At 41.1% G+C, this 144,179-nt stretch overlaps 2 protein-coding genes and 2 non-coding genes across 6 annotated transcripts; 2 read left to right on the top strand and 2 right to left on the bottom strand.

Annotated features, from left to right (window-relative positions):
* Window positions 1-21,466: 21,466 nt before the first annotated feature.
* Window positions 21,467-21,540, top strand: trnat-agu (transfer RNA threonine (anticodon AGU)). The gene has a single exon. It is a non-coding gene; the product is annotated as a tRNA-Thr (tRNA).
* A 127-nt stretch (window positions 21,541-21,667) lies between these two features.
* Window positions 21,668-21,749, bottom strand: trnas-uga (transfer RNA serine (anticodon UGA)). Its single transcript has one exon. It is a non-coding gene; the product is annotated as a tRNA-Ser (tRNA).
* Window positions 21,750-31,239: 9,490 nt separating this feature from the next.
* On the top strand, window positions 31,240-113,539 carry zanl (zonadhesin, like). Its single transcript, XM_028563719.1, has 102 exons — window positions 31,240-31,396; window positions 31,504-31,601; window positions 31,755-31,833; window positions 31,940-32,086; window positions 32,304-32,497; window positions 32,643-32,784; window positions 32,970-33,214; window positions 33,523-33,671; window positions 33,925-34,053; window positions 34,201-34,336; window positions 34,763-34,904; window positions 35,278-35,471; window positions 35,601-35,739; window positions 37,375-37,491; window positions 38,603-38,727; window positions 39,586-39,731; window positions 41,522-41,665; window positions 42,367-42,474; window positions 45,112-45,281; window positions 45,827-46,029; window positions 46,404-46,548; window positions 46,701-47,024; window positions 47,200-47,393; window positions 47,541-47,682; window positions 47,825-48,069; window positions 48,271-48,419; window positions 48,673-48,801; window positions 49,044-49,179; window positions 49,485-49,626; window positions 49,992-50,185; window positions 50,313-50,451; window positions 50,740-50,856; window positions 51,589-51,713; window positions 53,930-54,075; window positions 55,868-55,890; window positions 56,044-56,098; window positions 56,840-56,959; window positions 57,664-57,833; window positions 58,385-58,587; window positions 58,894-59,038; window positions 59,191-59,424; window positions 59,612-59,805; window positions 59,953-60,094; window positions 60,268-60,512; window positions 60,845-60,993; window positions 61,409-61,537; window positions 61,781-61,916; window positions 62,180-62,321; window positions 62,654-62,847; window positions 63,085-63,223; window positions 64,852-64,968; window positions 65,868-65,992; window positions 68,411-68,556; window positions 71,136-71,279; window positions 72,941-73,048; window positions 74,812-74,981; window positions 77,051-77,253; window positions 77,610-77,754; window positions 77,907-77,990; window positions 78,160-78,353; window positions 78,499-78,640; window positions 78,826-79,070; window positions 79,404-79,552; window positions 79,952-80,080; window positions 80,324-80,459; window positions 80,765-80,906; window positions 81,237-81,430; window positions 81,558-81,696; window positions 83,361-83,477; window positions 84,629-84,753; window positions 87,212-87,357; window positions 88,041-88,184; window positions 88,869-88,976; window positions 91,518-91,687; window positions 92,394-92,596; window positions 92,938-93,082; window positions 93,729-93,976; window positions 94,345-94,522; window positions 95,165-95,273; window positions 95,383-95,477; window positions 95,605-95,781; window positions 95,933-96,141; window positions 96,233-96,377; window positions 97,090-97,187; window positions 97,568-97,714; window positions 97,824-97,988; window positions 98,605-98,732; window positions 99,791-100,062; window positions 100,321-100,529; window positions 103,236-103,380; window positions 104,291-104,538; window positions 106,453-106,582; window positions 106,676-106,871; window positions 107,183-107,344; window positions 107,823-107,953; window positions 109,191-109,393; window positions 109,506-109,641; window positions 110,594-110,731; window positions 111,858-111,951; window positions 112,130-112,174; window positions 112,409-112,449; window positions 112,957-113,539. Exons 1-102 carry the CDS (start codon window positions 31,240-31,242, stop codon window positions 113,010-113,012), a joined length of 15,486 nt encoding a protein of 5,161 aa, XP_028419520.1. The 3' UTR covers window positions 113,013-113,539.
* A 10,878-nt stretch (window positions 113,540-124,417) lies between these two features.
* Window positions 124,418-141,616, bottom strand: trappc14 (trafficking protein particle complex subunit 14). 3 transcript variants are annotated; one of them, XR_003690901.1, is made up of 14 exons: window positions 140,870-141,616; window positions 137,857-137,940; window positions 137,185-137,314; window positions 135,766-135,852; window positions 135,196-135,316; window positions 133,891-134,038; window positions 133,208-133,269; window positions 131,391-131,563; window positions 130,067-130,209; window positions 129,778-129,956; window positions 129,472-129,636; window positions 127,984-128,166; window positions 127,627-127,706; window positions 124,418-127,296 (listed from the first exon to the last, which is right to left on the bottom strand). XR_003690901.1 is itself a non-coding variant. In XM_028563888.1 (12 exons), the coding sequence occupies exons 1-12, from the start codon at window positions 141,317-141,319 to the stop codon at window positions 128,163-128,165; spliced, it is 1,746 nt and encodes a 581-aa protein (XP_028419689.1). In that variant the 5' UTR covers window positions 141,320-141,616; the 3' UTR covers window positions 127,935-128,162. The 3 variants fall into 3 exon arrangements, 1 of the variants encoding a protein (XP_028419689.1); XR_003690900.1 differs by lacking the exon at window positions 124,418-127,296 and having other exon boundaries at window positions 127,447-127,706; XM_028563888.1 differs by lacking the exons at window positions 124,418-127,296; window positions 127,627-127,706 and having other exon boundaries at window positions 127,935-128,166.
* Window positions 141,617-144,179: the final 2,563 nt, after the last annotated feature.

Here is a 144,179-nt window from a genome sequence, read left to right as displayed (position 1 = left end):
CTAATTAAAGCCACTTTTTCTCTTGTGAGTTGAAAAGCAAAGCCGAGAAGAGCTTCTTGGATCTGATGTTTCAGCTATGGCGTGCTTGATGTCTAATTTTTGACAGTGAAAAAAAAAAAGAACAAACTAATGTATCCAGAAGCTGTATCCAGTGTTTAGCCATGGCACTCACACTAAGCCATAAGGGTGGGGCTTGGTCACCCACATTACAAACAGACATGTTTTCTAACTTCCCCTCTAGTGGTACAGCATCTATCCATGAAAACAGTTTTGGGGTTTTATTTGTCATGGTCATGGTAAAAAAAAACAGTTAGATTGTGATGACACCACCCTGAACCTCCACACCCTTCATTTCTGCCTTGCTACACAAAGAACACAATTCTTCTTACATAAACGTTGGAAACAAACATAATGCTTAAGGTGTGAAATACTAACCTGACTCCGCCAGATGGATTGCTTTGCATTTGCTCGGCATATCCATCTGGGAACTTACCGTTGGAGAACTTTTGGGAAGGGGCAAAAATACTGGTTAGCTAATTGGATAAACCATCTGTCTATTACCACCTATGTTGGTGATAGACGGGCCAAATCAACCAATCAGATCAATGAAAATACAACCAGTGCCCCTGCTGCTGCAGGCAAAGCATAGCTCGTTAGCTCAGCATGCAAGCAACATGTCGGTAAAGTAGATTTGCCGTTTGTGTAACGAGAATTTAGGAATAAAAGACACCATTTCAGGTTCCTGGTCCATATTTCAAAAGAAGGATCCAAGAGAAAAAAGCATTAGCGAGCAGCTAACAGAATTAGGGCTACCGGTGGCTGAAAATACTGGTTAGCTGATTGGATAAACCATCTGTCTATCACCACCCAACCCACCTTAAAACCAACGCTGATTGGCCCGGTCGTTTGGTGAACGGCTCCAAATTTTCTCTATCTCAAGATGTGTGACTGATCTGCGAGTGGAAAACTGGAGCTTGCCAGATCAGGAAGCTCTCACGAGGCTAGTGAAATACGCCAATATGAATATTATTTCTGGAGATTCTGAGTTGGATGGAGCATTGTTTGATTGTTGCCGATTTGGGACTTCACTGACAGTAAACACCTGTAATCTGTGACATTTGCAGATAGCTCTGTAATGTTATCTTCTCCCAGAATGCATTGTCATTTACAGTATGACCCTGTATAACATTGAAGCAGTAAGATACTGAGATTTTAGCTTTAAATTTGCATCAAATGTTTACAGTGTGTGCATAGTTTAGCAGAGCGACACACCTGCTGTGTTAATATAACGCCAAAGAATAGACAAACCCAGGCAATAAACGGAGATGGAAGGTTTAGGAACTAGACTGCCCTGATGTCACTGTCTTCTGCCTTTTATCTTTTCTTTATGCCAAGACAAGAGTGTCTGTGAGGGACATTTATAGGCCCACTTACACTGTCTTGCATGGAAGGCAGCGTAAATAGGCGGCTTTAGTTCTGTGTTTTGGTGGCTGGGTTTGAGTGTAATGCACTTTAATTGCCTCGTTAAATCACACACAGTGCGGCTCATTTATTATCAAGATTAAAGAGAAGTATTTCCCACTAAATAACCTAAAACATGCAAGCGCGTGAACACAGATGAGAGAACAACGGCCGTGATGGGATGGGCCCATGGCCTCATGAGTCATTTATGGAGACCTTTGTTTCCCCACTTACTGCACATCTGATCCTGCTGTCTGTTTACACCGTGTTGCCAAAAATATACAGAGGCATCAACACGTCTTTACTGTTAACATGACATAACCCTACCACAATTTATGAGGATTTTTGGTTCATTCCATATACGGCTGTGAGTGGAAACTTGGAGTGTACCACCACCCACCCAGTTCTCTGCGGGGGCTTCAGGAAACATGGGAATCGACTGTTGCCAAGACAACACACGGCATCACACACTGACACACACACACACTTGGTAGTCATTAAATCACAAAGGGGTAAACTAGCTGTTGTTAGTGACTTCTTTTCATATGTTCATACATTGTAACTAATGACTTTATAAAAAGGAAAACACAAGACTTTTACCCAGGAAACAGGTGTTCGTGTCAGGGGCGATTCCAGGATTTTTTAAGTGGGTTGGCATGGGGGGGAGGGGTGAGGGGGAGGGATTACCGGTAGTTTCAGAGTGAATAGCTGGAAAGATTCTGATACAGCATTTTTCTATGTTGTTTTAGAATACAGCGTAGAGCACGATTCCTATTATAGACCATTATCGTTGCTGTTGTTTGATAATAATTATGGTTAGTAGTAGTAGTGGCACATGGCTGCCTATGGTGATCTGCACTATATTGAAATATTGAAACAGTTTTGTGTATTTCTTTAAGTGTAATACAAAAAAAAAAAAAAAAAAAGGATGAAGCCTACCCACGCACGTTGCACAGGAGAAAGAGGAAGGAAATGGCCGTGAATTAAGTAAGAGGAGAGGGAATTCCCTGATTCACTGGCTGACCTGTTGACCCAGAGGTCACGGCTGTCTGGCACGGAACAGAGTCCTGTGGATGGATAGTCATTAGTAGCCTGTAGTTTAAAATAAAAAAATAAATAAAAAAGTCAGCAGGAAGATATTGCTGCAATACAAGATCTAGGAGCTGATCCAGATCGAAACTCACCAGTTCAGACCGGTCTGAGGAGACACTCTCCCATTGTTAAGTCTTCTGTTTGTTTCAGTGTTTATTTTCAGTAAGCTATTTTCAGATCTATCTTCTGCTCTTATTTTGCTCCATGTGCTCACTGCCCTTTTCTTTACTTCTTTACATTTTGGGATAGCATCATAGGTGTAACCTACGGTGGGGAATAGGGGGGCTGGATGTTTTTGTTGCTTTTTTTCGACAATTTTTTTCGATGTTTATGTCGCTTTTTTCGATGTTTTTGTCGCATTTTTGAAGTGTGTCACCTTTTGACGTTTTTTCCGCTTTTTTCTTGTGTTTTTCAGAGGTTTTTGACGCTTCTTTCACCGTTTTTGTCTCGTTTTTTTTCGATGTTTTTGACGCTTTTTTCAAAACACACAGTAATGTCCCGGGACCTCCCTAGATCAGGGGTCTTCAACATTTTTTTAACCAAGGACCCCTTAACTGAAAGAAACACGGAGCAGGGACCCCCTTACTACATATATTGTATAAAATGAAGTTGCATAATAAACTGGGCCTACAATAACGTGTAGGACGGCCTAAAGCCTTTATAAATATTTCTTTTGCATAGAATACTAAGCTATTCAAATAATAATTGTTGGCATGATTTTATAAATCATGTTTTAATGTTAAACATACATGTGGCCCAGTAAATCCTAAGGATGAACTGGATCTTTGGATGCCTTAGTGACTACTTTACCTATAGGCCAGTAAGCCTTTCATCAGTGGGGATTTATACTTGCTTTTATATGTTGTATTCATGTTAAGACATTTTAATTTGTGAAAAAACTTTCAAACAATAACTTTGAGGGCCCCCCCCGCAGTGATTCTGAGGACCCCCTAGGGGTCCTGGGCCCCCTGTTGAAGACCACTGCCCTAGAGCTTACATATGCCTTCCACACTGACAGCAGCTATGCACAATACTAGCTCTGCTTCGCTAAGTCACTTTTATTTTTTAAATGTCATAATTCTCAGAACAAACCTCCCCTTTTTTACAAAGCTTTCTGATCAAGTCAAGTCAGTTTCATTAGTGTGAGTCATCTGGCATCACAAATTATCTCTGGGCATTTTTCCTATAGAGCAGGTCTACACCACACTCTTCATTAAAGGAACACGCCGACTTATTGGGAATTTAGCTTATTCACCGTAACCCCCAAGTCCATACATACCCTTCTCATCTCCGTGCGTGCTGTAATGCTGTCTGACGGCTCCAGCGGCATCAGGCCAGCACAGAACATGCAGGTGAATGGTTCCAGTAATCCTACTGCTCCGAATACGTGACAAAATAATGCCAACATGTTCCTATTTACATGTTGTGATTTGTAGAGTCACAGCGTGCACAAAAAACAACGTAACATGAGACACAGCCATCTTCTAACAGTAAACAAAACGGGAACTATATTCTCAGGCGGAAGAATATAGTACTTGGGCGGAGTGATATGCTCGCAGCAAGCCTGTCTGAGAATATAGTTCCCAGTTTGTTTACTGTTAGAAGATGGCTGTGTCTCATGTTACGTTGTTTTTTGTACACGCTGTGACTACAAATCCCAACATGTAAATAGGAACATGTTGGTGTTATTTTGTCACTTTTGTCACAATTGGGAGCAGTAGGCTAGTTGGAACCAGTAACCTGCAGGATCTGTGCTGGGCTAAGCTAATACTGGAACCATCAGACAGCGTTACAGCACGCACAGAGATGAGAAGGGTATGTATCGACTTGTCTAACTCTGGGGGTTACGGTGAATAAGCTAAATTCCCAATAAGTCGGCATGTTCCTTTAATATTAATTCTAGGTCTTATAATAGTCCCTCAATGAGCCATCCTACCCGCCCAATCTAATTGGCTAATCGGGAGAACCTGTGGGCCAGTCTGTTTTTGGTCGCGTGGGCCGGCGTTTAGTCATGGTACTGTGTTGAAAACAATTGGAATATATCATTGATGCTGTCCCTAGGCTGCCTGCACTCGCAGCCCACTCTTTTCATTTATTTATTTATGTATTTATGTATTCTTGCAGCCTGTTCTCTATCACGCAGCCCACTACAGAGTGCAGTCTGGTTATTAAGACGCGCCGTGTTTCGACTCCTCCGACAGCGGCACCTTGCTCAAAAAAACAAACCACCTCGCCAGATTTCACTCTTTTCGGCCGGATGTCCGTTACCTTCCACTGAATTTGTGTTGTGAATTCCTAAAGGGCCCTTTAGACTTTTCAGCCTTCTTGACTGTAAGTTAAAAACTCTTCCTACTGCCTCCTGAGCCCTGATCCTCGATTATAGCTCTTCCGAGGCTCCTCCTCGCTCCCCAATTTATGCTCCTCCATGTACATTTTAGGAATTGGGATGTCCTTCAACATGGCGCGCTGAGAATGATTTCCGGGGTTACAAGCCGGAGGATCAAGGAGTCGAGGAGGTGCAAATTTGGTATTGGGGAAAGGCTGCTTGTCTCCTCTTCTGCATTTGGCTCTGGAGTGGCTTAAACAGCAAGCAACTGCCGGTGTCCTCCTAGTTTTCCTACGATATCATACATTTTAGTATGCATAACTAATCTTACGAACCCATTCATGAGAATGCTTTGATTTACGTAAGTTAAAATAAGTCAGTTTTTTATTAAAAAAAACTAAAACAAATGGGACACAAAATATGTCTGCAATATTTGGAGTGCCTCCTCATGGTTTGAAGCCCCAGTCAGCATAAAGAAGCTCTGACGTGTCCCGTTGCGAGGTGCCAGAGAGGTGTGTGTACAACTCTGTGGTAACTGTAGAACCCCCATGTATGTACTGTACAAGGAGGAAGAAACAGGGACAGCCCGGTTAAGTCAGGTTTTGTCATGTCACATCGGACAACAGGACATGCCTCATGGGATTAAAAACAGGAAGTGAATCAAGGGACAAAGATAGTCACCCTTCCTGACATCCCAGAAGAGACTGAGAATAAAGGTTATCTTATTTGTTTTGGACATTCTTGAGACTGTGGTATGTTGGAAAACAAGTCATTGTAGTGAGGTGGTAGGTGAGGCATTACACTGTGGAGATCAACCATTCAAATCTTCTTATATACCCTGCATCAATCCTTTCATTTGTCCATCAATTAACCTCAAATTGGCGTCTTAATTGGAAAATGTAGTTCTTTTTTTAAAGTACAAATTAAGGTGTAGCTAACTGAAATGTTTTTACATTTTAAGGGCTTTTACACTTTAAAAATAAGATTTCTTTATACCCAAAACTTTTTTTTTTCATCCCCGGGTTTCTATAGTACAGAAAAATACTTTGCACATCTATAAAGTGAGACAGGTGCGTCGGAGGGGGACAAGCAGGTCAAAAAATGCAAAGAAAACGTTTAATAGTAGGCAACGTTTCGGTACTGGACCATATTCAGGCAAAAGTGTTACATCCCGAGAAGCCATCTTTTGTACGAGGTGATGGTTTTTCTGCATCTATCAACAACTTCCACATGAAATCAGGCATAAATACATAACATTCTTTCACATATCCATCACTATTATGGCTATGCCATTGTTAGACTCTCAATTCTTGATTCGTGAAGATCAAGAGATCATAGGTTTTATGCCCTGACAACCGTCATTCACATTTTCAAATTCTCCTTTAAAAATATGGGCGACATGGTATATCAAGTGTGATCTAACCGCCAAATTTCTTTTGGAATATACCACACGCTAAGGCCAATAAAGTCAAATTGAAATAATTTGTTTAAAATGTGGGAATTGCCGATCCGGCTTTAGATTTCGATAATTAAAATCCAGAGCTCATTTCGATCAATTTTCAATTCAGAGTTGAAATCGTGACACCCTTAATAACTGTATTAACTAACAGTGGTGGGATGTCACTAAGTACATTTACTCAAGTACCGTACTTTAGTACAAATTTCAGGTACATTTCAGAGAGAAATATTGTAAATTTTACTCCACTATATTAATCTGACAGCTGTAGTTACTAGTTACTTATTGTTGCACACATCAATATAATGGCCTGCAAGTCCAGCTGAGATGATTAGACTATTAAACACACAACTGATTGGATCCTTTACACTTTCTAACAATGGGAGGATATTTCTGCATTGAGCACTTTCACTTTTAAGTACATTTTCCTGATGATACTTACATACTTAATACTTAATTACTTGGTTACTTATACTTCAGTAAAGGATCACTGCTGTAAACTAAGCACGGTAGAAGTAAAATGCAGCGTAAACGGCAACTTCTGGTAACTCCAACGGAACACAGATATCATGAAAAAAAAAAAAAAAGCCCCTATACAAAGGAAAAGGGGAAGTTAAATGGTGGGCTCTGGTGTTGATAACAACACAAACATGATGGGAAAAGCTACTGCTGCTGCTGTGACGAGTAAATGCATCACCTCACAAAAAAAGAATTTGTCTAATTGACACATTCCTTCTTGATAATCATATTTGTCATTCTTGGTATTCTCCATGAGCAGGACTGACTTGAGCACAGTGTAGCATTATTCATGCCGCTGGGTAAACCTCAACAGCCCACTGTGTGGCAAGAGTTTCCAAATGCTTGGTTTGTCACTTTCAATTGAAAGTGAACCTGTTGGCTAATTGAGATGCCATCAAAACCAAATCATTTTTCTGCTATATTACTTTGCTCTGTGTTCTTGATTTTAAAAAAAACGACAACTTTGTTACACAATCTTTCCATTGCTCTGAACAGAATCATGCATTGTGTAAGCAACAGGATACACACTATGGTCTCTAATGGCGAACCACAAAGTAGGAGTTGAAAGGAAAAGGAATGGAAGCTTTTTTTTTTTTTTACTGTTTGGCCTGAGTTAACTTGCATGTGGTTGGAGTGAGTAAGGTGGGTGAGGTTACCGTGAACCAGACCGAATGTGCAGACAGAAGATTGGCACACTGCATTCATGCACACACTTGCATTAATCCAAACACAGGTTACATAACCTGACCAGTTCCTGCTGCTGACCCTCCATTAAACCAGACACAACACAAAGAGTCTGGAACACGTCACATACCTGCCCTCCAACACCGTAACCGTCAGAAGTCTAGATAAGCCTCGGCAGTAATTTCAAAGATAACACACTGGACTCTGTTTGGCACCAATCTGGGTTTTGCCTGGAACCACCCAGTGTTTCCTTGCATGGCCTGGTGCATAGGCGTAGATTTATGGAGCAGGGGATATGTGTTTCCGTCACCGTTGACTTTACGTTTCACATAAGACACTAACACCGGTTTCCTGGGTGAAAGTCCTGTGTTTGTTTGACCCATCCATCACCCAACCTACCTCCCTACGCAGATTTTGGGCCTCTTACACCTTAGTTAGGTGACGTTGTACCTTACCTTCTCATTTGTTCCCGCCTAACAACAAACAAATATGGGTCGTTATAAGCAGCTCGCACAATGGACCTATATGGCCATTTTTGTGGCGAGGACCATCTGCACATTAGAGTAGAAATAATTTAAATATATGTATATATATATAATATATATATATATATATATATTTGTTTGCACATCAAGTTTACATGTCAAGTCCTGACTTAGCCCCCGCCCCTTCCTTCCTACCTGCAAAAGAGAATGACTCAGTCTTTTTTGAGCCCATATGCACCAATCATGAGGGACCATGAGTCAGTGTTGACAGGCACCCTCATCACCCATAACTTTGATAAGTGTCTTGCAAAAAGACATAACAACTAGTCTGAAGTCTGTTGCCGTTTGGCACCATGGGCTTGGCTGTGTGTTGGTTTGCACAAGCAAAACACACAAATACATTCATGTTATTAAATTAAGAAAACTTTCCACTGACAACAATCATTCGTTGACCCCCCCCCAACCCGATCCCTCACCTAATGATCTAACCCCAACCACAAGGATACAGGAAGTTTAATAGACAGCCTTAGTCTCTACTTCCGGGCACCGTTTTTTAATAATTCCAAATGTAACACTTTAATCTTAGAGACATCCAAATTTTTTATTCTGTAAATGTACAACTTTAATCCTAGAAATTCTGAATTTAAAAACTGTAATATGAATATTACCCCTCTCTCCCGGGTGCGTTACATTATTTACTTTTATCTACGATGGCCTTAGAACGCTGTTGTAGCAGAAGTAACTTGCGTTTGCCAACGTCAAGCTGACAAGAAACTCTGTGGCAGATAACGTTTCTGATCTTTCTGGAGTGGTCTGGCTCACTTGAGATCAAATTTGGGCCCATGAACTAAAATAAGTTGGACACCCCTGCTGTAATTGATACAGCACTTTGTTTAGATGTTCATATCACAAACTTGCCTCACTTGTCTCCTCTTGGCACAGGCAATATTGGCCCTTGGAATAAAGTTCATAAATATATTGATCTTGCAAGGAAGTGCATTACAATCCATACATAACATACACCCATATTGAATGAATTAAACGTCTTTCAAAGAGTCAAACTATTTGTATATGCGCACACGTATGCATATTGTCCGTCGGACAAAGTTAAAAGCCCTTGGATTAGCAGCATTCTCCCAAAAGATATTCCCCGGTTTGGTGTTTTTAGATGTCATCTCTCACTCCTAGTCTCTCCTGATCTCCATCTTAAAGCTTCACCACAGCACAGCTGCTGTTGTGGCTCCCAGTGGCTCATAACAGTGTTACACAAATGGACATGATTAGACGATAGACTCAGCAGAAGCCATGCGCACTGATAACCGTCCAGGCTCCAGCTGTCAGACCGGGCTGATCGAGGACACAGATGTTATGACTCTGATCCTCTAATAAAGTCCTCCGTGTGCTCCAGTAGGCCTATACTTTGAGAATTAAACCTCTTTCTTTATCTAATCCAGATGTTATGTCATCTGTATTTTTCAGGGAATTTGGCAATGAAGTGCAGTTTACACTTTGTTATTTTATATAAAGATTCTAAGATTTAAATACATTTTAAGAAATACGTCAACAAATAATTTCTTTCAAAAAACTGACATTTTTTTCCACAAGAATGTTTCTCGGAATAAAATAACAAACTTTTGGACTATCGTGAGAAACCATCAGTGTGTTTACATACAGTTTCATACAACAGAGGACTCCTGTGCTAACTTTAGTCCCCTCCCAAATTGATCATTTTGTAGACGGTGCTGCCATAGCTCCATGGTATAACTCCCAAACCCGCAAAATGAAACAAACGTCACGAAAACTTGAAGGAAAATGGCGTAACACCGATCTAGAAGAATCTTGTTTAGTCTGGCAGGACAGTGTGAGAGTGTGTAGGAAGGCCCTCAGAGCAGCCTACTACTCATCATTAATAGAGGAAAATAAAGTTTCTTTTCAGCGCTGTAGCCAGGCTGACAGACAGTCACAGCTCTATGGAGACAGGTTTTCCTCCAACTCTCAGTAGTGACCTGTGGTGGAAAGTAACTAAGTACATTTACTATAGGAACTGTACTTAATTCCAAATGTTGAGCTACTTGTACTTTACTTGAGTCTTTTCTTTTCATGCCACTTTCTACTTCTACTCCGCTACATTCCAGAGAGAAATATTGTACTTTTTACTCCACTACATTCATCTGTTACAGCTTTAGTTACTAGTTACTTTACAAACTAAGATTTTTGCACACAAAACACATGTAGTTTATAAAATCTGATGTTTTATTCTATTCTAGCCAACAATATAACGTCCTACAAGTCCAGCTGAAATGATTAGACCATTAAACACACAACTGGTTGGATCCTTTACACTTTCTAACAATGGGAGGATGTTTCTGCATGTAAGTACATTTTCCTGATGATACTTTTACTTGTAACAGAGTATTTTTATCAGTACTTTTACATAAGTAAAGGATCTGAGTACTTCTTCCACCACTGTTGACAAGGGAACAGGGAGTGGTGATAAAGCATTTGTTTGTCACGGAGGGGGAACTCCTCAAGAAAAGTGCTGCATGGGAAAAAATGAGTAATGTTTTAATAAATAAATGCATCTCTGTGGCCTTCACTGGACACTGTTTTTCCATGTGATGCCTGGGGGGAACACAGGCATGCACAGTGAAGTAACGGTGGTTAACACATACCCTACAACCGAGAGGCTGGTTCAGCTCAATGTGTGCTCCATTAGAAGCAACTCTCTTGTTACTCTCTCTGTTGTCGTCGTGAATCTGTCAATTTACTGGAAGTGGGCGGTGTTTGTTGAGCCCAAACTGTGAACGGAGCAAATGGAAGAATGTGCTCAGGGCCCGGCCTTGACATGTTCTGACAACCAGTGGTGGAATGTAAACTAAGTACATTTACTCAAGCACTGTACTTAATTCCAAATTTGAGCTACTTGTACTTTACTTGAGTCTTTTCTTTTCATGCCACTTTCTACTTCTACTACGCTACATCTCAGAGAGAAATATTGCTCTTTTTTACTCCACTACATTCATCTGTTACAGCTTTAGTTACTAGTTACTTTACAAATTTTGATTTTTGAACAAAACACATGTAGTTTATAAATCTGATGTTTGATTCTAAAGTAAACTAGCCAACAGTATAACGGCCTACAGGTCCAGCTGAGATGATTAGACCATTAAACACACAACTGGGTGGATCCTTTACACTTTCTTAAATTTGGAGGATGTTTCTGCATTGAGTACTTTTACTTTTAATTCTTTAAGTACATTTTCCTGATGATACTTACATACTGTTACTTAAGTAACATTTTCAATGTAGGACTTTGACTAACAGAGTAACAGAGTAGTTTTACAGTATGTTATAAGTCCTTTTACTTAATTAAAGGATCTGAATACTTCCTCCCCCAGCCCACTGGTGACACCTCTGAGGGGTTGCAGAGTGCAGAGGGAGATGGGATGGGAAACACAGCAGGGGAAAGGGGACTGAGGTTGAAGGGGCATGTTTGTCACAGCAGCGTGAGGAGTGAATCACTGAGAGGGGGAGGGGGGGAATATTGTCTCATGGGTGACTGTGATTCATGTGATAGGGTTGTAGCCAGTGTTGTAAATGTAACAAAGTAGGCCTACAAATACTTAGTTACTTTACTTAAGAAGAACTTTCACATATCTGTACTTTGGTGTTTATAAAAAAAACTTTTGCTTTTAAATTTCCCCTAAAGCCTGTTTTTACGGTTCTGCGGAGGCTCCACACAGAGCTTTTGCCGTAGCCTACGTAAGTGGCCTGATGTCCTGGTCTGTGCGTCGAGCCAGCATGTGTGTGTGTGTGGGGAGTGAGTGATAGAGCGAGGGAGAAGTGAGAGAGTGACGGCGGGATTAGCTTCGGAGCGAGTAGCGACTCTAGAGTCACAGTGAGAGGGGTCTGCGGGGGTACACCGTCGATTTGATGCAGAACCATAAAACGGCCTTCAGCGTTACTTGCAAGAAATGTTTCCATTCGAGAATATTCTGTTTCTGTTTTTCTCTTTGTTGATGGTAGGCTTTGAGTTTGATGTTTAAGGTGTGAAAACCCTGAATATGACTTTACTAAAAGGAAGCCACAATGAAGTTCATAATCACAGTTTTTGTTACTTTTACCTCTAATAATTCAAAGACATTTAGTTTCAGAAAATGACTTTTGATACTTAACTAAAGTAAATATCAGAGACTTTCACTCAAGTAATATTCTGAAAGGTGACTGTAACCTCTACCAAAGTCATATTCTGGTAAGATACTTGCACTTTTACTCAAGTATTGCTTTCAAGTATACAAGACTGGCTGTAGACGGGAGCCCTGCCTCCAAAGAAAAGTGTATTTTCCACATTCAGTGCGTTCACACGCGTGAATAAACGGTTTATGCCAGTTCTCCCTGTATACATTAGCAGGAAAGAATGACGCAAGTAACTCTACCTTTGGTACAGTAGGTGGCGCTCTGCAAATGCACAACTGGTCGGAATAAGGCTTTTGTTCTGGTTGACCTTCGTTAAAATTACGTTTTCCAACAAGGAAAAATGTGCCTCCTCATCCGCAGACGTGTAACCTGAGCTTACCCCAGTTAAGGTGTATACATGCACAAATACCCAGGTTACTAAAGGAAGATTCTATATCCCCAACGTTTCACTTCCGGGATTGCTCCATTGCTGTCGTAAATTCTGGCGTATGTCCTTTTCGGCCGGATGTCCGTTACCTTCCTCTTTCTTTCTGTTGGCGTTCTAAACTCTGGTGGATTTCTGAGGACTATGGTTAACTGCTCCTCAGATCTCTGCAGGGTAAATCCAGACAGCTAGCTAGACTCTCTGTCCAGTGGGAGTTTTCTGTTGAATGACTAAAAAAACTTTTGAACGTACACGTTCCACCAAAGTTCCTTCCCAAGGATATTTTGCAGTGGTTAACCATCGAGCATGCCTACAGGCTGGGGAAAATGCCACAGACAGCAAGGTCGGATGGAAGACGGCCACGGATTCTCACGGTGAAATTCCTGACATATCGAGACAGAGACCGAGTTATGAAAGCAGCGCGTCTGAAAGGTGAAATCATAGTTGAGCATAGCCGTGTCATGTTTTTCCCGGATCTCTCCACTGTAGTCCAAAGACAAAGAAAACTTCTTGATGGAGTGAAACAAAGCCTGCACCAATTGTGTATGGATTTATGTTCCCGGCTAAATTGCGAATTCTACACAACAAATCCTGGCACTACTTCACTTCCGCAGCCCAAGTTGAAGAATTCATCCGAAAGATTAAGAAGGCAAACATCAATCATAACGCACTTCAAAGGTCATCAGCTGAAGAGCGGCACGTAGGGCTATCAGAGAACTTTGACTAAGACTATAGTCATTTCAGATCATGCCTTACTACTTGCCAATTACACTGTTGAGTCAGCTACTAAGGGCCCAACCATGTGGCGATTAAGCCTGTGATGGCTATGATGAGTTCTTCAAATTAGTTGGAACCAATATTGATGTCTATTTTAAAGTGAACACTACTCAAACATCAGCGTCTACGAGGTGGGAGGCATTTAAGGCCTATATACGAGGGCAAATGATCAGTTATACAAGCAGCATCTCTAATAAACAGCACCTAAAACTGATAGAGTTAGAAAAAGATATCGAAGAACTTGAGACGGAAATTAACCTTAATAATACAAAAGAGACTAGACAGAAACTGGCCATTCTAAGAGCACAGTATCGACATTCTACGACGAAGGAGAGAAGGCAGAGAAACATTTGGCCTGGCGTTTAAAATCAATGCAGAATGAATGATCAATCTTAGAAATGTTATTCAGAGAAAGGGATACCAATTACTAATCCACAAGAAATTAATAGTTCTTTCGGGGTATGCTGACTTTGTTTTTAGCCGAGGTAAAGTGTATACATGGCGTTTGAGAAACCGGGGCATTGCCTTAACAGAACTATAATCCGTCTTTTAAGGCATGGCATTGAATGAGATGTCGATGGAATCACTTCCATAGATTCAGCCACAGCACTATCAGATAGACGTCTAGTGTAGAAACTTGTACCTATGGTGGCGTAATACCGGGTGAATCAGTGTTGATTCAGTGTCAGTCAGGATTGAAAATTTGATGTTTATGCAACATTATACACATAACCAGCGCTTTCAATTTGGTTTCAGCGTCAGGCATCCGTGTAGTGAAAAATGCAGAGCAGGAGAAGAAGAATACCCAGAAGAAGAATGATGGATGATTAAGACGTGGCTCACATCATGATGTAAAGATGAGTCAAAAAACATGCTTTGTCACATTTCATGTTTTCTCCAGGTCGTGACAAATTGTTTCACAGGGTGTCTGAATCATCAGCTCAGTGTATGTGTGTGTGTGTGTGTGTGTGTGTGTGTATAAAAAATGCACAACAAAACAACCCGTTCTCACTCCGAACTCGCAAAATACGGACGTTTGGACAGTGGCTGTCAGCGTCCGAAGCAACGCAAAAAACTCCCTTCAGCATGTTTGTAGAACATACCCGGGAGAGAAGCAGCTACACAGGTTTGAAGATGACGTAGCACTAAGGTAGCGATTAGTGTAGGGAGGTTGGTCGGGGGGGTGGATGGGTCAAACAACACAGGACTTTCACCCAGGAGACCGGGGTTCGTGTCCCACGTGACATGTTTCCTAAACCCAACCGTTGCTTTCTTCTTTTCCTAAACCCAACCGTCCGTTGTTGTTTTCCTAAACCCAACCGTCCGTTGGTCCGTTGTTGTTTTCCTGTTGTATTCCCGACCAAGATGCTAAAGGAGACTTTTATCGTCAATAACAACGCCAAAGGCACCTGACCAAGCGTCTGTATTTTACGCGATGGGAGTGAGAATCTGTTGAACAAAACATGCAAGAATGAAGTCGCCCTTCCAACACCATAGATAGTGCCCCTTGGCCTGCCATGCCAAAACGCTAATTTATCAACTTCAATATCCAATGGAAAATAATCTGTGTTGTAGTACTCAAGACCAGTTTTGGTCTCAAGACCTGTCTTAAAGCTAATTTTTGAAGGTCTTGTCTCGGAATCGACCACAGTTTTATCTGGTCTTGTCTCGGTCTCAGATAAAAATAATTTTTATTTCAAGACCACAGCTGCAGGGATTTTGCTAAATATAATTTGAAATTTGTTACCGTAAACCCCCCTCTCCCTGCCCCCTTTACACTCACTCCCAAGAAGGTGACTGCGGGAGACAGGAGAAGCTCTGGCTGTCTTCACACAAATCTGGTCTGGGTCTTGACTCAGTCTCGCCCTGCCTTGGTCTCAACCCCTCAAAGTCTTGGTCTTGACTTGGTCTCAAACCCTCAAAATCTTGGTCTTGACTTGGTCTCAAGCCCTCAAAGTCTTGGTCTTGACTTGTTCTCAACCCCTCAAAGTCTTGGTCTTGACTTGGTCTCAACCCCTCAAAGTCTTGGTTGTGTCTCTGTCTCGATACACTTTGGTCTCGGTGATGACTTGGTCTCGGTTCAGGTGGTCTTGACTCCAACACTGCAATAAAAATGATGATCATCATCTTAACTAGTTAACACTTGGCTTTAGACTGAGGAAAAATAATTGTATACACTGTGGCCCTCAAAGGCTACCGCCGACAACTACCGGCAACTTTTAAGGTGGAATGTTTTCTTGCACGTACTGAAGTAATGAGTTGACGTAGTGAAACAATCAAGACACCTTAAATGTCAATATTCTTTGACCATTCCTTTTAATTTTTATTTTATCGTCTCTCTTGCACGCTTCAAAAAAATATGCATTTCAAATTTCCTCACTTGGAGAAAGCTCTAACCCTTTGTTCAAACTTTGGCAGTAAACAGTGTGTTCAGCCTGGTTTGGCCTTAGGTCATGCTTGTGCAGACTTTGCCTGAATTACCAGGGTGAACATAGTGTTCATTCCAAAGAGGGAAGGATCCAATAGTAGTGAGTGAATGTGGTTTTTACAGGAGGAAGCTGAGTGGCCCGGTGGTTACGGGGCGATTAGTAACAGGAAGTTACTCATGGAAAATGAAAGTTACACACAGGAGATAATATGTGTGCTGCTGTTGTAGCTATTTATAGGAACAAAAAAAGAAATGTTCTGAATTTGGAATATTTTGACCACTCATAGCCAAACGTAGTCACAGACAGAAGGTTTGAAGGGTAGCCTATGCTAATCTGTATGCATAAGAGACAAAGAGAGAGAGAGAGAGAGAGAGAGAGAGAGAGAGAGAGAGAGAGAGAGAGAGAGAGAGCGCTACTGACAGTCTCAAATCAGACCCAGATGTGAGTTTCATCTCAGTTACCAGCACAGAGATGATTCATTTTTTTCAGGGGCGGAGCTTCTGGCACTTCAGCCCTGCATGTTTTCTCATAAACCCCATATCTTTTATGTTTTAAAATAAGTTCAACTTTGTGTCAGTCTCACATATTCACAGCTGGAAATGATTTTTATATATATATATATATATATATATATATATATATATATATATATATATATATATATATATATATATGTATTCATAGAGCTCTATATATATATACACACACACACACACACACACACACACACATATTTACTACCCTGCTTTTTATCAGTGTTTTTAAAAGGAGCCATTCTCGTAATTTCAGTCATGTTTTAAATGTCTGTGTTTTGCTGAATGACAATAAAAGGAATATTTCATCTTTAATCTTGACTGGACCAGCAAATCAATGGAGCAAAAATGTATATAACTGGGGAAATATCCACATTCACTCTGTCAACTCTACTAAAAAAAAAAAAAAAAAAAAAGGGTTTCAAGATTAATGATGTTGTTGACTCCAAACTCCTACTCAGTGGCGATAGGGGGGGGTGCCCCCGTAATATTACAGTTTTTGTTTCCGATCGCTAAACGACAGTGGTCACAGCTGGAGCCACATGTGCAAAACTCTAACCACAGCAGTCTGCACAGCAGCAGGTCATGTAGACCAAACTCTACTTCATTTTTCAAAACTCTACACCCTTATACCATGGTCAGGCGCGGATTAATGCACAGGCTAGTAGGCTGCAGCCTAGGGGGCTCACGTGTGCAGGGGCCCCGGATTGGCCAGACAATTTATTATTATTATTATACTTTTTTTTTTTTTCGGCCCATAAAAGTGTTAGGCCTAGATCGGCGGCCCATTGTTTTTTTTCAATTGACTCTGGGCTGGCCAAAAAACACTTTAGTCAAAAATATCACATAGACTATTTTTTTCCATACACCCCCTACTTTCACATTGAAATGGACTAGTCCATAACGGTGCGCGGCGCGAAAGATAAACACACAGTGACAGGAGAACTCAAACAGAGACGAAGCAAGACGAGTCTAAACGCGAAAATTAAACGAAGTTACCCGAGCGGCTCAAATAAAAGAAAAAAGACGCCAATAAGTATTTGGCAACGCTGGCAAGAATGACAAACTTTTTTTACGACTACTGTTGGGGATACAGACATGATGAACAACAGTCCAAAGCGATGAACATGCCGCTACAGCAGCTAGCTGTGAAGTGGCGCTAGGTGAGGATAACGTTAACCAAGACAATGAAGAGGACAGCATATATTTAAACAGCACCCTCTTTGGGATTTCTGCCTGCATGCAGTTTAGAGAGCAGTGATAGAGATCATGGAGAAGAAACGCAAAGGAGGTGCTGAGAAGCTGCGTGAGAAAAAAAACGCTGCCAAATGTGTCAAATGGACAGACATGTTTTGGCCAGTAGCAGGACCTTCATCAGCTCCCGTGGCCGATGATAGTGGTGCTGGTGTCGGCTACAGTGACATGCACAGTGAGGAGGAGACTCAGGAGGAGAGGGACAGAGATGAGGGAGTGTGATATACTGTATCATTGCATTAGTTTGGCTACGTGCGCGGGTATCTGAGTCTTGACTGATCATTTTCTCACCGTTTTATTATTATTAGGCTATATTAGCCTACCTTTCATTCAACAAAGTAGCCTACATCTTAATAATAAGCAAAACACCACCTTAGGGTTCATCAAACCTTAAGCTTGTGCTTGTGCATTTGTGTCCTTAAAGTAGCCAAGATAAACGTTGCACATCATGCAAGCTTTCTTAATGAGAATTGTAGCTTTTCTATCTGCATTGGCAGACAAAAACTCATGCTAGACCTCTTCAAATTGAAGCACAGGGCCTCTTCAGTCATGAAATGATTATATATATATATATATATATATATATATATATATATATATATATATATATACAGGGCCTCTTCAATATATATACAGGGCCTCTTCAGTCATGAAATGATTATATATATATATAGATAGCTTGTTTTATGACTCATGAGGAGTATACCGTTTTATTATATTAATAAATGGCACTTTTTTGAAGTATTTAATATCTCAACTCTCAATGATTCTTGCTTACCCCTTACATGGCGTTAATAGTTTTAAGGAGTAGGAGTTGCTATACACATTCAGGGGAGAGCATGGACGGATGGTATTTGTGATCTTATGTGGTGTGCCGGTCTGGGCCAAAATGCCAGGGCCAATTTTTGGTCCCAGTTCGTCCCTGCTGCTACCTATAGCTCGGATCCTGCATGTGAATTCTAAAAAAAATTCTAAAGGCGTGATGATTATGCAACAATATGTAGCCTACATGTTGTGCTGCTGTTTCATTATTGTTGTTAATAACAGTGTTATGTGCTGCTGCTGCTGTTTTTTTATTTTTATTTTATTAACAGTTTAGTGTATTGCACAGTGGTTTGTGTCTCGGTAATGATCAGTGGTGGAATGTAACTAAGTACATGTACTCTAGTACTGTACTTGAGTCCAAATGTTGAAGTTTTTTTTTTTTTTTCTTTTCATGCCACTTTCTACTTCTACTCCGCTACATTTCAGAGATAAATCTAATACTTTTTACTCCACTACATTCATCTGTTACAGCTTTAGTTACTAGTTACTTTAGTTACTAGTTACTTTACACATTAAGATTACTGCACACAGAACACATGATGTTTGATTCTAAAGTAAACTAGCCGACAATAAAACGGCTACAAGTCGGGGGCTCACATAAAGAGCAGCCTAGGGGCCCCTGACCACCTTAATCCGCCCCTGACCATGGTGTTAACCACAACCTACAACACTGTGGATCTACAGCACTTTGTTCAAATTCTAACACACTGCTGTCCAAACTGTTAACAACACATTCAAAACAGAATGGATTTCAGCCCGGTGCATTTCAAACACTGCTGATTGCAATTTCAGCTGAAAGCCTATGAGCAGGTCTGTTGTTTTAGACTTGTTAGTGATCACATACTGTGTAATATAGGGAAAGCTCAGAAAGACTTTTCTTTATATAAATAGTGAAACACCAAATAAGAAATATAGAACAGATAAAAGAGCAAAAATACCAATATGTCCAAGTAAGATGTTTAAGGTACACAGCTATTAAAAAAAAATCTGAAAACACTAGCTTTAGTACAGTATAGTAAAACATGCACGTTTTTTTCAGAATGTAATGGAAGTGAAAGGAATGGAAACACCACAGCCATTTGTATTTATGTAGAGACGATACAGGTGCATGGCAAGAGAGGACGATGTGTGATGATCAAGACGTGTGGCCTGATGCTGCTGGAGGGAGGCAGGAATAGCCCCACTATTCTTTGTTACTATTACATACCTTTAGTGTGTAACTTTTGTTCTCATTATTACATAAATTACTACAGACGAAATAACAAATATATCTATTGAAGCAAACTGCTGATTTCCATTCCTTATTGTTAACCTTAAAAGCTGGTATGTTATGGAGAGAAAAAATTCACGGGAAAGAATTTCACTCTTCTTTAAAGAAAATGTTGTAGTGTAAAGTCACTCAAATTATTGAAAACTGACATTGTGTGTTAAAGAAAGTACCCCATGCCAATCTCTAGGTATGGTGAAGGGCATGTGATGATGTGGGGCTATTTGAATTCCAAAGGTCAAGGGAACTTTATCAGGATGCATAGTATCTTGGATCCATGAAATAACTGGCCTTTAAAAATTAAAATCTGCCTGCCTCTATGGGAATTTAACATAGGGGTGTACTCACTTTTGTTGCCAGTGGTTTAGACATTAATGGCTGTATGTTGAGTTATTTTGAGGGGACAGCACATTTAAACTGTTATACAAGCTGTACACTTAATACTTTACATTGTAGCAAAGTGTAATTTCTTCAGTGTGGTCCCATTAAAAGATATAATGAAATATTTACTTAAATGTGAGGGGTGTAGCCTATTCACTTTTGTGAGATACTGTATGTAAGACTTAATATATTTGGTACCACTAAAATTGAGGTCCAGGGTACAAGCGGCTGAAATGGGTTTCCTCAGGAGGGTGGCTGGTGTCTCCCTTAGAGATAGGGTGAGAAGCTCAGTCATCCGTGAGGAGCTCGGAGTAGAGCCGCTGCTCCTTTGCGTCGAAAGGAGCCAGTTGAGGTGGTTCGGGCATCTGGTAAGGATGCCCCCTGGGCGCCTCCCTAGGGAGGTGTTCCAGGCACGTCCAGCTGGGAGGAGGCCTCGGGGAAGACCCAGGACTAGGTGGAGGGATTATATCTCCAACCTGGCCTGGGAACGCCTCGGGATCCCCCAGTCGGAGCTGGTTAATGTTGCTCGGGAAAGGGAAGTTTGGGGTCCCCTGCTGGAGCTGCTCCCCCCGCGACCCGACACCGGATAAGCGGACGAAGATGGATGGATGGATGGACCACTAAAATTGCATGTTTCTTGGCTGAGCCCCGCATGTTTATAACTTTTTTTATTTTTCAATTTCCTGGCATTAATGTGGATTGTGTAAGGATGGGATTTTTGTTATGCAACATTGTGATTAATAACAGATTTCAAGACAACATACCAGGGACATGAAGTGCTTTCTAAAACAAGAGTCTTTGTTTGACAAAAAGAAAGCTAAATAAATAAAATAATTAAGAAATAACTCAGGGTAACCTATTAGCTTTTTGAATCACTTAACTAGGCCTATATCTCCTCAGGGATTGGATTTTTGTGTTTAGATGAAATAGCGTGGACATCTTGTGTGCAGAAATCAATCACAAAAGTATATGTTACTTAATAATCTCAGCTCAAAGGTCCGTCTTTTTACAATAGGCTACATATACAATATATTATTTGTATTTTTTTGTCCACCTTTTGTAAGCAGATTGACTTCTTCCTGACAGTATAATGAAAAGCTGCACATTGCAGACGCCTGCATGTCATTCCAATGGTAATATTATGGCTTCTTAGCGCCACTCTGTGGTACCATATTGTTACTACAGAACATCCACTGTGGGCCATTCAAACCAAATCCGAGGTAGTTCAGGTCTATTTGCTGTGATTTGCAAACCGGGGCCGTGAAATGAATTAATACAAATGAACAACACGAGGGAACAACACGATAGTCGCAATCGCTTGTATATGATAGGTTTTGTCGGCGAAGTTAGATAGGCGGCGCCGTGGCTTAGTTGGTTAAAGCGCCTGTCTAGTAAACAGGAGATCCTGGGTTCGAATCCCAGCGGTGCCTTTTGTCAAGATAGCGTTGCTTCTAATGTTTCAACTTTATGTGGAAATATCGACTTCCTTCAGCTCCCATAATAATAATAACGACCATTGGTAATCACCTTGTCGTCTTCTTCACAGAATTTAAAAAACGCTGCGAGCAGGGTTCGAACCTGCGCGGGAAGATCCCATTGGATTTCAAGTCCAACGCCTTAACCACTCGGCCATCGCAGCCCGTGACAATATGTCGCTATGCTTTTCCTTCTTCATCGAGACATAGGACGCTTTTATGTATTACTTACAGTGATATGCTATTTATGATATGAATAAAGGCCTGGCAGTTAATGTTGAAGTAACGTTTGACAAGTTACTGACTGATCTTGAAACTCCCACTTCCTGAGCATAGAGCTCACGGAGGACAACAAAACTAAAAAGTGGACTATGCTGGGAATGGAGAGATCATTCCCTTTGCTGTTTGGTTCATCATTACTGTAAATTCTCCACTTTATATTCAATGGTGGAATGTTATTAAGTACAGTAACATCAAACATCCCTGCATCTACCGCTGCATTATGAGTGTAGAAAACGAAAACGCAAGCATTGAACTGCCCAGGATTTTGATTCCTGCAACAGCACACATGTTGCTTTCTCTCTTTCTCCAAATGAAGCCGCTTTAAAGCTTTAGTGCGTAACTTTTACTTCTACAAAATAACACCCCAAATCCCAGAAAAAGTGATTTCTTTTCATAAAATTGACACTTTACGACTATCAGCTCCACACAACTCTCTCTGTATTTCTCAGTATGGCAGTATGTTCAGAAGATTGTGTCGTCCGCCAACGTTTGCGCGCAGAAACTCAAGTGAAGATAATCACCTCTTCTGAAGAGTCCTCCTTGGCTACTAGCAACTGTGTGGAGGAGGGGGAGGGGCGGTGCGCAATCACGGAAGGCTTGTATCATGTGGACACACTGACAGTGTTGTTGTCATTACTTAGAATTCCTCATGGGGGAGACAGAAGGAACTATAGCTTTAAGTGCGGTTGGAAAAGGGGGATTTTTGCGTCGGTATCTGACGCTGAGAGACACTGACCAAGCATCAGTATTTTACGAGTTGGGAGTGACAGGGTTGGTATTTTCGCATGCACTTGCACTTTGCTTAAACACTCATGGACACGTCTGAGCCACATCGAGTGTGTTGCAAAGGTGATTTTTAGGTGAAGTGTGTTGTATGCCGGTACAAAGATCAGTGAGTCATCACCTGATTGGCACTCCCCCGGGGTGTTTCCATAGATATCATGTAATAGGCTAATCATGCTCTCTCTATAAATAGAATGTTGACATAAGCCTCTTTCCGACCAAGTAGTTACAGGAACGTAGTTCTAGGAAAAGCACGGCAACGGTCTTTATAGCATTAAAATCAGAAAACAAATACACCAAAAAAAGTATGAACTAAATACTAAATCTAATGTATATAGCATATTTGTCACAATTTAAACAAGTCTCCCGAAGAGAAACGGGTATCTCTCCCTCCCCCGCCTTGGACGTGTGTGTGTGCGTGTGTGTGTGAGACTGCCGGACAGCGAGGTTGTCAAGCCCGCAGGGCTCGCTTGTGGAGTTTAACTCCGAAAAGACAGTTAACCACAGGTTCCAGTTATGATGGACATGTGTTGTGATATTGTCATCCTTTCTGGGTCAAAAATCAAATATTTAGGCCTTTATTTCCACAGGACAGCTGAAGACATGAAAGGGGAGAGAGAGGGGGAATGACATGCAGCAAAGGGCCACAGGTCAGAGTTGAACCCTTGGCTGCTGCATCGAGGAGCAAACCTCTACACATGTGCACCGGCTCTACCAACTGAGCCAACCCAGCCACTTTTGAAACCATTTAAACATGTTTTTTTTTCATCTGCTATAAAAGCAAAGAAAACACACCAAATTCAATGACAGTAATCATTCATTTTACCTGCTAAGATTGTTGTATGAGTTCCATATAACGTACATTCATGTATCCATGTTATTTTGGGGCAATTTGCTTAAAAAAAAAAACATATTTCTGATACCAAAAAAAGAAAAATGTAGCAAACTGGTCGAATTTGACTCGAGGAATACTTAAGGGTTAAACTGTCGAAGAAGACATTCACTCCTACTTCACGCATACTAGCAGTGTGGCTAATTCCATGGGGAACACAATGGAAACACAAATAAACCTCAGCCCTGAAATAAATACCACATTGCAACTGTGACCCAAACCACACCCCTCATAATTACACCAAATGCGCCCTGTCATGATAAGAATCAAAGTGTCCTTGCGATACAGGAGTTCCCTTCCATCTCCGTATTTTTATGAGACTGGGACACACACACACACACACACACACACACACACATAGATAACTGACTCATGTTGATGATGTTGTTGTTTTTTTATGTTTTTCTATGAAGTCCAGTCCACCTACTGAGGTTAAATGATTTTTTTGTGTGTCTCATTTTTACATGCTGCTCTGACAAGTCAAAACAGAACTGCTTATTCATTGTTCAAATGATTTTGCTAATTTTAAAATGATGCACAGTATTCTGTGATTATCATTTTCAGTTGGCCAGTACATTAAATAATCCCAACAGTCTCACTGTAACCAAGAAGCACTTTGCAGTCATACTTATGTTCAAACATAAGAAAGGACACAGTGTGACTGCTTGGCATTTATTACGCCTGTGGGATTCAAAGCAAGTCAAAAATTTCTCAAGATCAGAACACACCCTTTATTCAAACACTGGCTGCACCCTAGAGTCCCCCGCCTGGATCAACAGCTGCCCCAGTGCCCTGGACCCTCATGGTGCCAGGTTTAAAGGGTCATTTCGTTTTGTTATGTTTTTTCAACCCAGACCCCATTTCCCCATTCATATGTGTCTAATAGACGGATTTGACAAAAAGCTTTGAAATTGGTCCAGTATTAAGCAAGATGGCAGTGACCGGCCAGCGCGAACCAACCTTTTTGACCACTAAAAGTGATTTTGTGATTTTCTTGTCAGACACTTTTAATTACAATGTGAGCCTGTCAGTGGCAAAGAAAAATCACTTTTAGTAGACAAATATTGAGCATGCACAATTGCCCCATTATGTCACAAGAAAACTTTAATCACCCTCATAAACATTACAATCATTCACAAATAAGGATATCTCAACTTATATATATACATACATATATATATATATATATATATATATATATATATATATATATATATATATATATATATATATATATATATATATATATATATATATATATATATATATATATATATATATATATATATATATATATATATATATATATATATAATGTATATACTTGGAAATGTAATCTTTATCTGGCAAAACTGCAAAGTAATATTCCTACATTTCCCATGAATACCATGTTGGGATGTGTCGTACAACCGTTGGCTAGGTGTCTAGCATGCTTTTAGATGAAATTAAGTAAGTAAGTTAAAAAAAAATGTGTTGAAATTGTAGTAAAAATTTGGCTAGTGGAAAATCTGATTGGCTGGTCATTAATTTAAAGCCCTGGTTGTCAGATTCTAGAACTACCAACTCTCTGTAGGGCTGGCTCAGGTTGGCCTTGGACCAGCCCTTAGATATGATGCTATAGCTCTAGACTGCCGGGGGACTTCCTTAGATACACTGAGCTCCTCTCTCCTCTCTCTTTCCATCTGCGTGCATTCATGTCCCAGAAATGCTTGTCCCTAACTTATCTCCGGGGAGCAATTGGTCCAGAACGCAGCCGCCCGACTCATCACCTGCTCCAAATCCTGGCACCACATCACCCCAGTCCTAAAACAACTCCACTGACTTCCCATCTCCCACCGGATCACCTACAAAATCCTGGTCCTCACCTACAAAGCCCTCCACCATCTGGCACCCTCATACCTCACTGACCTTCTCTCCCCCTACCAACCCTCACAGTCCCTCAGATCCACCACAGCCAATCTCTTCTGCATCCACAAGTCCAACCTCCGCAGTTTTAGGGACAGAGCCTACTCCAGGGCAGCTCCCAGGCTCTGGAACTCCCTCGCCCAAGAGATCCGCACCTCTGAGTCCCTCACCATCTTCCAGTTCCAGTTTTGCATTGTTTTTGTTTTCTACCTGCCCTGTAAAGCGACTTTGAATCTGTGAAAAGCGCTATATAAATTCCATTTATTATTATTATTATAATTGCCCCTTTGCGTCATACCAACTGCTATAATTATTATGAATCATTATACTCTATATCTGTATATCTGTATCTGTGCTTGTAAAAAGGGCGTTTTCCCTCACCACTGTCGCACCAAATGCCTGCTCGTGGGAAATTGTTGGGTCTTTGTAAATTATAGTGTGGAGTCGACCTACTCTATCTGTAGAGAGTATAAATACATTTGAATTAAATTGAATTGTAAGAACAACAAAGTGAAAATATTTTTATTTAGTTTTATAAGTATCAATTATCAATTATTATATCAAGTCTCTGACAGGGGATTTTCTGAATGTACAGAAACAACCGGAAGCCTCTTGGACACCTGAAGTAGAGTTCAAGTAAATGGGATAATACTTGCAAAACGAACAGTATGGTCCTAGCGATAAGATCTCCATTTCTAAGATAAAGCTGAGCAGTGTGAGCATCACTGGTGATGGAGTGAGCCTGAGGTCAAAGTGCACATGGAAAGTTAAGTGAGTCTAGTTGCTATGGAAACCCGTTTAACTAGCTTTTTCTTAGAAACGTAGTGTAACAAAGCAAGCCTTATTCTCACACACACGTCATTATACAGTACATTTTATAAAGATGTGTACGTGTGATCACACTATTCAGTTTATTGCACAATGAGCTCTATAATGTCTTACAGTACAAGTTGGTATTTGTAATATAGTGTTTGTTGGGCATCCCCACCCACCTTGTGAACTGCTGATAGTTCAGAGAACACACACACACTCAAGAAAGAGAACACACCCTGGCCCTATTGCTCACAGTTACTGATTTACACATTTTGCAACAGCAAGAAATGCAGCAATTCAGCATCCACACCACCCACCCAACCTTACACCCCCCGCCCCGATCATCCTAGTCCTCTACTGTATATAAAGTCCTCTGCTCTGTCCCTCTGTCTTCCTCTGCTGCTAACTAGCAGTTAGCCATGGATACACTAAAGTTTATGATTTTGCTCTTATGGATGTGTGGAGGACAGGCACAGCACAGGTAAGTCAGCCCCTCCACCCCCTCCCCCAAAATATTATTATTGTCATCTCTTTCTTATTAATGATTCATGATTTTGTCATACTGTCACATCAAAAATCAGTTACAGTCATATGAAAAACGAAGCACATGTCTAAAAGTATGACTAGAATCAACTTTCAAGACAGTCAGTGCTTCATTTTCTGTCAATTCACTAATTAATTACAATGCTAATTATTCAAATCTTTCTGCTTTTATTGCACTATTTATTTAGAAGTGTTTCGGGCGTTTGGACTCATTTCTAAAGTCCTGGCTACGGCCCTGCGTTTCTCTAGGACCGGTAACTGTCAGCCAGAGAGTGTTGTTTCCACCTCGGAGTGATTCACTTGAATTATTTCCAAAGCCCTGTGGAGGCTGCTGTGTTATTTCAGACCCTAGTGTTGGGAAGTGTTGCTGTTCTGTGGTATTATGTGAATTAAATCCCAATTAATTAAAAGATAGTGCCATTAGGAATAGTGAGTATATGGGGGATGTTGTTGTACTCAATTATGTTTTGATATCATGCCATATTATACTGTCTGTCCACTGCTTACACGCAGATTGCAAATGGTGGAAGTGTCCCGTTTTACCAGTCCTACAGGGCTGCACGCACGGCTCACAGTTATGCTTCATGTTTTGATAAATTGAACTTCTTCAAACAAGAAGAAGGAACTATCTCATATTGCTAATTGCAGCCTGCATGTTGCAAATTTGATGAAACATGCTCTTGCTTTTGTTGACTGAGCATTTACGTAGGATTGTTGCATTGGCTTTGTTGAATACTCAATTCAGATTGGTCAATTACGGCAAACAGAATAACAGACTCCCTGATGATAGACTGTGGAGGACAATTTTTCGATCAATAAAATCATTTTTGAATCAATATTTTGGGTCAAATTATTGATTTATTTATTAAGTAGCTGTGTAAAAAGCAGGTTAATGTTGAGCGAGCGGGTCATTATTCCAAATTAAACTCTTCCAGGGTGAGATTCAAGACCCGTCCCCATTACCCTGTTGGGGTTTAACTCACACTAAATGACCCAGTTACTCTATATTATCTCTTACGTGTTGATGTATTCTTATATTTTTATGTGTCTTGAGCGAAACAAGCTACTTTTAGTTCAACATTAATCTGAATCTGTTCCTGTATCTTTCTCTCTTTTACAGCCTGCAGAAAACATACAGAGATGGTAGGTTGGTTTTAATTATGCTATAAAATTCTTAAACTTTAATGTATATGTGAACATAAGTATAAGTTAGATGGCATCCTCCCACAGAGGTGAGACATTAGCACAGCATGTGAGTCCACCGCACTGTCCTTGGCATGGATGTGGACTTTACCTCTTTACAGCTCCTTATCTTCACTATCCTTAACTAACATACACTTTTACACTGCGCAGATGTGTTAACACAGCCCAAACATACAAACTGCACATTTAATACAGTTCAATTTTTATTTATAGTGTCAAATGATAACATAAGTCATCTCAGGACACTTTACATATTTTTAATAGGCAGAAACCTCAGACAGACCCTGGCTCTTGGTGGGCGGCAATCTGTCCCAGCTGCCGCTTGGAGAGAGATACAGAAATATTACTCACAATAATTATAGCAGTAGATTTAATGGAATGACATTATTAACAGTGGCAATTATAGCAACAGTAAAGATGATAGAACTATGACTAATAATAATAGTAGTAGCAGTGCAGGGCATAGCAGGGCGTAGAGCAGGACCACGGCAGCAGCTGCAACCACGATCCAGGTGCCACCACAATCCAAGGAAATCCGCAATGCGAGAAAGCATAAGGACTCTGGGGAATAAGGTTAACTTAGTAACTGTAGCATTAATGGGACATCAATGACATGATACAGATGAAGAGAGAGAGGAGGAGAGCGGAGCTCAGTGTGTCATACAGTAGGAAGTCTAAAACTATAGCAGCATAGCTAAGAGCTGGTCTAAGGGCAACCTGAGTCAGCTCTAAGCCTTATCAAAGAAGAAAGTTTTAAACTTACTCTTAAATGTGGAGACGGTTCAAGAGAATAGGAGCTTGGCAGCTGAAGGCTCTGGCTCCCATTCAACTTTTATGTTTAACCTATTTGATCTCTACTAATCTATCCGTCTACCTGCCTGTGTTGTGTTTCTGTTTCTCCAGCAGCAGTGCTGACCTCCTGCGACTTTAACCAGGACAGTGAACCATTCTGCAAGTTCCTCCAGGATAGCACAGACAACGGTGACTGGACCCGACAGAAAGGTCCAACCCCGACACCTGGCACTGGCCCCAGTGGAGACTACCCTGATGGAAGTCAGTCCTGAATGCATGGTTTATTTTCATATATTATCATTGGTAATCAGCAATGATTGACGTAGATTTAGAGTCCTAGGATGGAACCACTGAATTCTGATTATTATAAATACTTCTTTCTGTGTCAATCTGTCTGCAGAGGGCTTCTATATCTACCAAGAGTGTGACAATGTGGCTAATGGACAGAAAGTTCGTCTGCTGAGCCCTGCCCTCTCATCATCGGCCTCTCAGATCTGTGTCCAGTTTCGATACTACATGTATGGCTCGGACAGTACAAATGTGTTTAGGGTTCTGGCTAAGAGGCCCAGCAGTGAGCAGGAGGTCTGGAAGAGGACAGGTATGCAGAGTCCATCCTGGCTAAAGGGATCTGTCACCGCGTCCAAACCCAGCAGTGAGAGCGTTACCGTGAGTGTTCGCAGGTCACTGTAGATGTTGTTTTAACCATCAGAAATAAGGGACTTATAGATGAGAAGCAATATGGCAACTGGGATCAAAGATTTGGTCATGAAGGGAAAAACAGATATTCTCACTGTATTCACCTACATACTATAAAGTCTACTGACAGGTGCATTGGAAGGCTGCAACTAACGATTACTTTCATTGTCGATTAATCTGTCAATTATTTTCTCAATTAATGAATTAGTTGTTTGGTCTATATAATGTCAGAAAATGGATGCATGTGCATGAGCAGTAATTGACACACAGTTTCACAGATCTTTCTAATGCACTTCCAATGGAAGTGATGGGGGGCAAATCCCACAGTCTTCACAAAAATATATTCCTCAATCTTTCTGAAGCTGATATCATGCTTCAGCAGAGTTAGACAAATCAACTGGATTTTTTATATAGCCTTTTCAGCATTAAATTCCCTCTTTGACTATCCCTCCAGAACACCATTTGCACCATCAATTATTTTCATGAATCAGAACACCAATATTGCTTAAACGCTATAAAACAAAGCTAGGCCTCATTGTCAGTAGCCAAGTTTTCATCTAAATTTAGGGCAAATTTGAAATGAATTTCCAAAATGTTGGCAAAATAAAATGTGCGTTTCCTTCTCCTGCTATTATGTGAACATTAGGTAGCTACTGTAGGTGCATCGAGATAAACACTTGTTGGTGCTAATCCTCAAGTCGGGTGCCATTCAAAAATCTAATTGCAGAAAAAGAGGGAGAACTGAGATGATGTCATTAAAAGAGCTCCAGTCAAACCTCAAACATACGAAAACAATGTGGAAAATGTTATGGAAATATGACATTTACAACATTACATAACAGTCTCCCTATCTGTCCACACAGAGCTGATGCTTTCATCGATACACCAACTTTTCCGTCTTAGCCAAAAGTTAACACTTTTCTAAGATTTTTTGACACTTTGGTTTTTAAATGAAAAAATTACACATAAAAACAGGTGGAATGGAAACACACATATTGTCTGTGAAAGAAAAACTACAATGTTGAGCTACACGAGCTACAACTTACTTGCGGATAATAATAATAATAATAATTTGCCATGAGAATTCATCTAATCCAACCAGACTGCAAAACTGAAATCAATCTACTGTATAACTCAAATGCAACGTTTTGCATACAGTACAACTGCTGTATTCATATCTTCATGCAGGGTGATAATGTATGCTCTGTGTCTATAGATTGTGTTTGAGGCTCAGAGAGGCTTCACTTCTTCCTGTGACACTGCTCTGGACAACATCATCATCACTGAAGGAGCATGTCCCTGTAAGCTACACACACACACACACACACACACACTTAGACACCACTGCACAAACACAAATTGCTGTATTAATGATTGTCCAAATGTTTTTTTCACAGCTTGTGTTTCTGACTGCGATTTTGACACTGATCTGTGTGGGTGGACGAGTCATACTGAGGATCCTGACTTATTTGGCTTTGAACAGTGGTCCGGGAATACGGACACTGAAGGCACTGGCCCTGATGATGACTTCTCCAAACCTGGATGTAAGTGGCCGTGTTGAATGACTTTGTGTCACAGAGTCTGGCAATGTATATAAAACCACCAAGGCAACAAAATGAGTTGAGAACATCAAATTCATATTTTCCTTCTGACCCTGTGTTCATGAATAGGTGTCACAAAAGCTTCAAGAAAAACTTTATTTATATACTTTATTTTGACCCCTTCCATATGTAGTTGGCTCCTACATGTTGATGGATTCTAGTGAGGCTGTCCTTGGAGCCAAGTCTCAGCTCATAAGTCCTGAAATAACCCCGGCGTCTGGATGTCTGGACCTCACCTTCCACTACTACCTGTACGGCACCAGCACCACTATGGAGCTCAGCGTCCACACCATCACTCCAGGTGAAAGACTGAAGACTTAAAACTGAAAACAATGAAACAAACAGACAGGAACACAGACAGCATGGAAATGATTATATTTCACTTGAATTTGTTTTTCTGTCAACCAGGTGGAAGCCTTGGACCTGCTCTCTTCACTGTGAGGGGGAACCAGGGTCAGGGCTGGAAGCCTGCAGAGGCCCAGTACTTGGGAACTGCTGCCATTCAGGTAAATACTAGAACTTTGTGTGTCTCTGTACATGTGTGTGTGTGTGTGTGTGTGTGTGTGTGTGTGTGTGTGTGTGTGTGTGTGTGTGTGTGTGTGTGTGTATTTGTGCATAGGTTCACATTAACGTTCTTGGTGCATTCATATGTATTTCAGTTTGTGATTGTGGGAACCTTTGGAGAAACTCCTAAGACAGATATTGCCGTTGATGCTGTGTGTGTCATGGCTTGCAAAGGTGAGAAACTGACCCGAGGGAATTCAAGTCACTCCCTGCACCATAGGAAATATGTCTACGATGTGTCAATAGTTCCATGAGAAATGATTTTTCTTTTCATTTATAGCTCAGCCAACAACTCCTCTACCACCAATAACAACTCCAACTACACCTAAACCTACAACTCCAGGACCAACTACACCTAAACCTACAACTCCAGGACCAACTACACCTAAACCTACAACTCCTGGACCAACTACAGCCAAGCCACCAAGTATGACATGTCCTTAGCCAATTTATAGTTTTGAGTTTTACACTAATACTTAATTCAATTCTTTCTTTCTTTCTTTCTTTCTTTCTTTCTTTCTGTCTTTCTTTCTTTCTTTCTTTCTTTCTTTCTTTCTTTCTTTCTTTCTTTCTTTCTTTCTTTCTTTCATACATCTGTTTCCCCCATTTGTATTTAACCACCTTGTTTCCCCTGTGCTGTACAGAACCATGCCCTCCTGATGCAGATTATATAGAATGTGGCCCAGCTTGTATCCCCACCTGTATGGAACCCTCCACCAACTGTTCTGGCTCCTGTATCAGTGGCTGCTTCTGCAGACCAGGGTTTGTCTTCAAAGGACGGCACTGTGTGCCATTGGAGAAATGTGGCTGTCTGGACGGCCAGAATAACTATTATGAGGTCAGATATACCCATATGCATACATTCCTGTTAAGACTAAATATATAATTGTTAGACAGTAAATGAGAAAAAGATTGTTCTATGTAGTTCTTGTGACACACAATGCACCCTGCGATTATTGATGGTTTGTTCAATTGTGTTTTAGCCTGGCGAGATCATATTTGGAGATGGCTGCTCAACGCTGTGTCGCTGTGCAGGGAACTACTCTTTGGAATGTGTCGATAACTCCTGTGACCCTACTGAAGAGTGCCGCAAGGTCAATGGTGTTTCAGGCTGCTATCCTAAAGGTAATGTCTGGTAGACGTCTAACTTCAGATCGACCATCTGAAATAATCTAATTTGGTCCCAAATGGCCTGTTGTTACTATCTGCTGTATTCTAAAGCCTGGTCTTTTGTTACAATTTTAATATTTAAATCACTGAAACATACTAGTAACATAACAACTGTTAAAGTACAGTTTCTCATACCTCAGGTACCTCCACATGCGTAGCATCTGGTGATCCCCACTACACCACTTTTGACAAACGCAACTACAACTTCATGGGCAACTGCAGCTACTTGATGTCTGGACCCTGTAATAAAACAACTCTGCCATTCTTTGAGGTCCATGCCGACAATGAAAATCGCTTTAACACGCCCACCATCTCCTATGTGAAGGCCGTACATGTATATGTGCGCATGTTGAAGATCTCCATCCTCAAAGGTGGCACTGTGCAGGTAAGAAATGAGGGGAGGAACAAACACAGATTTTTAACAGATAGGATGGCAGCGTGACATATTTACAAGAGAAGCTGTCCTGACTCCTACCTTGAAAAACGCCCACATAGGTCGTTATCAGCAACAATTACGACCTATATTTATGTTTATAGAGATGGCGGCCTCTAGTGGCCTAGTAGTTATTATGGGAGGCTCGGCAGCAACGCAGGAAGTTAAGTTGTTATTTTCATTGTTGTTTTAACATGTAAGATTGTATACATAGACAGTTTTTAAAGTTAATGTTATTTTCACCTGCTTTCCCCACACAGGTGAATGGGACCAATGTAAACGTGCCAGTGTCTCCGGCCCCTGGTGTCTCTGTGTTCAAGTCAGGAAAGTTCTACACTGTATCCATGGACTTTGGTGTGACTGTTCGTTACGATGGAAACCATTTCATGGACATCAAAGTGATCAAAGAGTGAGTTAGGACTGAGGAGTTGCTGTGTCTTTACATTCTTACCTCGACCCCCACACAGAATCCCATTTCCAATGGAAGTTTGGGAATATTGCTGACAATAAACTCAGATAATCAGTGAAAACACTAGTACTTGGTTGGAATAAGTCACAAACTCTTGGACATGGTGGAGGAGTAGAGAGATGTAGCTCTGACTGACTTGTTATTCTCACTTCCACAAATCACTAACGTGTAGATCATTTCTTGTAATCTGCAGCTATGAGAACCAGCTGTGTGGCCTGTGTGGAGATTACGATGGAGATGCCAAAGATGACTTCCGTAAACCAGATGGATCGTTGACCAACAATGCCAATGACTTTGGACACAGCTGGAACACCGATTCAGAGTGAGTAGCATACAAACATAATTCCTACAATCAAGACATATATACAGACTCTTTTAAAAGTATTATTTTTTTGGTTTAGTTATTACATGATGTACCTAACTAACCAACACACAGAGAGCTCCTCTAACAGAGTGTCTGTGCTGGCAGGTGTAATAAGAAACCCAACACCACCATCCCTGAGTGTGATGGAGAGCAAGAACTGTATGAGAGCTCTGGATACTGTGGCATCCTGCTGGACAAAAAGGGTCCCTTCGCTGTGTGCCACCCCAAAGTCAATCCAAATGTAAGAACACACACACACACACACACACACACACACACACACACACACACACACACACAAACAAATGTGAAGCAGTTTCCTCTTTTGATGTTTTGAGATTTTATGTCATTGTAGTAGGCCCAGGTATCCCCAATGATTTCCCCAAATCGATTCGGTACATTTCTGATTCAATTCAATATCAATTATGTTATGGACATTTCGGTTACAATGCCAGTTTTGCTTCTGATAGAGCCTATGCTGTAAATTGTTCAAGCAAAAAAGCAACCCACAAATGTTTTTTTATAATGCACCAGGTTTATGTTTACATTAGGAATTCACCCCCGAAAAGGGGTGTCAGTTCATCACATCCATGGTGAAAAGGCATTGCTTTCGGGATTTTATCATTCAATATCATATCACTCAAACAAACTATATGTTTGTCTTCAGAATTACTTCAAGGACTGTGTCTTTGACCTGTGTGCGCTGGATGGAGCCAAGCCCGTTCTGTGTGAAGCCATAGAAGCCTACGTCAACGAATGCCAGGACCGCGGGGTGAACATCGGACCCTGGAGGAATAGCACCTTCTGCCGTGAGTGTTAACGGGAGAAATGATAGTTGGATGGAGGGATGTTGTGAGGGTAAGATGGAAGTAACATTGTAGAATGCTGTGGTCATGTGGTGCTGATAGGATCATTTCACAGCTGAGGCAAATAATTACTATTTTAAGTAACATATAGGCTACATTTAGCTTGTAAGCCAATTTTTTACTTACAATCTACTAAAAATTGTATTTTTGGCATCATATTTTGGTTTTTTATTTGCCTATAACTTACACATTAATCCTGCTGCCTTTATTTCAAATCTTGATACTACACTTGATATAAAAACAGGCCCTGATTTCAGCATATGCTTCTTTGCCCAGCACTATCACTGACTTCAGCCTCCCATGCTCCCCCCCCTAGCTCTGGACTGCGGCCCAAACAGCCACTATGAGCCCTGTGCAGACCCCTGTCAGGAGACGTGTACTGGGAAACCTCCCTCCTGCAGTGGGCCCTGCTCTGAAAGCTGTGTGTGTGATCCTGGCTACGTCCTGAGTGCCGGCAAGTGTGTCAGAAAGAGTTCTTGTGGCTGCAACTACAACGGCCAGTATTATGAGGTACGGTGAAGTTGGTTTGAAATAAAACATTTCTACATTTTGAGGATATTACGGCCTTTGATATGAACTTCATCCTGCTAACACAATTACGTGTGTGTGTGTGTGTGTGTGTGCGTGCGTGTGTGTCAGCCTGGAGACGAGTTTTATCAGGCGGACTGTATGTTGAAGTGTAAGTGCGATGCTCCCTTCGTTACCTGTGTGGCCTCTGAATGTCCCCCAATGCACGAGTGTAAACACCAGGATGGAGAGCTGGGCTGCTATCCCACCAGTAAGTCTACACCCACCACACTACTACACGACGTAACTGAACTGGATATATGAATTATACGGTACTTGGCATCTCACTGCTACAGTTTAGCAGAAGATTAATGCAAATACATTGTGGGAGGTATCACTGGTAAGGCTTTAGATTACAGCAGGTCATTATTTGTACTAACAGTGTGCCAGACTGCCTGTACAGTAACCATACATGCATGTACTGTAGGTACAACTGAACAAGGTGTGATGTCAGGGAATAAGCGCTTAAGAATGTGGGAAACTAATACTGTTGATATATAAGTACTAGGTACCTATTCTAATATTACTTGGTACAGTATGATGATAACAAGGCACAAAGTTTGGAGGAAGATAAGCAACCTCAAGCAACAACCTTCGGCTCTAAAAAAAAATGAAGCCAATGCGGAAGTTCCTTAAACCTGCAGTCTACCTAAATTCCAGCAGGGGGCACTGGTTGCAAAGTTTTACAGAAGTCTATGAGAAAACGACCCTATTTCTCACTTGATTTATTAACTTAGTATCATCATTCCTAATGAGTTTATGGTCCCAATTGCTAGTTTCAAGTCTTCTTCAATACTACATGATGTTCATTTTGTAAATGATGGTCCCATATAGAGTAAAATAGACTATAAAGAAGGGCAGGAGATGATATTTTTTATTTTTTTAAGATTATTTTTTGGGGAATTTTCAGCCTTTATTTTTAAAAGGGCAGCTGAAGACATGAAAGGGGAGAGAGAAGTGGGAATGACATGCAGCAAAGGGCCGCAGGTCGGAGTCAAACCCGGATCCGCTGCATCGAGGAGTAAACCTCTGTGTATGGGCGCCCGCGACCAACTGAGCTATCCGGGCAGCAAAATTACGAATCCCACTATGGCCACGCCAAGACCCGCCCTACGAAGCAGCTCCATTGGTTGGGGTTAGGCATTTCACATCGAGTGGTTAAGGTTAGGGTTAGGGGATTGGTCAGGGGATAGGACCTGTACATGTAAGCATGGACGCCTGGCCAATAGTAGTGTGTGAACGCTATTGAAGGGCGGGTCTTGGCGTGGCCATAGTGGGATTCGTAATATCGCATCCGGGCAGGATATGATTAAGGGGCGTGGCTAACGTTACCTTGTGATTGAGTGACAAGTCACCCACTACCACGGTGTTGTGGCTTGTGGGCGTTGTCCGTGTTTTCGTCGTAGAACTTCACTTCTTCGCCTCCAATGTCTCGTTCAGCGTTCGGTTAATATTATACAGTCTATGGTTGTACTAAAAGACACTAAGGAGTCGGCATTTCATTCTGAATTACACATTGCACCTTGCTAATTAAGCTAGCTAGCACGAGCGTTAGCTTGTCCTAGCTCTGTAAAGCTGAAACATGATACTCGGTTGTAACAACACGTTACTGGAAGGTGACGTTTGGGTACGTCATTACAAACAAATATAGTTTTGTTACCAGAATGGAACTACAACTCCCAAATGCAAGTTATTCAATGTAAACAAAAAAGTTGCTAAATTGTGACTCGAGTAATTGCAGCCGTGTAGTAGCTACTCTGACGTTGTGTGTGTGTGTGTGTGTGTGTGTGTGTGTGTGTGTGTGTGTGTGTGTGTGTGTGTGTGTGTGTGTGACCCTGTCCCTCAGGCTCTCAGGACTGTGTGGTGTCTGGAGATCCTCACTACAACACGTTTGACAAAAAGTTCTACAGCTTCATGGGAACATGTACCTACACCCTGGCCAGAACCTGCAAGAACACCACAGGTAGGTGTCTTTTATTTCCATTGCACCTGAACACAATGTTTTCATGTCACGGTCGCAGCTCTGGTTGAGACTTTGATATGTCTATGTGGATGTCTTAATGTGATGTGTTTTGTATTTGTGTTACATGTTTTATGTGTTCTATATGTGGTGTTGTGCTTTTTTTATTATTATTTACTGTTTTTTCACAAATAAACAGTAAAAACATGCCATGGAAAGAAGATGGACAATAAAGACTATCTATCTATCTATCTATCTATCTATCTATCTATCTATCTATCTATCGAACTATCTCTTGCACAAACAGTCTAATTGCGAGCACATTTAGATGACACATGCACAGATCCAGTGGTGGGAGAAGTATTCAGATAATCCTTTATTTGAGTAAAAGTAATATCACACTGTACAAAATACTCTGTTACAAGTGAAAGTCATGCATTCAACATGTTACTTAAGTAAAAGAATGTAAGTATCGGCAGGAAAATGTACTCATAATATTAAAAGTAAAAGTATACAATGCTGAAAAACCCTCCCATTTTAGAAGCTGGAAACGATCCAAACTGTTCTATCAATCAACTAAGTGTTTAGTTTGCTAATCATTTCAGCTGGACTTGTAGGCAGATATATTGTTTGGTAGTTTAATTTAATTACATTTTATTTTATTAAACTATAAGTGTTTTTTATGTGCAAAACTCAGCATAAAGCAGAAAAGACTGAAGTAAAGCACACGTTTACTCCACACAGACAGTACTTCACAGATCTAATTGAAGTTGTCCTGTAAAATCTGATGTCTTACACCAGGAGGTGGCACTACAACTACATGATAAATGAAAACAACCATAGTTGTCATTAGTCCAAGTCATATAAAGCCATATTTCCATGTTCTCATCCTTGAATACAGAGCAGTTTTGATGGTGTCTCATATTATAATTCTCCATGAGATGTTTTATCTGCATCTGAATATTGAACTTTAGCTAAAAATCGCATCCTAATCGCAATATCTGGCAGAAAAATCTCAATTAGTTCAAAAGTCCAAATTGTTCAGCCCCACTGTTTAAGAAACGTAGTTACTGCACATAGCAGACAGTGACCTGTGTGTACCCTTGCTGTGCAGGTCCCTGGTTCTCAGTGGAGGGGAAGAATGAGGAGAGAGGAATGCCAGGGTTGTCCTACCTGAGAAAGCTCTACGTGACTGTGAATGGAATCACTGTGACCCTGATGAAGGCCAGGAGGACGCTGGTCAGTATCTCTGTCTCTGTATTTACAAGCTGTCAGTATCACTGAGGATGACTGGGCACAACATGGGTATTAGGGCTGGGACCATGTGCTTTTCTCCCGATTCTTTCACCATACATGGGTGCATTGCGATTTTCAATTTCCAATTTTATGTGTAGTCATATACTTTTGATTTGCGTTTTTTACACCTGTTACCATCTACAAAGAGTGATTGATTAGTTGTCAACTATTAAATGAATCACCAACTATTTCACTATATTTATTAAATCTCTGATTCCACCTTGTTAAGTGTGAATATGTTCTAGTTTCTCCTCTGTGACAGTAAACTGAATATCTTTGAGTTGTGGACAAAACAAGACATTTGAGGACATCTTCTGATTGACATTTTCTGGCATTTTATAAACCAAACAATGAAAATAATTGTTAGTTGCAGCCCTATATAATTATATTTATTAATTCATATACTACATATACAGTACATCTACTACTTTTCTGTTTTAAATTCAGTTTGCATTTACTGTACACCACAAATATAAATTGTTTGTGTTAGATTGTCTTTATAGTCTATGGTATATATTTTATCCTTATATTTTAACTTCCGCACTATTTTATGTCTTAGATTGCCATTTTTATTACTGGGGTGATTTTCTTTTTAGACATATTTAATGAGCATTGTTGGAGGGACCTGAGATCTCAGATTTTCATTGCTTCTCTGTAACTGTTGGAACTATGCCAATAAATAGCTTAGAGTTGGAAAAGCTGACAGGAAACTGTAAATATGTAACACACGTGTGTGTGTATGTCAAAACTGGTACCTGTATCTTCTGTTGACCCTGGTTTTTTCTTCCTTCCCTCCGGCAGGTGAACGGACTGCGAGTGTCCCTCCCTCACTCCCCCTCCCCTCTCATCTCTCTCAGTCTGGCCGGCCAGTACATCACCCTGCAGACGCCCTTCGGCCTCCGGGTGCGCTGGGATGGAAACCATTACGCCCAGATCTCAGTTCCCAGGTTGGTAATGTAATAGTCTGGCATTGGCAGACCTTCCTCCACAGCGCTGCGGAGGAAGGTCTGGCTACTCCACACAGCATTCCGGGATGGGAGAAAAACGTGCTCTGGTTTATTGGCATTTCTTTAAACCAATCACAATCATCATGGGAGGTGCTAAGCGCCGGACGGAGCCTGAACCCGACAAGACCCGACAGGTTCGGGCTTAATTTCTATCATTTTACACGGGCTCGGGCCGGGCTCGGGCTCGGGCCGGGCTTGGGCTTGCCCTCCGGGTTGTGCGGTAAATGAGCGGTCAGGTGATGCATTTCGTTTAGTGCGAAAATTGATGCTGAGGAGGTGAAACAGAGGCTGGCCTCTGGAGGACTTATTTTATTTCTTTGTTCCAACTTCCAAGTGGCCTATAGCCTACGTTAGTCATGAATAAATGATGTTAAAAAATGTATAAATGACTCATTCTTGGCAAAAGAACTGTGTGCCTGGGCACATTTGAATAATGTCGGGCTGTAAATGGGTTCAGGCTTTTAAAAAGCTGTCAATCAAAATGTACTTGTCAGGCTCGGGATGAATTCTGTCGGTCTCGGGCCTTGTCGGGCCGAACTGATTACGGCTCTACTACGAAATATCCTCAAGAAGGAACTTGTTTTGGTGGAACATGTGTACGTTCAAAGCGTGTTTTAGTCCTTCAACAGAAAACTCAGATTGGACAGATCAGATTTACCCTGCAGAGATCTGAGGAGCAGTTAACCATAGTCCTCAGAAATCCACCAGAGTTTAGAACGCCAACAGAGAGAAAGAGGAAGGTAACGGACATATGGCTGATAATGAGGGACATCAGACGCAACTTGCAGCGGCACCAGAACAATCCCATAAATGAAACGTCGTCGATATAGACTAGTGATGTAACATTCTGGTGGTCCCACCCTGTCTCCTTGGTTGAATTCATGTGGGAAATTTTCTTTTTTTGTTTGAAATTTTTTTTTACACACTTACATAAAATACAGCAGGTAAATGTTTTCATCATTTTTCAGTATTTCATGATAATTATCCTTAATGAAAAGCAACATAGAAATAACAGAACTTTGTAATAAACGCTTATGAAACGAGGAGAATGAATTTACTGAAAATCTATCTAACGTGGTGTCACGAACTCAGTGCTTCCAAGCAGCTGTCAGATTGTGGGATTTGGGGAATAAAGCCTCTAAAACAGACTTATCTGGGACACTTAAAACACCCTAAACTGAGTTGGTAATCTCCGTATTTTCAGAATCAAACAAAATGTGGAAACACATGTAAACCATTGTGCTCCCGGATGCGATGCGTGCATATTTTTACAATTTAATGTGGCTGTGGATCCTTTCTCAGTCCACATTTCTTTTGCTGAAATGATTAACTACTAAAAGAATTTAGACAGGAAATAGGAATCTGAATGAAAGAGGCCCTGAAAGACAGAATGACACCGGCTGGGTGCAGCAAATGAGAGCCATAAACTGCAGTTGAGTCTCTGTGTATTTCGTAAAAACTGCCTAAGTAATTACCTCGGCATCTGTCCAATCTGTAGTTCAAACGTCATACAGATCTGCTATTTTTAACAAATCCTGCCAGCATTTTTAATACTTTGCTTCTATCTCTTCCATTGATGGTGCCCTGATTAATAGTATCAGAGTATTCTGTCTCTGTTGTTTATAGAATTCCATTAAAGAGCCAAACATTATTTAAACCTTTTTAAAGTCTTCTTAAGACATTCCTCTCCATCTCCTAATCCCGTTTTCTCTTCCTCCCCGTCCCGGCAGCTCCTACCACGACCAGATGTGCGGCCTCTGCGGCGACTACGACGGGAACCCAAACAACGACTTCACCAAGCCAGATGGCACTCTGGGAGGCAACGTCAACGACTTCGGCAACAGCTGGCAGACAAAAGAAGACGAGGATGACTCGTGAGTTTTACGTGCATTCATTCAGTGCTGGAATCTGAGAATTTCCTTAAGCCTTCCCTGGAGATTCCCATAAAGCTCAAGCATGTGATTAAGGTACATGTGACTGGGCTCTATAACCTGAACATACATTCACTTACTTATAGTTTGGGAAATGACAATAACACAAATTATATGAGCTACGCAATGTATGGATTTATACTTGCGCGATGGGACATTTTCGACACCAAAAATAATTTTTTGCAAGAACATGAATTTAATTTTGAAGAGAGAGTATTATTATAAAATTAGGGCTGGGCAATATATCGATATTGTGATACTAGATATAGTCTTAGATTTTGAATATGGTAATATGACAAGTGTTGTCCTGGTTTGAAAGGCTGCATTACAGTAAAGTGATGTCATTTCTGAATTTACCAGACTGTTCTAGCCGTTCTATTATTTGCCTTTACCCACTTAGTCATTATATCCACATTATATATGATTATATACCACAAATCTCATTGTGTAAATATTTTGTGAAAGCACCAATTTTCATCCCTAAAATATTGTCGCGGTATTTGGTCAAAAATATTGTGATATCTGATTTTTTTTTTTTTTTTATTTTTTCATATTGCCCAGCCCTACAAAGAATTGAGTCTGCCATAACTCCTGAAGATAAGTGAAATGGATTGTGACACTGGTGTTGTGTTTGCATTGTTCAGGTGTAGCCAAGGCACTGGGCCCAGCCCAGACTGTGACCCCAAACTGGAGGCTGAGGTGGTGAAGCCAGACAAATGTGGCAAACTCAAAGACCCTGCTGGACCCTTCAGGTAAGAAAGCAGCTTTTATCCCCTAATTATTGACCTGTTATAGCTGTTAAAAGGCAGATTTATGCTTCTGCGGTAAATCCACGCCGTGGGTACGTACGTAGGTACATGGAGACACGGACCCTACGCCGTACGTGCACGTCTCCAAAAATTGAACTACACGTTGCGGTGACACAGCTGTAATTGGTCCTCTCGACCGTAGCTTGGTAGTGTTACATTTCCTCCAACTCATTTCCTGGTTCTCCTTCTCCATAAACAACATGAAATCAAGAAGAGGGTTAACTATTCCTGCTCCAGATTTCCCACCATGGTCAGAAAGAACAGAGGAGACACTTTGTTTCTCTCACTATGACTCTAGAGTCGCTCCGAAGCTAATCACCATCACTCTCTCACTCGCTCTACCACCCACTCCTATATGTGTGTGTTTAAGATCATTTTTGTTAAATAGTTAAGATAGAGAGGAAAGCGTGGTGAGAGAGAAGGGATGACACGCAGCAAAGGGCCGCAGATCGGATTCGAACGCGGGCCACTGCCGAGGACTCTGCCTTTATGGGGCGCACCCTCTACTGGTTGAGCTAGATGTTTTGTCTGTGTAAAATACCAAAACTGCCAGATCCTACTTGCTATTTCCCATGGCTTACTAAATGTCCAAAACTCCCGTTTGTAACACAAGCTTTCTGTTACACTATAATTATTCAGGTAAAGTTCGTCTACATATATTTTGAACACCTTTCAGTAAAATCTATGGTAATTTAATAATCTATGTTACCTTATACCATGGTCTGGGTGAATACTCCATTCTGATTGGCTGCACGGTGCCAAAAAAAGTGATATAGGATACCTACTAAGGAGTTGCAACTGACTGTTTACCGTTGTCAATGAATGCGCTATATTAAATGAAAAAGAAAATCTGAGGTTCCAGGTATTTGTCAAACCCTCAGGAAACGGAGTTATTGTTTAAAAAAACTTTGGATTTTAAAGTGACCATGGCATAAAGGGGCTAATGGCCTTTGAGGTGTCCGTTATCAGGTATTGTATCTCCCTTTGGTCCATTAATTCCTGCTAATGGACACCTCGTTGGGCGTTAACCCTTACATGTTAACCTTAAGCTGTTAGCCTGAAATCGGTACGGGACCTCCCTGTTCTGAGCACTGTCGGCACTTATCTATTTGTTGGGATGGGTGTGGATCAGATAGCATACTGTGTACAAAGGCTAGTTAGAGGGTGTGATTGTAGATACTGTAGATAGTCAGGCCGAGTAGTTTGTCAAATGACGGTTTATTGGTTCCATTTTCTACCTACTTTACAACTGTACACACGGCGGGTGTGTTTTATTTTGAAAGGGGTAACCAGGGGTTACTGGAGGAGAGACCGATTGGTTAAAGGTTATCCAACTCTTTTACCCATTTCAGATTACAGTTCTAGCTCGTTCTTGGAAAATCACATGAATGCAATGGACTCTAAACAACATTAAAACACACACACACACTCACATAGACACACACATAGATACACATTTTTATATTTTATTTTAAAACATTTTTTTTACAGTCAGAATCTACAATAAAAATCTCCCCTAAACATATCTATATAGATATAGTTAGGGGTGGGGAGAGACTTGATACAGCATAGTATCACAATATTTTTCATGGCAATACTGTATCGATGCAAATACGCAGAGTATCCGTCTTTTATTATATAAATTGCACATGGGAATTTAACTTCTTGGTACTAGAATAATAAAATAATTTGCTTTTTCAGTCAACTAGATTGACTAGAATGAAATTTAAGTGAGATGAACAAACTTTTTAGATAAAAAACACAGTTTTCTTTTGGTGGACATCATCAAGTAGGGAAAAAAGTAATAATCAAACAAAATCTCGCAGAATATGGCTTGTTTAAAATTGCATAATTTTATGACATAAGTATCGTGGTTTTATATATATATATATATATATATATATATATATATATATATATATATATATATATATATATTAGTTTCTGACTACTTGGATCCTGTCGTTTTTAATCTAAATAATCTCCAGTGTGTATGTTAACGAAAATGCGTTTTGAATGCCTAATATCAATCTCTCACTTTGGGTTGTTTAGGACGTGGTTTCATGTATTTCATATATGCAGTGAAATCAGAAGCATGCCATTAGTTATGGTTGGATAGGGATGGAACCTTGCATTGTGAGTCGGTTAAGAATCGATATAAACGTGTAATGATTACAACCGCTTGAGATAAAAAATTAATGGGGATGCAGTAGGGCGTAATCTACTTTAGATTTCACTTGTTGGACTTTAGACGTCACTGTGTTCTCAGTTTATTTATCTATAGAGATTTATTTTAAATATTTATTTAGTGATTTTATTTTTTATTTAATTATTTTCATTTAAAATGATATACAATTTCAGTTGCACTTTTGATAAGAGGACACATCTCTTTTTTTGCACAGTTAAAAAAAAATAAAGGAATAGCTTTCAGTCATTTGTCTGCAGCTCACTCTGTTAAAAAACTGTTGAGAATCGTGTCATGACGTTCAAAGCGTGAATTGAATGGTGAGTTAAATGTTTGGTTACATCTCTAGTGTTGGACCCTCTGCCTGACCCTCTGAGTGTTTGCCTCTGTTCCAGGGAGTGTATCGGTGTGGTGAATCCCACTCCGTTCTTCCAGAGCTGTGTGTATGACATGTGCCAGTTCCAAGGCCAGCAGCATGTGCTGTGTGACCAGCTCCAGGCCTACACCGACGCCTGCCAGAGCGCCGGAGCCAAAGTCCACCCGTGGAGGACTCCAAGCTTCTGTCGTAAGTCATTTTCTTAAACTTAACTGGTCGTTTTGGTGTCTAAACGTAACATTCTTCGCCGTGGCTGGGAAGGGAGGAAGTGGATCAGGGGTTACCCATCAATAGTTCCATATATTAAAATACAGTTCTTTGACACTATTGCTGTAGTTAAATTTAAGGGATCATTGTTGACTTATTTTTTTTTTTCAATAACAGACAAAAAAAAAATCTACTGTATTTTATTTTTAGCAACTTAAGAGGTGTGGCTACAAGGAACCCATTAATCATCTTTTCATCCTTATCTTAATCCTTCTGTCCCTCCTTTTACATATTTTTATATACATTTTTACTGCTCCCTTGAGGGATGGGTTAAATGCAGAGAATGTACGTGTATGTGACAAATAAAGTAACTTTACCTTTACCTTTACATATCCCTGTCGCTATCCTACCCTCCTTTGGTTCATCCTGCTACCCCTCCTCAATCCATTCATCCTTCCTTCCTACCCTGCCTCTGTCCGTCATCTATCCCTCCCTCCATCTCTCCGTCCCTCTGTTCCTCCATGCAGCCCTGGCCTGTCCTCCCAACAGCTCCTACTCCCTGTGTGTGAGTTCGTGTCCGGAGACGTGTCTGGGTGTGTCCGGGCCCCCCGGCTGCGAGGACTTGTGTGTGGAGGGCTGCGAGTGTAAGCCGGGCTTCATCCTCAGCAACGACAAGTGTGTGTCCCTGAAAGACTGCGGCTGCGTGGACCCCAGTGGATCCTATCACCCTGTGAGTGCTCCGAGTCACTGAAATCACTGAAATTCACTGAAATTCAATTTTATTTATATTGTCCAAACATAGCAGACGGTGTCTCAGGACACTTTACACACAGAGTAGTTCTAGACCACGCTCTATAATTTACAGCATTTCCTCTGAGCAGCAATTGCACTTATTGCAGCAGTGGCGGGCATTCAATAAGTATTGATACATTCCTGGTATTTATTTAGTATGAATGTTTCAAGCACATACTCAACAATATTGTTGTAGCGTTTTATGTAATGTATCTGATCCGAACAATGACGTGTTTGTGGAGGCTTGATGTAATTACATTGTATTGTGTGTGTGTGTGTGTGTGTGTGTGTGTGTGTGTGTGTGTGTGTCAGGTGGATGATAACTGGTACCTGGAGGGTTGTGAGCAGAAGTGTGTGTGTCACAGCGGAGGTTTGATCCAGTGTCACAACAGCAGCTGTAAGCCGACCACTGAGAGCTGCCAGCTCCACGACGGAGAATATGAATGTCGTCCTCTGGGTATGTAACACAAACACACACCAATGCCAACCCGTGCCCCCCTTCAAGCCCCTCCCCTGGTAATGAGTAGCTGTCAAGCAGCAACCTCTGGCTCTGAAAAGTGAAGTCAATGTGGAAATGCCTTAATCCTGCATTCTTTCTAACAACTCCAGGACCAACTACACCTAAACCTACAACTCCAGGACCAACTACACCTAAACCTACAACTCCAGGACCAACTACACCTAAACCTACAACTCCAGGACCAACTACACCTAAACCAACAACTCCAGGACCAACTACACCTAAACCTACAACTCCAGGACCAACTACACATAAACCTACAACTCCAGGACCAACTACACCTAAACCAACAACTCCTGGACCAACTACACCTAAACCTACAACTCCAGGACCAACTACACCTAAACCAACAACTCCTGGACCAACTACACCTAAACCTACAACTCCAGGACCAACCACAGCCAAGCCACCAAGTATGACATGTCCTTATCAAAGTTTGGGTTTTGAGTTTTACACTAATACTTAATTTAATTCTCTTCCTTTCTTTCTTTCTTTCTTTCTTTCTTTCTTTCTTTCTTTCTTTCTTTCTTTCATACATCTGTTTCCCCCATTTGTATTTAACCACCTTGTTTCCCCTGTGCTGTACAGAACCATGCCCTCCTGATGCAGATTATATAGAATGTGGCCCAGCTTGTATCCCCACCTGTATGGAACCCTCCACCAACTGTTCTGGCTCCTGTATCAGTGGCTGCTTCTGCAGACCAGGGTTTGTCTTCAAAGGACGGCACTGTGTGCCATTGGAGAAATGTGGCTGTCTGGACGGCCAGAATAACTATTATGAGGTCAGATATACCCATATGCATACGTTCCTGTTAAGGCAAAATATATAATTGTTAGACATTACATGAGAAAAAGATTGTTATAGGTACTTCTTTTGACACACACAATGCACCCTGCGATTATTGATGGTTTGTTCAATTGTGTTTTAGCCTGGCGAGATCATATTTGGAGATGGCTGCTCAACGCTGTGTCGCTGTGCAGGGAACTACTCTTTGGAATGTGTCGATAACTCCTGTGACCCTACTGAAGAGTGCCGCAAGGTCAATGGTGTTTCAGGCTGCTATCCTAAAGGTAATGTCTGGTAGACGTCTAACTACCTATTACTACTACCTGTTACTATCTGCTGTATTCTAAATTCTCAATTTTAATATTTAAATCACTGAAACATATTAGTAACATAACAACTGCTAAAGTACAGTTTCTCATACCTCAGGTACCTCCACATGCGTAGCGTCTGGTGATCCCCACTACACCACTTTTGACAAACGCAACTACAACTTCATGGGCAACTGCAGCTACTTGATGTCTGGACCCTGCAATACAACAACTCTGCCATTCTTTGAGGTCCATGCCGACAATGAACATCGCTTTAACACGCCCACCATCTCCTATGTGAAGGCCGTACATGTATATGTGCGCATGTTGAAGATTTCCATCCTCAAAGGTGGCACTGTGCAGGTAAGAAATGAGGGGAGGAACAAACACAGATTTTTAACAGATAGGATGGCAGCGTGATATATTTACAAGAGAAGCTGTCCTGACTCCTACCCTGAAAAACGGCCACATAGGTCGTTTGCAGCAACAATTACGACCTATATTTATGTTTATATGATATGATAATCACCCTATATGTTATTTTCACCTGCTTTCCCCACACAGGTGAATGGGACCAATGTAAACCTGCCAGTGTCTCCGGCCCCTGGTGTCTCTGTGTTCAAGTCAGGAAAGTTCTACACTGTATCCATGGACTTTGGTGTGACTGTTCGTTACGATGGAAACCACTTCATGGACATCAAAGTGATCAAAGAGTGAGTTAGGACTGAGGAGTTGCTATGTCTTTACATTCTTACCCTGACCCCCACACAGAATCCCATTTCCAATGGAAGTTTGGGAATATTGCTGACAATAAACTCAGATAATCAGTAAAAACACTAGTACTTGGTTGGAATAAGTCACAATCTCTTGGACGTGGTGGAGGAGTAGAGAGATGTAGCTCTATCTGACTTGTTATTCTCACTTCCACAAATCACTAACATGTAGATCATTTCTTGTAATCTGCAGCTATGAGAACCAGCTGTGTGGCCTGTGTGGAGATTACGATGGAGATGCCAAAGATGACTTCCGTAAACCAGATGGATCGTTGACCGACAATGCCAATGACTTTGGACACAGCTGGAACACCGATTCAGAGTGAGTAACATACAAACATAATTCCTACAATCAAGACATATATACAGACTGTTTATAAAAGTATTATTTTTTGGTTTATTTGTTGCATAATGTCTTTTTATTAATTTAATATTGAATATGTTGGGACTCCATACTAAATAAAACACTGTAGGTACAGTTACCCCTTTATTATAATTACTAGGGACAAAACCTAACTAACCAACACACAAAGAGCTCCTCTAACAGAGTGTCTGTGCTGGCAGGTGTAATAAGAAACCCAACACCACCATCCCTGAGTGTGATGGAGAGCAAGAACTGTATGAGAGCTCTGGATACTGTGGCATCCTGCTGGACAAAAAGGGTCCCTTCGCTGTGTGCCACCCCAAAGTCAACCCAAATGTAAGTCACCACACACACACACTCACACTCAATTCACCCCATCCACGGTCATGTGGATAATAAAAGATTGATTTCGGGATATTTTTGTTCAATATCTGATCACTCAAACAAAGTTAGATTTTAATTGGAGAATCGAATATACAGCCCTACTTACAGATAAATCTTACCTACGTGCAATAAAATACAAGCACAACAATTAAAATAAAAACCCAAAACACGAGGGAGACGGAAATTAGAATTTGTGGTTGAAAACAAAGAGACATAATGAAGCATTGTAACTCAACAAACCTTATGTGTGTCTTCAGAATTACTTCAAGGACTGTGTCTTTGACCTGTGTGCGCTGGATGGAGCCAAGCCCGTTCTGTGTGAAGCCATAGAAGCCTACGTCAACGAATGCCAGGACCGCGGTGTGAACATCGGACCCTGGAGGAATAGCACCTTCTGCCGTGAGTGTTAACGGGAGAAATGACATGTGGATAGATATAGTAGATATAAGTAGAATGATGTGGTTGTGTGGTGCTAATAGGAGCATTTCACAGCTGAGGCAAATTATCACTATTTTAATTTTCATATATGATTTGATACTATAAATAAATTGAATTGAATATAGGCAACATTCATTGTGTTTTTGTACCTTATGTATTTTGGCATCATATTTTGGTTTGTTATTTGCCTATAACCTACACATTAAGCCTGCTGCCTTCATTTCAAATCTTGATACTACACTTGATATAAAAACAGGCCCTGGTTTCAGCATATGCTTCTTTGCCCAGCACTATCACTGACTTCAGCCTCCCATGCTCCCCCCTAGCTCTGGACTGCGGCCCAAACAGCCACTATGAGCCCTGTGCAGACCCCTGTCAGGAGACGTGTACTGGGAAACCTCCCTCCTGCAGTGGGCCCTGCTCTGAAAGCTGTGTGTGTGATCCTGGCTACGTCCTGAGTGCCGGCAAGTGTGTCAGAAAGAGTTCTTGTGGCTGCAACTACAACGGCCAGTATTATGAGGTACGGTGAAGTTGGTTTGAAATAAAACATTTCTACATTTTGAGGATATTACGGCCTTTGATATGAACTTCATCCTGCTAACACAATTACGTGTGTGTGTGTGTGTGTGTGCGTGCGTGTGTGTCAGCCTGGAGACGAGTTTTATCAGGCGGACTGTATGTTGAAGTGTAAGTGCGATGCTCCCTTCGTTACCTGTGTGGCCTCTGAATGTCCCCCAATGCACGAGTGTAAACACCAGGATGGAGAGCTGGGCTGCTATCCCACCAGTAAGTCTACACCCACCACACTACTACACGAAGTAACAGAACTGGATATATGAATTATACGGTACTTGGCATCTCACTGTTACAGCCTAGCGAAGATGTTGTCATGAACCAAAATTCATGAATTCCAAACAAATATTGTTTTGTTACCAGAATAGAACTACAACTCCCAAATGCAAGTTATTCAATGTTAATAAACAAAAAAAATTGCTAAATTGTGACTCGAGTATCTGCAGCCGTGTTGTAGCTACTCTGACGTTGTGTGTGTGTGTGTGTGACCCTGTCCCTCAGGCTCTCAGGACTGTGTGGTGTCTGGAGATCCTCACTACAACACGTTTGACAAAAAGTTCTACAGCTTCATGGGAACATGTACCTACACCCTGGCCAGAACCTGCAAGAACACCACAGGTAGGTGTCTTTTATTTCCATTGCACCTGAACACAATGTTTTCATGTCATGGTCTAAAACTCATTTAATATGAGTGTAGAAGGTGTAACTTGTAGATGCTGCTGTTGAACTGAGGCATATGAGACATTTAATTTCAGTTTACAGTAAAGTACTGATATTTAAGGCACGAGTGCCGAGTAACGTCAGCTGGCAAAGGCCCTGCTGAAACTGAAGGAATTATTATTATTATTATTATTATTATTATTATTATTATTCCGCTTTATTTTTCCGTGAAATGAATTCTCAGTCTCAAAAACTTTGCACACGCAGGCCTGGTGAAAATTTTTATATTTTAAGGGTTTCACAGATAGGCGTGCAAAAATGGCACGCTAGTTATTATTGGAATTGTTCTTTATTATTATAACTTTAGCATTTGTGATAAATGTTCTGTGTTTGACTGTTCAATGTCCCATGCTTATTAAAAGAAAAACACTTGTTGCTGGCAATTCATATCCATGTTCTCATCCTTGCATGAGAATACCGAACAGTTTTGATGGTGTCTCATATTATAATTCTCCATGAGATGTTTTATCTGTATCTGAATATTGAACTTTAGCTAAAATCATCTTAATCGCAATAGCTGGCAGAAAAATCGCAATTAGTTCAAAAGTCCAAATTGTTCAGCCCCACTGTTTAAGAAACGTAGTTACTGCACATAGCAGACAGTGACCTGTGTGTACCCTTGCTGTGCAGGTCCCTGGTTCTCAGTGGAGGGGAAGAATGAGGAGAGAGGAATGCCAGGGTTGTCCTACCTGAGAAAGCTCTACGTGACTGTGAATGGAATCACTGTGACCCTGATGAAGGCCAGGAGGACGCTGGTCAGTATCTCTGTCTCTGTATTTACAAGCTGTCAGTATCACTGAGGATGACTGGGCACAACATGGGTATTAGGGCTGGGACCATGTGCTTTTGTCCCGATTCTTTCACCATACATGGGTGTATTGCGATTTTCCTTCTTTGCAATTCTAGATGTATCGCGATTTGTTAGTATGAAGTATTGCAATTTTCTTTTCCTCCTTTAAGAAAAACTACAGTTGAATAATACACTTTTAGAGACATTTCTAAAAACTAGTTGTTTTCTAAGAAGAATGCACATCACATGTCACTCAGTCAGTCTGACATTTATTTCATTCATAAAGAAGAACGTAACACAGATTTTCTCCATTTTCTGCTTTCGCTCTGTTACAATGTAGTCGCCATCGGCGACACCTAGAGCTGTAACAATTCCAAATTTTGCAGAACAATTGATTGATATCACTGTCATGTGACCAGATAATGTACAGTAATAACACAGGTACACAGCATATGAAGTAAACAACGTCTCTTTATTATCATAAAAACATTTTTCTGTCTTTTTGTTGTTATGAATGTGTACAGTATAGGGTCAAGTGCCAACAACTAACAAATTGAAATAATAATAATAGAAATATATAGTCCAAACAATAATCACTTATATAATTACAAATTGGCAAATCTAAACAAAATCAACAATTACCAGTCACACACCTTAAGACCTTAGCTAATGTTAGCAGTTAATTGCGGAGAAACAAAGAAACGGTGATTATGAAATAATTGTTACAGGTCTAGTGGTACCATATACAGGTGAATCATTGGTAAAAAATAAATACATAAAAATATTCTAGGGGGGAAAAAAAATCGATTTTAAAAATCGTTTTTTTTTATCACAACACATGTAATGTAATCTTACCTGATGTGCTTTATCCAGTGAAGTGTTTTCAGCAGATAAGCAAAAGAACAAGCAAGATCCTCTGCTCATTTGAGTAACGTTACATCAGCGGTACGATAAACAGACATCGTAGTTTCAGCGAGACGTCATCCATGCGACTTTGAAGTGTGTAGTCTTATACTTCAACAGTTTAACAATAAACTGAGATTTTCTTGAATTGTGAAATTATCTATTAAACTGGTGAACATCATATGTGTAATTCATGGCTCAATTCAAACCAGACCAAAAAATTATCTCTCCACTGACTCCCATTCATATTTTTTTGAAAGATAGGTCCCATGGACCGGAAGTAGAAATGCGTGACTTTGGCGCTCTATAGCTTAATCTTCAGGATGAGTGACATCACAACCCAAAGCCTGTCTCTTGTTCTCTTCACCTTTTTCTAATTTGATCATATCTCTTGTTCCTTGACCTTTATCTCTTTCATAATGCCATAATCCCAGAAATCTATCCACGCTCTTCCTCCTTGTCGTCTCCTGTACTCATCTGTTTGATCTGTCCACACATCCTCAGTGTCTTTACTCCGTCATCTTATCTTATCTTATCTTGTGTGCTAGGTTTTATTTATGTGTAGTCATATACTTTTGATTTGCGTTTTTTACACCTGTTACCATCTGCAAAGAGTAATTGATTAGTTGTCAACTATTAAATGAATCACCAACTATTTCAATATATTTATTAAATCTCTGATTCCACCTTGTTAAGTGTGAATATGTTCTAGTTTCTCCTCTGTGATAGTAAACTGAATATCTTTGAGTTGTGGACAAAACAAGACATTTGAGGATGTCTTCTGATTGACATTTTCCGGCATTTTATAAACCAAACAATGAAAATATTTGTTAGTTGCAGCCCTATATAATTACATTTATTAATCCATACTACATATACAGTACATCTACTACTTTCCTGTTTAAATTCAGTTTATTCAGTTTGCATTTACTGTACACCACAAATATAAATGATTGTCTTTATATTCTATGGTATATATTTTATCCTTATATTTTAACTTCTGCATTATTTTATGTCTTAGATTCCAAATTAGATTCCAGATTTTTTTATTACTGGTGTGATTTTCTTTTTAGACATATTTAACGAGCATTGTTGGAGGGACCTGAGATCTCAGATTTTCATTGCTTCTCTGTAACTGTTGGGACTATGCCAATAAATAGCTTAGAGTTGGAAAAGCTGACAGGAAACTGTAAATATGTAACACACGTGTGTGTGTATGTCAAAACTGGTACCTGTATCTTCTGTTGACCCTGTTTTTTTCTTCCTTCTCTCCGGCAGGTGAACGGACGGCGAGTGTCCCTCCCTCACTCCCCCTCCCCTCTCATCTCTCTCAGTCTGGCCGGCCAGTACATCACCCTGCAGACGCCCTTCGGCCTCCGGGTGCGCTGGGATGGAAACCATTACGCCCAGATCTCAGTTCCCAGGTTGGTAATGTAATAGTCTGGCATTGGCAGACCTTCCTCCACAGCGCTGCGGAGGAAGGTCTGGCTACTCCACACAGCATTCTGGGATGGGCATTCTGGTTTATTGGCATTTCTTTAAACCAATCACAATCGTCTTGGGCGGCGCTAGGCGCCAGACAGAGCCCCGGTGCCTCTGCAAAATATCCTCAGGAAGGAACTTGTTTTGGTGGAACACGTGTACGTTCAAAAGTTGTTTAAGTCGTTCAACATAAAACTCAGATTGGACAGATAGTCTAGCTAGCTGTCTGGATTTACCCTGCAGAGATCTGAGGAGCAGTTAACCATAGTCCTCACAAATCCACCAGAGTTTAGAACGCCAACAGAGAGAAAGAGGAAGGTAACGGATATATGGCTGATAATGAGGGACATCAGACGAAACCTGCAGCGGCACCAGAACAATCCCATAAATGAAACATCGTCGATATAGACTAGTGATGTAACATTCTGGTGGTCCCACCCTGTCTCCTTGGTTGTATGTGGTAATTTTTCTTTTTTATGAATTATTTTTACACACTTACATAAAATACAGCAGGTAAATGTTTTCATAATTTTTCTGTATTTCATTGATAATTATCATTAATTAAAAGCAACATAGAAATAACAAACCTTTGTAATAATAGCATTAAAACTTATGAAACGAGGAGAATGAATTCACTGAAAAATCTATCTAACGTGGTGTCACAAACTCAATCAGTGCTTCCCAGCAGCTGTCAGGTTGTGGGATTTGGGGAACAAAGCCTCTAAAACAGAATCTGAATGAAAGAGGCCCGGAAAGTCTGTGTATTTCGTAAAAACTGCCTAAGTAATTACCTCGGCATCTGTCCAATCTGTAGTTCAAACGTTATACAGATCTGCTATTTTTAACAAATCCTGCCAGCATTTTTAATACTTTTGCTTCTATCTCTTCCATTGATGGTGCCCTGATTAATAGTATCAGAGCATTCTGTCTCTATTGTTTATAGAATTCCATTAAAGAGCCAAACATTATTTAAACCTTTTTAAAGTCTTCATAAGACTTGTAGCCAATCACATTCCCTTTCCAACGGTATATAGCATGATAGGAATATCCAATGGGAACCAGTCCAAATGAATGGGTAACAGACCTAAGCCCCGCCTCCCAGAGCCAGCATGCGCATACATGTGATTTATGAGAAAAACATATGATCAACAGTGTTTGAATGAATGTAAAAAGGTTTTTTAAGTCATTTTAAGTATTTCGTATGTTTTTTCTAATAGCATAGAAGTGAGTAAAAGCATTTAGCAACATTTGGTCACTTGTAGAAGTTTTGGAGAGGTTTTGGCACACCGGTGACACTTGTTATACAAGAAAAATTTTGAAACTCCCTAGCTCCCACTAGGTTGGGACTAGAGTTCTGAAACTTTATATAGGTCTTCTTGACAAGGTGTAGAAGGTTTGTGTTGTGTCCTGCATAGTGTGGCACAAAATATTTTGTTGTTATTTTTTTTTCAAAAATTACGTTTTTAGACCCGGACCAAAATAACTATTTTGAACCATGTTTGAACTGCTGTAGTGTATGTTCTGTTTTAATCACATGCTAATCAAGCACATGTCTATAAAGTAGAAGAAATTAGGTTTGAAATGATGCCTCATACATGTATTTTGGCCTTACAGTTCTTCTGACGAGAAATGGAGGAAAATCAGGCAAATGGTGGATGTTAACAGGTTAAAGTCTTCTTAAGACATTCCTCTCCATCTCCTAATCCAGATTTTCTCTTCCTCCCGTCCCGGCAGCTCCTACCACGACCAGATGTGCGGCCTCTGAACGGCGACGGTGACACAGGGAACCCAAACAACGACTTCACCAAGCCAGATGGCACTCTGGGAGGCAACGTCAACGACTATTCCGCTCCAACAGCTGGCAGAAAAAGAACACGAGGATGACTCGTGAGTTTCGTGCATTCATTCAGTGCTGGAATCTGAGAATTTCCTTAAGCCTTCCCTGGAGATTCCCATAAAGCTCAAGCATGTGATTAAGGTACATGTGACTGGGCTCTATAACCTGAACATACATTCACTTACTTATAGTTCGTGTAAAATACCAAAATGACAACTAAATGTCCAAAACAAATTATTTGTAACACAAATTATATCTGTTACACTATAATTATTGTATGGATTTATACAGTAAAATCTATGGTAATTTAATAATCTATGTTACCTTATACCATGGTCTGGGTGATGGGACATTTTTCAACACCAAAAAAATAATAGGATACCTACTAAGAACAATAGTTATATTTTGTAGAGAAAGTATCATTATAAAATTTTGGGCTGGGCAATATATCGATATTATATCGATATTGTGATACTAGATATAGTCTTAGATTTTGAATATGGTAATATATCTCCCTTTGTTGTCCTGGTTTGAAAGGCTGCATTACAGTAAAGTGATGTCATTTCTGAATTTACCAGACTGTTCTAGCTGTTCTATTATTTGCCTTTACCCACTTAGTCATTATATCCACATTATTGATGATTATATACCACAAATCTCATTGTGTAAATATTTTGTGAAAGCACCGGTTTTTCATCCATTTACAATATTTTCAACTGATACACACGGTATTTGGTGAAAAAAAATATCTGATTGGTTTTTTTTTTTTTTTTTCATATTGCCCAGCCCTACAAAAAATTGAGTCTGCCATAACTCCTGAAGATAAGTGAAATGGAATGTGACCCTGGTGTTGTGTTTGCATTGTTCAGGTGTCAGAATCCAATAAAGGCACCGGGCCCAGCCTATATAGACTGTGACCCCAAACTGGAGGCCGAGGTGGTGAAGCCAGACAAATGTGGCAAACTCAAAAACCCTGCTGGACCCTTCAGGTAAGAAAGCAGCTTTTTCCCTAATTATTGACCTGTTATAGCTGTTAGAAAAAACACGTTTTATGCCTCTAGGGAAAAAGTAAATCAAACGCTGTGGAATACGCTTGTTTAAAGGTACATGGAGACACGGACCCTGGTTTTATATATATATATATATATATATATATAAAATATATACTACAGTTTCTGACTACTTGGATCCGCAACAAATATAATTGGTCCTCTCAGTGTATGTTAACGAAAATGGTTTTGAAGTGTTACATTTCACTTTGACTTGTTTCCTGGTTCTCATATATGCAGTGAAACAACATGAAATGGTTGGATAGGGATTAACTTTTCCTGCTCCAGATTTCCCACCGTGGTAAAAAAAGAACAGAGGAGACACTTTGTTCCTGTTCACTTTGACTCACTGTGTTCTCAGTTTATTTATCTATAGAGATTTATTTTAAATATTTATTTAGTCCCCCATTTTTTATTTAATTATTTTCCCTTTTAAAATGATATACAATTTCAGTTTAAATTGAAAGATCTGCACAGTTAAAAAAAATAGGGGAATAGCTTTCAGTCAGGGCAGAGGCTTTAATCTTTCTTTCCAACCACAGACCCTTTACAAAGCGTGAATTTGAATGGTGAGTTAAATGTTTAGTTACATCTCTAGTGTTGGACCCTCTGCCTGACCCTCTGAGTGTTTGCCTCTGTTCCAGGGAGTGTATCGGTGTGGTGAATCCCACTCCGTTCTTCCAGAGCTGTGTGTATGACATGTGCCAGTTCCAAGGCCAGCAGCATGTGCTGTGTGACCAGCTCCAGGCCTACACCGACGCCTGCCAGAGCGCCGGAGCCAAAGTCCACCCGTGGAGGACTCCAAGCTTCTGTCGTAAGTCATTTTCTTAAACTTAACTGGTCGTTTTGGTGTCTAAACGTAACATTCTTCGCCGTGGCTGGGAAGGGAGGAAGTGGATCAGGGGTTACCCATCAATAGTTCCATATATTAAAATAAAGTTCTTTGACACTATTGCTGTAGTTAAATTTAAGGGATCATTGTTGACTTATTTTTTTTTCAATAACAAACAAAAGAAAATTCTACTGTATTTGATTTTTAGCAACTTAAGAGGTGTGGCTACAAGGAACCCATTAATCATCTTTTCATCCTTATCTTAATCCTTCTGTCCCTCCTTTTACATATTTTTATATACATTTTTACTGCTCCCTTGAGGGATGGGTTAAATGCAGAGAATGAATTTCGCTACATGTACGTGTATGTGACAAATAAAGTACCTTTACCTTTACATATCCCTGTCGCTATCCTACCCTCCTTTGGTTCATCCTGCTACCCCTCCTCAATCCATTCATCCTTCCTTCCTACCCTGCCTCTGTCCGTCATCTATCCCTCCCTCCATCTCTCCGTCCCTCTGTTCTTCCATGCAGCCCTGGCCTGTCCTCCCAACAGCTCCTACTCCCTGTGTGTGAGTTCGTGTCCGGAGACGTGTCTGGGTGTGTCCGGACCCCCCGGCTGCGAGGACCTGTGTGTGGAGGGCTGCGAGTGTAAGCCGGGCTTCATCCTCAGCAACGACAAGTGTGTGTCCCTGAAAGACTGCGGCTGCGTGGACCCCAGTGGATCCTATCACCCTGTGAGTGCTCCGAGTCACTGAAATCACTGAAATTCAATTTTATTTATATTGTCCAATCATAGCAGACGGTGTCTCAGGACACTTTACACACAGAGTAGTTCTAGACCACGCTCTATAATTTACAGCATTTCCTCTGAGCAGCAACTGCACTTATTGCAGCAGCGGCGGGCATTCAATAAGTATTTATTTTTTAAGTATGAATGTTTCAAGCACATACTCAACAATATTGTTGTAGCGTCTTATGTAATGTATCTGATCTGTGTGTGTGTGTGTGTGTGTGTGTGTGTGTGTGTGTGTGTGTGTCAGGTGGATGATAACTGGTACCTGGAGGGTTGTGAGCAGAAGTGTGTGTGTCACAGCGGAGGTTTGATCCAGTGTCACAACAGCAGCTGTAAGCCGACCACTGAGAGCTGCCAGCTCCACGACGGAGAATATGAATGTCGTCCTCTGGGTATGTAACACAAACACACACCAATGCCAACCCGTGCCCCCCTTCAAGCCCCTCCCCTGGTAATGATTAGCTGTCAAGCAGCAACCTCTGGCTCTGAAAAGTGAAGTCAATGTGGAAATGCCTTAATCCTGCATTCTTTCTAACAACTCCAGGACCAACTACACCTAAACCTACAACTCCAGGACCAACTACACCTAAACCAACAACTCCAGGACCAACTACACCTAAACCTACAACTCCAGGACCAACTACACCTAAACCTACAACTCCAGGACCAACTACACCTAAACCTACAACTCCAGGACCAACTACACCTAAACCAACAACTCCAGGACCAACTACACCTAAACCTACAACTCCAGGACCAACCACAGCCAAGCCACCAAGTATGACATGCCCTTATCAAAGTTTGGGTTTTGAGTTTTACACTAATACTTCATTTAATTCTCTTCCTTTCTTTCTTTCTTTCTTTCTTTTTTTTTTTCTTTCTTTCTTTCTTTCTTTCTTTCTTTCTTTCATACATCTGTTTCCCCCATTTGTATTTAACCACCTTGTTTCCTCTGTGCTGTACAGAACCATGCCCTCCTGATGCAGATTATATAGAATGTGGCCCAGCTTGTATCCCCACCTGTATGGAACCCTCCACCAACTGTTCTGGCTCCTGTATCAGTGGCTGCTTCTGCAGACCAGGGTTTGTCTTCAAAGGACGGCACTGTGTGCCATTGGAGAAATGTGGCTGTCTGGACGGCCAGAATAACTATTATGAGGTCAGATATACCCATATGCATACATTCCTGTTAAGGCAAAATATATAATTGTTAGACATTACATGAGAAAAAGATTGTTATAGGTACTTCTTTTGACACACACAATGCACCCTGCGATTATTGATGGTTTGTTCAATTGTGTTTTAGCCTGGCGAGATCATATTTGGAGATGGCTGCTCAACGCTGTGTCGCTGTGCAGGGAACTACTCTTTGGAATGTGTCGATAACTCCTGTGACCCTACTGAAGAGTGCCGCAAGGTCAATGGTGTTTCAGGCTGCTATCCTAAAGGTAATGTCTGGTAGACGTCTAACTTCAGATCGACCATCTGAAATAATCTAATTTGGTCCCAAATGACCTGTTGTTACTATCTGCTGTATTCTAAATTCTCAATTTTAATATTTAAATCACTGAAACATACTAGTAACATAACTACTGCTAAAGTACAGTTTCTCATACCTCAGGTACCTCCACATGCGTAGCGTCTGGTGATCCCCACTACACCACTTTTGACAAACGCAACTACAACTTCATGGGCAACTGCAGCTACTTGATGTCTGGACCCTGTAATACAACAACTCTGCCATTCTTTGAGGTCCATGCCGACAATGAAAATCGCTTTAACACACCCACCATCTCCTATGTGAAGGCCGTACATGTATATGTGCGCATGTTGAAGATCTCCATCCTCAAAGGTGGCACTGTGCAGGTAAGAAATGAGGGGAGGAACAAACACAGATTTTTAACAGATAGGATGGCAGCGTGATATATTTACAAGAGAAGCTGTCCTGACTCCTACCCTGATAAACGGCCGCATAGGTCGTTTGCAGCAACAATTACAACCTATATTTATGTTTATAGAGATGGCGGCCTCTAGTGGCCTAGTAGTTATTATGGGAGGCTCGACAGCAACGCAGGAAGTTAAGTTGTTATTTTCATTGTTATTTTAACATGTAATATTGTATACATAGACAGTTTTTAAAGTTTCTATTTCCTTGATAATCCCCCATTATGTTATTTGCACCTTCTTTCCCCACACAGGTGAATGGGACCAATGTAAACGTGCCAGTGTCTCCGGCCCCTGGTGTCTCTGTGTTCAAGTCAGGAAAGTTCTACACTGTAGCCATGGACTTTGGTGTGACTGTTCGTTACGATGGAAACCACTTCATGGACATCAAAGTGATCAAAGAGTGAGTTAGGACTGAGGAGTTGCTGTGTCTTTACATTCTTACCCCGACCCCCACACAGAATCCCATTTCCAATGGAAGTTTGGAAATATTGCTGACAATAAAGTTCAATTCCCACTGCGATACATCAACCAATGTGTCCCTGAGCAAGACACTTAACCCCTAGTTGCTCCAGAGGCGTGCGACCTCTGACATAAATAGCAATTGTAAGTCGCTTTGGATAAAAGCCTCCGTTAAATGACATGTAATGTAATGTAATGTAATAAACTCAGATAATCAGTAAAAACACTAGTACTTGGTTGGAATAAGTCACAAACTCTTGGACATGGTGGAGGAGTAGAGAGATGTAGCTCTGACTGACTTGTTGCTCTCACTTCCACAAATCACTAACATGTAGATCATTTCTTGTAATCTGCAGCTATGAGAACCAGCTGTGTGGCCTGTGTGGAGATTACGATGGAGATGCCAAAGATGACTTCCGTAAACCAGATGGATCGTTGACCAACAATGCCAATGACTTTGGACACAGCTGGAACACCGATTCAGAGTGAGTAACATACAAACATAATTCCTACAAACAATACATATATACAGACTGTTTATAAAAGTATTATTTTTTGGGTTTATTTGTTGCATAATGTCTTTTTATTAATTTAATATTGAATATGTTGGGACTCCATACTAAATAAAACACTGTAGGTACAGTTACCCCTTTATTATAATTACTAGGGACAAAAACTAACTAACCAACACACAGAGAGCTCCTCTAACAGAGTGTCTGTGCTGGCAGGTGTAATAAGAAACCCAACACCACCATCCCTGAGTGTGATGGAGAGCAAGAACTGTATGAGAGCTCTGGATACTGTGGCATCCTGCTGGACAAAAAGGGTCCCTTCGCTGTGTGCCACCCCAAAGTCAACCCAAATGTAAGTCACCACACACACACACACACACACTCTCACACTCAATTCACCACATCCACGGTCATGTGGATAATAAAAGATTGATTCTGGGATTTTATTGTTCAATATCCGATCATAATTGGAGAATAGAATATACAGCCCTACTTTTAGCGTACCTACATGTAATAAAATACAAGCACGAGGGAGATGGAAATTAGAATTTGTGGTTGAAAACAAAGAGACAGAATGAAGCATTGTAACTCAACAAACCTTATGTGTGTCTTCAGAATTACTTCAAGGACTGTGTCTTTGACCTGTGTGCGCTGGATGGAGCCAAGCCCGTTCTGTGTGAAGCCATAGAAGCCTACGTCAACGAATGCCAGGACCGCGGGGTGAACATCGGACCCTGGAGGAATAGCACCTTCTGCCGTGAGTGTTAACGGGAGAAATGACATGTGGATAGATATAGTAGATATAAGTAGAATTATGTGGTTGTGTGGTGCTAATAGGAGCATTTCACAGCTGAGGCAAATTATCACTATTTTAATTGTCATATAGGCTACATTTATGGTGTTTTTGTACCTTATGTATTTTGGCATCATATTTTGGTTTGTTATTTGCCTATAACTTACACATTAAGCCTGCTGCCTATATTTCAAATCTTGATACTACACTTGATATAAAAACAGGCCCTGGTTTCAGCATATGCTTCTTTGCCCAGCACTATCACTGACTTCAGCCTCCCATGCTCCCCCCCCTAGCTCTGGACTGCGGCCCAAACAGCCACTATGAGCCCTGTGCAGACCCCTGTCAGGAGACGTGTACTGGGAAACCTCCCTCCTGCAGTGGGCCCTGCTCTGAAAGCTGTGTGTGTGATCCTGGCTACGTCCTGAGTGCCGGCAAGTGTGTCAGAAAGAGTTCTTGTGGCTGCAACTACAACGGCCAGTATTATGAGGTACGGTGAAGTTGGTTTGAAAGAAGAAATTTCTACATTTTGAGGATATTACGGCCTTTGATATGAACTTCATCCTGCTAACACGTGTGTGTGTGTGTGTGTGTGTGTGTGTGTGTGTGTGTGTGTGTGTGTGTGTGTGTGTGTGTGTGTGTGTGTGTGTGTGTGTGTGTGTGTGTGTGTGTGTGTGTGTGTGTGTGTGTGTGTGTGTGTGTGTGTGTGTGTGTGTGTGTGTGTCAGCCTGGAGACGAGTTTTATCAGGCGGACTGTATGTTGAAGTGTAAGTGCGATGCTCCCTTCGTTACCTGTGTGGCCTCTGAATGTCCTCCAATGCACGAGTGTAAACACCAGGATGGAGAGCTGGGCTGCTATCCCACCAGTAAGTCTACACCCACCACACTACTACACGACGTAACTGAACTGGATATATGAATTATACGGTACTTGGCATCTCACTGTTACAGCCTAGCGAAGATGTTGTCTGGAACCAAAAATCATGAATTCAAAACTGAATGCTAATAAATTATGGGAGGTATCACTGGTAAGGCTTTAGATTACAGCAGGTCATTATTTGTACTAACAGTGTGCCAGACTGCCTGTACAGTAACCATACATCAATGTACTGTAGGTACAATGGAACAAGGTGTGATGTCGGGGAATAAACGTATTACGTAATAAAGTATGTGGGAAACTAATACTGTTGATATATAAGTACTAGGTACCTATTCTAATATTACTTGGTACAGTATGATGATAACAAGGCTTAAAGTTTGGAGGAAGATAAGCAACCTCAAGCAACAATCTTCGGCTCTAAAAAATGAAGCCAATGCGGAAGTGCTTTAAACCTGCATTCTATCTAAATTCCAGCAGGGGGCACTGGTTGCAAAAAGAAATCAAGTTTTACAGAAGTCTATGAGAAAACGACCCTACTTCTCACTTGATTTATTAACTTAGTATAATCATTCCTAATGAGTTTATGTTCCCAATTGCTAGTTTCAAGTCTTCTTCAATACAGCATGATGTTTATTTAGTAAATTATGGTCCCATATAGAGTAAAATAGACTCTAAAGCAGGACAGGGGATGATTAAAGGGGCGTGGCTAACGTTACCTTGTGATTGAGTGTAAGGCATGGATACCCGACCCGAAGCCGACGGGTCCCGACGGTACCCGACGGGCCGGGCCGGGTTCGGACAGATATTTAGAAATTATGGTCGGGGTCGGGTCGGGCTCGGTCACATCAGCGTGATAAGGCAACCGCTTATTAACGTGCGCTTGTTGCCCCGTGTGCGCCGATGCGCTCATCTGTTGACATTTCCGAATGCCTTCCTACAGCTGCTTAACAAACGTGGGCTTTCCACACAAACAAACGTAGCCTACATGTGACATTAGTATGAGGAAAACATTTTTTAACTGTGTCGGGCTCGGACACAAATTTCTTAATACCTGTCGGGCTCGGGCCGGGTTCGGTCACGGCTCTGTCTGACGCGGGCCGGCCTCGGACAGAAAAATTCGGCCCGATCCGGACTCTAATTGAGTGACAAGTCACTCACTACCACGGTGTTGTGGCTTGTGTCCGTGTTTTCGTCGTAGAACTTCACTTCTTCGCCTCCAATGTCTCGTTCAGCGTGCGGTTAATATTATACAGTCTATGGTTGTACTAAAAGACACTAAGGAGTCGGCATTTCATTCTGAATTACACCTGCACTTTGCTAATTAAGCTAGCTAGCACGAGCGTTAGCTTGTCCTAGCTCTGTAAGGCTGAAACATGATACTCTGTTGTAACAACACGTTACTGGAAGGTGACATTTGGGTACGTCATTACAAACAAATATTGTTTTGTTACCAGAATAGAACTACAGCTGACATTGTGTGTGTGTGTGTGTGTGTGTGTGTGTGTGTGTGTGTGTGTGTGTGTGTGTGTGTGTGTGTGTGTGTGTGTGTGTGTGTGTGTGTGTGTGTGTGTGTGTGTGTGTGTGTGTGTGTGTGTGTGTGACCCTGTCCCTCAGGCTCTCAGGACTGTGTGGTGTCTGGAGATCCTCACTACAACACGTTTGACAAAAAGTTCTACAGCTTCATGGGAACATGTACCTACACCCTGGCCAGAACCTGCAAGAACACCACAGGTAGGTGTCTTTTATTTCCATTGCACCTGAACACAATGTTTTCATGTCACGGTCTAAAAATTGGTGCAAAATTCTCAACCTACCGCAGCTCTGGTTGAGAATTTGATATGTCTATGTGGGTGTCTTAATGTGATGTGTTTTGTATATGTGTTACATGTTTTATGTGTTCTGTATGTGGTGTTGTGCTTTTTTTATTATTCTTTACATTTTTCACAAGATAAATGCTGGAATAATGTTACATATGACATGCTGTTATCAGCAATGTCCTATTTTCAGTGGATCTTTCATTTATTTTTTATGACTTAATTTAACATGAGCGTAGAAGGTGTAATATGTAGATGCTGCTATTGAACTGAGGCATATCCGACATTTCAGTTTACAGTAAAGTACTGATATTTAAGGCCTGAGCGCCGACTAATGTCGGCTTGCAAAGGCCCTGCTGAAGCTGAAGGAATTATTATTATTATTATTATTATAACGCTTTATTTTTCCATGCAATGAATTCCCATTCTCAAAAACTCACCAAACTTTGCACACGCATCAGGCATGGTGAAAAATTGTAAGGGTTTATTATTGGAATTGTTTTTTATTATTAACTTTAGCTTTTGTGATAAATGTTCTGTGTTTGGCTGAACACTTGTTGCTGGCAATTCATATCCATGTTCTCATCCTTGCATGAGAATACAGAACAGGTTTGACAGTCTCTCATATTATAATTCTCCATGAGATGTTTTATCTGTATTTGAATATTGAACTTTAGCTAAAATCAAATCCTAATCGCAATATCTGGCAGAAAAATCGCAATTAGTTCAAAAGTCCAAATTGTTCAGCCCCACTGTTTAAGAAACGTAGTTACTGCACATAGCAGACAGTGACCTGTGTGTACCCTTGCTGTGCAGGTCCCTGGTTCTCAGTGGAGGGGAAGAATGAGGAGAGAGGAATGCCAGGGTTGTCCTACCTGAGAAAGCTCTACGTGACTGTGAATGGAATCACTGTGACCCTGATGAAGGCCAGGAGGACGCTGGTCAGTATCTCTGTCTCTGTATTTACAAGCTGTCAGTATCACTGAGGATGACTGGGCACAACATGGGTATTAGGGCTGGGACCATGTGCTTTTGTCCCGATTCTTTCACCATACATGGGTGTATTGCGATTTTCCTTCTTTGCGATTCTAGAAGTATCGCAATTCGATAGTATGAAGTATTGCAATTTTCTTTTTCCTTCTTTAAGAAAAACTACAGTTGAATAATACACTTCTAGAGACCATAGATTAGGAAACATTTCTAAAAGCTAGTTGTTTTCTAAGAAGAATGCACATCACATGTCACTCAGTCAGTCTGACATTTATTTCATTCATAAAGAAGAACGTAACACAGATTTTCTCCATTTTCTGCTTTCACTCTGTTACGCTGTAACACTGTCTGACGGTTTCAGCATTAGCTTAGCCTAGCACAGATCCTGCAGGTAACTGGTTCCAACTAGCCTACTGCCCGACCAGACAAAAGTGACAAAATCGCCAACATGTTCCTTATTTACATGTTGTGATTTGTATAGTCTGGCGTGTACAAAAACAACGTAACATGAGACACAGCCATCTTCTAACAGTAAACAAACCGGGAACTATATTCTCAGACAGGCTTGCTGCGAGCATATCACTCTGCCCAAGTACTATATTCTTCCGCCTGAGAATATAGTTCCCTGTTTATTTACAGTTAGAAGATGGCTGTGTCTCATGTTACGTTGTTTTTTGTACACGCTGTGACTCTATAAATCACAACATGTAAATAGGAACATGTTGGCGTTATTTTGTCACTTATTCGGAGCAGTAGGATTACTGGAACCATTCACCTGCATGTTCTGTGCTGGCCTGATGCCGCTGGAGCCGTCAGACAGCATTACAGCACGCACGGAGATGAGAAGGGTATGTATGGACTTGTCTAACTCCGGGAGTTACGGTGAATAAGCTAAATTCCCAATAAGTTGGCGTGTTCCTTTAAGACCTTAGCTAATGTTAGCAGTTAATTGTGGAGAAACAAAGAAACAGTGATTATGAAATAATTGTTAAGGTCTAGCGGTACCATATACAGGTGAATCATTGGTAAAAAATAAATACCTTAAAATATCTATTCTAGGGAGGAAAAAAATCTTTTTTAAAAATCCTTTTTTTTATCACAACACATGTAATGTAATCTTACCTGATGTGCTTTATCCAGTGAAGTGTTTTCAGCAGATAAGCAAAAGAACAAGCAAGATCCTCTGCTCATTTGAGTAACGTTACATCAGCGGTACGATAAACAGACATCGTAGTTTCAGCGAGACGTCATCCATGCGACTTTGAAGTGTGTAGTCTTATACTTCAACAGTTTAACAATAAACTGAGATTTTCTTGACTTGCGAAATTATCTATTAAACTGGTGAACATCATATGTGTAATTAATGGCTCAATTCAAACCAGACCAAAAAATTATTATTGACTCCTATTCATATTTTTTTGAAAGATAGGTCCCATGGACCGGAAGTAGAAATGCGTGACTTTGGCTCTCTGTAGCTTAATCTTCAGGATGAGTGACATCACAACCCAAAGCCTATCTCTTGTTCCTTGACCTTTTTCTCTTTCATAATGCCATAATCCCAGAAATCTATCCACGCTCTTCCTCCTTATTGTCTCCTGTACTGATCTGTTTGATCTGTCCACACATCCTCAATGTCTTTACTCCGTCATCTTATCTTATCTTATCTTATCTTGTGTGCTAGGTTTTATTTATGTGTAGTCATATACTTTTGATTTGCGTTTTTTACACCTGTTACCATCTGCAAAGAGTAATTGATTAGTTGTCAACTATTAAATGAATCACCAACTATTTCACTATATTTATTAAATCTCTGATTCCACCTTGTTAAGTGTGAATATGTTCTAGTTTCTCCTCTGTGACAGTAAACTAAATATCTTTGAGTTGTGGACAAAACAAGACATTTGAGGACATCTTCTGATTGACATTTTCTGGCATTTTATAAACCAAACAATGAAAATAATTGTTAGTTGCAGCCCTATATAATTATATTTATTAATTCATATACTACATATACAGTACATCTACTACTTTCCTGTTTAAATTCAGTTTATTCAGTTTGCATTTACTGTACACCACAAATATAAATGATTGTCTTTATATTCTATGGTATATATTTTAACCTTATATTTTAACATTTTTATTACTGGTGTGATTTTCTTTTTAGACATATTTAATGAGCATTGTTGGAGGGACCTGAGATCTCAGATTTTCATTGCTTCTCTGTAACTGTTGGAACTATGCCAATAAATAGCTTAGAGTTGGAAAAGCTGACAGGAAACTGTAAATATGTAACACACGTGTGTGTGTATGTCAAAACTGGTACCTGTATCTTCTGTTGACCCTGTTTTTTTCTTCCTTCCCTCCGGCAGGTGAACGGACTGCGAGTGTCCCTCCCTCACTCCCCCTCCCCTCTCATCTCTCTCAGTCTGGCCGGCCAGTACATCACCCTGCAGACGCCCTTCGGCCTCCGGGTGCGCTGGGATGGAAACCATTACGCCCAGATCTCAGTTCCCAGGTTGGTAATGTAATAGTGGTAATGTAAATATGTAAACTTGTTTTGGTGGAACATGTGTACGTTCAAAAGTTGTTTAAGTCGTTCAACATAAAACTCAGATTGGACAGATAGTCTAGCTAGCTGTCTGGATTTACCCTGCAGAGATCTGAGGAGCAGTTAACCATAGTCCTCACAAATCCACCAGAGTTTAGAACGCCAACAGAGAGAAAGAGGAAGGTAACGGACATATGGCTGATAATGAGGGACATCAGACGAAACCTGCAGCGGCACCAGAACAATCCCATAAATGAAACATCGTCGATATAGACTATTAATGGAACATTCTGGTGGTCCCACCCTGTCTCCTTGGTTTGTTTTATTATTATTTTTTTTTAATTATTTTTACACACTTACATAAAATACAGCAGGTAAATGTTTTCATAATTTTTCAGTATTTCATTGATAATTATCCTTAATTAAAAGCAACATAGAAATAACAGAACTTTGTAATAATAGCATTAACACTTATGAAACGAGGAGAATGAATTTACTGAAAAATCTATCTAACGTGGTGTCACAAACTCAATCAGTGCTTCCAAGCAGCTGTCAGATTGTGGGATTTGGGGAATAAAGCCTCTAAAACAGACTTATCTGGGACACTTAAAACACCCTAAACTGAGTTGGTAATCTCCGTATTTTCAGAATCAAACAAAATGTGGAAACAAATGTAAACCATTGTACTCCCAGATGCGATGCGTGCATATTTTTACAATTTAATGTAGCTGTGGATCTTTTCTCAGTCCAAATTTTTTTGCTGAAATGATTAACTACTAAAAGAATTTAGACAGGAAATAGGAATCTGAATGAAAGAGGCCCTGAAAGACAGAATGACACCGGCTGGGTGCAGCAAATGAGAGCCATAAACTGCAGTTGAGTCTCTGTGTATTGCGTAAAAACTGCCTAAGTAATCACCTCGGCATCTGTCCAATCTGTAGTTCAAACGTCATACAGATCTGCTATTTTTAACAAATCCTGCCAGCATTTTTAATACTTTGCTTCTATCTCTTCCATTGATGGTGCCCTGATTAATAGTATCAGAGTATTCTGTCTCTATTGTTTATAGAATGCCATTAAAGAGCCAGACACTATTTAAATCTTTTAACCTGTTAACCCCCACCGGCCCGTCGGCGGGCCGGTGGGGGTTAACAGACGTGTTCTGATGTGTTACATAATAGTATTTAACCACAAAAGTTCAAAATTTTGGCAATATGGACATGCTGTATATCGTTTGATTCGTAAAATTCTCTGCAATTGAATCATTCAGTTCATTTTACTGAAATCATAAGCACCAAAGCATTATTCATTATCTTAGTGCTCATGCTATTTGAAAAAATAAAAAAAAAATAAAAAAAATTATGATGCTTCCCTACCTGTACGCTGTCCTAAACGCTCAATCCGCGTCCATTCCTGGCTTATATATATTCCTCTAGTCCGTAAGTGTCCACAGATCAAAAGGATAACAAGGTTTTTTCACAAGAATTAATCCAGGTTATGAATATTGTCCTGTAGAACCCATGCTAATTGTCCGCTAACTGTCTGCTAACTTCATTAGCCGATCTCGTTCCGTCTGAAATAATATATTTCTCCTTGCCCTGCACCGTGTTGCTGGGTATAGTTGTTTTCCTCAGGTTGCTGCCTACACAATGAAATTATCCCCACCTTTTTCTGTTAAGTTTTCACCCCGGGACAACCCCGGACGCCCAAACAAGCGCTCCCACTGTGGAGCGTCAATACGCTGCGTCATCTCTCTGAGCAGCCATCTTAGAAAAAGCTGTCATTGGCTATCAACACGTCAATCATGGCAGTTGTAGCCAATCACATTCCCTTTCCAACGGTATATAGCATGATAGGAATATCCAATGGGAACCAGTCCAAATGAATGGGTAACAGACCTAAGCCCCGCCTCCCAGAGCCAGCATGCGCATACATGTGATTTATGAGAAAAAAATATGATCAACAGTGTTTGAATGAATGTAAAAAGGTTTTTTAAGTCATTTTAAGTATTTCGTATGTTTTTTCTAATAGCATAGAAGTGAGTAAAAGCATTTAGCAACATTTGGTCACTTGGAGAAGTTTTGGAGAGGTTTTGGCACACCGGTGACACTTGTTATACCAAATACTGAAAACTCCCTAGCTCCCACTGGGTTAGGACTAGAGTTCTGAAACTTTATATAGGTCTTCTTGACAAGGTGTAGAAGGTTTGTGTTGTGTCCTGCATAGTGTGGCACAAAATATTTTTTTGTTATTTATTTTCAAAAATTACGTTTTTTTAGACCGGACCAAAATAACTATTTTGAACCATGTTTGAACTGCTGTAGTGTATGTTCTGTTTTAATCACATGCTAATCAAGCACATGTCTATAAAGTAGAAGAAATTAGGTTTGAAATGATGCCTCATACATGTATTTTGGCCTTACAGTTCTTCTACGAGAAATAGGCGAAAATCAGGCAAAAGAGGTGGATGTTAACAGGTTAAAGTCTTCTTAAGACATTCCTCTCCATCTCCTAATCCCGTTTTCTCTTCCTCCCCGTCCCGGCAGCTCCTACCACGACCAGATGTGCGGCCTCTGCGGCGACTACGACGGGAACCCAAACAACGACTTCACCAAGCCAGATGGCACTCTGGGAGGCAACGTCAACGACTTCGGCAACAGCTGGCAGACAAAAGAAGACGAGGATGACTCGTGAGTTTTACGTGCATTCATTCAGTGCTGGAATCTGAGAATTCCCTTAAGCCTTCCCTGGAGATTCCCATAAAGCTCAAGCATGTGATTAAGGTACATGTGACTGGGCTCTATAACCTGAACATACATTCACTTACTTATAGTTTGGGAAATGACAATAACACAAATTATATGAGCTACGCAATGTATGGATTTATACTTGTGCGCAATGGGACATTTTTAACACCAAAAATAATTTTTCGCAAGAACAATAATTAGATTTTGTAGAGAAAGTATCATTATAAAATTAGGGCTGGGCTATAGTCTTAGATTTTGAATATGGTAATATGACAAGTGTTATATTAAGTCCTGGTTTGAAAGGCTGCATTACAGTAAAGTGATGTCATTTCTGAACTTACCAGACTGTTCTAGCTGTTCTATTATTTGCCTTTACCCACTTAGTCATTATAGCCACATTATTGATGATTATTACATGGCTTGGTTGAATTCTAATGTAGAATGCGGTCTGTTATTTCTTGATAACAGACCGCTGCTAAGGATAACACACCGTTGCCATGCAAAAGCAGAGCGTTGCCATGGACGCAGTTCTGTTCACTCTGGAGGACAGCTATCAATCAATCCGCTGAAAGAAGTCCGGATAATTTAGCCTATCAGCTGTGGCAAAAAGTGGGGAAACGTGGAGCAAATTCTGTCCTCCAATTCAAGCCATGACAGCAGATCTGATGAGCGTCTATCGCTAGTATCTTTCTATACCGTCTATGATCGCTAGCTACGCAGTAACAGACGTAAGGACAACAACGCTAATTAGTTAGCTTACATTGCAACTTGTTTAACGTTAACTTACAGGTGTGTCAACATGCAGCGGCTCTGCAAAAAGGAAACGTGATTAATGAGGACATAAACGTCCACATAAATATTCCCAAAGAAGCCATTCACCGTGTCTCACTTCACCGTCAACAGAAATGTTCAGTTTAATGTAAATTAGAGCAGCCGATAGCCTGCTAGCTCACTACAATGCTTCAGCTAATGTTGTGTCAATTCCTGCAGTGATTAAAACAGCAGCTGGGTCATTTGTCCACCACGGCAGCACCCCATAAAATATAGGGCTACTACCACAGCCCGTAAGGTGGTGTTGAGTAGCTAATAGACGAAGGATTGCATTACAGAGTTTTTACGTTGCTATGGACGCATTCCAACCGTAGAGACGGAACTACGGACTATTTTCTCTAGTGGAAGCAATACAATCGTATTTAAATCAATAAACTCCCATTTAAATCAATATTTTGTCAAGTTATTAGTCAAATTATTGATTTATTTGGTAAGTAGCCATGTAATAAGCGGGATAATGTAGAGCGAGGCGGTTGTTATAGCGAATACAACCCCTTCAGGCTGATTCACCCTGTCGGGGTTGTATTCGCTATAACAACCGCCTCGCTCTACATTATCCCTTACTTATATTCTACAAATCTCATTGTGTGAATATTTTGTAAAAGCCCCAATTCTCATCCCTACAATATTGTCGTATTTGGTCAAACATATTGTGATATCTGATTTTTTTTTTTTCTTCATATTGCCCAGCCCTACAAAGAATTGAGTCTGCCATAACTCCTGAAGATAAGTGAAATGGAATGTGACCCTGGTGTTGTGTTTGCGTTGTTCAGGTGTAGCCAAGGCACCGGGCCCAGCCCAGACTGTGACCCCAAACTGGAGGCCGAGGTGGTGAAGCCAGACAAATGTGGCAAACTCAAAGACCCTGCTGGACCCTTCAGGTAAGAAAGCAGCTTTTATCCCCTAATTATTGACCCGTTATAGCTGTTAAAAGGCTGAGTTTTGCTTCTGCGTTAAATCCACGGACCCTACGCCGTAGCCTGACGTGCACCTCTCGAAAAATGTAACTACACGTTGCGGCGACGCAGACCGCAACAACTGTGATTGGTCCTCTCGACCGTAGCTTGGTAGTGTTACATTTCCCCCGACTCATTTCCTGGTTCTCCTTCGCCGTAAACAACATGAAATCAAGGAAATCAAGAAGAGGGTTAACTTTTCCTGCTCCGGATTTCCCAACGTGGTCAGAAAAAAAAAAACTTTGGATTTTTATTGGAAAATGCATTAAAATGTAAATGAACGGTCTTAAAAAAACAAATTGTCATTTGGCAAGCGACCATGGCATAAAGGGGCTAATGGCCTTTGAGGTGTCCGTTATAAGGTATTGTATCTCCCTTTGGTCCATTAATTCCTGCTAATGGACACCTCGTTGGGCATTAACCCTTACATGTTAACCTTAAGCTGTCGGCAATTATCTATTTGTTGGGATGGGTGTGGATAAGATAGCATACTGTGTACAAAGGCTAGTTAGAGGGTGTGATTGTAGATACTGTAGAAACGTCAGGCCGACTAGTTTAGTAGTTAGTAGACGGTTTATTGGTTCCATTTTCTACCTACTTTACAACTGTACACACGGCGGGTGTGTTTTATTTTGAAAGGGGTAACCAGGGGTTACTGGAGGAGAGACCGATTGGTTAAAGGTTATCCAACTCTTTTACCCATTTCAGATTACAGTTCTAGCTCGTTCTTGGAAAATCACATGAATGCAATGGACTCTAAACAACATTAAAACACACACACAGACACACACACACATAGATACACATTTTTATATTTTATTTTAAAACATTTTTTTACAGTCAGAATGTGCAATAAAAATCTCCCCACAACATATCTATATAGATATAGTTTTAATGGTGGGGGAAGAATTGATACAGCATATTATCACAACATTTTTCATGGCAATACTGTATCGACACACGTACTCAGAGTATCCATCTTTTATTATATAAATTGTACATGTACATTCTTGGTACTAGAATAATAAAATAATTTGCTTTTTCAGTCAACTAGATTGACTAGAATGAAATTGAAGTGAGATGAACAAACTTTTTAGATAAAAACAGATGTTGACAGAAATCATTTTATAGTAGGGAAAAAAGTAATAATCAAACAAAATCTTGCAGAATATAGCAGAATTTAAAATTGCATAATATTGTGACATAAGTGTCGTGGTAATAGATATACAGTTTCTGACTACTTGGATCCTGTAGTTTTTAATCAAAATCTCCAGTGTGTATGTTAACAAAAATGTGGTGACTTTTTTTTCTGTCTTTGGTTTATGAAAATGTTTTGAATGCCTAATATCAATCTCTCACTTTGGGTTGTTTAGGAGGTGGTTTCATGTATTTCATGTGTGAAATCAGCATTTTCAACCATTAGTTATGGTTGGATAGGGATGGAACCATGCATTGTGAGTCGGTTAAAAATCGATATAAACGTGTAAAGATTACAACCGCTTGAGATAAAAAATGAATGGGGATGCAGTAGCGCGTAATCTACTTTAGATTTCACTTGTTGGACTTCAGACGTCACTGTGTTCTCAGTTTATTTATCTGAAGAGAATTGAATGGTGAGTTAAATGTTTGGTTACATCTCTAGTGTTGGACCCTCTGCCTGAGCCTCTGAGTGTTTGCCTCTGTTCCAGGGAGTGTATCGGTGTGGTGAATCCCACTCCGTTCTTCCAGAGCTGTGTGTATGACATGTGCCAGTTCCAAGGCCAGCAGCATGTGCTGTGTGACCAGCTCCAGGCCTACACCGACGCCTGCCAGAGCGCCGGAGCCAAAGTCCACCCGTGGAGGACTCCAAGCTTCTGTCGTAAGTCTTGAGCATTTTGATTTCACAAACTTCCTTTTTCTTCCAAAGACATTCACTGTCTGTTCTATCATGTGAAGGCCTGATTGCATGGGTAGAATCTGTCTCAAATGCAAATCTTCCTTCAAAAACAATCCAAAGCACACAGTACAACAAATTCAAATGCCTTTATTTGACATGGCAGTATGCAGTTAAAATGTTCACTGAACTGAAATAGTTGTTCTTCAGGTTCATTGTCAGCAGTAGTCTGCTCACATATATAGTGTTCCACTAATGAATGGGAGTGTGGCTCTCTATCAGTGTGTAAGCCTATAGGTCAAAAGCAAGGAAGTGATACATCATCATAGAAGGGGGTTGTGGCTAGAGAGAATACAGCTACGACCAGAAGTTACGCAGAATCTAATCTTAATACTTTCACCCAGGAAACATGTGTTTGTTCCTCACGAGTGTTTAATCCAAACCATGAACTTTTTCTTGAACTGGTCGTTTTGATGTCTAAAAGTCACTTTCTTGCCGTGGTTGGGAAGGTAGGAAGTGGAACAGGGGTTACCCATCAATAGTTCCATATATTAAAGGTCCCATGACATGGTGCTCTTTGGATGCTTTTATATAGACCTTAGTGGTCCCCTAATACTGTATCTGAAGTCTCTTTTATATAGACCTTAGTGGTCCCCTAATACTGTATCTGAAGTCTCTTTTATATAGACCTTAGTGGTCCCCTAATACTGTATCTGAAGTCTCTTTTATATAGACCTTAGTGGTCCCCTAATACTGTATCTGAAGTCTCTTTTATATAGAACTTAGTTGTCCCCTAATACTGTATCTGAAGTCTCTTTTATATAGACCTTAGTGGTCCCCTAATACTGTATCTGAAGTCTCTTTTATATAGACCTTAGTGGTCCCCTAATACTGTATCTGAAGTCTCTTTTATATAGACCTTAGTGGTCCCCTAATACTGTATCTGAAGTCTCTTTTATATAGACCTTAGTGGTCCCCTAATACTGTATCTGAAGTATCTTTTATATAGAACTTAGTTGTCCCCTAATACTGTATCTGAAGTCTCTTTTATATAGAACTTAGTTGTCCCCTAATACTGTATCTGAAGTCTCTTTTATATAGACCTTAGTGGTCCCCTAATACTGTATCTGAAGTCTCTTTTATATAGACCTTAGTGGTCCCCTAATACTGTATCTGAAGTCTCTTTTATATAGACCTTAGTGGTCCCCTAATACTGTATCTGAAGTCTCTTTTATATAGACCTTAGTGGTCCCCTAATACTGTATCTGAAGTCTCTTTTATATAGACCTTAGTGGTCCCCTAATACTGTATCTGAAGTATCTTTTATATAGAACTTAGTTGTCCCCTAATACTGTATCTGAAGTCTCTTTGATATAGAACTTAGTTGTCCCCTATACTGTATCTGAAGTCTCTTTCCTGAAATTCAGCCTTGGTGCAGAATGACAGCCACTAGAGCCAGTCCCAAGGTGGCGGGTGAGGGTGTGGCCTTGACCAACTGCCACTTTGCTCGTTTGAAAGTCATGACGTCTCTCTCTCATGGGTGGGCCAAATCCTCTGGGCGGGCAAAGCAGAGAAAGGGGAGGTAACCTTACTCCTTATGACCTCATAGGGCTCGGTTTACACCTATTACCATTTCTAGCCACTGGGGGACCATAGGCAGGCTGGGGGAACTCATATTAATGTTAAAAAACCTCATAAAGTAAAATTTTCGTGCCGTGGGACCTTTTAAAATACAGTTATTTGACACTATTGCTGTAGTTAAATTTCAGGGATCATTGTCGACTTATTTTTTCTTCAATAACAGACAAAAAAAAAATCTACTGTATTTGATTTTTAGCAACTTAAGAGGTGTGGCTACAAGGAAACTATTAATCATCTTTTCATCCTTATCTTAATCCTTCTGTCCCTCCTTTAACATATCCCTGTCGCTATCCTACCCTCCTTTGGTTCATCCTGCTACCCCTCCTCAATCCATTCATCCTACCCTCCTACCCTGCCTCTGTCCGTCATCTATCCCTCCCTCCATCTCTCCGTCCCTCTGTTCCTCCATGCAGCCCTGGCCTGTCCTCCCAACAGCTCCTACTCCCTGTGTGTGAGTTCGTGTCCGGAGACGTGTCTGGGTGTGTCCGGACCCCCCGGCTGCGAGGACCTGTGTGTGGAGGGCTGCGAGTGTAAGCCGGGCTTCATCCTCAGCAACGACAAGTGTGTGTCCCTGAAAGACTGCGGCTGCGTGGACCCCAGTGGATCCTATCACCCTGTGAGTGCTCCGAGTCACTGAAATCACATTCAATTAAATTTTATTTATAGTGTCCAATCGTAGCAGACTGTATCTCAGGACACTTTACACACAGAGTAGTTCTAGACCACACTCTATAATTTACAGCATTTCCTCTGAGCAGCAATTGCACGGCAGGCATTCCATAAGTATTGATACATTCCTGGTATTTATTTTTTAAGTATGAATGTTTCAAGCACATACTCAACAATATTGTTGTAGCGTCTTATGTAATGTATCTGATCTGAACAATGACGTGTTTGTGGAGGCTTAATGTAATTAAATTGTATTGTGTGTGTGTGTGTGTGTGTGTGTGTGTGTGTGTGTGTGTGTGTCAGGTGGATGATAACTGGTACCTGGAGGGTTGTGAGCAGAAGTGTGTGTGTCACAGCGGAGGTTTGATCCAGTGTCACAACAGCAGCTGTAAGCCGACCACTGAGAGCTGCCAGCTCCACGACGGAGAATATGAATGTCGTCCTCTGGGTATGTAACACAAACACACACCAATGCCAACCCGTGCCCCCCTTCAAGCCCCGCCTCTGGTAATGAGTAGCTGTCAAGCAGCAACCTCTGGCTCTGAAAAGTGAAGTCAATGTGGAAATGCCTTAATCCTGCATTCTTTCTAACAACTCCAGGACCAACTACACCTAAACCTACAACTCCAGGACCAACTACACCTAAACCTACAACTCCAGGACCAACCACAGCCAAGCCACCAAGTATGACATGTCTTTATCAAAGTTTCGGTTTTGAGTTTTACACTAATACTTCATTTAATTCTTTCTTTGTTTGTTTGTTTCTTTCTTTCTTTCTTTCTTTCTTTCTTTCTTTCATACATCGGTTTCCCCCATTTGTATTTAACCACCTTGTTTCCTCTGTGCTGTACAGAACCATGCCCTCCTGATGCAGATTATATAGAATGTGGCCCAGCTTGTATCCCCACCTGTATGGAACCCTCCACCAACTGTTCTGGCTCCTGTATCAGTGGCTGCTTCTGCAGACCAGGGTTTGTCTTCAAAGGACGGCACTGTGTGCCATTGGAGAAATGTGGCTGTCTGGACGGCCAGAATAACTATTATGAGGTCAGATATACCCATATGCATACGTTCCTGTTAAGGCAAAATATATAATTGTTAGACAGTAAATGAGAAAAAGATTGTTCTATATACTTCTTTTGACACACAATGCACCCTGCGATTATTGATGGTTTGTTCAATTGTGTTTTAGCCAGGCGAGATCATATTTGGAGATGGCTGCTCAACGCTGTGTCGCTGTGCAGGGAACTACTCTTTGGAATGTGTCGATAACTCCTGTGACCCTACTGAAGAGTGCCGCAAGGTCAATGGTGTTTCAGGCTGCTATCCTAAAGGTAATGTCTGGTAGACGTCTAACTTCAGATCGACCATCTGAAATAATCTAATTTGGTCCCAAATGACCTGTTGTTACTATCTGCTGTATTCTAAAGCCTGGTCTTTTGTTACAATTTTAATATTTAAATCACTGAAACATACTAGTAACATAACAACTGCTAAAGTACAGTTTCTCATACCTCAGGTACCTCCACATGCGTAGCGACTAGTGATCCCCACTACACCACTTTTGACAAACGCAACTACAACTTCATGGGCAACTGCAGCTACTTGATGTCTGGACCCTGTAATACAACAACTCTGCCATTCTTTGAGGTCCATGCCGACAATGAAAATCGCTTTAACACGCCCACCATCTCCTATGTGAAGGCCGTACATGTATATGTGCGCATGTTGAAGATCTCCATCCTCAAAGGTGGCACTGTGCAGGTAAGAAATGAGGGGAGGAACAAACACAGATTTTTAACAGATAGGATGGCAGCGTGACATATTTACAAGAGAAGCTGTCCTGACTCCTACCTTGAAAAACGCCCACATAGGTCATTTGCAGCAACAATTACGACCTATATTTATGTTTATAGAGATGGCGGCCTCTAGTGGCCTAGTAGTTATTATGGGAGGCTCGGCAGCAACGCAGGAAGTTATTGTTGTTATTTTCATTGTTATTTCAACATGTAAGATTGTATACATAGACAGTTTTTAAAGTTTCTATTTCCTTGATAATCACCCGTTATGTTATTTGCAACTACTTTCCCCACACAGGTGAATGGGACCAATGTAAACGTGCCAGTGTCTCCGGCCCCTGGTGTCTCTGTGTTCAAGTCAGGAAAGTTCTACACTGTATCCATGGACTTTGGTGTGACTGTTCGTTACGATGGAAACCATTTCATGGACATCAAAGTGATCAAAGAGTGAGTTAGGACTGAGGAGTTGCTGTGTCTTTACATTCTTACCCCGACCCCCACACAGAATCCCATTTCCAATGGAAGTTTGGAAATATTGCTGACAATAAAGTTCAATTCCCACTGCGATACATCAACCAATGTGTCCCTGAGCAAGACACTTAACCCCTAGTTGCTCCAGAGGCGTGTGACCTCTGACATAAATAGCAATTGTATGTCGCTTTGGATAAAAGCCTCTGTTAAATGACATGTAATGTAATAAGCTCAGATAATCAGTAAAAACACTAGTACTTTGTTGGTCACAAACTCTTGGACATGGTGGAGGAGTAGAGAGATGTAGCTCTATCTGACTTGTTATTCTCACTTCCACAAATCACTAACATGTAGATCATTTCTTGTAATCTGCAGCTATGAGAACCAGCTGTGTGGCCTGTGTGGAGATTACGATGGAGATGCCAAAGATGACTTCCGTAAACCAGATGGATCGTTGACCGACAATGCCAATGACTTTGGACACAGCTGGAACACCGATTCAGAGTGAGTAGCATACAAACATAATTCCTACAAACAAGACATATATACAGACTGTTTATAAAAGTATTATTTTTTGGGTTTATTTGTTGCATAATGTCTTTTTATTAATTTAATATTGAATATGTTGGGACTCCATACTAAATAAAACACTGTAGGTACAGTTACCCCTTTATTATAATTACTAGGGACAAAAACTAACTAACCAACACACAGAGAGCTCCTCTAACAGAGTGTCTGTGCTGGCAGGTGTAATAAGAAACCCAACACCACCATCCCTGAGTGTGATGGAGAGCAAGAACTGTATGAGAGCTCTGGATACTGTGGCATCCTGCTGGACAAAAAGGGTCCCTTCGCTGTGTGCCACCCCAAAGTCAACCCAAATGTAAGTACACACACACACACACACACACACACACGCACACGCACACGCACACAGACACACTCACACTCACACTCACACACTCACTCCACCACATCCACGGTCATGTGGATAATAAAAGATTGATTTCGGGATTTTATTGTTCAATATCAGATCATAATTGGAGAATAGAATATACAGCCCTACTTTTAGCGTACCTACATGTAATAAAATACAAGCACGGGGGAGACGGAAATTAGAATTTGTGGTTGAAAACAAAGAGACAGAATGAAGCATTGTAACTCAACAAACCTTATGTGTGTCTTCAGAATTACTTCAAGGACTGTGTCTTTGACCTGTGTGCGCTGGATGGAGCCAAGCCCGTTCTGTGTGAAGCCATAGAAGCCTACGTCAACGAATGCCAGGACCGCGGGGTGAACATCGGACCCTGGAGGAATAGCACCTTCTGCCGTGAGTGTTAACGGGAGAAATGACATGTGGATAGATATAGTAGATATAAGTAGAATGATGTGGTTGTGTGGTGCTAATAGGAGCATTTCACAGCTGAGGCAAATTATCACTATTTTAATTGTCATATAGGCTACATTTATGGTGTTTTTGTACCTTATGTATTTTGGCATCATATTTTGGTTTGTTATTTGCCTATAACTTACACATTAAGCCTGCTGCCTATATTTCAAATCTTGATACTACACTTGATATAAAAACAGGCCCTGGTTTCAGCATATGCTTCTTTGCCCAGCACTATCACTGACTTCAGCCTCCCATGCTCCCCCCTAGCTCTGGACTGCGGCCCAAACAGCCACTATGAGCCCTGTGCAGACCCCTGTCAGGAGACGTGTACTGGGAAACCTCCCTCCTGCAGTGGGCCCTGCTCTGAAAGCTGTGTGTGTGATCCTGGCTACGTCCTGAGTGCCGGCAAGTGTGTCAGAAAGAGTTCTTGTGGCTGCAACTACAACGGCCAGTATTATGAGGTACGGTGAAGTTGGTTTGAAAGAAGAAATTTCTACATTTTGAGGATATTACGGCCTTTGATATGAACTTCATCCTGCTAACACAATTACGTGTGTGTGTGTGTGTGTGTGCGTGCGTGTGTGTCAGCCTGGAGACGAGTTTTATCAGGCGGACTGTATGTTGAAGTGTAAGTGCGATGCTCCCTTCGTTACCTGTGTGGCCTCTGAATGTCCCCCAATGCACGAGTGTAAACACCAGGATGGAGAGCTGGGCTGCTATCCCACCAGTAAGTCTACACCCACCACACTACTACACGACGTAACTGAACTGGATATATGAATTATACGGTACTTGGCATCTCACTGCTACAGTTTAGCAGAAGATGTTGTCTGGACCCAAATTCATGAATTAAAAGCTGAATGCAAATACATTGTGGGAGGTATCACTGGTAAGGCTTTAGATTACAGCAGGTCATTCTTTGTACTAACAGTGTGCCAGACTGCCTGTACAGTAACCATACATGCATGTACTGTAGGTACAACTGAACAAGGTGTGATGTCAGGGAATAAGCGCTTAAGAATGTGGGAAACTAATACTGTTGATATATAAGTACTAGGTACCTATTCTAATATTACTTGGTACAGTATGATGATAACAAGGCTCAAAGTTTGGAGGAAGATAAGCAACCTCAAGCATCTAATTTCCAATTATCCAATAATCCAAATTTACACTGGTTGCAAAAAGATGTCAAATTTTACAGAAGTCTATGAGAAAACGACCCTACTTCTCACTTGGTTTATTAACTTAGTATAATCATTCCTAATGAGTTTATGTTCCCAATTGCTAGTTTCAAGATTTCTTCAATACTGCATGATGTTTATTTTGTAAATTATGGTCCCATATAGAGTCAAATAGACTCTAAAGCAGGACAGGGGATGATTTTTTTTTATTTTTTTTATTTTTTTAAGATTATTTTGTGGGGCATTTTCGGCCTTTATTTTTAAAAGGGCAGCTGAAGACATGAAAGGGGAGAGAGAAGTGGGAATGACATGCAGCAAAGGGCCGCAGGTCGGAATCGAACCATGGCCCGCTGCGTCGAGGAGTAAACCTCTATATATGGGCGCCCGCCCCCAACCAATTGACCAACTGAGCTATCCGGGCAGCAAAATTACGAATCCCAGGATAGCCGATTGGTCAGGGGATAGGACCTGAACAAATCAGGTTACGTTACCTTGTGTAAGCATGGATGCCTAGCCAATAGTAGCTATTGAAGGGCAGGTCTTGGCGTGGCCATAGTGCGAAAAAAAAAAATATTGCATCCGGGCAGGGGATGATTAAGGGGTGTGGCTAACGTTACCTTGTGATTGAGTGACAAGTCACTCACTACCACGGTGTTGTGGCTTGTGTCCATGTTTTCGTCGTAGAACTTCACTTCTTCGCCTCCAATGTCTCGTTCAGCGTTCGGTTAATATTATACAGTCTATGGTTGTACTAAAAGACACTAAGGAGTCGGCATTTCATTCTGAATTACACATTGCACCTTGCTAATTAAGCTAGCTAGCGCAAGCGTTAGCTTGTCCTAGCTCTGTAAGGCTGAAACATGATACTCGGTTGAATGAGTATCATGTTAACTCAACAATGGGTTAATGAAAGGTGTGACATTTGGGTACGTCATTACAACAAATATTGTGTTGGTACCAGAATAGAACTACAACTCCCAAATGTTATTCAATGTTGCAAAAAACATAAATTGTGACTGGAGTAACTGCAGCTGTGTTGTAGCTACTCTGACGTTGACTGTGTGTGTGTGTGTGTGTGTGTGTGTGTGTGTGTGTGTGTGTGTGTGTGTGTGTGTGTGTGTGTGTGTGTGTGTGTGTGTGTGTGTGTGTGTGTGTGTGTGTGTGTGTGTGTGTGTGTGTGTGTGTGTGTGTGTGTGACCCTGTCCCTCAGGCTCTCAGGACTGTGTGGTGTCTGGAGATCCTCACTACAACACGTTTGACAAAAAGTTCTACAGCTTCATGGGAACATGTACCTACACCCTGGCCAGAACCTGCAAGAACACCACAGGTAGGTGTCTTTTATTTCCATTGCACCTGAACACAATGTTTTCATGTCATGGTCTAAAAATTGGTGCAAAATTCTCAACCTGCCACAGCTCTTTATGGTTTATGGTCTATGTGGGTGTCTTAATGTGATGTGTTTTGTGTTACATTTTTTATGTGTTCTGTATGTGGTGTTGTGCTATGGAAAGAAGATGGACAATAAAGGCTATCTATCTATCTATCTATCTATCTATCTATCTATCTATCTCTTGCACAAACAGTCTAATTGTGAGCACATTTAGATGACACATGCACAGATCCAGTGGTGGGAGAAGTATTCAGATAATCCTTTACTTGAGTAAAAGTAATATCACACGGTACAAAATACTCTAGTAATAGTCCTGCATTCAACATGTTACTTAAGTAAAAGTATGTAAGTATCATCAGGAAAATGTACTCAAAGTATTAAAAGTACTAAATGCTGAAAAGCCCTCCCATTTTAGAAGCTGGAAACAATTCAAACTGTTCTGTCAATCAACTAAGTGTTTAGTCTCTGCTAATCATTTCAGATGGACTTGTAGGCAGATATATTGTTGGGTAGTTTAATTTTATTTTATTAAACTATAAGTGTTTTATGTGCAAAAATCTAAATTTGTAAAGTAACTAAAGCTGTCAGATGAATGTAGTGGAGTAAAAAGTACAATATTTCTCTCTGAAATGTAGCGGAGTAGAAAGGAGAAAGTGGCATGAAAAGAAAAGACTCAAGTAAAGTACAAGTACCTCAAATGTGTACTTAAAGACAGTACTTCACAGATCTAATTTAAGTTGTCCTGTAAAATCTGATGTCTTACACCAGGAGGTGGCACTACAACTAAATGATAAATGAAAACAACCATAGTTGTCATTAGTCCAAGTCATATAAAGCCATATTTCCATGTTCTCATCCTTGCATGAGAATACAGAGCAGTTTTGACGGTGTCTCATATTATAATTCTTCATGAGATGTTGTATCTGAATAATGAACTTTAGCTAAAGATCACAAATCGAATCCTAATCGCAATATCTGGCAGAAAAATCTCAATTAGTTCAAAAGTCCAAATTGTTCAGCCCCACTGTTTAAGAAACGTAGTTACTGCACATAGCAGACAGTGACCTGTGTGTACCCTTGCTGTGCAGGTCCCTGGTTCTCAGTGGAGGGGAAGAATGAGGAGAGAGGAATGCCAGGGTTGTCCTACCTGAGAAAGCTCTACGTGACTGTGAATGGAATCACTGTGACCCTGATGAAGGCCAGGAGGACGCTGGTCAGTATCTCTGTCTCTGTATTTACAAGCTGTCAGTATCACTGAGGATGACTGGGCACAACATGGGTATTAGGGCTGGGACCATGTGCTTTTGTCCCGATTCTTTCACCATACATGGGTGTATTGCGATTTTCCTTCTTTGCGATTCTAGAAGTATCGCGATTCGATAGTATTGAGTATTGATTATATATTTTCTTTTCCTCCTTTAAGAAAAACTACAGTTGAATAATACAATTCTAGAGACCATAGATCAGGAGACATTTCTAAAAACTAGTTGTTTTCTAAGAAGAACGCACATCACGTCACTCAGTCAGTCTGACATTTATTTCATTCATAAAGAAGAACGTAACACATTTTCTTCTTTCGCTCTGTTACGATGTAGTTGCCATTGGCAATACCTAGAGCTGTAACAATTCCAAATTTTGCAGAACAACTGATTGATATCACTGTCATGTGACCAGCTAATGTACAGTAATAACACAGGTTCACAGCCTATGAAGTAAACCACGCCTCTTTATTATCATAAAAACATTTTTCTGTTCCCCCCTCCTTGTCATTTTTGTTGTTATGAATATGTACAGTATAGGGTCAAGTGCCAACAACAAATTGAAATAATAATAGAAATATATAGTCCAAACAATAATCACTTATATAATTACAAATTGGCAAATCTAAACATAATCAACAATTACCAGTCACACACCTTAAGACCTTAGCTAATGTTAGCAATTCATTGCGGTTAAACAAAGAAACGGTGATTATTTAATAATTGTTAAGGTCTATCGGTACCATATACAGGTGAATTATTGGTAAAAAATAAATACCTTAAAATATCTATTCTAGGGAAAAGAATCAATTTTAAAAATCGTTTTTTTTTATCAGGATACATAAAAAGTTTTATCCCCCGCCCTCACCCCTAAAGGGAATATACATGTGCCACGCACACACCTGCTGTCACTCCCATTAACAGTATATAATGGACCAATAGACCCCGTTGCTCTGGACGGAGACCAGTGAAGGCTATTAGAAGCACTTTTCCGGTGATGGCCAGCTTTACTGCGCAGCCTCCAACTGACAGAGACAACGTAAATGTGACGTGAGCAACGTGTCTGAAAGTTGTAAGTCTTCTGGTAGCTGTGCCAAGAGAAATCTCAATCATTCCCAATCTTACAGATACGGAGACTGTAGGTGTATGTAAGGAGATAACATGGGCACAGGCTAATTATTGCTAACTAACATGCTAGTTAACATTAGTAATTAAACCTAAACGCCTCATGTAGGTCGAAACTGCCTGCGAGCTTCTCCTGTACTATACGGTAATTCCTCTACCATGCGACAGTAAGTCACTTGGTTATGACACAATCGTTAGCTTATTTTTACAAAAACGTCTGCTACAGAGCTATAACGTGAGGTACAAGGTAATGAAGCCTTTTATACATTGTCGTGTTTCTTTAGAAATAAACAACGGACAAATAGAGTCTTCAAACATTTCTGATGTAAAGTTATTCGCAGTCAAGTGACGTAAAAAAAAAATGGTGGTCAGCGGAATGCTAACAGGAGGTGATGGCTAGTTAGCAACAAAATGGCGCCATAGATGGCTCGAGTTCTGAAGCGAAGCTTACCCCCTTGGTCACTCCCTCTCTCTATAGCGTAATCTTCAGGATGAGTGACATCACAAGCCTGTCTCTTGTTCTCTTCACCTTTTCTTATCTGTTTGTATGCCTTGTTCCTTGACCTTTATCTCTTTTATAATGCCATAATCCCAGAAATCTATCCACGCTCTTCCTCCTTATCGTCTCCTGTACTCATCTGTTTGATCTGTCCACACATCCTCAGTGTCTTTACTCCGTCATCTTATCTTATCTTATCTTATCTTGTGTGCTAGGTTTTTATTTATGTGTAGTCATATACTTTTGATTTGCGTTTTTTACACCTGTTACCATCTGCAAAGAGTGATTGATTAGTTGTCAACTATTAAATGAATCACCAACTATTTCACTATATTTATTAAATCTCTGATTCCACCTTGTTAAGTGTGAATATGTTCTAGTTTCTCCTCTGTGACAGTAAACTGAATATCTTTGAGTTGTGGACAAAACAAGACATTTGAGGACGTCTTCTGATTGACATTTTCTGGCATTTTATAAACCAAACAATGAAAATAATTGGTAGTTGCAGCCCTATATAATTATATTTATTAATTCATATACTACATATACAGTAAATCTACTACTTTCCTGTTTAAATTCAGTTTATTCAGTTTGCATTTACTGTACACCACAAATATAAATGATTGTCTTTATATTCTATGGTATATATTTTATCCTTATATTTTAACTTCTGCATTATTTTATTTTATTTTATAAACTGTAAATATGTAACACACGTGTGTGTGTATGTCAAAACTGGTACCTGTATCTTCTGTTGACCCTGGTTTTTTCTTCCTTCGCTCCGGCAGGTCAACGGACGGCGAGTGTCCCTCCCTCACTCCCCCTCCCCTCTCATCTCTCTCAGTCTGGCCGGCCAGTACATCACCCTGCAGACGCCCTTCGGCCTCCGGGTGCGCTGGGATGGAAACCATTACGCCCAGATCTCAGTTCCCAGGTTGGTAATGTAATAGTCTGGCATTGGCAGACCTTCCTTCACAGTGCTGCGGAGGAAGGTCTGGCTAGTCCACACAGCATGTGGACTAGGACAGAGCCCCGGTACCTCTGCAAAATATCCTCAGGAAGGACCTTGTTTTGGTGGAACACGTGTATGTTCAAAAGTTGTTTAAGTTCAACATAAAACTCAAAGATTGGACAGATAGTCTAGCTAGCTGTCTGGATTTACCCTGCAGAGATCTGAGGAGCTTTGTCAGTCCACATTTTTTTTGCTGAAACGATTAACTACTAAAAGAATTTAGACAGGAAATAGGAATCTGAATGAAAGAGGCCCTGAAAGAAAGAATGACACCGGCTCGGTGCAGCAAATAAGAGCCATAAACTGCAGTTGAGTCTCTGTGTATTTCGTAAAAACTGCCTAAGTAATCACCTCGGCATCTGTCCAATCTGTAGTTCAAACGTCATACAGATCTGCTATTTTTAACAAATCCTGCCAACATTCTTAATACTTTGCTTCTATCTCTCCCATTGATGGTGCCCTGATTAATAGTATCGGAGCATTCTGTCTCTGTTGTTTATAGAATTCCATTAAAGAGCCAGACACTATTTAAATCTTTTAAAGTATTCTTAAGACATTCCTCTCCATCTCCTAATCCCGTTTTCTCTTCCTCCCCGTCCCGGCAGCTCCTACCACGACCAGATGTGCGGCCTCTGCGGCGACTACGACGGGAACCCAAACAACGACTTCACCAAGCCAGATGGCACTCTGGGAGGCAACGTCAACGACTTCGGCAACAGCTGGCAGACAAAAGAAGACGAGGATGACTCGTGAGTTTTACGTGCATTCATTCAGTGCTGGAATCTGAGAATTTCCTTAAGCCTTCCCTGGAGATTCCCATAAAGCTCAAGCATGTGATTAAGGTACATGTGACTGGGCTCTATAACCTGAACATACTGTACATTCACTTACTTATAGTTTGGGAAATGACAATAACACAAATTATATGAGTTACGCAATGTATGGATTTATACTTATGCGCAATGGGACATTTTTAACACCAAAAAATATTTTTCGCAAGAATATTAATTATATTTTCTAGAGAAAGTATTATTATAAAATTAGGGCTGGGCAATATATTGATATTGTATCGATATTGTGATACTAGATTTAGTCTTAGATTTAATATGACGGAAGTGTTGTCCTGGTTTGAAAGGCTGCATTACAGTAAAGTGATGTCATTTCTGAATTTACCAGACTGTTCTAGCTGTTCTATTATTTGTCTTTACCCACTTAGTCATTATATCCACATTATTGATATACTACAAATCTCATTGTGTGAATATTTTGTGAAAGCAGCAATTTTCATCCCTACAATATTGTAGCGATATCGCCGTATTTATTTTATTTTTATTTTTTCATATTGCCCAGCCCTACAAAGAATTGAGTCTGCCATAACTCCTGAAGATAAGTGAAATGGAATGTGACCCTGGTGTTGTGTTTGCATTGTTCAGGTGTAGCCAAGGCACCGGGCCCAGCCCAGACTGTGACCCCAAACTGGAGGCTGAGGTGGTGAAGCCAGACAAATGTGGCAAACTCAAAGACCCTGCTGGACCCTTCAGGTAAGAAAGCAGCTTTTTCCCCTAATTATTGACCTGTTATAGCTGTTAAAAGGCCGATTTATGCTTATGCGGTAAATCCACGCCGTGGGTACGTATGTAGGTACGTACGTAGGTACATGGAGACACGGACCCTACACCGTAGCCTGACGTGCACCTCTCGACAAATGTAACTAAACGTCGTGGCAATGCAGACCGCAAATGTGATTGGTCCTCTTGACCTTAGCTTGGTAGTGTTACATTTCCCCCGACTCATTTCCTGGTTCTCCTTCTCCATAAACAACATGAAATCAAGGAGAGGGTTAACTTTTCCTGCTCCAGATTTCCCACTGTGGTCAGAAAGAACAGAGGAGACACTTTGTTTCTCTCACTATGACTCTAGAGTCGCTTTAAGTCACTCTCTCACGCGCTCTACCACACACTCCCCACACACACACACACACACACACACACACACACACACACACACACGCTGGCCCTATTGCTATGCTATGCTATTCTCTTAAAGCGATCGACACTCATACCAACTCACAAATATAAACTTCATGCCACTTAAGTAGGCTACGGAGAAAGCTTTTACAACCGTGAATCAGCCTTTAGACTGCTGGGAGTTGTACTGTTCAGAGGGACATGAGCTGAAGGTATCACCCTGCTGACATTCACATTTAAATTGAAAGATCTGCACAGCAGGGCAGTAGCTACCAGAGGGCAGAGGCTTTAATCTTTCTTTCCAACCACAGACCCTTTACAAGATATAATTTACCAGAGTGTATGTCCCATGTAATCATTTTGTTTACACTTCTATAAGCTAGTCATTTTAGTTATGTGAAAGAACAACACAAGAGACATGTATTAAATTTACAGTTTGCAGATTCTTAGAGTAATAGATTTGTTGGATAAGAAAGTAATGTGACTACTATTATACTGCTACTATTATAGATTTAAAAACTTTGAATCCTTTTGGAAAGAAAATACAAATATGTATTTTCCCATACAGTCAGAATCTACAATAAAAGCATTATAATCTCCCCACAACATATCCATATAGATATAGTTTTAATGGTGGGGGAACAATTGATACAATATTATCACATGGCAAAACTGTATCGATACACGTACGCAGAGTATCCATCGTTTATTACATAAATTTCACATGGGAATTTAACTTCTTGGTTAGTCTTGGTTAACTTCTTGGTAGTTGAGTTTGCAGCAATGAAACTGAAGTGAGATGAACAAATGGAGAAATGTTTCTTTTGGGGGACGTAATTTGAAGTAGAGAAAAAAGTAATAAAAAAAATCTTGCTGAATATGGCATGTTTAAAATGGCATAATATTGTGACATAAGTATCGTGGTTTTATATATATATATATATATATATATATATATATATATGTATGTGTATGTGTGTGTGTGTGTGTGTGTGTGTGTATATGTATGTGTGTATTTTCTGACTACTTGGATCCTGTAGTTTTTAATCTAAATAATCTCCAGTGTGTATGTTAACAAAAATGTGCTGACCACAGGTTTTTTTTTCTGTCCACCGCTGGCTTCAAACTTCATTTTGCCCGGAGACATGAACTCAAAAAAAAGTTAACGTACCGTAAACCGCCGCCGGGAGGCAGCTCGTGCGCACCGCCCATTGCAAGTCCACTGCGCTGGTGCATTAAATCCACATTGTCCAATGTCTACTCCTAAACACTTTTTTTTGGGGCCAGTATTCCGTATCTCCTGAGAGAGCTCCAGCCAGCGCGCAGCGAGGTCTGAAGGTGTACAGTCCGGGAAGCCAGCGATCCGGGCAGGCACTGGCCTCTCCCACATCATACTGTGGAGCTTCTCAAGTCCAAAAACGTTGTACAAAATTTTCAATTAGCCATCAATTTTCATAAAACGGCCCATATTTGAGCTCTGCATAGTTGATTTCTCGTATAAAAAAGTTTCAGAAGTGAATTTAGTAATGAAATATCACACGAACAATGTATAACATTTCTCTGCGCGACTTAGATAAACAAGACAAACTGATCCCAGATCAGTGGGCTATGTAAATGTTGGGGCGTGACAAAGATAGAAGGTAGAGCCAAATAAGGAGGAGTTTAGGAGTTGACGTCAACTTTTAGCTTGGTTGAGATTTGCCCGTTTTCAGAGGCAGTTTTAAAATGTGAGATTTGCAGAGGAAAGAGGTGTCAATGGGATTTTGAGGTACTATGTATGTCCTATTTACCCACCAAACTGTCTCTCTTTGAAATGGCTTTTAACACAAGCTGAGCTGTGACATTGTTAATATTGTTTGTAATCATGTTTACATGTGTTTTAATTATTATTATTATTTTGGGGATACTATGTATTTAATAGGCTTTTACTTTTTCTTCTTGGCTAATTAGTATGCTTTTTATGCTGTTACCGGTATTAGTATCTGTACAGCACTTTGGGGCAGGAATGACTGCTTGTAAATGTGCTTTATAAATAAACTTGACCTTGACCTTGACCTTGACATCTCTAGTGTTGGACCCTCTGCCTGAGCCTCTGAGTGTTTGCCTCTGTTCCAGGGAGTGTATCGGTGTGGTGAATCCCACTCCGTTCTTCCAGAGCTGTGTGTATGACATGTGCCAGTTCCAAGGCCAGCAGCATGTGCTGTGTGACCAGCTCCAGGCCTACACCGACGCCTGCCAGAGCGCCGGAGCCAAAGTCCACCCGTGGAGGACTCCAAGCTTCTGTCGTGAGTCTTGAGCATTTTGATTTCACAAACTTCCTTTTTCTTCCAAAGACATTCACTGTCTGTTCCATCATTTGAAGGCCTGATTGCATGGGTAGAATCTGTCTCAAATGCAACTCTTCCTTCAAAACAATCCAAAGCACACAGTACAACAAATTCAAATGCCTTTATTTGACATGGCAGTATGCAGTTAAAATGTTCACTGAACTGAAATAGTTGTTCTTCAGGTTCATTGTCAGCAGTAGTCTGCTCACATATATAGTGTTCCACTAATGAATGGGAGTGTGGCTCTCTATCAGTGTGTAAGCCTATAGGTCAAAAGCAAGGAAGTGATACATCATCATAGAAGGGGGTTGTGGCTAGAGAGAATACAGCTACGACCAGAAGTTACGCAGAATCTAATCTTAATACTTTCACCCAGGAAACATGTGTTTGTTCCTCACGAGTGTTTAATCCAAACCATGAACTTTTTCTGAAACTTAACTGGTCGTTTTGGTGTCTAAACGTCACTTTCTTTGCCGTGGCTGGGAAGGGAGGAAGTGGATCAGGGGTTACCCATCAATAGTTGTGTGTATATATATATATATATATATATATATCCTTACATCCTGCTACCCCTCCTCAATCCATTCATCCTTCCTTCCTACCCTGCCTCTGTCCGTCATCTATCCCTCCCTCCATCTCTCCGTCCCTCTGTTCCTCCATGCAGCCCTGGCCTGTCCTCCCAACAGCTCCTACTCCCTGTGTGTGAGTTCGTGTCCGGAGACGTGTCTGGGTGTGTCCGGACCCCCCGGCTGCGAGGACCTGTGTGTGGAGGGCTGCGAGTGTAAGCCGGGCTTCATCCTCAGCAACGACAAGTGTGTGTCCCTGAAAGACTGCGGCTGCGTGGACCCCAGTGGATCCTATCACCCTGTGAGTGCTCCGAGTCACTGAAATCACATTCAATTAAATTTTATTTATATTGTCCAATTGTAGCAGACTGTATCTCAGGACACTTTACACACAGAGTAGTTCTAGACCACGCTCTATAATTTACAGCATTTCCTCTGAGCACCAATTGCACTTATTGCAGCAGCGGCATGCATTCCATTCCATGTATTGATACATTCCTGGTATTTATTTTGTAAGTATGAATGTTTCAAGCACATACTCAACAATATTGTTGTAGCATCATATGTAATGTATCTCATCTGAACAATGACGTTTTTGTGGAGGCTTGATGTAATTAAATTGCGTGTGTGTGTGTGTGTCAGGTGGATGATAACTGGTACCTGGAGGGTTGTGAGCAGAAGTGTGTGTGTCACAGCGGAGGTTTGATCCAGTGTCACAACAGCAGCTGTAAGCCGACCACTGAGAGCTGCCAGCTCCACGACGGAGAATATGAATGTCGTCCTCTGGGTATGTAACACAAACACACAAATATTGGAGTCAAGCATTCCAAAAAACTTAAATAAACAGTGTCAGCTTGATGGATCATTTACAAAATGTCATAATGACACCATGTCAACATATACCAGTATGGCACAACCCAGACTTTCTACTTAAAACACATATCTCCAGCACATCTTCCATAATAACTTCCCTATCATCCTCCAAGAGAAAGATCCAATATGAGGAAGAACAATACTTATTTGAACAGTACTTTCAGTTATAATTCTAAAATCAAAAATATTCATTACATTTTACAACCTACAACCACCCTTAATAATTAAAGGAAATATAATTAAATAGTCAGTGCAAAGAAAAAATAAATAAAATAAAAGGTCTAATATAGGTCCCCACTAGCTCATTTTTAACCTAGCACTCGATTATGAAGATCAGTTTCTAAAGTCTAAAATATTTTGATACAAACTGACGATTTGTAACGATATACACTATCTTTGAGTCAAATAATGCAACTAGGAATTCAGATTGGGAGAAAATGGGGGGATTTCCAACAAATTCCATGGACCAGTACTATTGGTTTAGATTGGGTGTGAATTTTGGTTTGATTCGTCAGCCCCAACAGTTAAAGTTAAGCTAAACTCTTGCCTCTCTTGTTCAGGAAATGGTATGTGCTCAGTATGTGGCGATCCCCACTACACCACCTTTGACAAACACACCCACCATTATATGGGAGCGTGCTCCTACACCCTGTCCAAACCATGCAACGCCTCCTCCGGCATGCCCTACTTCACCGTGGACACCCAGAACGAGCACAGAGGGAGCAGTAAGAAGATTTCCTACGTCAAGGCCGTGGTGATCAATGTGAGCGGTGTGAAGGTCATCCTCTGCAAGGGTCGCACACTCCAGGTATGTTTCCTGATACACTAAAGCTGTAGATCTGCTCGCCACATTAGGGCTGCACGGTATGAGGAAAAGATGCGATAACTGTGTTAAATATCATGATAACGATATCATTTTCAATAAATAAACGTATTAGAATGTACTCAGTTCGGCGTTTCTGCTGCTTTCAGTATAAAATACAACAAATTGCTTGTTGAAACAAATGAAAGGATATCATTCCCAACATTCATTTAATTGAACATTGAATTGAACTCAAAAGGCACCACTAAAATATCGCAATGAGGATTAAAAACAATCTATTGTGCAGCCCTACTCCACATACAGCCACTGTCTGCCCAGCATCAGAACCAACATCTCTGCTGTATGTCCTCCAGGTCAATGGGACGGTGGTTGTTCCCCCCGTCACCTCCATCAGCGGACTAAAAATCTACCTGAGCGGCAAGTTTGTTGTCCTGGAGACATCCTTCGGCCTGAGGGTGCGTTTCGATGGCAACCACCATGCTGACGTCACCGTGCCGACCTCCTACAATGGCCTGCTCTGTGGCATGTGTGGTAAGAACCAGTTGTGACCCATTTCAAGTAGAGATGGTCCGATACCATTTTTTCCCTTCCTGATACCGATTTCGATACATGAACTTGCGTATCACCTGATACCGAGTACCGATCCCATACCAGTGTGTCATATATTTTTTTATGTTTTAACAACTGTATACTACTATCCCTGTATGGATGCGATAGGATTTCTATCTTTGTTGTACGGCCTGGCTCAGGTTAAACTTTTTGTGAAACATGAACAAACAAAAATTAAACGCCATAGAACTTTATTTAATTATCCAGTTTGACAGTTAGTCATAACAGAAAGAGAACATAAATAAACTACTTTGAATTAGATTTTCATCGGGTCTAAATTTCGTGGTATCGGATCGGTGCATATGCATACTTACCGATGCTTACCAATATTTTAGGCAGTATCAGAGGCTTTTCCGATACTGGTATCGGAACTTCTCTTATTTCAAGCTCTTCATACTATAATAAACATAATAAACATCATTCTCTACTGGGAGTCAATTTCACAACTGATTGCAGCCAGTCAGTAAGTTTGGTCTGTTCTTCTTAACAGCTACGTTGTCCACTGTATTTGCTTCAGTGTACCAGTGGTTCTGACTGAGTCTTAATGTTTGTTTCCCCCGGCAGGAAATTTTAACGGAAACTCCAAAGATGACAACTTGAAACCAGACAATAAACCGGCCGCTAACACCAATGAACTGGGAGACAGCTGGCTGGTTCCTGACCCCCGGCCAGAGTGAGTCGCATCACAGAACACACACATACATTAGACGTTTGAGCCATGTTTTACACAACAAAAATCATCACTTTGTGCCATTTTCATATTTCCTCCTCGTCTTATTCAGCTGCACCAACGGGGGAGGGGCGGACGACTGTGACAAAAAGGTGGAGGAGGAGGCCAAGAAGCCCACCAGCTGCGGCATGATCACCGATCCCAATGGTACACACACATACACACACACACACATACACTAGCCTAATACCACTAAGAGAGTAATTATTGAGTAAATAAAATACATTAAAATTATTGCCATTCACCTCCCCTGCCTCTCTGTGTTGATCCTCAGGTATCTTTAAGCCGTGCCACTCGGTCGTGCCTCCCGAGCTGTACTTTGGAAACTGTGTGTACGACATGTGTGCCACCGGTGGTCAGACCGTGGCTCTGTGCCAGGCCATTGAGAGCTACGCCGACATGTGTGCTGCTGCCGGAAAACCCATTGCATGGAGAAACAACACCTTCTGTCGTACGCTCATTTATATCTTTGTTTTTTTTACCTGGCAATATAGTCTGAGTTTAGTTTTACTTTTTCTTGAATGTTTTAGTTTTTATTTAGTTTCAGTTCATTTTACTTTACTATAATAACCCTATTTGCAACTGTCCTTCTCTCCCTCCAGCTCTTAAGTGCCCCCCTGGCAGTCAGTACAACCCGTGCGGCCCCGCCTGCTCCCAGCCCAGCTGTCAGGACCCCGTGAGCCCCGGCGGCTCCTGCAACCAGCCCTGTGTGGAGGGATGCGTCTGCAACCCTGGCTTGGTCCTCAGCGGAGACAAATGCGTCCCGCTCAGCGAGTGCGGATGTACCGACCGAGATGGACACTACAGGCCGGTAAGCGTGCTCCGCTCAGGTGGAGGGTTTTGCAAGAAAATGTGTTTGAACATGCATTGAACTTATGTATGTGCACTACTTGTGTGTGTAGGTGGGAGATAGTTGGTTCACAGAGAAGGACTGCTCCGAGCGCTGCAAGTGTAACGGCAACAAAAACATCACCTGCGAGCCGTGGCAGTGCAGCCCGGCCCAGGAGTGTAAAGTTGTAGAAGGAGTGCTGGATTGCCATTCTACAGGTAAACTTAAAGGAGAAATCCGGATGATTTTTTCCTGAATCTTGATCGCTAGATGTATCCGAGTACTGTCTATAGGGAAAAAAAAAGAAAAAACAAATCGGTGCTAGCAAACTGGAGTTGCTGCAGCTATGGCCAGAGCTCCCAGTTAGCTAAAATGCCAGTTGTGGGGGCATACTCTTAACAGACACAAAATGCAATTAAAATGTCTGTGCAACATGTGTATATGTATATGTGTCCCCACTAGCTAATTTTTAACCTAGCACTTGATTATGAAGATCAGTTTCTAAAGTCCGAAATATTTTGATACAAACTGACTGTATTGATATATGCTATCTTTGAGTTAAATAATGCAACTGGGAATTCAGATTGGGAGAAAATGGGGGATTTACAACAAATTCCATGGACCAGTTCAATTTACTTACACCAAACGATTGAGACTGAGTTAATTCCGATATTGGAAAATAGTCTGCGACAGTGGAATTGAAAAGTCGTTTGGTGTACGTAAGTAAGTCAATTTTATTTATACAGTGAGTTCACAGACAAGGTCACAAAGTGCTTTACAATGTGCATAGACAATAAAAACATGGTAAAAATAGTCAATAGAATAAAATACAAATACAACAGAAACAATTATCAGTATTGTCAAGTCATATTTTTGTAGTTTTGTGTAAATATGTTTCATATTTCACCAAGCCTTATTTCCCTTCCTCAGGGAAAGGAGTGTGCCACGTGGCTGGAGATCCTCACTACTACACCTTTGATGGTGTGATGCACACGTACATGGGCACGTGCACTTACACTCTGGTGGAGGTACGGGCTGAGTTTGATGCTAAATTTGCTTTTAAAGTCAGTTGAACGGGTGAAGATCGCGTGCAAACAGCCTCTGTAGTAACCAACACGGTAACCTGCTGCAGATGTTTTATTCACTCAGCTCCTGGTGCTCTTCACCACTGTTTTAATAGTAAGGAAATAACGCTTTAAAAGTAAGTTTTCTCTAAGGGCTGTGTTGTAGTCAGAGACTTCATTTTTGTAAGAAACTGTAATATGTTAAATTTGAGAATGGAATTTGGTGTGGTGTTAACAATCCGCCCCTCCTCACCTGTATCTTAGGGTTTCCAGATCCCACTTTAACCCCTGGCAACATAAAAGCGTAACTGTTTCAAATGTTTGTTTTTTTCTGAATCCTCTAGGTGTGTAACACCACCAAGGTAACTCCCTTCAAGATCGTGGCTAAAAACGAGGAGCGCGGTCAGCCAGAGGCCTCCTATGTCCGCTCTGTCACAGTCTACCTTCCTCATGATACTGTGGTTGAGCTGCAGAAGAGCCGCAGAGTTCTGGTAAGGAACCTCTTTCTGTTTTTAGTATTATACTGGCTGCAGGAAACAGTAATGGGTGTAGTGAAATGCCCAGCGGCTGACTGTCTATGTTCTCTCTGTCTTGTCTTAGCTGAATGAGCGGCGGGTGCGAACCCCGGTTTCCGTTGACGTGGCCGGAGCCAAGGTGATAACCAGCGGATCCTACAGTCTGCTGGACACAAACTTTGGTCTGCAGGTCAAGTTTGACGGAGTCCATCACCTGGAGATTACTGTTCCTGGAGAATACTATAACAAGGTATGAACAAGGGCTGGGCAAAATATCAATATTATATCCATATCGTGATACAAGACTAAATATCGTCTTAGATTTTGGATATCGTATTATGGTAGGTGTTGTTTTTTCCTGGTTTTAAAGGCTGCATTACAGTAAAGTGATGTCATTTTCTGAACTTACCACACTGTTCAGCTGTTATTAGCCTTCAACCACCTTGTCCAGGGGTCGTCAAAGTTTTTTAAGCTAGGGACCCCTAAGATAAAAGAGAGACGGAGCAGGGAGCTCACATATATTGTATTCTTGGTGGCCTAAAGCCTTTATACATACCTTTTTAGTGCATGGAATACTAATTGTGTAAATATTTTCTTGTTGCACCAATTGTCAACCCTACAATATTGTCACAATATCGACATTAAGGTATTTGGTTAAGAATATCCGATTTTCTCCATATCGCCCAGCCCAAGTATGAAGATTTTAGGCCTGTCTTATTGTCCCTTCGCCAAAGACAAAGTGTTTCACCATTGATATCATTGTAATTGGAGTCTGAATTGGGATTATCCTGCAAGATGCAATCTTGTCGAGGCCTCTCAGTGTGTGAAGCACTGTAATAACCCAGCTCCATCTCCCTCATCTTCAGCTGTGCGGAATGTGTGGGAACTACAACCACAACTCCTCCGATGACAACCTGATGCCCAACAAGAAGCCAGCCAAGGATGTGATTGAACTGGGCAACAGCTGGAAATCAGACGGAGACAGTGATCCTGGGTCAGTGGGTTACAGTTATTACAGTTACCATTAATTTTGAAGAAGCGAAAAAGAACCGGGCCAAAGTTCTAAGATATGAAAACACACAAAAACAAATTCACAGCTATTTAAATGTACACCACCAGTTTCCCGAAGTACGAGGCTGTGTTGCCGCATTGACTACCGGTAGCTCTCTCTCTCTCTCTCTCATAGCTCCTGCAGCTCTTCGTTCACTAAACTGTCTGTACAGTTCTCAATGCTTCGGTTAACATGTGTGTGTGGGTACACATCCGTTATTAACCCCTAGGTTTGTTTTGCGCCGGAATTGTCCTTTAAGGCACCTTAGCATTAGTCTCGCATTGCCAGACCTATCTCCACAGCGCTGTGGAGAAAGGTCTGGCTACACCACAGATGCATTCTGGGATATGAGAAAAAAACTTGGGTTGTTTGCATTTGTTTAAACCGATCACAGTCGTCTTGGGCGCTAAGCTCCGGACGCAGCGACGGTGGCTCTGCTAAATAATCTCTGGAAGGAACTTGTTTTGGTGGAACATTTGCACGCTGATAAAAGAAAACGCCACAAACAATATTAAATGAAGTTAACTGTTGACACAATACAGTAACGTGAGCTATTTAAATTAGCTGCATACATGGTTAAACTTAATTTACTCTTACCAGTGTATTGCGTGTGTACTTTGTCCACAGCAATCCCACCAGTCAGTCCCAAAATATCCCAGTTAGAGAGGAAATACCCTAAACATATTCCTTGTAAATCTTTACAGTCATTCCCTGAAAGAACCAAGCAGGCCTGCCTTGTTGCACCATCCAAATTTTCTTCAAAACTCGCCATTTTCAGCGCGTAGCTCGCTAGCTCAAAGTTTGTTGTTATTTAGGGAAGTGAACAGATTTTGAGAATGGCAGCACACAGTCAGTGGAAGGGGAGGGACATCCAATTTCTTGCTTAATCCTGAAAAATCTTTACGTTGATCAAGACTACTCCGAATTGGCTTCACTTTTCAGCCCCGCAGGTTGCCGCTCGGGCCTGACTAAACCACTGATCCAAACACTCTCCCCTCTAGCTGTCAGCCAGACACCCGTCCAGACGTCCACCCCAACTGCACGGCAGAGGAGGAGAAGCGGTTCGAGGCTCAGTGTGCCGAGGTCATCCTCTCCGACCGCTTCAAGCCCTGCCACTCCTTCGTGCCCCCCGAGGCCTTCCTGGGTAACTGCGTCTACGACATGTGCGAGTACGACGGCATGCAGGCCACTCTCTGTGACAACGTGGAGGCCTACGCTCAGGCCTGTCAGAGTGCCGGAGTCACCATCAGCTGGAGGAACAACACATTCTGTCGTAAGTATGAGCTGCTGCCCCCTGGTGGGAGGTTTACGGTTAGAGATTGAAAAAACAAATGTATTCCTGTATCTATTAAGCTTTTTAAATAGCAGCAGATGAAATCCAGGACAGGCCTGGGTTGATATGAATGATAATGTCATTGTTGCGCTTGATGTTGATGCCAATAATGTATTTGTTCATCTTTTTTAGAGTTGTTATCACTGCACGGATTCTAGTTTGACTCTTTGCATACTTAATTGTCTCCCCTCCCTGCAGCCATGCCCTGCCCTCCCAAAAGCCACTACTCTGACTGCACCGCCCCCTGCCCCCCCACCTGCTCCGACCTCTTCCCCATCTTCTGCCACCTCCCCCCAACCACCTGTGTGGAGGGCTGCCAGTGTGACGCCGGCTTCGTCCTCAGCGACAACGTGTGCGTTCCTCTGGACAAATGTGGCTGTGTGGACTCAGATGGAGAGTACCATGATGTGAGTGAAGCGGCCGATGGGCCTAAAACGCCACGTGATCTCATTCGACGTCAGAAACACACGCAGGTTATAAGCATTAAAGGTAGTGATGGCGAGATGAAGCCGCGTGAAGCATTGGAGCTTTCCAGCAAAGTTGTATGCTCAAGGGTTCGTTTCTCGAGGCTTCATTTTCAATACCACCTGTTGGTCACAGAGTGTAAAACAGGCAGATACAGTATCTCACAAAAGTGAGGGAACAGCACATTTACACTGTTATACAAGCTGTACACTCACTACTTTACATTGTAGCAATGTGTCATTCATTCAGTGTTGTCCCATGAAAAGATATAATGAAATATTTACAAAAATGTGAGAAACTGTATATTACAGATGATCTAGTGATCTGTGATACACTTTATCAGAGACGTTTTTTGGCTGAATTTAGATCTTAGTAGAAACCCAGACAAAAGGTCTAGGTCTAGGGTCTTTATCTGTGGTTTACAGCCTGGGTTAAGAACCCACTGAGGAGTCTAAAGATACATTTGAAGGTTCACAAAATACTTACCGGAATCACTTGTTACTACATACATTTTCCAATAACTTTCTAGGCTTTTTTATTTATTTATTTATTTTTTAATGAAAGGAAAAATGATATCGTTACTAATTATTGAGAAAATACAAATTTCCTGGAAAGAAAAGCTTCATTTAAACCCAATAGTCATTCCTTATTATTGCATTGATTAATTAATAGATTTTTTTTCTGCACATACTGAAATTCACTTTTGAATTTCACTTTTGTTTACATGTTAAGCTGACCTGCTAAGTTAACCAAATTACAAATTACATAATTATTTCCGCAAAGCTTACTAGGCAGTTATTACAGTCAAATAAAATAAAGCCAAAAAAAAGAATAGTATGGTAAATAAAGATATTTATGACTTTTGTCTCATTTTTTTCTTTCTTGTATTGCACTTATATTGATTTAGAATTATTACACTATAGTATATATATACAGTGGGGGAAATAAGTATTTGACCCCTTGCTGATTTTGCAGGTTTGCCCACTTACAAAGAATGCAAAAATCTACAATTGTAATCATATGTACATTCTAACAGTGAAAGACAGAATTCCAAAGAAAATTCCAGAAAATCACATCATATAAATTTATTAAAATTGATAACCATCTGATGAGGAAAAACAAGTATTTGACCCCCTGGACAAACAGCAAGTATTCTGGCTCCTACAAGCCAGTTAGTCTTTCTTTAAGACAAAGCCCCAATCCGAACCAATTCTCTACATCAAATACACCTGCCTCACCTCGTTACCTGTATAAAAGACACCTGTCAACACCCAAACAACCAGCATCCAACATCACCACCATGGGCAAGACCAAAGCGCTTTCTACGGACATCAGGGACAAGATTGTTGATCTGCACAAGGCTGGGATGGGCTACAAGAGAATCGGAAAGCAACTTGGAGAGAAAAGATCAACTGTCGGTGCAGTTATAAGGAAATGGAAGAAGCACCACACCACCGCCAACCTCCCTCGGTCTGGGCCTCCACACAAGATCTTGCCTCGTGGGGTGTCCCTGATCATGCGAACGGTGAGGAATCATCCCAAAACCACAAGGGGGAACTGATGAATCAACTGAAGGCAGCTGGGACCACAGTTACAAAAAAACGGTTGGTAACACACTACGCCGTCATGGATTGAAATCCTGCAGCGCACGCAAGGTCCCCCTGCTCAAGAAGAAACATGTACAGGCCCGCATGAAGTTCGCCATTCACCGCCTGGACGACTCAGAAGAGGCCTGGAAGAAGGTGATGTGGTCAGATGAGACCAAAATAGAACTTGTTGGCCTCAACTCGTCGTGTTTGGAGGGCAAAGAACACCGAGTACAACCCAAAGAACACCATCCCCACCGTCAAGCATGGTGGTGGCAACATCATGCTTTGGGGGTGCTTTTCAGCCAAGGGGACGGGACAACTCCATCGTATTGAGGGGAGGATGGACGGGGCCATGTATCGTGGAATTCTGGACCGACATCTCCTTCTCTCAGTGAGAGAGCTGAAGATGGGTCGAGGATGGGTGTTTCAGCACGACAACAACCCTAAGCACACCGCCAGAGCAACAAAAGAGTGGCTGAAGAAGAAGCACATCAAGGTTCTGGAGTGGCCTAGCCAGTCTCCAGACCTGAATCCGATTGAAAATCTTTGGAGGGAGCTTAAAATTTGAGTTGCCAGGCGACAACCTCGGAACCTGAATGATTTGGAGGCTGTCTGCAGGGAGGAGTGGGCCAACATCCCTGCCGAAATGTGCACAAACCTTGTCACCAACTATAAAAACCGTTTGACATCTGTGCTGGCCAATAATGGCTTTTCTACAAAATATTAACATGCTGTTTGTCCAGGGGGTCAAATACTTGTTTTTCCTCATCAGATGGTTATCAATTTTAATAAATTCATATGATGTGATTTTCTGGAATTTTCTTTGGGATTCTGTCTTTCACTGTTAGAATGTACATATGATTAAAATTGTAGATTTTTGCATTCTTTGTAAGTGGGCAAACCTGCAAAATCAGCAAGGGGTCAAATACTTATTTCCCCCACTGTATATATACAATGTCGATAGTTGCATAGGCACTATGACTTAGGTCATGTCCTTAGGAAGGAAAGGAAAGATTGTTCCACATAGCAAAACATCATTTTTTGTGTGTGTGTGCACAGGTGGGAGACTCGTGGCTGACAAATAGATGTACCGACAGGTGTACCTGTAACCTCGGCGGCAAAATCACGTGTAAGGACCACAGCTGTAACTCCAACTCAGTGTGTGGCCTGGACAAGAATGGAGACCTGATCTGCAAACCCACCAGTGAGTGCCCCACTCTGATCGGCTTCCTCCAACATTCCAACATGTCGGATAATAGTTGTACAGTTTAGAGACTTTAAACCAGGGCTGTCAAACTCAATTTCACTCAGGGCCACACTGGAAAATGACAAAATCAATGAGAACCACATCAAGACATGTAGTCAATTTGGTCCACATAAAGCCCTAAAAATAAATTCAGCAAAAAAGTTCCATAGCCATAGAAGAATTTAGAAATCAAGCACAACAATGCATTTTTTTTCAAAGTAGGCTACCCGACTAACAATAACCTGTTTCACAGGCTGTGTGAGAATGTCTGTGTCTCAAATGCTGCGTTGAGTGTCGAGTAAAAAGAAAGGTTCCTGTCTTTTTAGTTTGGCGCACAACTAGGCGGGCAAAAATAGATTGTGAACCTAAATTGATATTGACGGATCAAAATTTGCGATGGGCCGGTTTCGGCCGGCGGGCCATGAGTTTGACACCTGTAGTTTAGAGACTTTAAACCTTAGTTTTGTTTAAGTTGGGGCTGGGTATCCTCAATGATTTTCGGATTCACAAGGTCCTGAATCGATTTTATTCCCTATTCAATTTCAATTAGGTTAGGAACAATTCGGTTACAATACCAATTTATGTTGGGTATGAAAGAGATTTTACAATTACTACAAAGGTTAATAACAAAGGTTCCGTCTAACCTGACGCATTCTTAAAAGTATTAATATTTAATTGACCCCAAAGCAGTTACATTAATGTACTTTTTTATTTAACATGAACACACAATAAAGTGCAGCTCTCCAGAGTAGTGAGTGACATTTCATTCAGATATCTGGATTTTTTCTATTTTTTTTTTAAACCCAGCCCGAGCCCTAGTTTAGGTCATGACCCATTTTGACCGTTTCATTTGTATATTTTTATACAGAGTTTGACAAGTGCAGCATCCAAGGGGATCCTCACCACCGAACATTTGATGGTTTCACCCATCACTTCCAAGGCGCCTACACCTACGTCCTGACTCAGAGCTACGACAAGGACAACTCCCTGACTCCGCTGGTGGTGAGGGGGAAGAACATCAGGCGCGGGGGGAACCAGAGGATCTCCCTCCTGGATCAGATGTACATCGACGTTTATGGTTTCAACGTTCGCTTCCTGCAGAAGAAGCAAGTCCTGGTCAGTGCTTTGTCTTCCTTTCGTTAAAGCATGTTTTGCTCATAGGAAAAAAAGTATAGTGGAACTGTTCCAATGAACCATTCGTACATATAGCTGTGAAAAGTAAGAGCGCCAAGATCCACGTAGAGAGGAGTACTACTTTGTACTTGTACTTTTTTAACCCAAACCACAATTATTTTTTTTTCCAATCTTAACCAGTCGTTTTGGTGTCTAAACCTAACTGCTGTCGCCCCATGACGGTCACCTTTTGTAGGCTAAACCTAACTCCAACGGCTGCTGAAATACAATATTATCAGGATACCTATGTCACAATAAGATATATATATATATATATATATATATATATATATATATATATATTGCGATTTAATCATACTGCGATATTATGCGGTATATTGCAATTACTTACCTTTTTCCAACTTCAAAATATCAAAAGATCAATTTCTCTGTTTGTACATCTCCCTTCCATTTTATTGCTGCAAAATGGGATTGCCAAGCAGACAAAATGACCAACGCTGTCATGAAAACCAGTCAATAATATTGTATGCACCTGACAAACTGAACTGAACTAAAAGCCACGGTGCCTCTGCAAAATAGTCTCGTGAAGGAACTTGTTTTGGTGGAACATGTGTACGTTCAAAAGTTGTTTTAGTCGTGCAACAGAAAACTCAGATTGGACAGGTAGTCTAGCTAGCTGTCTGGATTTACCCTGCAGAGATCTGAGGAGCAGTTAACCATAGTCCTCACAAATCCACCAGAGCAATCCCAGCAAATTAAACATCTTTGATATAGACTATGTTACCACTAACAGGGGCGGAGCCAGACAATACAAACATTCGGGGCTTAGCCCAAACCTAGGGGGGTCCGGGGGCATGCTCCCCCGGTGGAGATTTTTTTTCCCAATTACGTCAGTAAAATGCACTATTTTTCAGGCTGTTTGAGATAATAGAATGCATAAGGATGCAAAGGAATAGGAGTGTTTCATTAATATTATTATTAGTGTTTTTGTTGTTATTATTAATAATTGCTCAGATTTACACAACAAAAGATTTGACACATGGCACTGACAATTCAACCAAATACAAAATATTTATTCAATTTCCGCGTGGTGACTTATGATGTGGGGGGGTATGGGGGTCCTCCCCCAGAAAATTTTGAGCATTAAACTCTTCATTTCCTGCATTCTGGTGAATTTGTATGCACCTATTTATACGTTTTTCTGAATAAATTGATGCTGGAAATCTTTATGTAAAAGGTAAACATAGATTATAATCCAAATATAAAAACATAATGGAATATATGGAAGTAAGGCTCTCAGGCATTCTGTATTGTTTTCATCTATTTATTCTCCTGTAGATCAGCTTTTCTAATTATATCTGAGTCAGCACACATGTAGCCTAGAGGCATCATTTACTCTTCCCTTTTCTTTTGCATCTTTTGTTGAGGAAGTAACCTCCTTAAATGTGCATATGACAATTATTCACGTCAATGATAAATTAATTCATTTTAATTAATTAATAAACCCCTGGACTGTAATATTTCAGATTTGTTTGAGCAAGATTTCTGCTCATGTCCAAAACTTTGTGCACATATATCTGTGTTATTTGAGTTTTGGAGGAGTCGTGATATTTTGAGAAAAATAAAGTTATAATAGTCAATATATTTCAGAAAATAATCTACCTGCACCATAATCTACTGTGCATTACGTGATTGCTCTGCTGATACGGTAGATCTCAGACCTCCTGATAGACACAGAACCCCGTTTGGGTCTCTGGTCTCTGAATGAGCGAATATGACCACTAACTGTAATTCCATAGGACATCTTGCAAATTGTTGTGCATAAGTTTTCATATGATACCATACGAACCCGTTCATGAGAATGCGTTGAGTGAAATCCTATTGTATTCCCTCTAGGTGAATGGGGAGCGTGTGGCCCCCCCTCTAAATCCAGTTGCCGGTTTGACCATCACGATGAACTCCATGCAAGTCCAGCTCACCACTGACTTTGGACTCACGGTTCGCTTTGACGGCAACTACCGCGGAGGTGAGAGAAACGGCAACCTCAGCCCTCGTTAACGGACTTTAACTTGTTTGTAAATCCGTTCATTCATCCCGCTCCGTTGTGTTTGTGTACCAGAGATCATACTGCCCAGCACCTATAAGAACTCTGTCAGAGGGCTGTGCGGAAACTATGACGGCGTCACCAGAAACGAGTACATTAAGCCTGACGGAACGCTGGTCCGGGACCTGAACACGTTCGGAGAAAGCTGGAGGGTCAGTGAGCGGCAGGCGGGCGGACTGAGAACCTCCGACCTTCCTCACACAGTCCACAGGTAGGACCACCCCCAGGGGTGCTGCTTAAATGCGTAAATGCACTTTCTGTGGCAGTGGTTCACAAACTTTTTCACGTGACGGACACCTAAATTGACAAAAATTAGATTTCTCCCCACGGTTCCCCACCTGATTACAGAAAGTGTATGAAACCCTTCATTAAAATAGTCGTACCCTCTGTCATTGCGTTGGTTCTGGATAGAATTATAGTTATATTTAAACTTTTTGCTGGAGACCTCCTGGAACACCCTCAAGGACCCCTAGGGATCCCCAACTTTAATCATTTCTGTTTCTTCCTGCCATGTGTCTCCAGGCGCGAGGCGGAGACTGATCTGGATTCAGGATTTGAGACATCGGACTGCTCCCAGTCTCAGCTCAATAACTACCTCAGTGTGGCTAAGTGTGGAGCGCTGTCTCACTCCGAGGGGCCGTTTGCTGCCTGCCACAAAGCCCTGGAACCTCAAACCTACCAGGAGTGAGTTTTCGTGTGTGTGTGTGTCTGTGTGTCTATGTGCACGTGCGTGTGGGTGCTGTCCTCTGGAGAGAGTTACAGTGCAGTTTTAATGTGTGCATAACATTTTACTTTCACACCCTTCTTTTAAATTTAAATACGACATCATTGTGTGTGTATGTGTGAGAGAGTTGTCCACTGGAGAGAGTTACAGTACATTTTTTATGTGTGCATAACACTACTTTCACACCCATCTTTTAAATTTAAATATGACATTGTGTGTGTTTGTTTGTGTGTAAGCTGTACTCTAGAGAGAGTTACAGTGCAGTTTTAATGTGTGCATAACACTTTACTTTCACACCCTTCTTTAAAATTAAAATATGACATAATGCTCATGCTGTGTGTGTGTGTGTGTGTGTGTGTGTGTGTGTGTGTGTGTGTGTGTGTGTGTGTGTGTGTGTGTGTGTGTGTGTGTGTGTGTGTGTGTGTGTGTGTGTCTCAGTGACTGTGTGTTTGACCTGTGTGCTGAGGATGGCAGTGCAGTGCTGCTTTGTGCCAGTTATGAAGCGTACGCTGCAGCGTGTCAAGAGGCCGGAGTCAAACTGGAGCCCTGGAGGCAGCAGCTGGGCTGTGGTAAGATGCTGAACACACACACAGTCACACTGCATTCACATCACGTTGCTATAACAACAGCGGAGTGGTTCTCCGTGCAGGACGAGAACCTGGTTTTAGCACATTGAGCCAGATTCAAAAGCCTACTTAAGTAAAAGTACAAATGTTTGAGCATAAGAAGTTAAAGATATTTCAGATATATTATATCAGGGGATTCTAATTCTCGATGCATTAATGTGTTGATTACTTTAATGTTGCAGCTGATAAAGGGGGAGCTAATTTTTAAATACTGCTGAGTATTTCTTAATTTATTATTTCTTAATTATATTTTGTAATAATAATCTAAATCTGTAAAGTAACTGAAGTTATCAAATCAATATTTGCCTCCGAAATGTTGTGGAGTAGAAGTATAAAATAGCATAAAATGGAAATACTTAACTACAAGTAGCCCAAAATTGCACTTAAGTATAGTACTTGAGTAAATGTACTTACATGTTTTTGTTACAGTTCACCACTGCTTTTCATGTATTTGTCCTACTGTTCCGGACATCCATTAATTTCTGTTGGCCTACTGTATGACAATCAATCAGAAGACTGCTGCGTTGCAATGCAATTGAAGTGTAGATACATTTGAAACGTCTCATAACCATAACGTTACTTGGACAAAAATGAATGCAGCCACAACGCAAGCAAAGTCTGCTTATAGATTTTAAAATTGTGTGGAAATGAATGACACATTTCTTCAACGCAGTGCCATAATTTGTGGTTTGTTCTAGGGCTGCAACTAACGGTTATTTCCATTGTTGATTTATCTTTTGATTATTTTCTCGATTAATCGATTAGTTGTTTGGCCTCTAAAGTGTCAGAAAATTGTGAAAAATATGAATCCATGTTTCCCAAAGCTCAAGATGACGTCTTCAATTGTCTTGTTATTGTCCACAACTCAAAAATATTCAGTTTACTGTCACAGAGGAGAGAAGAAACTAGAACATATTCACATTTAACAAGTTGGAATCAGAGAAGATTTCCTTTTTTATTTTTTTCATAAAAGATGACAGATTAATTCATTATCAAAATAGTTGCGGATTAATGTAATTGCTGACAACTAATCGACTGATCTTTGCAGCTCTAGTTTGTTGTAATGTGTATGACATATACACAAAACTCCAACGAGCTTGTTAAAGTGAACTGTAAAAGTGCGAGTCAGTGCTCCATACGGGACTGGGTTGTGACTTGTGTCTCTCTCGCTCTCTCCCAGTCCTGTCCTGTGACGCCAACAGCACCTACTCCCCCTGCATGTCCCCTTGCCCCGCCTCCTGCGCCGACCTGGCAGCACCCTCCGAGTGTGACATCACTTCCTGCATGGAGGGCTGCCAGTGTGCCGCCGGCTTCGTCATGAGCGGGGGAAGCTGCGTGCCGTACACGCAGTGTGGCTGCACCTTCCTCAGCAGATACTACACTGTAAGTACAACAGATGTATCACAGATACTACACTGTAAGAGGCCTCCTGTAGTTACAGCAGTGACTGTGTGTGTCTCTGTGTGATGATGTCATCCTGTCCTCCGCCCTGCAGCTGAACGAGAAGTTTGTGACCGAGGACTGTTCCCAGGCCTGTGAATGCACCAGCCTGGGCGCCGTGTGCCAGCCCAAGACCTGCCAGAGCGGAGACGTCTGCACCGTCTACAACTTCAAACGGGACTGCTACAGAGGTGTGTGTGTGTGTGTGTGTGTGTGTGTGTGTGTGTGTGTGTGTGTGTGTGTGTGTGTGTGTGCAGATTTCAACAGAATGACAGTAAGTGAAGAAATGGCTAAAAACAAAAACGGAATAAATCCAAGGACCTAATGAGAGAGCAAAGGGAGCGAGTGGAGCAAAAGAAAGAACACAAAAGTTAAAAAAATGAGTGTTGCTCAGGGAGACGACAAAATAACGGAGATTGAAGAGGAAACCTTAGTGGCCAAAAGTAATCCCATCCTGCATCTATTTCTCACCGGTAGCTATCCCGCAACTTTATAAACAGTGTTGATATGAGACAGAGTTTGGAGTCGGAAATATTGAATATTTTTCATCCACGACCGACCTGTGGTCCAGCCGCACAATGGAGCCCTACATACATTATGTCTCATTGTGCACTATATTGTTGTGAATCTATTTTGATGCGTTTTCCCATAACTTTTGTAATTTTACATATGTTTAAAAATATCTAAATTAATATCTATATCGCAGTATCACTTTTTGTCAATATCGTGCAACCCTACTCTCAGTGTAGTCAGTACACATCCCCTACGTTTTGTGTCTCTGAGTCTTTTTGAGTGGCAGACATGTTGAAGTGAAAGCACAGGGCAAATGTGTGCTGCGGCATTCATTTAATTTGCCCTCAGGATCTGTGTGCAATTAGCACCAGATTTACCTGAGACACTATGTGCAGCTGGTCTTCAGAGGGAGGCTACTGTTCTGTGGCCGTGTTAGCTTGTCTCATACTGTATTAAGGCATGTAATCAGAGTTCAAAATGAGTAACTTTCAGCAAAGGGGAAAACGTGGTAAAGCTTGTTAATCACTCTGCTGCATTTATTTATTCTTTCAGCTCTATTTAGTTAAGTTTAGATGCTAACATGATGATTGTGAGAGAAACAAAACCATAATATCTTGTTTTGTGTTGCAGCGAGCCCTTGCCTCAGCTACCCCTGTCAGAACGGAGGAACATGCCAGGAGGCCAGCAACCGCACATACACCTGTCAGTGTGCAGAGGGCTTCGAGGGCTCCAACTGCGAGGTGGAGAAAACACCAAGCGGAGGACTGGGTACGGCCTGCTCAAACATCTGCTGCACTCCTCTACTGATGCCATTTACAAACTAATTCAGTTCAGTTTTATTCATAGTGTCAAATCACGACAGGACTTACCTCAGGACACTTTACATATTGAGTAGGTCTAGACCACACTCTATAATTTACAAAGACCCAACAATTCCCCACGAGCAAGCATTTGGTGCAACAGTGGCGAGGGAAAACGTTTTACAGACAGAAACCTCGGACAGACCCAGGCTCTTGGTGGGCTGTTGGGACACAGAGACAGATACTGATACAGATATACAGAAATACACAGACACAGATATACAGAGTCAAACTATTATTTATTAGGTTAGCGTTCATACAGGACACGGAAGTCATACGCCCACTGATTGAATTACCATTTCTATCAGTCACAAACCAATCACAGCCATTCTCACATCAAGGCCGGTCCATTTACAGTAAATATGACTCCCTCCTCACTGATCCCTGCTACACACATGCTGCCCCAGCTGGGCCAGCTGCTGCTGCTGCTGCTGGCAACGCTCGGCCTCCACCACCCCAGCCTCCACCTTCCTAGTTCAGAGTCCTAACATGACTCAAAGTTTAAAATGGTTTTCAATGTCTGACTCTTGTAATACAAGATAAGATTTACTTTTTTAATCCCAAACTGGGGAAATTCCCTTGTTACAGCAGCTCAAAAGAAAAAAATGTACACAATCAGAATAAGACAAATACAAATTAAATATACAAAAAAATATATAAGACATAGAAAAAAATAGAATAAAAGTTATAATAATAGCAGTAATATGCACACTATAAACACCCTTATTATAAACAGATAGGTAAAAAAAAAACTGTCTCAGCTTAGCATGCTGCTTGGCTGGTCCAGGGAGCATTATGAAGATAGAGAGCCATCAGCACCAAGCATAACTGTTGCATCCATTTGTTGCAATAAATGGTCAAGTCTATGACGAGTGCTCCTGACTGAACTGTAAGGGATAGCTGTGATTGAAGGCAAAAGACTCATTCCTTACCTGCACATCAGCACACTGTAGAAGACTTTATTTTCCTATTCCTAAGATTGTGGGCTTCCTTTAAGAGTCAAAGTTCTTTTATTGAATTGTTGTTTGTTACAGAAACCAAGTGGATCATCCTGATCGCGGTCCTGGCCGCTGTCGCCGTCATCGCCATCGTGACCGCCATCGCGTGCGCTTGCAGACAGAGATCCAAGTGAGTCTCGGCCGATTCTGGGCTGTGCAAATATCAAAGCATTCGGATGTGCATTAGATTGTGTCACGACTGCTGACTGACGCAGGCAGGACGTCCTGACCCAGCCACTGTCCTCGAGTCTACTCGACACAGAGAAAGGAAAGAAAACTCCCACAAATTCATGCAATTTTCATTGCAGGTCACAAGTTTATGTAATTCACAAGCAGCAGTCGTCTCACAGTGGGTGAGAGAAAATTACAGTGTCATCACCTTTTTGGGGGAATTTTCTGGGAGCAAACTGAATTTCTGTATCAGCACTGGGAAAGGGAAGGGTGTGATTCACTGCCTGCATTCCTCACTTCTCCTCCTCGCTCACTCACTCTACGTACCTCCTCTGCACTCACTCAACTCCTACCTGCAGGCAAACACAGGTGTGTTATTTATCACTTTTTCTAACCATGGTTCTTTCTGTCCGCAGGAAAAACAAGCACAAGAAGGAGATCAGCCTGACGGCAACAAGTAAGAATTGTCCTTATTGGGAAAAAACGATTAAGTTGACTAATGCCGACGTTACACCAAACGACTTTTCAAGCGATTCTGCTGCAGACTAATTCCCAATATCTGGATGAAATCCTGAGAGTCTTGCTAGAGTCGGGCCGCTCCCGTCCTCTCCATCATTTGGTGTGAGGTCATAAAACTTTTTTTCCCGTCTTGACGCTCTGACAAAATCAAACGTGTTTGATATTATTGTAAGAGCATTTAATATACAGGCCAAACAAATGTTCTGTATTTGAACTGTAGCTACACATATAATTTCAGTTTTTAATTACGGTGCAAAGTCCCGACAATGAGCTGCCAGAACTTCTTCTGTTATTTTTGCCGACTCATTTGTTAGTGTGTTTCCAGAAGAATTCCCTTGAAAGTCAACTATATTCTCCATTTGTGTTGAATGCCTGTAGACCGATTCTTCCTGATGATTATTAGCCCAGCTCTAATATCTGTTCCTTTTTTTTCTCTCTCTTTTAGGTGTCCCATATAAAAACATAGATGACCAAAGGAATGAAAAAGTGACTCCTATGTGATGACAAAGTGTGTAACCTGAATGTAACAAACGCCTGCTGTATGAGGCCAACATTAACAATATGTTCTGAAGCATATTCAGCCGGCCTCCAAAGAATAACTCTGTCAGAAATGAAGGAAGTCTTGTGAGAGTTGTGAATATTATAGATATTGTTCATATGCCCATGTTTTGCTACTTGTGCTTTTGAAGATGTCATTTTAATGTGCGTTTCATTAACAGAGAAGTGGAAATCTCTCTGTGTGCCTTTTTAAGTGTATTTTTGGAATGAAATGCGTGCAAAAAAAAAAGTGTCTTTGTTAAAATGTTAAAAAGTGTTTTTAATTCTTACAGATTACAGAGATTTTGACCATTCCCATGCACCTATATGCTCAAGACAAGACAATCTATTTATTTAGTTTAGATTAATCCCATACTTTTTCATCTCTAATTTGCATCCATCAAATATTTTGTATCACAGAGCCCCAAAATGTTCCAGAACATTTCCATCTCGCCTTTCATCCAATACTCTGAAGTGCAGTAAAAAATAAAAGCTCATTCAACCATTGCTCTTGTGTAGTTCATTCCCATAGAAAACCTGAAACTACATCCTGGATGTTTAGAAGTTTAGTATGTACTGTGAGACATTAAAGTGGCTGTGTGTAACTTTCAGTTTGGGTTGATTCTAGCGGCCCCTTTGGACAAAAGCGGCAGTGTTTTTTACCACACCTGCTGTTATCAAGATCTAGGAATTATTGTTATGGAGAGTTCATATAGTCGCGATAAATGTTTTGCTAAAACAGAAAATCATTCATTTACAATAAGAGATTACGTTACAGATGCATCGTTGCACGGTAACTTATTCTACTTTGGATGTATCGTGAGCTAAACCGTGTATCACTGTCACAAAGCATTAAGAGATTGTCGTAGTAACCAACAGTAGGCCAACACAAACGCAGACTAAACGGAATAAAACGTCAGGGTTAAATGGAAGGGGGACGTCATTTAATGTTGGCTACTGGCGTATAACCACATCGCACAATCTAAGGTTATTTTGTGAATGAAATAGACATATAACATACCTGAGGGCCAATTTGGGGTCGGTTTTTTAATCATTTATAATCCCGTAATTGCCTCCATCTGTTGAAAGCCCAAACTAGTGTGACTCGGATTTCGCCCGTCGTCTTTCCCTTTTAGCTTTTAGTTGTTCTTCGTTTAATTTCCTTTCTTTCCTGTAATGGCCGTGCCCCAGTATCAGCCATAACTACAGCAGATAACTTCTAAAATAACATTAAATACAATTAGGCCTATATAAGGACATCTCATGTTTTTTTTTTACATGGCTCAAAAGGCTGGATACGCTAACACAGGCTTTCCGGTGTAACAAAGAAATCTGTGACCCGTCACAATGTATGACTGTAGCACCGTCTACCTGCGGGGAAAATCAGACCCGGGCAGAGGCTTTACTAAAAACTATATAAAAAATAGCGTTCTTTTCACTGTTAGTCTCGTTCGCTGTTGACAGGTCATTTAAGACCATCGTATGAAAAATGACAAAGCTTCAGAAACATTTAAAAGTTACATATAGTCACTTTAAGGTAGATCGGTGTATCTCTTCTATTTGTGAGATTGATTGTGTATCTTTTTAAAGGTCCCATGGCATGAACATTTCACTTTGAGTTTTTTTAACATTAATATGAGTTCCTCCAGCCTGCCTATGGTCCCCCAGTGGCTAGAAATGGTGATAGGTGTAAACCGAGCCCTGGGTATCCTGCTCTGCCTTTGAGAAAATGAAAGCTCAGATGGGCCAATCTGGAATCTTCTCCTTATGATGTCATAAGGGGAAAGGTTACCTCCCCTTTCTCTGCTTTGCCCGCCCAGAGAATTTGGCCCATAGTACAGCAGATTAGTAAAAAAATTGTTCACTTTGGTATACAAGCATGAAATTTGGCAAAGATACTCTCTAAGGGCCACTATTTTGGAAAAAGGCGTTGGCCACTCAAAAATTCAATATGGCGGCCATTTTTAAAGATGGCCACCGTTCCTGTCGAATATTAATTATTTCAATTGTTCATATGGTGATGCAATTATAAAATTAGGCAGAAATACTCTTCAAGGAACACTCTTTTGGAAAAAGGTATGTGCCACTCAAAAATTCAGGATGGCGACCATTTTCAAGATGGCCACCATTTCTGTCAAAAATGTATGAAAGGATTCAAGAGAAATGGCGGCCATCTTCCAAAAAAACATTCTTAAGAGAGTATTTTCACAAAATGTTATGCCTACATCACTGTTTGAACGATTGACATAATGAGCATTTGACAGAAATAGCGGCCATCTTGAAAAAATGGCCGCCATGTTGAATTTTTGGGTGGCCAATGCCTTTTTCCCAAAAAGTGACCCTTAAGGAGTATCTGTGCCAAATTTCATGCTTATACCAATTTGAACGATTCTCTTGAAATATGCCATTAATCTGCTGTACTACCGCCCATGAAAGAGAAGACATAATGGCTTTCAAACGAGCAAAGTAGCAGTTGGTCAAGGCCACACCCCCACCCTCTACATTGCCTGGGGGGGTGAGGGGGGGGGGGGGTAATTGGGCTCAAGCCCCGAATGTTTTGTCAAAAGCCCCGAATCTTTTAGGTTTTTTAAAATAACTTCAACTTTGTTTCATTTCCTCTCTCAGTCTTTGTGACTGGAGTGGAAAAAAATGAAACAACAGCTCTATTACTGGGCGGACGGTAATGCTTCGCGCATCACTCAGCTTGTTTGCCAACTGCCAATAAAAACTAACGAAGAAGAATATACATCTTCTTCGTCGTTAACTTGTCATCAGGGGCTGGCGGGCTGTTGTCATGTATGTTGTATGTTTCATCGGTGTCGCGAGTTTACTGCCTAACCGGCTTAAGTTATGGATATAACAAAGTTTTTTATAGTACGGAACAGGAACACTAGTAACCATAGTAACAGACCTCACCGGCCGGAGAGTGATTCAGAAGCAGCGTCAGACGAACCGCGGACAAGTGGTGCAGGTTTGTGAATCCGCTGTTGTAACACTTGAGTTAAGTGACTGCAGGCTCTCAAGTGTCACGAATTGAGCGTGACAGTCACTCATTTCGGTCTATTGTCACGCACTCCCGCCACACATTGTATTTCTCACGTGGAAAAACTATTTATAATAAATTGAATATGCCGCAGCGCCCAAAATGTCTCTAGCGCGCCGCTCTCACTATGTAACCGGCAGGAATCAAGCGCGTCTCCCCTGGAGTTGTTAGTCGAGCCTGCCACTTTTCAGCCAATCAAAAAAAAGAAAGGGGCTACACAATAGCTGATAAGATTTAACGCAGCAACCAATGAAAAAAAGCAAAGAGCAGCGTACAGACACTTCCCTAAATATTCGCTCATTCAGAGAACAGAGACCCAAACGGGGTTCTGTGTCTATCAGGAGGTCTGAGATCTACCGTATCAGCAGAGCAATCACGTAATGCACAGTAGATTATGGTGCAGGTAGATTATTTTCTGAAATATATTGACTATTATAACTTTATTTTTCTCAAAATATCACGACTCCTCCAAAACTCAGATAACACAGATATATGTGCACAAAGTTTTGGACATGAGCAGAAATCTTGCTCAAACAAATCTGAAATATTACAGTCCAGGGGTTTATTAATTAATTAAAATGAATTAATTTATCATTGACGTGAATAATTGTCATATGCACATTTAAGGAGGTTACTTCCTCAACAAAAGATGCAAAAGAAAAGGGAAGAGTAAATGATGCCTCTAGGCTACATGTGTGCTGACTCAGATATAATTAGAAAAGCTGATCTACAGGAGAATAAATAGATGAAAACAATACAGAATGCCTGAGAGCATTACTTCCATATATTCCATTATGTTTTTATATTTGGATTATAATCTATGTTTACCTTTTACATAAAGATTTCCAGCATCAATTTATTCAGAAAAACGTATAAATAGGTGCATACAAATTCACCAGAATGCAGGAAATGAAGAGTTTAATGCTCAAAATTTTCTGGGGGAGGACCCCCATACCCCCCCACATCATAAGTCACCACGTGGAAATTGAATAAATACAGTATTTTGTATTTGGTTGAATTGTCAGTGCCATGTGTCAAATCTTTTGTTGTGTAAATCTGAGCAATTATTAATAATAACAACAAAAACACTATATTAATATTAATGAAACACTCCTATTCCTTTGCATCCTTATGCATTCTATTACCTCAAACAGCCTGAAAAATAGTGCATTTTACTGACGTAATGGGAAAAAATATCTCCACCGGGGGAGCATGCCCCCGGACCCCCCTAGGTTTGGGCTAAGCCCCGAATGTTTGTATCGTCTGGCTCCGCCCCTGGGCTCTAGTGGCTGTAATTCTGCACCAAGGCTGAATTTTGGGAAAGACACTTCAGATACAGTATTAGGGGACCACTAAGGTCTATATAAAAGAGACTTCAGATACAGTATTAGGGGACCACTAAGGTCTATATAAAAGAGACCTCAGATACAGTATTAGGGGACCACTAAGGTCTATATAAAAGAGACCTCAGATACAGTATTAGGGGACCACTAAGGTCTATATAAAGAGACTTCAGATACAGTATTAGGGGACCACTAAGGTCTATATAAAAGAGACTTCAGATACAGTATTAGGGGACCACTAAGGCCTATATAAAAGAGACTTCAGATACAGTATTAGGGGACCACTAAGGTCTATATAAAGAGACTTCAGATACAGTATTAGGGGACCACTAAGGTCTATATAAAAGAGACTTCAGATACAGTATTAGGGGACCACTAAGGTCTATATAAAAGAGACTTCAGATACAGTATTAGGGGACCACTAATGTCTATATAAAAGAGACTTCAGATACAGTATTAGGGGACCACTAATGTCTATATAAAAGAGACTTCAGATACAGTATTAGGGACCACCACTAAAGGTCAGATACATATTACTAAGGTAAAAGAGACTTCAGATACAGTATTAGAGGACCACTAAGGTCTATATAAAAGAGACTTCAGATACAGTATTAGGGGACCACTAAGGTCTATATAAAAGAGACTTCAGATACAGTATTAGGGGACCACTCAGGTTTATAAAGCATCCAAAGAGCACCATGTCATGGGATCTTTAAGGTATTTTCCTATTCTTTATATCTGTAAACTTTTACCAAGCGCCTTTTTTACATTTATTTTACTGGTTAACATGAAAGGGTATGTATCTATCGGGACTTTTTTTTTTTTTTTTTTTTTGAAAGCAGTGGTGGAAAAAGTACTTTGATCATTAAGTAAAAGTAGTAATACCACAGTGAAGAAATACAAGCAAAAGTCCTGCTTCAAAATAAAAGCACAAAAAGCATTAGCATCCAAATATACTTAAAGACCAAAGTGTAAAAAGTACTCATTATGCAGAATGGCTAATTTCAGAATAAAATATATAATTGTATTGGATTTGAGTCATTGATAGATGAATGCGTGTATCACTTTAATGTTGTAGCTGGTAAAGGTGGAGCTAATTGTAATCACTTGATATACTGCTGGGTAGCTTCATGTATTTGTTTATAATATTTTCCATTAACAATATGAATCTGTAAAGTAACTTAATGTAGTGGAGTAAAAAAGTAACCCTAACCCTAACCCTTCCCTCAAGTGGAGTACAAGTATAACGTAGCAGAAGGTGGAAATACTCAAGTACAGTACTCTGAATAATACAGGCTGCAGTAAATGTATTAAAGGTACTTTTCACCGCTGTCTGAAAGTATACCATACTGCTGCTGCTGTCACTATTGGGCTGTTGGAAGAATGATTACCACATATTTCCTTTACTCCGCTCTTTTTCTGTTAATATCTGTAGAAATGATGTAAAAGTCCTTCATTGAACATGTTACTTAGGTAAAAGTATGTCAGTATCATCAGGAAAATGTACTTAAAGTATTAAAAGTAAAAGTACTCAATGCAGAAAAAATCTGAAAACGTTAAAAATTGTTTTGTCAATCAACCCAGTGTTTAATCGGCTAATAATTTCAACCGTTAGGCCGTTATATTGTTTAATTTATAATAAAACATCAGATTTTATCTTTTGTGTGCAGACATCTTAAGTTAAAAAATGTAACTAGTAACTAAAGCTGTAAAAGATGAATGTAGCGGAGTAGAAGTAGAAAGTGGCATGAAAAGAAAAGACTCAAGTAAAGTACCTCAACATTTAGTAAATGTATTTAGTTACATTCGACCACTGTATCTATCTATCTATCTATCTATCTATCTATCTATCTATCTATCTTATATATATATTTTTATTTATTTTTTATTTATTAATTTCATATGTATTTTAGTCCGTTCCCAGAAGTCTATGACCGTAATGTCATTGCTACTCTCTCCCTCGGTTGTGCGTATTCCAGTGCGTCTCATAAATTTGAGCTTTTATCCAATGAGATTTCCCCTCTGTGCTGTCTACTGGGGAAAAATCTACTCAGAGGCCTTCAGTGAATCCCTCTGCTGTTTAAGCAAATAGGGACGATGTTGTCGATTGTCATATTCTTTAACCAATCAAACTTCGAGTTTGCGTGTTGGGCGTATTCTTTGACAGGCCGGAGCCAGCCAGAGCCCGGGACCAGTTAGCCAACTGAAGCAAAACTAGCTAGCATCACATAACCTGTAGCAGCGACGTTAGTTCAAGTTTGTTTAGAGTTTTTTAAGTCAGTGAAAGAAATGAGGATGTACATTTTCTTCAAATGATGAGCAGCTTTTGGTAAGTTTTTTTTAGTCAAGTGGTTTTACTAGCTGTCACTGGTTGCTTTAGATAGTTGCTGCTGGTGTCAGTGGCCGCTGTGCCTCTGTGTATGCGTGCTGGCGTGTGTGTTGAGCCCCAGCAGCTTGGCTGGGATTTGTGGGGAGGCCTGTTGATTCATAATTGTTTAATTTGTGTTTTTCATTGCGTTGTGCTCGTTGTGTGAGTAAATGTGACCGCATGTTTGTTTGTTTGTGAGGCAGCATTCTGCGTAAAAGTGATGGCTTCAGTCACCATGTATTCATGTCTCTGCAATAGCGTATTGAAACTCTCTCTGGGTACGTCCCCAAGCACTCCATCACCTGCCTCCCTTCCCCGCGTCTTTTAGTCCCTCCCACCATCGGAGGAGAGAGGCAACGAAATAGGCTAGTTCGAGATTTAATTTTTTTATTTTTGTTGTCTCCAGGATGCGTTGATTGAAAAAGCTCTAAGGTTTTTTTCAGATCCATTTATTTAAGACTTTTATTTTGAAGGAACAGTCACAACATCAAAAAGAATGGACGATTAAAAACCGGAAATGTAAACTCGGACATTTTTTTTTTAATTGACAAAAAAAAACATACAAAACTCTCGTAGGGGAAAGAGAATATACATGCGCAGATACAAATGTTGTCAATGTACAAGAAAGACTTACCTAAGCAAAAAATACAAAAACAAACCAAAAAGGGGAACTACTTAAAAATATACAAGTCAAAAGCAAAAAGGCTAGAGAAAATAAAATTAACATTTAGAGCAGCACACAAACCGTAGTTTCCAAGATATGTCACTACACATTTTTCTTGCCATTTTACTAGATTTGATCTTTTTCAGTGAGGAAAAAAACAATTTAAAATCATTTATGAACCAAAACAAAGGAAGGCTAAGAACATCTCCACTTACTGCAATTAAATTAGTTCGAGATGAGCCAGGCCTGCGCAGAATGGATCACAGGCGATCGCCGCCCAATAGATGCCGGTTAGATTTGGGTCCGATGTATGCTGCGTTCATGCCACCTGGGAACAACAGGGACCGCCCCCGTGATTACGTTGTTTTTACGACTGCCAGCGTTCACATGGTCGGGATGCAAAATTACGAATTCCACTATGGCCACGCCAAGACCCGCCCTACAAAGCAGCTCGATTGGTCGGGGGTTAGGCATTTGACCTTGAGTGGTTAAGGTTAGGATAGCCGATTGGTCAGGGGATAGGGCCTGAACAAATGGGGTTACATTACCTTGCAAAAGCATGGACGCCTGGCCAATAAATTCTATTGAAGGGCGGGTCTTGGCGTGGCCATAGTGGGATTCGCAATATCGCAGTCGGGATGCGTGTTCTTCTTCTTCTGTTATATTGGCGTTTGGCATAACAAGTTGTTGCATGACTGCCACCAACGGTTGGCCGTAGCCTAGAGCATCAGGTGGGTGAAAACATGGAGGCCACAATAACAAAAGATTTGCTGTTTTCTTATGCGAGCAGCCAAACAGCACATGGACAGCTGTTTGTTTGTGTTATCTGCAGGACAACCAACAGGAAATGACTCGGATAAGGTGTTTTTTTTTAATGCATGGGCCTATTTATGAACAATTTGAAACATGTTATGTCTGTTTCTTGGCAGAGGCGTTTGTCCACAATAAACAGTTTATTGTCATTGAAATATGTTCAGTGAACCAAAGTGGCCTACATCAAACGTCAGTTGTCAACAACGTGTCACCAACTGGGATATCTAGCCCGAGTTTCCCACCTCTGACTCCCACAGGAAGTGACGTGAATGCTGACGTTTTCGACTCAACATGATGACGTTTTACATCAACTTTTTATTGTTTTTAAACTGGTGGGATTTGAATTGCTATTTGTCTGATTTAAAGGCGTATTCTGTACAGAACACATGTCGTGTGGCTGATGTGAGTGATGTAGCTGATTTCATCTTTTTATTACTGCTTGCTACTGCTCTGCATGGTTGAACAGTGCAGGAAGATGGCTCGGGTCTGTGTTGCTTGGCTGTGTTGTGATGCTTGCATGGCTCCTTGTACTGAATGGTGGATACTGTTGATGTGTAACTGTGCTAATGTCTTGCTGCTTCCTGTAGCTCTGCATGGCTTACTGAGAAAGCTTATTTGTTGCTCTAGCTGTCTACGTGGTGTCTTGTTGACTTCTGTCTGTATAGTATAACCTGTACTAATGTCTTGTTGACTTCTGTCTGTATAGTATAACCTGTACTAATGTCTTGTTGACTTCTGTCTGTATAGTTTAACCTGTACCAATGTCTCGCTGTTTCCTGTTGCTCTGGTCTTAAATCGTCTGGCCAAAGGACTACAGTTGAAAATTAGCCGGCCGGCTAACACTGGCCCATTTACAGAAATGTTGATTAATGTGTGTATCCTTTATAAAATAAAGAATAAGAATAGTTGCGTTTAGAAGTCAGAGAGACTAAATCTGTTCAGATTAGGGATCATCATTTTTGTTAAATCAGACCTAACAGGATGTGAGTGTTTCTGTGACTTCCTGTTCAGCCGGAAAGCTGCTGGAAACTGTCCGACTTGACAGCAGATTGTTGTCACCGCCCCCCGGCTGCTGCCGCCTGCTCTCTTACACGTTACAGGCGAGGCGCAGTTCATCTCGAACGAGCCTGTTGTGTTTAAGAGGGAGGAGACGTCTTTTCAGTCAGCTGTTTGGGCGTAGTTAGCAACTCCTTCAGCTGCACGGCTTCCAGGAAGGCTGCTCTCTGTGACCTCGGTTATAGCTCCTCGGTTATAGCTCCTCGGTTATAGCTCCTCAATGAGCCCTCCTCGATGCTCGATGAAAATGAAAATATCTTTAAATCAAAGTTAACATTTTGGAATGTGACAAATTCCAACACAAAACTGCTTTAAGCAATTATTTAATAAATGAGAAACTTTCAACATATTACCCAGTAACAGATAGTCAGAGAGTGTTGTGGGGAGAGTGGGGGGTGGTGGTGACAGACACAGAGCTGGAGCTGAGCCAAAGTAACGTTGGCGAACTTTTGAATTCATAAACATTATCGGAAATCAGGAAAATAAAACGCAGATATAGATAATCTGCAAACTGCCAAAAAAATGGGCCGGTAGTCGGTCTATCCCTAGTTACAAGTTTGTACTAGTAGTTATTCCTTGGTACTTTACAAATGAGACTTTTTGCACACAAAATACACATGTAGTTTAGAATAAAACATCAGATTTTATAAATTAAACTAGCCAACGGTATAACGTCCTACAAGTCCAGCTGAAATGATTAGATCATTAAACACACAACTGGTTGGATCCTTTACACTTTCTAACAATGGGAGGATTTTTACTTTTAATACTTTAAGTACATTGTCCTGATGATACATACTTTTACTTAAGTAACATTTTCAATGTAGGACTTTTACTTGTAACTAGAGTATTTTAACAGTGTGGTATTAATACTTTTACTTAAAGGTACACTTTATTTTACACCAATGAGGACATATTTATGAATTAAGACATTGATTTAAGCTAATAAAACACAGGGTACCTTTTTAAGTAAAGCATCTGAATAGTTCTTCCACCACTGCCTAGTGTCCTGGTTGAGGTTATTCATGGCTGATTTCATTGCTGTAGGATAATAATGAACACGGCCAGCAGCCAACATACTTGTGAAATTATGAAACTGTTGACTTTTCCATCAGCCTGGCAGAACCACTGTGGACTCGTAGTCATGTTATCACAGGACTGTGGGAGTTCGAATGCATGCAGCTAAAACTCCAGATCTTCCAACAGAATAAAAAAATAAAAAACACAGACCAACACATTAACCCAGCAATACTTTATTTGCCGTCAAAGTATGCAGAAAACCAAAGATCCCAAAACATATCTTACACAACAATAAGCTCACAATGTGTGGCTTTCTAATGGCCCGAAAAAAGGTTAAATACCAAAGAAAGAAATAACAAGTCCCATTCAGACAGAGAACGGCAGCCACACTCAGTAGAAATCCAAACACCCTGCTATTAGAATTCCAGTGTACAAAAACAAGCCTCTCTTTCTAAAATTCCACCCATTTCCCCACATGTTCCTGCCTCACATTCAACATATTGATCTTCAGTGCGAACAGTGTCCTGATTAGTCATCATACACATGAGTATGACAGAAGTCAGGGGTGTAGAACACGTCTGGAATGTGTAGTGGCTTAAACAATGGAATGGTGAAATGGCACAAACGTACTGTATCGCAACAACCAGCGAAGGTTTTCAGCGTTTTTAGATCCTATGACTTTATTGACTTTTGCCCTGGTGCCACCGCCAGCTCAAAAAACTCCCCCTAGTCTATATCGACGACGTGTCATTTCTGAAATTCCGCCCTATGTCCGTCACTTTCCTCTTCCTTTGTGTTGGCGTTCTAACCTCCGGTGGATTTGTGAGGACTGTGGTTAACTGCTGCTCAGATCTCTGCAGGGTAAATCCAGACAGCTAGCTAGACTATCTGTCCAATCTGAGTTTTCTGTCGCACGACTAAAACTACTTTTGAATGTACACATGTTCCACCAAAACAAGTTCCTTCCAGAGGCTATTTTGCAGAGGCGCCGTGGCTCCGTCCGGCACCATTGTGATTGGTTCAAAAAAATGCCAATAAACCAGAGCCTGTTTTACCCCCATCCCAGAATGCTGTGTGGACTAGCCAGACCTTCCTCCGCAGCGCTGTGGAGGAAGGTCCGGCAATGCGAGACTAGACTAGACTGCCCCCTAACCAACACTTTTGGTCGGTGACAAATCAACGTCAGATTTACCCGACATTTGCTCTGGACATTTACGGTCACAGAGGGATGATCCTGAATGTTTCGGTGACCGGTCCTGGTATCTATGGACTAGCCAGACCTTACTCCGCAGCGCTGTGGAGGCAGGTCTGCCAATGAGAGACTAACATTATAGAAACATCCACATCTAATGTGCCGAATAACGGCAACGACATTTACGCTCGCCAGAGGATGAACCCTCTCAACATTTTCAGTAAGATACTGGATCGCCAAGACTTTGAGGTAAAGGTCACATTAACAGTACAGTCAGGCTCTTAGAGGGACCAACCATGGCCTTTCCTCCAACACCATTGTCTTTTTGCTTTAAACAGCATTTCTGGTAATGCCTCTCGAGTATTTACAGTAAATCAGTAAGTTAGACTTTCTGTCAACACTCGGTTAATGTGGGGTGAAATGTACATTCCTGTGTGTGTGTGTGTCTGTGTGTGTGTGTGTGTGTGTGTGTGTGCGCACATCTGTGAGCAAGCTGCAGCAGAAAGTTTAAAAACCAATCTCACAATAGGAAATTTACACACATTCAATTGGCAATCAAGTGTAAATTAGTGACAATACACCAACATGTTAATGTGTACGCACCTTTTTTTTCTGTTACTACCAACCACACGTTCATTTTTTTAGCCTGTAAGCTTCTTTTTTTTTTTTAACCAGCCCCATAGTTTCCTAGTCATTTCCTGAAAAGGAACTGATGTGTAACTGGAAATTCAATGCACTTTTCTTGGAAAAGAACAATGTCATTTGGAACTAATTATTGGGCTACGGAGACCACGCTGACTGGGCATACTTCCAATTATTGTACTCCAGTGAATTGCTTTTCAATCCTGAGTCTTATAGTTGGTGAACATTGTCCAACAGTCAAACAATTCAACACCTGTATGAAGAATACAGTTTCCAATAACAATTACATGAATACATACAAATACATGAATATTCACATTAAGATTTCAACAAATGAAATTATTCTGGAAATGAATGAATGAAATCCACTCAAAGAATTGTCTCGGTTTTCTCTTTAATTAGTACCCGAAACATTGTAATGTAATCATTGTTTTTCTAGATTTCCTAAATTGGGGTGGCTATAAAGTAAAGTAATTTTTTTTTGCTGACTTTTTTTTAGGGCTTTATGTCGACCAAATTGTACTTAAGACTATATGAGACGGGCAATAGTACTGTCAAATATATTTGACTTTTTCAGTTAAATCAAATCATGTCAATGAACTGTACATGTGTGGCCCTTGATGTGACTCTCACACATTGAGGCTCACCCATTCTACACGGGAGTCATTAGCAGCCATCATGTAACATACGTTACGTTGCTAGGGGGTTTTGAATTACTGGACAATGAATGAAATAAGGGGACCACACTGTAAAAGGTGCTGGTACACTGTCACACCACAGAGTCTATGTAACAGGTCAAAAAAATAATCAACAAAAACATTGCCAATAAATGAAGGCATCATTAAGACAAATGCATTTAAATAAATAAGCCAGTGTAAAGACTACTGTATGGAGCTGGATCACACTCAATACTCAAATTCAAAAAATGGACCGATAGAAGTCAGTCTGAGTGCAAACCACTTCCTGCTAGGGAAGGTGTAGGACAACACGCAGCTGTCATCCAGTTCTGTAGTTGTTATAATAAAAAAAACATACAATTTGTAACCTTAAACCTTTCAGTATCACTTGTAATTACGGATTAATTGTTTCCGATACTGAAGACGAAACCTAAGCGAGTAGAATAAAGAGATTGTAATTTAAACCTCCCAGATGGGAACTTCTGCCTGAGCTTATTTAAAAGGCGCGGTCTGATATTGTGGGAAGTGAACTTCCCTATTTTTTGTCATACCCAGAATCACGTTTAGAGCACATGAGTAGTTTCAGGACACGTTTAGCTTAGCACATAGACTGGAAGCAGTGGGGGAACTGCTAGCCTAGCTCTGTCAAGAGAGAGACTAATCCCCTCTGCATGGAGCCCACAGCTGTCTGATTGACATGTTGTATCTTGTGTAGTGCACCGCTGTAGCAGTTGTTGTTGGAACTACATGTTGGCCCTAACCCTAGAACTACATGTTAGCCCTAACCCTAGAACTACATGTTAGCCCTAACCCTAGAACTACATGTTGGCCCTAACCCTAGAACTACATGTTGGCCCTAACCCTAGAACTACATGTTAGCCCTAACCCTAGAACTACATGTTGGCCCTAACCCAACAGTGGCCCCCTGTTCTCTTAGGGTTAGGGTTTTTCTAAGTGACCGAAACCTAGCTGACTTTGGGGACTACGCATAGTTGCTAACAAGCTACACTGTATGGCCAAAAGTATGTGGACAGTGGAACATCTGACACCATGGGGGGCTTAATGTGCTGCTATAAGAGCGTCCACTCTTCTGGTGGGGGAGGCATTGTCATGTTGAAACCAGGGGTCGATGAATAGACTGTAGGTGCTGCAACTAACGCTTATTTTAATTATCGAATAATCTGCTGATTCTTTTTCTCGATTAATCGTTGTGTCTATAAAGTTTCAGGAAAATGGTGAAAATTGCCCATTGCAAACAGATATCCCTATATTTGTTCATGTCCATTTTACTGAGAAGTTTGGTTTTTATTAGTTCTTTGATGCTATAATAACAGGGTGAAATGTCAGGATTGACAGCTGGGATTGACTCAGGATTGGTCCGTCGGGTGTATGGGTGGGACTTCGATATCGATGTATCTGGGAGATTTTGGCTTCAATTTTGTACAGTGGGAAGAAAGTGGAGACATGTCTCGTCAGTCTTTATTTTATATATATATATATATATATATATATATATATATATATATATATATATATATATATATATATATATATATATATATATATATACACACATACAGTCTACGGTTGGAACAGGAAAGGGCCAGATAGTGCACAAGGTGGAAATAGGACTTTTGCGAGGCCTTTCAGATGCAGCTAGGCCAGCAGTTTTTCCGTTATCTAACGTTATTAGACAGATAACCAAAATAAACAAATGTATTTCACAAAATGTTGGACTGTTACTTTATTAAAATAAATACCAGCTACTGGATCCATCCAGCTTATTCCGTGCTCCCAGGCCTGACGCACGCAGGCAGTCTGGGGTTTCCTGATTTATATCCTACAAGAAAACAAGAGCTGCCATAAGAAAGGAAAATACAGTCAACGCCGAGTTCCAAAAGAATCTTGTAGCTGTGTACTAGGAACTATAAATACACAGGAATAGGAAGGCAAGGGAAATAACCCGTGGAGGAAAATGGAACGAAGGCTTGATGGAAAAGTAAAAACCCTAACAAAATTGAAATGCTAAACCAATGAAATGAACAATTGTTGTGGCTCCACAGGGGGCTTTTCTTTTCTTTCATCATGTTAGACCAGCAGTATTATCCCTCCATTACCTTCCTCTCTCTGTCCTCTCATCACCTCCTCCTCCTCCTCCTCCTCCTCTCTGGCCAATCAGCGCTCCTCTGCTCCTCCTTCCATCACTGCGTCCACGCCGTGTTGCCTTCAGGGCACAGGGTGGAAGCTCTGGCGGCTGGACAGAGGGACCAAACACTGATGTATGGGTCTCTCCAGGTCATCTGAGGAGAAACAGAGTGAAGATTCAATAGGAAACAGGTTTTCCTTCACAGGTTTCTGTCCGAGAATCCCAACCAGTATGATCGTGTGTTTCTGCAGGTTTCACCAAGTCAAATGTAAAGGTCCCATATCATGCACATTTTCAGGTTCATACTTGTGTTTTGGGTTTCTACTAGAACATGTTTGCATGCTTTAATGTTTAAAAAAATGTCTGTCTCAATATACCTTATACCTCTGTCTGAAACGCTCCGTTTTAGCTAGCTGTCTCTTTAAGCCCCCCTCCCAAAAAAGCCCAGTCTGCTCTGATTGGCCAGCGTGTTTCCTGGAATCTCCTCTGCGCTCCAGTTTTGTTTCATTAGTTGAAGCTGGAGCTAATGCAACATAGTTTATAGCAGGACTTTTTACTGTGAAAAATCACCAATAAAGGCTTCCCAAATATTACACAACCGGACATGTCCCAGCAGTAAAGAGACCCGAAAATAGGGAGAAATGACCAGCATTGGCCAATCAAGATTACAGCTATGTCGCGTTAGCATGCAGCTACTTAATAGTTAGCAGCAGTTTCTACCTTCAAAAATGGCAGATCAAGGCGTCCTAACCAAACACTACCCAATCGGACAGGTTACAGAAAATACGGAAAAGCCTAATTTTAATCCCCTTTAAGACCTAGATAGTTTTAAGTATGCCTTTTTAAGGCATGAAACTTTGTTTTTGAAATTTTTGTTTTTACTTTATTAAACCCAACGGAAACCTTGGTTTCTGAACATAACTCCAAACATCAGTGCACATTTTACTCTTTTGTCTTTGAAAGGAAACAGCTGCCTGTAATCTGCTTGGGTGGCTTTTAAACAGTCTCAAGAATGCACAAAAGCCATTTCCCATTTCACAGCATTTTCAGGGTAACTGAGCATTCTGCATAATGCATGTATGTGCAAACCACCTGATGGAAATTACTTGTACGTCCCCAACCCCCTCATATTTAACACTATGCCCATTGTCTACAAAGGGGAACTGTTTGTTCATTGTCTCACAAAATTGACTCGACTCGAGAATTGATACGACCTATGTCCAATGGGGCTGCATATCTTTGGAAATATTTCAATACTCAAACCAATGGGACCCCGGAGTATTTTTTGAGTACCTTTTGTTTGAGAAACACTAACATTTCTTTTGACAAAACTCTTATTTTTACTAGATGAAAAATAAACAAGAACTATGCTGTAATGTTACCCTTAGATCAAAATTAAAGTGACTTAAACTACCCCATGTCATCTTTGAGAGCGTATAATACACTGTAAAAGCCTTACCGGCTGTGTGCCTCTTGGACCGGCTCCAGCACCAACACCTTACACTCTCTCTTGGCTATTTTGTCCAGTGAGATGAGGCTGTGGCTGGGCGGCAGGTACCGGCCTCTGCCCGCTGGAGATCCTGCAGGAGGAGTGATGCTCCGATGCTCCATGGCGCTGCCGGACCTGGAGCCGCAGCAGAGACACTGGGTCACGCACATGATGATAGACAGGAATGTGTAGGTCTGTCTGCGAATGTCTCCCCCTCCAGAGTTATTATACTAAACAGAAAGCAGCGTGGTGCTGCTGCAGGCTGACCCTGCCTACCTGACGTGGTGAGCCCTGGGCTGTGGCTGGTGGGAGAAGCTCTGAGAGCGGCCCAGGCTCTGTCTGTCCAGCAGCTCTCTGACTGACGATGGACAGTTCCTCGGCGGGGATCCGACCTCCACGGGGGGGGTGGACACCGAGGCTGTGAACTGCAGCTTCAGCTTCATGTGCTGGCTCAACTACGGAGTTATCACGGAGCAGGAAAGACACAGGCGGAGATGGGAGAGTATACACTTTGAGCATTACTGTGTATTACTGTTTTAATGTGATCTGCAGAAGTACGCTGTACCTCAAAGAGTCCAGTCCTGAGGATCTGGAAGGCCACGGTGAAGGAGAGGGTGGAGCCCTTCCTACACTGGCCCAGGTTGTTGAGAGGGGACTGGCACACCACTGCCGGGTGGGCCCTGGGATCCTGCTGGCTTCCTCTATCAGCTGATGGATGGATGGATGGATGGATGGATGGATGGTGGTAGGAGCCAGGTGGTAGGGAGGTAAAAATTGAAAACGGGATGATTAAAGACAAATAACACTAATACTGTGCAAATCCACACATTCCAATCACTTCCTGGGGTGTCACCATTCTCCAAATCCACGATTCGATTCAATTTTCCAGTTCAAACATTTGTTTTCCAACAGGGACGTCAATGCCACAATAACAGCCACTAGCAGACAGGAGGGTATTTTGCAACAATTGAATGCACCATTAGTTTAACAAGGTGCACCTGAAGGCACCGTGGAGTCCCATCAGAGCCCACATGCTTTATCTTTGTTAGTTTCCACTACTCAGTCACGTGGAAGGCAAAATGTTGCCACACAGTGACTTCAGGGAAGCGGGAGGATTTTCCAGTTATGGTGTTTCTCCGTTATCTCCGACTCCTGCAGTGGCCATGGTGTCTGGAAAAGTGCAGCTGCAGGCTACCGCTAAGCTAACATTACCCTGTGTCTTTAGCTGCATGCTACCAGTCGGTAAGCTACTCTATGTCTGTTGTTGTTGTTGTTGTTTTTTTTCTTAGGATGTGCACAAGTAGGCGGGGGGTGGAGAGAGACAAAAATATTGGGTGCTGCTTTTGATTTCGACTGTGAAAATGAGTTGCTGATGAAATGTCATTTACACAGGAGTCACAGGAGTTGGTGGCCGGCGCTGTGAACAGGTAAGATGTTGACTCTAGAAATGAGTCACACAACACTAAATGTAATCTGATCTGCCTGAATAGGTTTCTGTAACTCAACACTGACTTTATATTGCATTTACCTATTTGTTTTCTCTCACTCTCTTTTCATGCCCCGAGTTGCTGCTAACACGCCCATTGCTGGCAGTGTTGGAGGTGAATCAGCATTGAATCAGTATTACTCTAAATCACGAGGTCCCCTGGTATTACTAGACCCTAGGCATGGGCCAGTATCGCGGTATTGCAGTTACTGCTTTAAAACGTATTATTTTGAAATGTGTGGATGGATTTCTAAACTGAACTGAAACCCAGCTCATACCGCGGGAACGGTATGCCGGCCGTATACCTTGAAACCGGTAGCCGGCCCATGCCTACTAGTCCCCTACGAATAGGGCGATGGAGGTTAGAAAGGGAGCCTGTGTGATGGTACAGCCTGCTACTCACCGTCAGAGTTCCAGATCAGACGGACAGCCAGGAAGTCCTGCAAGTTGTTGAGCAGGGTGTATTTTACCCAGAAGTGCTCCAGAGGCCTGACGGCACGAGGACAGGAAGCTGTCATCACCAGCCGTGGTCGATCCAAGCGGATACTGGGCAGCGCGTAACAACTAGAGATGTATCTGGAGGGAAGGCAAACTAGCGTTTTAATTTCCTTTTAGTATAGACCTTTTTTTAACGGCAGACATTTTGACTCGTCATCATGGGCGTAAATTGCATCCAACGGTTCTCAAGAGCAATTTTTCAAGGGGAAATACTGTATAGGACATGTATACCCAGAGGAAATCCTTACTACTATTATCAGTGTAGCATGTACTACTTAAAGATTTTTTAATCTTAACTAGGCATTTTACTGCCTAAACTTAACTGTCGTCGCTGCAGGACAGTCCCATTTTGTCGGCTAAACTCAACTGTAACGTCCGCTGGAAAGACTTGTGGGCCAGATGTACGTACATTTGCGAATGCAGCGTTATCAGCGCCATGGCCAACAAGCAGAAAGCGCATGCTGTGACACTTGAGCTTACGTCGTATTTACCAAACATGCAGTTCATCGGGTAATCAGCGCCTTTCTCCGCCCACTGTAGCGTAAATTGCGCTGTAGCAAAGCGTTAAGTAATGGTGCTATGATGCGGCTGAGTGCAGACTGCGATATTCCCACTGCTGATGCTAGGACTGTTTGAAATGATCCTGATGCCGATATTTGTAATGTAGCGAGGAGTTTAACAACTGCTGGAATGGAATGTGAACGCTGAGTCGGAGATTCAGTGTCATCTTTGATTTCTTCCTGTAACTGTAATATTGCATGGCTGCTTAATCTGTAACGCTAAAAGATTTCATGTTCACTCAACTGAAAAAGTGTGATCCTTGTGGCAAAAATCCTTTCAGCTCGTCTCCTTGGCCTAGTATGTCTTCGTCTTGCTCGGATTACTGCCGCCATTTCACCAGGAGCCATACGCGAGGAAACCCGCTTCCTGGTTTACACCTGCTTTTAAGAGGCGGAGAATTTTCAGCGCAAAATAGAGGCGCGCTTTCACGGCCGGTTTTTGTACCTACCGCGGAATACATCATTAAGCGCACTTTACGCTTCCCCTCCCATCTCTTCATGGGAAACTCCCACTGTCCCCTCGACCCGCTCGCAAAGGCATACGCATGACACGGAAAAGCGTATTGAAAATCGTATGTATTGTGATTTTTTTTTTTTTTTTGCGAAAACTTTACAAATCTTTTTCCTGGAGTCAATATTTTTTGTGGAAGAAAACAACTATTTCTTAGAAATGTCTCATGATATATTGTCTCTAGAAGTGTAAGACTATAATACTTAATAGAATCGCAATATAAATTGTATCCGCACCCATAAATCGTGAAAGACTCGAATTGGGACAAAATCATATCGTCCCAGCTCTATTATTTAATGCTGATATTTTTATTTTTTTAGAGCGGGACAAACCCTTGATCCCTCCGCGATTTCCACTTAGTCTTGCTTAAAAGCCTGAGCAGAGCAAATATCGTTAGTGATGGCTCAGTTGCATGCGCTCTGGAACTAGCTCACAAAAATGGAGTACAGTCATTTTAATCATATCAGTTATGATCACTTATCACTTGCACCTGTGTTCTTTTCCTGCTTTGACAGCTTCATTAAATGGACGGGTCACCCTTTAATCCTAAACATGATCATTGTACTACATTGTTTTCACAGCACTCTCACTGCATAACATTCTAGTAAAAACCTGCCAAGTGGCTGCATTCCAAGTAGTACAGTCACTTACCTTGTTAGAGGCAGTGTCGGAGTGTACCACTGTAACACAGCCACCAACGGGACTTCCAAACCCTACAGAAATATATACAATACATGTATCAGTTCATGTGGAAAAACTAAAACTATTAGAAACACATGAGTGGGCCACGTTGTGCCCTGGGTGACGTGTTCCTCACACACTGTAGATTGTTCTGACTCGATCTCACACACACACACACACACACACACAGTCCTGCTGACACAAATACTCACTAGAGCAGCAAATTTGGATTAATCCGCTGCTGAAAATAATCCCCAACATGCCACATTCGCTTGTAACGTTTGTAAAAAACTACAATGTCCAGATGTAGAAATCAAAAAAGAAATGTAACTTTGTGAGCTGTTTTTTTTTTTGTGTGTGAGGATACTGTGTAACAAAAAGGTGACATATAGAGTAAACAATACACATACATACACAAACATAATTACAGACAGTCAGACAATATATAAAGTAGTTGAATATTGGTGTGATTGAAGATTGAATGTACAAATTGTTAAAAAAAAGGTCCTACATTATGCTAATTTTCCAGTTCATACTTGTATTTTGGGTTTCTACTAGAAAAGAAAAAAGATGAGGTGTTTACCTCACTGAGGCCGAGCGATTTAATAAAAAGGAAAGAAGTGAAGGAAGCGGCCTCCGTCGTGTCTCCTCACCTCACTGGAGTCCTCCTCTGCTGTGTCCTGTAGCTGCAGTTGGAACAGGAAGTTCTGCTCCTCCAGGGCGCTGAGCATGCTGGGTAAACGCGACGACTCGCTGTCCATCCGATAGAATGAAGCCACTGTGACCTCAGCTGATTGGTGGCTTTAGTGAGAAGTGGAAACAAATCGGTGTTTGTGAGGAGACTTTAAAGGGTAACTACCATTTATTTTTTTTCTCAACCTGGACCCTATTTTCCCATGTTTTTGTGTCTATCTGGGAACAACAATCTAGATTCCATTTAAAAAAACTACACTTTTAGCGTGTATAGAGCCAACATATTTTCACATGTAAATCGTAAATTTTCACATGAAACTATGTGTTTATTTCAACCAAAACTAGAGTTGTGATGGTTGGAAAAGTGGAAAGACAGCTTTTCATAATTTTATTTTGTTTCTGCCGACTTTGAATGTAGTGTATTTGACGATGCTGAAATGACTGTTTATTTACATGGAGTCTGGTGGGTTTGGAGAACATAATTTTGCGGATGTTTTTATGTTTAAAAAAAGGATTTTACTCTTCAACAGAAAGGTTGAAGAGTAAGATCTCCTTAGAAATCCTTTCCATAATGTTGTCAGACACTTAGAATATTAACCTGAGCCGGTCAGTGGTAAAACGAGCACTTTTTAGAAGGTAAATACAAGCTCTCAGTTCATGACTTTTCCTAAAATGGGTTTATTAACCATCTAGTGAGCTACGGGGGATGTGGTATTAAAAGAAAATGAAATATATAATGATCATTTATACCTAAAACCGCCAGCGGGTAGCTTTTACCCCCACATAAAAAGCGCTGCATATTGCTGCGCACAGCATTCACAACGCGGCCGGTTGCCTAGCAACACGTGTTGTTTAAAAGTCTTTTGACAGGGCAGCTGCCACATCACAAGCTAGATTTTTATTTTATTCGACTTTGTCAAGTCGAATAACTTAACTGCTTCAAGAAATGGCATATTTGCGAGTGCTGAAGCTTTTTCAGCAGCGGGTAAATATTCCCCGCAGGGCGGTTTTAGGACTAAAAGGAATGCTGGCCTTTCTAGTGCTGAAGAACCTACTCAGTTCCTGATGGAGTACTCCTTTAAAATCAAACCGCGTGGGCTGTAGTTTCTAGCACTGCAGTGACAGCAAAATGTGGAAATGTTCAGTAATGTATAAACATTGGGCATCAGCCCAGCTGGTTATTTGTGTGTGTTTATACAGTAAATAGACTAACAGATCCCCTGCTTCTGGACAGTAGAGTATACAGTACATCACAGTGGTCTTACCAGACGTTGTCGACTATGAGAACTGAACCATCTGGCATCATGGGGAGGTAGGACAGGTTGTAGTTAGGAAGGATCTTCACATCTCTGACACACACCTCATCCTGAGAGCTGCAGTTCAACACTGAGGACAGAGGGGAGCGGATCTTTAAAGGTGTGTGTGTGTGTCTCTGTGTCTAATTGCAATTATTTTACGTAATCACGTTTCTTTGTTTAACTGCATTAATTGCTAACATTAGCCAAGGTCCTTAGGGGTATGACTATTTATGGAAATTGTCAATTTCATGTTCAAAAATACAATGTTTTTATAATAATAAAGAGGCGTGTTTTACTTCAAAGGCTGTGTATTTGTGTTACAACATTATGTGGGTCACATAACAGCGATATAACCAAAAGACATATCCTGGGATTCATGCAAAACTTGAAATTGTCTGAAAAAGTAATTTCTCTTTTTCTTTTCTTTTTTTGACTGAAAGAATTATATTGTCAGATGCAATTACATCAGAGACAATTATTGTACAGTAACATTTGGAAACATTACAGCTCTAGTGTTTGTGCGTGCTGCTGGTCTACCTTTAAGGACAGTCAGGTGTTTTCCAGAGACAATCATGTGCTGAAACTGGACACTGGGAGGTGGGAGAACATGCACGGTGGTGCTGACTGGCAATGGAACACACACACACACACAACAATTTAAAACCAGGCACTTTACATCGGATTTTGTAACCCATTCCCCGGAATTCTTTAGTACAAAGGCCAAATATGTGTCAAACCATTCTAAAATGAAGTATTGTGGTGCTGCAGAGACGTCCAGGGCCTACAAATCCTATCCTACAGAATCAAGGAAAACATCTTTCTTTGGTACAGATCCTCGCAAAAAGAAATCACACTTTAATCTTTTTTTATATATTTTTCAATGAAAATGAGAATAATGATACAAAAATGATAATTCCCTCCAATATCGTGAATCATATCGCAATTATGTCAAAATAATCGCAATTAGATATTTTCCTCATATCGTGCGGCCCTGAAAGTGATGTCAATTAAATATGAAGTGTGGCACATCTGCATCGGCTGTTCATAGTTTGGACCCACGCTGTACTTCAGGACCTCTGTCGGAGGAGCAGGAGTGTTTATGACAACATGTGGCACAGTGAATCCTTAGAATTAAAGCACGACTCATGCTTCTGCGGAGACACAGCCTATGTACATAAGTGGCCTGAAGTTTATACTTGTGCATTGGTGTGTGCATGGATCTCTTTAAGAGAATAGCAGGGAGTGTGTAGTAGAGCGAGTGAGAGAGTGGCGGTGATCCTCTTCAGAGCGAGTAGCGACTCTAGAGTCATAGTGAGAGAAACAAAGTGTCTCCTCTGGTCTTTCTGACCATGGTGGGAAATCTGGAGCAGGAGAAGTTAACCCTCTCCTTGACTTCATGTTGTTTATGGAGAAGGAGAACCAGGAAATGAGTGGGGGGGAAAATGCACTTCCACATACCTAAAGAATAAAATAAAATCAGTTTCATGTCTGTGGTACAACCAGAGAGAGAGTTGCACCAAGAACACAACAGCTGATTGGCTGCAATATAAGTCACATGTTGGTCTCATTTGTAGTCCTAATACAGCAAAATTATATTTGGTCTAGCGACAGAAAGAACTACAATACCACGGAATTAAAAAAGAAAGAGCATTAGAGGTAGCATTGCGTAGACGTAGGAAAATTAAGACCTGTTTAAAATGATTTAAGACCTAGAACACAATACATCAGCGAATGTAAAACTTTTTAAGGCCTAAAATTTAGATTTTTAAATTTTAGACTTTTTAAGACCCCGTGGAAAGCCTGACGTTTCGGCGTAGGGACCGTGTCTCCACGTACCTATGTGTGTAGCCACGCCGTACATAGATTTAACGCGGAAGCATAAATCACACTTTAGGCAGCTTTTTCACAGGCCAGCCGAGCTGGTGTCTGGTGTTGAGGGAAACCGAGTGAGTGTACCCTGGGCCTTGAAGGTGTCGAAGTCCTGCCTGAAGGTGTGAATTGGACTCCGGAGCTGCAGGAGAGTCAGGTAGCCATGTTCCCTCACCTCCGCCTTCTCATCCTCCGGCCTCCACATGGTCACTACGATCTGACGGCACAGAGAGGCAGACAACAACAACAACAACAAAAAGTTTGGGTGATCATTTTGCTAAATTTGTCTTCCTAATAAGTTAGCCTCATGTGGAGGTTTCCGACCGGTCTAATGTGCAACATCCCCGCCAACTGTCTCGCACAAACCACAGACGTCAAAGCAGAGCTGCACAGATTCATCCATTAGTTGTCAAATATTCAATTAATCACCAACTATTTTGATAAACTGATTCCAGCTTGTTAAATGTGAATATTGTTCTAGTCTCTTCTCTCCTCTGTGACAGTAAACTGAATATCTTGGAGTTGGGGACAAAACAAGACTTTTGAGGACGTCATCTTGGGCTTTGGGAAACTCTGATCCACAGTTTTCTGACATTTTATAGACCAAACAACTAATCGGTTAATCGAGGAAATAATTCACAATAAAAAATTATCGTTAGCTGCAGCCCTACATCTAAGGAATAGTCACCACAGTAGAAACGGTTAATAAATGGATATTGTCTCTTCAGCCCTATTTGTCTGCATGCAGATGTGTCTGACCTTGGCTGTAAGCGTGTTGACTGGCAGCTTGTCCAACGAGACGGTGAGACAGAAGACAACCTGGTCGTCCAACACCAGAGCAGCCTGCAGGAGGACACGCAGACACGAGACAAGATGTTAGAGGTTAAAGACAGAGACTCTGTTTTGGAGGACAATATGTGAAATACAGTCACATACTGATCAATAACAAGCAGGTATAGGGCGATGCCTTACAATTCCTGTCATCTTCGGTCAATGAACTACTAGTCTCCCATTGCCAGACCTTCCTCCACAGCGCTGCAGAGGAGGGTCTGGCTAGTCCACACAGCATTCCCGGGATGGAAGAGAAACTGGTTTATTGGCATTTCTTTAAACCAATCACATGGGTACGTTTAAAGGTTGTTTTAGTCGTGTAACAGAAAACTCAGATTGGACAGATAGTCTAGCTCACTGTCTGCAGAGATCTGAGGAGCAGTTAACCAGAGTCCTCAGAAATCCACCGGAGGTTAGAATTACAACACAAAGAGAGCGTTAGGTTAAAAAAAAAAAAAAGGACATTCTGTGAAATTTCCGGCGGCACCTGAACAATCCTGGAAGTGGAAGGTTGTGGATAGAAACTAGACCAGGGCCTCACTGAAAAATGAGAATCACATCTAGGGCCAGACATGTATACATTTATTGACATGCTTTTATTTTGTCGAAAAAGTAAAATATCTTTGACTGTATTATTGTGTGTCTCACATAGTCTTCTCACTCACAGTTTGCCCTAGTCAGCAAAAAAAAGTTCCTCAGTCATCGTAGAATTTTGCAAATCAAGCAAAAACAATGAATACATTTATAGAAGGAGCTCCCACACAGCCGACTCACAACAACCTGTTTCACAGGCCTGAATATCTAAATTCTCTGATTCTGTGGCAATTTTTGAGTCACGAAGTCAGCAAATCTGCCAAATTCTGTGTCACTTAATTGCAGTTTGAAAAACACTTCCCAATTTATTGTGAACCAAAATGGATGTGCTGGCCGGATCAAAATTTGTGATGGGCCGTGTTTGGCAACAATTTGGTTGGAGGCCAAAACTGAGGTTCTGTATCTGTACCCAGGCGTGTGCAGTCCCTGTTGCCAGCAGCAGAGTGTAACGCTGCTGCAAGCCTGTCAGTGTCACCCGTGACGTCTTCAGTAGCTGGAGATGTGAAGCTGGTTTAAAGCCCCCGAAGACATGACTGCACTGTCAAGTCTGGACACATCTGGAGCACAAAGACTGCTGCAACAAGCAGCCACAAAAGGTCGCTTTGCCTCAGAGAGAATCACATCAAACTGAAGAATCGAGGTCAGCGTAGAAAGGAAGTGTATAAATGACTGTGGTTTGGTTTCTCCTGCACCCAAGAAATAGGTAAAGGTCACTTCCTATTACACTGAAGGGAGGTCAGTGTAATGGTTTGTTATAAAGTCAAAATGTCCTCCAACACATTTACTAGGGGTGGGGAAATTAATCTCAGATCGCATGTATTAGGGGTTCAGGATTCGATATTGATTTTCAGGCTCAAGATTCGATTCATCGTTTTTTGATTCAAAAAACAATTCTGTGAATGTAGTTACTTTTACCATGAGATTGCAGTAGACATACAATTAAAAAGAATTCTATGAATCAATTTTGAATCGGTAGAGCTTGAAGCGCGATTTGAATGTGAATTGATTTTTTTTTTTGCACACACCTAGTATGTATTGTGATTTTTTTATTTTTTAAAACCGATTCTTTTCCCTACAATCAATATTTTTTATTTATTTTTTGAAGCAATGATTATTATTATGAATATTTCTGTTTGTACGATACCACCGATGGCGACTACATCATATCCGTTTCCAGGAAAACAGAGCAAAAGCAGAAAAGTCATGTTATGTACTTCATTGCAAATGAAATACATGTGTGATGTGCATTCTTCTTAGAAAATAATACAATTATTATCTTATATTGTCTCTAGAAGTGTATTATTCAACTTTTGTTTTTGTTAAAGAAGGAAAAGAAAATCGCAATACTCGATACTATCGAATCGCATTACTTCTAGAATCACAGTAAATGAAAATTGCAATACAAATCCGGCATCCATGTACGTTAAAGCATAACTTCCCGGCCCTAACATTTACAAGTCGGGCTGGGTCCCGATTTCAATACTTTTTAGGCACCTGCCGGATTGCCTCTGAAGTATCGAGTATCGAAAAATGCCTCGTCATTCAATACTTAGGAGTAAATCTCATCAGCGTCAGTGAGCCAATCAGCACGCTTCTACCAAGATCTAATAATGTTTGTGATTGGCTGTCTAACGTTACACGTCGTACAGACACGCAGGAAAAACTCTACGTTACACACTGATACCCCGTTTACACGTACATGGTTATTTTGAAAAACTGAGACATTTCTCTTCGTTTGTGCACTTCGTTAACACGCAAACGGAGAATTTGCCTCTGAAAACGATTCTTTCTAAATTCTCCGGCCAAGAGTGGAGATTTTGAAAAACGGAGGTTTAGGCAGCTGAGGAAGAGAAGAGAGAGGAAGTGATTCGTTGCTGTTGTTGCTATATTCGTAATTCTGATTGGCTAACGTGGGCTTGAGCGTCTGGTTACACCGCCACCTACAGGTTTGGCGTGCTCTTGATGGCATCTATACACTGGTACGTGTAACCGAACACTTCTGAAAACTGACAGCTGTGCACAATGTTATTTTTGAAAACGGAGAGGTTGAAATGTCCTTTTATGAAAATAGCCGGCCACGTGTAAATGTAGTACGAGACCAGACAGGGCTCACTTAGGAGGAGCCATCATGTAATTTATTTTTGTTCAATAAAGTTGGTATCGAAAAAAAAGTATCGTTAACGAAACCGGTATCAAAGTCACATTATCGGACATTTTTTAACGATACCCAGCCCTATTTACAAATCATTGTTTTGCCCTAATACGGACTTCAGGCTTTTAGATAGTAGAGCAAACCCTCTTTCTTTACCTAACCTTTCTTAATTACTCAAACTTTTATCCTTCTTACCTTCACCGGTTCCCTCCCAGACTGCTGCCCATCCCTGGTCGAGCTGTTGTGAATGAGATGCGGGCTGCACTGTATGAAAGTCCGGTTACTGTCCGGCGGCTTTTTCCCTCCAGATTCCCTCTCTTCGGGCTCCTCTTCCCCGTCGTCCTCGCTGCAGGTGCTGCGGATATCGGCTTGGTACTCGCTGGGTCTCTGCTGCCGGCTTTCGGCGACGCACACACTGGCCAGAGCAGACAAAGAACCCGCCAGGTCCTTCCAAGGTAAACCGCCGGAGCTGTCATCCCTCCCCACCGTTGTGTTCCGAGACCGCAGGACCAGCAGGAACTGGACTATCTCCCCCAGGTAGACGTGCTTTCGCCGCGGAAGAGTTGTGTACTCCGCCGGGTCTGACAAACTCGATATCGGAGCGGCGGGAAAATATATGAAATACTCGCATTGTGACTCCATCATTAGAAGTATAAAGTAACTAGGTTAACATACGCGGTTGTGTTAACCATCTGCCGCAGTGTAAACAAAGCGAGCCTGAAGTGCCACGTTCTTTTCATATATAGTTAAAAAAAAAAAAAAAAAGTCTAGTGTGTCAAAAAACTGTCTTAACTAAAACAGTCGAATACTTTGACTACCGTAAACGGGAGAATAAAAGTAACGTCCAAACATATCCATCTTCGCCGCTTCCGTTTAGCAATACAAACAACAGGACGGCTAATCCAAACAGAGCTTTCTCTCTAGACCAAACTAATCAATCAACAGAAGGCAGAACACAGAGCAGCCGAGACGCAACTGTCTTTCTTTTCACCAACAAAAGAACTGAGCAAAGTGCAGATAGAGAAGAAGTATAATCAGCTAAATGTGCTCAATTGTAAAAGTGGCCATTGTGAGCAATGCATGTGTTTTATTGTCCATATTATATCATGAGTTTATTATGACTGATGCATAATGTCTAAGCAGAATTTAATGTTGTGGTTGATCGGAGTGGAGCTAATATATATATATATATATATATATATACACACACACACACACACACACACACACACACACACACACACACACACAGTTAATTAACTTTTGGGCAGTTTAATCTGTAACAGGGCAACATATTCTAAGAGCTGAGCATGTTAAATTTGTAAAATCTGAATCTGGAAACATAACTGCTGCTGTTAAATAAATGTAATAGGGTAAAAAAGTATATTATTTTTTTATAAAACGCTCTATTCTCACGTACTGTACAGCAGAGCAGCAAACTGAAAAGTGAACGTTGGATTACTGACGTGAATATAAAGGAGACTAGTAAATGAAGTTAAAGAAATGTTGCTTTTTATTCAGTTCAAGAAAGAATAAACAACTCAACAGATGCACACAAAGAGCTTGATCTAGTACAACCAAAAAGTATTTTCAAGTAAGACCCAAGTCAAAGTACACTGTTGCTTTCTGTAGGAACTCTTACACTTCCAGTTCAGTGAACTCTGGAACAGCTTAAAGGATTATCCGATCAATAAAGTGTTTCCTGTCGCTGTCGGTAATAACCCAGCGTCGTGGGAATATTAAAAACCGAGATGGAAGCTGTTCAAAATGAAGCGATAAAAAGGAACCGCGCTGTGTACCAAGCACTTCTGCCCATTCCCTACTCTGAAAACTGAGATTAAAAGAGGCTTGACACAAGACATACCTTTTACTCTTATACACATTCTGACACTATATAACATGTTCACATATGAAAAACCTGTAATAGCTAGGAAATAGGTCACAGTACTGTATCAGTGAAAACTATTTTATCAGATTTCTCCTGGAGAAAAAACAAAACAAAAAAACAGAATGTTATGTGTGATGATAGTGTGAAGGCAGGCATGAAAAGCAAGCTCATTTTGTAACTTTCATTTGACTCTCTGCTACCTATCACTAGCAGAGAGGGTGTTTGTGTAACTGGGAGTGTGAGTCAGGCTGTGTGTACACAGTGTGTGTATGGAAGCACATTGTAGTAGGGCTGTGCAATTAATCACATTTTTTTAACCGCAATTCCGATTCCGCCTCCTAACAATCACAAAGAGTGAGTAATCGACAAAAAAACGGTTATTTTGCACGTTACGTTTTGCAAGTAAACTCCTATTTTGTCTCGTGTTCTGAATGAGAAAAACAAAAAGTTCAAACGGGAAAAGCATGAAAGGAAATGTCACAGTTCAGGGTGTTTTCACTGTTGATTTGTTAAACGGTTTCACTGTTGTTGTTTTTTAAATTCAATAATTGCAACATCTTTCCAAAAGTCGATGAGTAATCGTGTTAAATAATCGTGATCATGTACTCACACTTGCATTGCACTCACCGACGGAAATTAATCCTTACAACCTCTTTCTTTAATTGTGACGTAACAATCTTATACTACAAGAGAAATCTTCTAACAAAGAGAACAACGTATCGGAATTATCTCTCAGATTAAATGAAAGATATATTTTGGAGATAATACTTTATAATCCCCGTCTCGTAATCCCGAGGTCATTGCGCGGCTGTGTTTACTGATCATTTCGAAGCATTATCTGGAGATCAACGCGTGGTCTTCAGATAAAACCGCATCTGAAGTAACGATGTAACTGTATAATCATGCTAATCCTCGAGCGAATACATGGTAACGCTGAATTATTATGACGCGGACATAATTACGGAGTGGCGTTGGTCGTCAGTGCTTCGACACTGACTGAACGTTAATGAACGTGTGTGCAGATTCCACGTTTTCTCTCATCAACATCAATAATAAATCCCGTCGTACCGGGACAGACGCACCCTTCCCCGGCGGCATCGCTAACGAACCCTGATAAATACAGTATGTACAAATGGCAATTTGAATAATAAATACAATGTTCCAAAGCCCTGGTTCATCATGTGGCTGCATCCTAATCCTTAAGCGTGGAACCAATCCCAGTGGGTTTCTGCATCTGCAAGTGTTCTGTGCATTAGTGTTCATTAAAGGGTAACTACCTTTCAACCTGGACCCTATTGTCCTATGTTTCTGTGTGAAAGTGAAGAGACTAATAGGAACAACAATCTTTGATATTGGTCCACTATTAAGCATAACCAGCAGCCACAGACCGGGCTGCGACATAACCCTATGGGGCAATTTGGTCAACATTTTTTTTTTTGCCACTGAAAGGCTCAGATTATTGTTCTAAGTGTTTGACAACATTATGGAAAGGATCCCTACAGACAACAAACATAGGAAAATAGGGTCCAGGTTGAAAAAAACAGTAGTTACCCTTTAAACAGTGGTGGCCCAGAACAGCAAACGTGTGCTGGATTTGGTCCAGTTCTTCATTGTAAT

This window comes from Perca flavescens, chromosome 19 (assembly GCF_004354835.1).
Source record: "Perca flavescens isolate YP-PL-M2 chromosome 19, PFLA_1.0, whole genome shotgun sequence".
Lineage (NCBI taxonomy): Eukaryota > Metazoa > Chordata > Actinopteri > Perciformes > Percidae > Perca > Perca flavescens.
This window is presented reverse-complemented; position numbering and strand designations above follow the sequence as displayed.

Excerpts from the sequence above, each read along its gene's own strand:
- zanl (XM_028563719.1), top strand. The coding sequence starts at position 31,240 with ATGTTGATGGATTCTAGTGAGGCTGTCCTTGGAGCCAAGTCTCAGCTC. Across the intron at positions 58,588-58,893 it reads CCAGTGGATCCTATCACCCT|GTGGATGATAACTGGTACCT; the intron begins GTGAGTGCTCCG and ends TGTGTGTGTCAG. Across the intron at positions 95,478-95,604 it reads CATGATCACCGATCCCAATG|GTATCTTTAAGCCGTGCCAC; the intron begins GTACACACACAT and ends GTTGATCCTCAG.
- trappc14 (XM_028563888.1), bottom strand. The coding sequence starts at position 141,319 with ATGATGGAGTCACAATGCGAGTATTTCATATATTTTCCCGCCGCTCCG. Across the intron at positions 137,941-140,869 it reads CTGGGAGGGAACCGGTGAAG|GCTGCTCTGGTGTTGGACGA; the intron begins GTAAGAAGGATA and ends GTCCTCCTGCAG. Across the intron at positions 135,317-135,765 it reads ACACCTGACTGTCCTTAAAG|TGTTGAACTGCAGCTCTCAG; the intron begins GTAGACCAGCAG and ends CTCTGTCCTCAG.